General features: G+C 44.9%; 2 protein-coding genes across 4 annotated transcripts; both read right to left on the bottom strand.

Annotated features, from left to right (window-relative positions):
- Positions 1–4,156: 4,156 nt before the first annotated feature.
- On the bottom strand, positions 4,157–61,299 carry LOC142083006 (deubiquitinase DESI2-like). 2 transcript variants are annotated; one of them, XM_075151963.1, is made up of 5 exons: positions 60,504–61,299; positions 25,760–25,832; positions 24,319–24,412; positions 23,138–23,279; positions 4,157–6,021 (listed from the first exon to the last, which is right to left on the bottom strand). In XM_075151963.1, exons 1-5 carry the CDS (start codon positions 60,540–60,542, stop codon positions 5,779–5,781), a joined length of 591 nt encoding a protein of 196 aa, XP_075008064.1. In that variant the 5' UTR covers positions 60,543–61,299; the 3' UTR covers positions 4,157–5,778. The 2 variants fall into 2 exon arrangements, with proteins under 2 accessions (XP_075008064.1, XP_075008065.1); XM_075151964.1 differs by lacking the exon at positions 60,504–61,299 and adding an exon at positions 26,269–26,300.
- Positions 61,300–91,512: 30,213 nt separating this feature from the next.
- SYNJ2BP (synaptojanin 2 binding protein) lies at positions 91,513–100,585 on the bottom strand. Of its 2 annotated transcripts, XM_075151965.1 has the most exons (5): positions 100,396–100,585; positions 96,164–96,300; positions 94,572–94,667; positions 93,440–93,561; positions 91,513–93,264 (listed from the first exon to the last, which is right to left on the bottom strand). In XM_075151965.1, the coding sequence occupies exons 1-5, from the start codon at positions 100,460–100,462 to the stop codon at positions 93,210–93,212; spliced, it is 477 nt and encodes a 158-aa protein (XP_075008066.1). In that variant the 5' UTR covers positions 100,463–100,585; the 3' UTR covers positions 91,513–93,209. The 2 variants fall into 2 exon arrangements, with proteins under 2 accessions (XP_075008066.1, XP_075008067.1); XM_075151966.1 differs by having other exon boundaries at positions 91,516–93,561.
- Positions 100,586–103,760: the final 3,175 nt, after the last annotated feature.

Below are 103,760 nucleotides of genomic sequence, written 5' to 3' on the forward strand. Positions count from 1 at the left end.
TGGTGAGATGAAAGCACCGTCCACAAAACTGCAGTAACCCAGGCCTGATGCTGAATTATCCTACTGAGATAAAATTCCCTTTGTATGTGCATGGGGAAGGGGAAAAGGAATTCACCTTCAGTAAAGCCACCTTTGAAGTCACAGAAATGAGAAAATAACAACAAAAGACTACAAAGAAGATGACTCTCAAGATAACCCTGAGGCTGATGAGGAGCTCAGTGCTACCATGTAGCTGGGTGGTTTGCCACAGGAAGTCCCTCAGGAGAAGTTCCCTTCAGGAACCTCGAAGGTGAAAGAAGAACATGTTTCCCCAGACAAATCCATTCCAGCAGACAGAAGAAAAGCCTGCAGTGAATAGTTTGGTAAGAAATGAAGACTCATGCTGTGTGTAATGAAGAAAAATCCATGTAAGCATCAATAGCTGCCACAGCATTCCCAGCAGTGAAGTGTGCTATTCTATCTGTCAGCAAGGCAAGGATTGCCTTTTCTTGCCTGAGGAGCTCTAGGTACTGCAGTCTGGAGCCTAGAGAAGATTTAGCACTGCATATACCTACTTTGTAAGGACTTCCAGCAATAGAGATGTATTTCACATATGTAGGGTTACTAGCCTCACTGAGCATACCTATCTGTTTTGTATTGAACATTTACAAAGACTTTCAAGTGAGAGGACTTGACTCAGATTCCTGACATTTTTCTGTGTTCTGAACTTCCTTTTGTGCTTCTATGGGGTATTTGGTAAAAGGACTTGGCTTGACTAAAGTGGACCTCACAGGCAAAAATCTGCCACTTTGCAAAATCACGATCCAATGATGACTAGTTCAAAAGACTGACTAGTTCACTGAATCTCAACAGAGCTAGGGATTTCACCTGCCGCCACTCATTGGAAAAGCCAGCTTGCAGAACTGAGGTCAGGGACATTTCAGGAAAGCAAGTGGCACGGAGAGACTAAGAGCTTCCGCAGCTTGCACCTGGGATACCTTGGCAGGGTGGGAGGGAGAGCAGGGCGCAAATAGCAGGAAACATTGCCATTCAGGATTGGTAAGCATGGAGGGCACCACTGGAGAGAAACATGCAGCCTCTGCTGCCTCCAGTGAGAGCTGAAGGCTGTGTTAGTATTCACCCAGTGGATGACCAGAACTTAGCCAGCTGAATCTTTACTTGTAACAAGAGACAAGCCAGCTCAACGATGTTAAGGTGCACGTGCAGTCCCCGCTAGCTTTTGTAGGTGAACACACATCTTTACTGAGGACTGCCTTCTGTAATTTTGAACTTTCCATCAAAGCTCATTGATTAAAGCAGTTGTGAAGGCCTGGCCACTAGCCATGTCTTTCTTTCTGTAGTTTGGTTTCCCGAGGAAAGAAGATTGCCATGATCATACTGTCTGTTTTCCTGCATTGTTATCCTTTATCCCAATCACATTGGACCCCAAAAAACTTTTATAGCCTTTTCAAGACAAAGCTGGCTACAACAGTGTAATGAACAGTCTTACTCTGAGATTTAGAGCCATTAGTCATTTATTCCTGCTAGTAATTAAATGTACCATGCCATCCACTCAGACACCTCTCAGCTACAGCCACATGCACAATGGTGGAGTGCTGACGTGTTAGAGATAAGAGCACATATTCTCCAGGCAAATGCTGCGATGTTTTCACACATTACTATAGCCAAAGGTTCTGCCATGTTCTGGGAGCCTGTGGCAATGGCAGAGTGGAGCTGGGAGGGAGAAAGCTCCTCTTTTAAATACTTCCTGAGTCACTACACGGCCTTTCCACCACCCAAATCATTGCCTGGTGGCAAGCACAGCAGGGCACCTGCTGCCTCAACTCAAAGAGTAATTTAAAACCATTTGAATTACTTCCTTTGGTCTTCTCCATTAATCACATCAAGGAATTAGTGGAGGTACTTTACTTAAGTTTTCTGAACATGTCAATAAGCCACCACATATATACAAATTAAAATGAGAAGAAAATCAAACACGTATAATAAGCAGATAAGCTAACATTATTGCAATTCAGTGGCCACTAACTTGTTCTGAGAGCCTCTCCAGCCTAGAAACAAATAAACAGAACCGAAGAATAAAAAAAAAAACGTAGCAGGAAATGACTGCTTCTTGAGTACCTCAATAACATGAAGGCAACATGTGTCTGAATTCCAGAAATGCAAACTCTCAGCTGGGAGCAATTAGAGCAAGAGAACAGGTCTGTGTCCATCCCCGCTCTGTCTCACAGAGCAGAGGCTCAGTGCTGGAGACCAGCTCATCCAGGGCCTCTGAAAGCACAACTGTCCCTTTTAAAACTTCACAAGAGTTTGAGAGATATAGGCCTCAAATCACAGACTCAGGAAGAGGAAGCCAATTGACAAAAAAAAAAAAATCAGTACAAATAATCTCCTGAAATTAAGAGATTTGCTATTATAGATACAGATGTGCTGAGAAGAGAGGTTATTGCTTACCTCTTCCCTCTCACCCTAACTTTCCCTAGAAAGTTTGTATTGCAACTCTAATATTCCAGCATTAGGCTAACCTCACCTGCAGTCTTACTGTCCCACCTGAGTACTGTTAGCTCTCTGCTGGAGACATAACCCACAGCTGCTGAGGCCCACCTGCAGAGTTGGTGCCCTCTCATTCCGACTTTTAAAAGGGCACCAAAAGTCCCGGCAGTAAGAAGAAGGGTTAAGAGTTTGTGCCAGTGCCATGGGGTGCTCTTGTTAAGGTTCATAAGCTGCTCTTTTGTTTTCATTGGTAACTGTTGGTATCTAAAATTTTCCCGTGGTGTTATGCTCTAAAACAGCAGGAGAAAGCAAATGTGTAACTACATACAAATCCGGTATAATTATATAACAACAACAATAATTTTGTAATAATTGGAAGGATAAGAAAAGTGCCTAAAACAAACATGCTGTGCCAGAGATGAGCAGTAAATTAGACTTTTAAAATGTCTTCATGTTTAATAATCTAAAATGCTGTTAAATTACAGAGGTAAAGCTATCATCAATATATATTTTATTTCCACAGTGTCCCTTTGTTCTTGTCATTGTTGGTTGGTCACCTTGAACAGAGAGGGGTGGGGAGAAACACTTTTGAAGATTGGAATATATTCTGGTTTTGATTTACAGCAGAGGTTTGATGCCTCCTTGATGTGACCCCCTACTGTCATAAACAGGCGGACAAACACAAAAGTAAATAAACAAACATCTGTTTTTTATGACATTGACAGCTCGCCCCAAGTGTTGTTCCCAATACTTCAAGCACATATTCATGTCCCCAAGGAGGCTGAATGTAGCTTTCTTGTCCGGGTCACCATACAGCCAGTTAAGCATTTTTTACTTTGTGGAATACTGTGAGAGGGTTTTCCATGTGAAATGTGCCTCTGGAGCCCTAGTTCTCTCCTAGATGTATACATGGTGCTTTATCTGGAGCTCAGGTGCAGAGCGGAAACGCGAGGGTGATGGGTGGCTGGCTTTTGTCACGTCAGGAACTAAGGTGTTTCTGACTGCAGCTTCCCTGGCCTAGACAAAAGCTCTGGGAAAGCCTCTTCTCACTTTCCTCCAGAGAAGGACCTAAAAAGAGATTTTAAAATTCACCGCACATAATGTGCTGCTGGCTATTGGCAGGCACCCTGGGAACTTCAGACAAATGAAGCTTGCACTGCTGGTTTCATTGCACTGCAATGACCATGACTGCAGGGGAATAGAAAGTGCAACAGTACATTGTGTAACGTGGTTTCTGGGCAGCGGGATGGAGAACAGGATGGAAATCTTATTAATCATCCCTGGACAAGCCAGAGTAATCAAGATTGGTGCTGGACTGGGTACCAGGAGCTGCAGAATTGCTCACAATGCAGTATTGGCTGTGAGTAGCCAAGATTAATAAGGAACATGACTTCAGTTCAGTACAGAACTTGCAGCAATTTGTTCAGAGGATGAAAATGAGAGACGTGTTGTAAAGGTTTTGTTGCCCAAACATGCATCACTTCAGGAGGCGGTGGAGTGAGGCCATCCTGTGAGTTATATTCCCATCCAACAGATCTCTCCAAAGCCTCCTGCTTCACTAAGAGCATGCACATGTAACAAACCATTAAGCGCTGTCTGTGCAGACATGATGTACATCATAGCCAAGACCTTCAGCCCTGAAAGCACACACTGCTGTATACCTGAGCTAAAGAAACAGCTGTTTGGACTTAGCATGCTATTGCAACCAATAAAAGGAAACAACCACCCATCTTAAGGGCTTGTAGTTCTTTCTGGGTGGAGGGTGGAAGTCCTGACTTAGTAGTAGCTGTTGAGAACAGCATTTCTAAAATGGCAACCCCCTCTCAACACTGTGCCTGTTCCTTTTTCATCCTCCTTTGTATAGCCAAGAGAAGTTGCAAGGGAGAGAGGGGACCTGGGTTTCCCCTTTGATTCTCTCCTACATCTTCTGACTAGAACTCCTAGTGAGGTAATTGAGTGGAAGAGTTGGTGTACTTGTCCTTTCCTCCTCCACTGCTTTCTCATCAGCTGTCAGAATGAGCATGAATACCTCCAAGGACCAGATTCTTGTCAAGAACCAGCTGTGCCCTTTTTTCATGCCGCTGAAATAGTGCACACAACGGAAGGCACCATGGTGGCCCATGCATTGGAAGGGTCATCCATGCTTTCCAGATGTGGCCCTACATTTCCCCCTCCACCTCCAAAAAGGGAGGAGAGGGAAACATGTTGACATTCTTTGGGTTCACCACTTATTTTTTACCTTCTTGGGCTGGCTCGAAAATAGGCTGGGGAAGGGTGGCTCTGGAGCCATGTTTTAGGTCTGTGACTGCAGGAGGAAAAGCTGAAGGAAATACTGACCTTCCCAACAGATTATCTCTCCTCCTTGTGCTCAGGAGGGCCATTACCCCAAAGACAGCCAGCAAATGTCAGCTAGGAGAGAGATTCCCCAGGGAATCAGGGGAAAAAAAGGAAACCAGGAACGCTGCCTAGAATTAGGGGAACTAAGAGGGGTCTGTGCCAAAAAGCACCAATATGGTCAACAGTCATCTCCGCACCTACTTAGTAGCTGCCTCTAAGCACTAGCCCCATCCTCTTTTTGACTTCAAAGAAAAGCCGTGGTAACGCATTCATTTTCTAGGTTCTTTGTTATTATTCTCAAGAGCAGGACAGTCATTCGAGCTCTTAAATTTGAGTACTGAAAACTGGTGGTTGTAGAACAGCAGCACCTGTCATTTGTCCTTCACATGAGTTAGAAACCTGATAATTACAAAAGGGATCGGGCTGAGTGGAGCTTGTTGCTGGTCTAAGAGATGAGAAGGTTGAGTTCTGGCTCTGCTTCTCCTTCACTGGATGTGGGCAGGAGATTTGTCATAGGGGAATGGCAAACCCAGCCAAAATAGAGAGGAGGCTGCTGGGCTTACATGGGTGCAAGAAGAGATAAAAAGATAAAACAGTTCCAGAGAAGGAGCATCACAGTATGGTGCCCCCCTGCCCGTACGCATGCTGTCATGCCTGAGAAAGCCAGCAGTTCTCTGTGGATCAAGGAGCATGGGGGCCCTGGGAGGAGAGTCCAGCTTAGTCGCCACACTCCTCAGTTCAGCGTTGGGGTTCACAGTCATTTTGCTGAGCAGCTGTAGTGGCAGCCCTTGGAAAAGGGGCTGAAGCTTCACCTCCTTAGTAGAAAGGGTCTCCCCTCCCCTGTGTTGTCCGTTGAAGAAAGGAGAGAGAAACCAAGGTGTGCGAAAGGGTGCGAGAAAGAAATCGTACAAGAGAGAGGGGGATGTTATTTGAGGGCCTGCTGGGCACAGTTTAGACCCGGGTATGTCTACAGGTTCGCGATGTGCCTGAGGCTGAGGGGGCTGCGGAGGTGGAGGGGGACTCCTCATCCGTTGTGTCCCCCTGCTCCTCCTTGTGAAGGCCGAGGCTGATGTGGCTCTGCAGGGCTGCTGGGGTCAGCCACTCCTTGGGCAGGCAGCTCTGGAGGAAGGGGATGCACGAGCTGAAGTAGGCCAGCCGGTTCACCCAGCGGGGGATCTCTTTCCCACATAGTATCTGTGAAGCAAAGCGAAAAGGAGCATGGTTAATAGTACCAAAACACGTGCGTGGTGGCAATGTCATCCCGCTCCGCACCACCGCCTCAGCAGGGTGAATTCCCTTTTGCTCAGAAGAGAGCTGTTTGAGATGTAGGAGCATCCTCTGCAGTCAGAAGGAGCTGTAAATGCAAATGACTACACCACTGCTCCACAGGCAGAGAGAGCCCTGCCAGCCATAGCCCTTGTCAGCATCATAGAGACCGGGGAGAACCGTTCATGGCCCTCAACGGCTTTGGCCACTGTGTTCTCCAGGCAGTCCATGGGTAAAAGGACAGGCCTGCTGGTGCTTCGCAACCAAGACAATGACACTTCTTTCCCAAGTAGCTCAAAAATTTTGGAAAAATATTTAGGCTGTTGCTGGCCAGACCTGGAGGACTCCAGAAGCTGAGCATGACTAGGTGGATGGAGATGCCTGAGAAGCTGTTCTTGCTGCTCACTTTTCTTCCTCGGGCCGACACACCGGGTCAGTCAGGTTACAGTATCTGGGGGTCCTTTTCCTATCCTAGCATATCACCCTTTAATTTCTTTTCATATGGTATTTCCTTAATGTGGGAAAGCAAGCAACAAACAGAAAAATACTAGTTCTCACTAGCCTGTGTTTCATCATAGATGCTCCTGGCACTGATTTGGGTTACACTCTGCTAGCACAGATATTGTTTTCCAAAGTCATCGCATATTCAGCACAATGAAACAACCTGCTGCATACAGCAGCTCCTTCCTGCTCTAGCATTTGACCACACATACGGACAGCTGCCAGATTTTAGTAGCTGTATCTGGCTTAGGCCACATAAGGAAAGTTTCCCTTTACATTTTACCATTTCCCGTACCAGACACAGAAGAGGCTCGTGGAGCTGCTCAGCCGGGGTGCCTCGAGAGCCTGGCGTTAGTAAATATACTGCCTGTGTGGCCCTACACCAGTATACTAGAGCCTGAAGCCTGTGGCAGGTACAGCAGTCATAATACCCGAATTCTCTTTCCCTCCCAGCGCTATCTCCCATGGAGCAAGACAGGCGGGGAGGAAACTCCACCCTGCAGACCTTGTCCCACAATTTACATGGATTAGTGGTTCCAGGGTTGTCCATACTGCACCTTCTGCCAATACTAAATTCCTTTGCTCTTCCTCCCACCCTCTTCCCATCTAAAACTACACTCAATTTAATACTAATTACCTCAAACACTAAGAGGGTGTTTGTCTGTAATCCACTAAGGAGATTATTTGGCGAGATGTTTGTTTGACAATGGAAATGCAGTGCTTAGAGGTTTCAAGAGATTTTCAGGGAGCACAACTGGAGCAGTTGCTAGAGGATGGGCTGTGCCACATTATAGTTGTTACGGCTGATGACCAGCTGGTCCTTCATGCATATGGCCTGGGCAGAACGACCTAAGCCCCACTCCAACAGTGACCTTGAGGATAAGGGAATTAGCTTGCTCCAACAGCGTGGAGTTTCCAATGAGGTGTGGAGAAGGCGGCAAACCTGTGACCGTGCTAATTTGACTACGGAACTCACTTTATTTTGACATGCCTTGTTTAAAAATCAATGTGTGAAATTAAAGACATTATCATTAGGTATCAGAGAATGAGCAGAGCCATTTAGCTGCTAAAATTACTTGCAAGCATAGACTGTTCTTTACCTAATACACCCCAAGGACTTTTATTTCAGTTCTTACCGGTGCTGCATTCTACTTAACCTCAGATACAGCTATATAATCTGTATTTTTGAAATTTTTAATCTGGGGACAATTACTTTATTAGCAATTCTTTATCTCCATCCAGATCCCTGGTTTCCATTGCTAGAGCTATTGCCTGAGCCTATCAGCAGATGACCTCTCCACCTGCATTTAAGACTCATTCATAGAAAATTTGCTGATCCATTTGATTTTCTCACCAGACATATCTAATCATTTTCACAAGAATACTGCTGAATTTTTTAAATTGTATTCAATATGTTCGACTTGAACATTGAATCTGAGCCAAAGCCAAAAAATGCAGCATAATTGCCTCTAGATTTTGTAGCTTTTCTCTTTCTTCCTCTCCAGGAACATAGGCAACATATTGTCAGTGTAGGAAGTGACTCAGTTTAGGCTCCTTGTGATGTATGCGTGCGTGTGAGTTTAGTTCTTAAGCAGTAGTCAGTCTTAATAAAGACTTCCCCCCAGGTATTAATAGGAAAACAAAACCAGGGTATGATTCTTTGGAAGATTAGTTGAAACAACAGAACAGCACAAGGTAAGACTGCCTGAAATGGAAATACTGTTTTTAAGAGTTGACTTTCTTTCCTAAGCAGATCCCCTAGCAACTGAAATAGCACTTCCCAATGTGGAAGCAAGGCTGAGATGTTTGCCTTTTGTTTATGGGAGCTTCTTCATCCAGAATGAATCAGTGAGGCAAGGAGGAGCCGGAAAAAGAACGGAGATGTGTGGGCATCAGGCCATCAATCAGCAAAGGGCAGTTTGTGGAGCTTAAGGATAATGATGAAGTCAGAGTGGTTTCCCTTTCCTCAGTCACGCTTGTCCTCGCCTCTTGTCAGTGAAGCCTCGTTACTAATCCACAGCAAAACACAAGGCTCAACAGGAGCAAAAGGGCAACGGCAGGGAATGCCACTAACACTACAGCCTGCTCCTGGGTTTTTTACTCCTTGCCATAAAGCATATTGTGTTGGAGCATCCAGCAGTACTTAGCTAATGAGGAAACATCAAATAAACCTGACTGCAATGGGATTAAGCCAACTGAGTTTAAATAAAACAGCACAAGAAAATGAAGTGCAATTGTATATGAAGACACAGAAAAATCTACCTACTGCAGCTCTTCAGGGCAATTCTCAACTGAAAACCTCACACTGGAACAATAAACTCACAGAAGCCTGTTACCATCCATTGTTTCCACCAGCAGAACTCTTTTTTAGAGGTTTTTAGAGTTTAGGATTTTAGGCATTTTTTTCTTGTTTGCCAAGCAAGTGGGGTTTTCTCTTTTGAAGGGGGTAAACTTCTCTCTGATGGGTCATGTACTTGTCCTGTCAGACTTAGCAGATAAACTGTTATGGGTTAGAAATCACTGGTCCTGACCATCATATCAGATTGTCCTGCTACCATCCTTTCAGGAAACTTAACATACCTGTAGTGGAGCCTGAGCTTGACACTTGACAAGAAAGCAGCTGAGCCTCTTAAGCAGACTGGAGAAGGAACTTTAAAGAAATGAACCGACTCACAGAAGAGCTAAGCCTATCTGAGATATAAGTCTGAAAGGTGGCTCAATAGCTTCTCTGAGGCAGAAGAGTGTTTGGGATGGGAAACCCTGCGGAGTACATGAGAGGCTGGACTACTGGCAGCAAAGCCTGGAACACCTCAGCCCGTGTAGGGCTTCCCTAAGCTTTGCAAACCTCCTGTGAGTAGTGTCCAGCTATCATTGCCAAGCATAGCTTTTCCTCATCTTTCTGTCAGTCAGGTCCCTGAAGGTGTGGGTTATTCTCACCCCACAGAGGCAGCCAGTCTCTGCTACAGACTGAAATCCAGCATTTTGGATAGTGAGCGCAGCTTGTGATTGCCCACCAAGAGACCTGTCCCCGTTTCAGGCAGAAACGTCGGCGGAGGCTGCACGTACTTGCAGCTTCCACTGAGCGGCACCTCGTGATAGAGAGCCAAGTCTCCCATAGCTGCAGGTTCTTCTGGGGACCCTGCCTGAGCTGCGAATGACCCAGCTGGCATCTGCAGAGTCAAGTGGAAACAGCAGTTCCGACATCCGTGGCTGAAGCCAAATGTCAGGGAGAAATGGAACATGACAGTTTGGGTGCTATTTCTGGGCAGCTGTCAAATCCACACCAGGATTTCAACTCATCAAGAAACAACTAATTTAGGAGACAAAAAGATCCTCTGAGCATCTTAAGCTGTGTCATTTTGCACTAAACAGTCACTGGTTAAAATGTACAAACTGCCCTGGGAGAAAGGACTGCACCCCATCACTCTTCCCTCCCCTAAGTGCCCTAAGAACTAGGCTTCATTGCTCAGCAAGGACTTAAAGCTCCCTGGAAAGCTTTACTCTGGGCAGGGGAGCAGCCTAGCAGCTGGGAAACATGGATTTAAATGGAAGGCCACAATGGAAGAAGCTGAGTCTTCTGCCTTCTAGAGGACAACACTATCGATGTGCTGCATTTTTTGAGGGCTTTGGGTCTATGGGCGTATGCTACACATTATCTGAGATAGTCTAACAGGCTGAGCCCCTTTCAAAATAAAGTGAAGGGCTGAATAGTTGTAGATCCTAAGAGAAAGCTCTTGAATAAAATAGGTACTGCGCTGTGCTGGATGATGCAATTGGGGCAATTCAGGCCATGCACAGAAGTATAACTCAAGGCACTTAGGAATTTTTTTTAAGCAAACCTTCCTAAAGGCACCATGTAGTGCTCTGATCCATGAAAATCAAGATGAACAGAGGCAACATTACATTCCTCAAACGATTCATGCTAATTGCTTCAATTCTTGTCTTCAAACTGAGGCTCAGAGAGTTCAGCACTGAACATCTGGTGGACCACCCACTGCCACTTCCACTTAGCAGCCGTGCTAAAATGAGGTGGCGTCCACACAGGGCACGTATCCATTTGAGCTACTGTACAGTATTCCCCTTGGTGTGTCTTAGGAATGCAATGGGCTTCTATTGGTGCCTGAGGAGTCTAACACACCCCAGAGCACTTTAAGAGCCCAAGGGGAATCTTTCCCATGTTTGCATGAGTTGGCTCCTACGAGGCCTAGACAATATAGCATAAATGATGCTTATCAGAATTTCAGAATAAGGCCATTAGATAAAAACCGGCACATCTGCCCAGGCAAAGCTTGCAGGCTGTGCTAGGGCAACCAAAAAACATATGTAGAAAGAGAAGCATGGCAACGCCATGGAATTAGTACTTGGACACATCTGGAATAAACCATTAACCCAATGCACAGGGACATCCTTTACTACCTTGCAAAAACTAAACTGGTAGTATAACTGCCCAGTGCTGGCAGGGCTAAGGGAGTCTGAGTGCGTCAGCGAGGAACATACCTCTAGCTCTGCACTCCTGATCTGGCTGCTGCACATGGTGTATATGCTGGAAAGAACATTCCTGAAAGAGAAAGGACATACAACCTTCGCAACACATCTGAAAGCACAGTCTCACCTTGGCGGAGTTGGCATGCTAGGATCAATTGCTTCCAGTAAATACCATAGATTTATGGTATTTACTGTGTAAAAATGACAGTGTCTACTCTAGGGAATATAACTAGCCTGCGGGGATCAACAGAATAAATGAGGGGGCAGCTTCACTGGGCCGTGAAGCTGCATGCAGCACGCATTCAGCAGAGCCAGGAATGGCCTGCATCTTGCAGAGGAAAGGTAGAGCTGAGAAACTGTAGATGAGGCTGAATGAGCTCCATAATGAGGCTGCGTTCTGGGAGGTAGCATCTGGAGTCTAAGGCAGGAAGGGAAAAACCTTTTAAAGGAATTTAAGCAACTGTCTAAAATGCCCCCATTCTCCTGCGCAATCCCTTCCACAGCAGGCAGGGCACTATTACTTCTACGGGTCCTCCCCAGGACTGCAGGCGTTTCTCCCAGCTGAAGCATCTGCACCGTCTCCCTGATACCAGCCAGGAGTGAGGAAAAGGGAAAGCCTTGAAAGCAGGGTCTAATACCCACTGCCTTGCTCCCCTTGTGATGCTGGTGGGAACGTGTCGGTCACCTCTGTGGTCCTGCGGCGGAAGGACAGAGCTGCCTCTATGCAGGAGTCTGCATGCAGAGAGATGCCAAAACCAGAGACGATGGAGTAGATAGCTCTGGGTCAAACGAGACAGCTGGCTTGTAGCACCTCAGCACTCACAGCACTGTTGCAGCTTCACTGGCCAGGCCACCAGTGGAGAGGCACGGTGGCTGCAAATGTGACATCCTGATGAACCACATTCAGAGCTGGATTCTGAGTGGCATCACTGATTAGTTAGGTACCAGCACAGGAGTATGGCAATACTCTCTTTGAGCATGAAGATCCTTGTAACCAGCACTTATATGTACAGCCAGCAGCTGCAGGATGACAAGGTAGGCAGCAAGTGGCCTCATAACAGATGACCCTTTTGGGAATACTAAGTATAATTAAGTCTGGGCTTGTTAGTGACGTTGAAAATCATGACTCTCCCACCAAATGAATGAGCAACTGCAATTCATTCATGTTATCATGACGGCGTGAAGAGGAACTGCCTTCTCCTAGCAGGTGCTGTTTTGAGACCAGGGGCTGAGAACAGCTGTTGCCTGATAGGGTCATCCTTTCCAGGGCTATGGACGTGTTGAACGTGACCAGGCCAACTCATAAGGGATGGACATCAAGAGCATCTATTTTTTCCTGAATAGCTAAGCAAGAAAATCCTGTCAAGTCTCAAGCCTTGTTTCCTAACATTAGTGAGAAGCAGGTTACTGCGGATGGAGATACAATGCAAAGAGAGAATACAGGAACTCATAAGAACAGGGAAGGACCTTCTGTCTGGCACTGTTGGCAGGACTCCTAAGCAAAAGGTTCCTAGCTCAGTCTCAAAAGCCTATCAACACTCTTAGACAGTTCATTTACACTCCTGACACTTTTAATTTATCAACGGGCAGTGGTGAAAAGGACAGGGATTTTCCTTGCCATCTTCATTTGTGGAAAGGAGGCATCTGTTCTCAGGCATTTGCACACACAAAGAATCAAAGGCTCCGTGATGGTGTGACTAGAGATGAATTCCCCAGATAGCGTGAACTAACTTAGCTCCAGGGTATTATGCTTATTTATAACAGGTAAGGGTTTTTGGTTTGGTAAGACAGATGCAAAAAGCAGATAAAATAAAATAGATGCTACAAAACACCCACATTTACACCAGCCCCAGAGAGCTTAAGATTTTTTGGGGGTTTTGTTTTGTTTTGGTTTGTTTGTTTTAAATTTACTCTTAAAATATCTTCACATTTAATCTTTTTGGCTAGATAGATCACATTAAAGGGAAAACCTGAAATAACTGCAAAGGCACATGTGGCAAAATCAGCCCTTTTTCAAAAAATTGAAATCATGTGCTAAAAACTTGCCATTTGGGGGGGGGTTGATTTCAAATTACTTGCCACCTCATACTATTCCCCTGCACAAGTAGATAGAAAGGCAAAGAGGATGGACTGAGAGCTGAAAAGTGCATATAAGAGTTATCCCAGGAATAATTTTTGTTGGGCTAGAGGACTCATTCAGGATAGCAAGGCTAGAAAAGTTAATGATGGAGAAAGAAGTTTATACTTTTATAGCAGCCTTCATTCTAAAGACTTCCCAAATACTTTATAAATTTCAACTAATACACAAAATACACCTAGAAATCTCTGAATGCAGAGAAGCCACATCTGGAAGGCAATATAGCAATTTATTAACCGCATGCAGTCAAAATTGTGCATACTTACAGGCAGAAGCAAAATTAAAAATGACATCCATCTGAAACCATGAGGATAATTTATGGGTGCAGGACATCTTTATTAATAAGCTTCTTCTAAACGTACGTGGCAGTTAAAAACCAGAAAACAAACACAGCCTGTTCCCCATGGAGCTAACAACATTCAAAGGCTGCTGCAGTGAAGCAAGTCTTGCCATCAGCTTCAGTGAGGACTGGCTCAGGCACCAGGAAATAAAGCTTTCCTAATGTTCTTTCATGCCCTGTGGTTGTTTTTTTGTTTGTTTGTTCATTTCCTTCTCTTCTTTCTGTCTGTTGGGAGCCTTGTGTCCTCTGCCATTAACAGAATCACGCGTAGGCTTTTACGCAACAAAACACCTATCTCCTCCTCTACAACAGAGGCAACAGAAAAGCAATTTTGGCTAAAGAAAACATGGGTATTACTTGTCTACTTAGGAGCTGCTGAAGACTGGTTTGTAAAAGCTTCTGCTGCTTTTGACTGTGACTCGAATGCCACCCAAAGCTCCCTTCTCTGATGTTTAATCCTTTCTGTCTGATAGTTTTCAGGCTAAGGAGAGCTCACTAGTTTTTAATAACATTATGACGAGAACTCATGTGTGCCTGGGGATGGACCTGAAAAGCTTTAAGCTTGAATTATTCACTGATGATTAAAAAACTGCCCTCATTTGGTCCTTGATTCAGCAAACCTTCCTTTTTCAGAGAATTTACTGAAAGTCAGGCTCCTCTAAGGAAAGCAGGATTCTGACGTAAGTTTGTTTTATGCTGTCAGCTTTGCCCTGGCTGAAAAAGGACAGGTGAATAGCCAGAGAGAAAAGAATATGCACTGGCTACCATCTCCTGTCACATCAGCACAGCTCCACACCCTCTACTAGTAAAGTAAGATCCCTCTGTTCAACCAAAGCTCCAACCACATTGGAGGACAAAGGACAACCAAGACAGCCACACCATCAGGGAAGTATACATCAGACATAGGTCTAAAGCCAATCACAGATATATCTTACGCTGCGCTTCGGTTAGGAGAGATGCGTATTTCCTGCTATCACACTGATACACCATGACAAAGCCTCTCTCTGCTACTATCAATAGGACAGATCTTTACCAATAACACAAAGAAAAGGGGAAAGAAGCCCTAGCATCCAACCTAGATGTGACCCACAGGCAGGCAAGCCTGATTGCACCAAGATCATCCCCTACCTCCCAAGGAGATTCAGATTGTGTGGCTTCACCAAGCATTTCCATCCAATCTGGCGTGCAGGTTTAATAATATCACTGTGGAGTCAGCAACAATAGTGGGTATGCCAGATGCCTATTTCAGTCCTCTGTAACATCAGGTTGCAGGATTCACTGTGCAGACTCCATCCGTTAATCTTCAAGGTATTTCCTATTGGAGACCATCCTTTTAGGCTGATTTGAGAGAGTCCTGCTGACTTCAGGGGAGGGGGAGCTATTTACCTCCCAGGTTCAGCATTGCAGTGCTGCAGCTCTAAGATTCTGGCTGCAAAGCATTTGACCGTGACAGGGTCCATGATCCCTGCCCTGTAGGAGCCAGCCTTGTCTAGGATGCTAAAGAATTTTCCAAGGCTGACCTAAGTCCCCTCAGATGCTTAGGAGAGTCTCTTCCCCTCCTGTGTCAACAAAGAATGGGCCAAGCTCACTTCATCAACCCCCAGGCCTATTTTCCAAGGCCCCTTCAGCCCAAGAACAAAATATTTTTCTCTCTCTGGAAATTTCTGCAAATCCTACAATTTCAAAACGAGCTTCTAAAATCACAAGCGCACGAATTCTGATTTAGGCCTCTCTCTTCTCCTGCTGAAATGTGTTATCTCTCTGTTTATGTAAATAATTAAAGTAGGACGGTTCCCACAGGAGAGGCTGAGGGAACCCCTGCTCCAGAACATCTTGTAGCTGATATTCAGGAGAATTTTTGCTGAAATATAGGAGAAAAGGTGAATAAATCTTTAGTCCAACTTGCTCTCCTGCACCTCAGCAAGCTTCTCTCTGTCCAGAAAGCTCTCAGTTACTTCGGATGAGTATGTCTCACCAGCTGAAAGTTCTGTTTGAACCCACAAAATGTCCTAGCAAAAGTTTTAATAAAACTCTCAGATCCCTCTAAGAGGCTCTGCTTTTGGTGACTTGGTTTACTCTGAAAATCCTAGTTCAGCTCTAATAATCATTCAAATTTTAGCCATTCACCTAGATGGCATCTCCGAGCACTGTTCCCTGGATCCAGTCCTTTCGATCAAGAAGTGCTGAGCAATAAGGAAAAAGATCCTGTAATATTTAAAGGAATAAAGGGGTGAAAAGGATCAGTGGGTACAAAAAGAAGCTGGATAATGAGATACCAATCTGTTTTCCTCAAGGGTTTTTAATCTCTCAAATCCAAATGACCTTAAACAGCCTTCTGAAGAATGATCACGTGTGGATATGAACCACGTGCACCAGCTTCAGAGTTGGTTCTAGTCTTTTTTAATAGCTTTCTCTGAGTATAAGAGAAAGTCGTGATAATTTAGGAAGCAAATAGGGATGTTTAACTGTCCTTCACCATACCTCAGTTATGCAGCCAAATTCTGCTTTCAGTGACTCTAGAGGAATTGGTACCAGATCACTCAGGTGTTTCTGAGCCAGGTTTGTCTCAGGGGCTGTTGCAGATTCTCTGACCATGCTCTTAGAGATCCAGACAGGTCCCACTAAGACAGACTCAGCCTTCTCCTGCCTCCCCTCTCCTTTAAAAAAAAAATAGTAGGGTAGTTTTAGAGCAGCTGCAAGACAGATAAATAACTCCAGGCTGGGAAACTGCTGCAAAATACAGAAGGTTTTGACCTTTTCTGGTACTTAAGATAAATTAAGCATACAAATCAAAAAGAAATTATTCCCCTTTCAAGAAGAGGAAGGAAAGACATGATAAAAGAATGAAACCACCTGTCACTGCTGTCCTCAGGTAAAGTTCCACCATCAACAATTTTTAAGATTAATCAAATCAGTGCCTCTCAATTAATTTCCTAATTATGATGAGCATCAACTTCATATCTTGTCAAAAGGGCCCTTAAGACTCACTGACTTTATTGCTATTCCACCACTGGTAAGGCTATTGGGGAATAAAAGGGGCTACCTTCCCTAGTGCTCAGAAGCCACACTTCTTTGATAATTGTCTATCATGTGTCCTATAGCAAGGTTCTGAAGATTTTCCTTAAATAGGGATCATTCCAGTTGCTTGGCAGTAATCACACTGATGAAGGGAGAAGAAGTGGTTTCCTTGAGTCATTCCACTTATCTTCCAGTTCTGGTGCTGATTCAAAGGTGTTTTTCTCCCTTCCCATGGTGGTTTGCCCTTTTCTGAGACATGCTGTAGCAACTGTCATCGCTCTGGTGAGAACACAGCTCCGTAGCTTAGCTTAGACAGGAAACTTCAGAAGCATGGAAAATTGCTGGTGAGCATGAGTCATCTTCTGTTTGTGAATGGGCTAAACAGCAAAGCTTTTTCAGGGTCTTTAAGCTGCACTGACCTGGTGTGACCCTCACAGTCAATACTGAGGAATATTTCCAGACTGGAGAAGAACCTGGAAGCAGAAAACCTTCACCCTCCCTCTGATCCTCTAGTTACTGCTATCTTCTCTAAAGAAGCTGGCCTCAGGCACTGTACACTCACCATACGCCTACCCATCAGCAGGGCTGATATTCTTACATGCCCATATTTGAACCCCTGGCACTCAACCTTTCTCCTTTCCACGTTTTTGGGGGTACAAGCTGTGCCAAGTTTGCGTTTGCCTTGCCTAGGATCTGCCTTCCACAAGCCGAAATTGTATTGTAGAGTTGCAGGGCAATCACGAGCCGTGCTCTCACGTTGAAAAGAGCCCTCTGACAGCAATTTCACAGTTCCCTGCATCTGCGTGCACCTACCCTTATCTATGCCCAAAGAACAGTCTCGGTGACAAAAAGTGTGTAATTGCATGTCTTTCTTGGCACCTCATGGCATACTTCCTTGTGGCCCACTGCTGCAGTGACAAGTGCTCCTGCAAAGCAATGGCATGGCTGGGACCTCAAATCTGCGGGTCCTTGCAGGGGAACTTACAGCCCAGGAATTACTTTGAGTTTGGCTTTTTCCTTAAAGCACAAATTTATTCCTCTCCCTTTATTGTAAATTGCTTTGCAGCAATTTTAACTTCTGTCCTTTTGCTATCTCACATCTCCTTGTTCTGAAAAATCAGGAAATTCAACAAATCACATCATGGAAAGAACTAATTATTTTAGCCTTTCTTTTTGTTTTAAAAGGTTTTTCTAATGTTCAAAAGCCAATATTTTTTTCCATCTGGCAGAGCTGAAATAGCCTCTCTCATCAGCCAGGGCAGCTCATAAAGAACATAAATATTTTGCAATTCCTTGAAGGGCCATTTGAACATATTGATGTAAGTATACATGGGGGATTGTTAGGAACATAGTGACTTAACAACAGATGATCAAACAGAAGGACTTCACCCAATATTGATGTGGTCCTAACTGAATTCCCCACACCTGCATAACTTTATCAGAATGCCAAAATCCCTGCTGTGTGCCAGCAGCATTACCTGCCTGGAGTACTGACACGCAGAAAGGCACGGAAGCTCAGAACAGGATGGGACGTTTGGGCTGTGCCACTGATGGCCTGACTGACTTTTTTCTGTGCAGAAATTGGAGGCCTAAGTCCCCCAAAAAGATTGCCCATCCTTCTAGACAGTTTCTTCAGAGAGCGTGGTACTGATACTGCTTGGTTTTGGGGACTGGCCACATACATAAGCGACATGAAATGAACAAGCTTCTTGTGGGCAAATTGTGAATCCCGGTTTGATGAACCTCTTCATTTTAACCCGCAAACAATTTGCTTAAGTGGTTTATAAATATAGGTACTACGGGACCATGTTGCAGGAGTCAGGGTGGCTGAGGCAACCCTAACTAGATTTTCACTGCTTAGATCAAGCTTCCCTCACCTCCCGGCACTGACATAGATAGCGAGGGTAAAGGGAGACCGCAAAGGGGTATTAAGTGGTGTGTGTACCAGCGACCTTAAATTGAAGCTGGGCAAATGCACAGGGGGTGCATCCAATTTCTCTCTCATGACTACCCACTGGGAAATTCTGCCCTGTTTTACATCAGATGGTAAACTAATTAAGATGGTGTGCAGCACTTGCTAGGCAGAGGCTTATGCTCTCTGGTAGTTCCTCACTTCTTAAATAACCCAAAGTTCCCCGATGAAGAATAATTTCTCAGGAAATCCGCAGGAAGAGACTCCTGATCATGCAGCATGTTCACCGAATCGCTCACTGAGAAAGCTGCCATGAAATGGGATTGGAGAAGATGAAGTCTGAACTGCTGCTGCTGAAACGGGGGCATTCCCTGTTTTCTTTCCACTGCTTTGTGAGTAGACCCAGCCATGCCTCTTTGATCCAGTAGCTGCTCATTAGAAGTCCATAGGGCACTGGCAAAACGGGGAGAGATCTAAGTCTTGAGCAAGTATGAATATGCTTGGCAGCCTGCAGTAGGGCGTAGGGAAAATTCAGAGCTAAGTGCCAGTGAGGGAGTAACAAAGCCTCTTGCAGCTTACAAGTGAATGTGGGCAGGAAGATCAGAAGACTCAGAAGAGATGCATGGCGTTGTAGGGAGAGGCTCAATGCCACAGCAGCACGCAATTAGGCTGCAACAGCGCTGCAAAGTGAGTTTTTTCAGAGGTAGATAGCAGGTCAAAGGCATGCCCAGTGGTTAAGTAGAGCTTATCTGCCTGTGCTGGACTTGCTGCAGTCCAGGGATTTTTCAAGATGCATGGCCAAATGGCGTAGTCATGAACAAAGGTCTGGACATGCCCCTAACCATTAGCAGTCAGTCTGCATTGCCTACTTAGACCACAAATTTTATAACTGTTAAAGATAACAGTTACCAGTTATCATGGTGAGACCTGAGGGATCATTGTATTAAACGTGAATTTCGCAGAAAAATCATTCATAAACAGATATAGATGAAAGATTTCTGGATGGATGTTATATTTGCTGAAAAAACACTGACAAAGGTCAAGAAAACAAAAACTTTGAAAGTCAAGTCTGACTCCTGTGGCTTCAGCAGTCCTTCTGAGGACAGGGAACCTGGCTTACAGGTCCTGGCAATTGGACACGCGGGCGTTGTCTCACGGTGTGATCCTGAGAAAGCTGATCTGGGAGGGAGAGCCAACCTTATCCTCCTTCCCATTCCCTCTGCAGGACACGTGGCTGCATCTGCCCTCAGTCCCTGTGACCAGATGTTGTCTTCCCAACCCATGGCCCAGCCACCCGGACAACATCTGTATGGGTAGTAATTAGCAAGCCCGTAGCCAGATGAGGAAATTAAGGCGGCCAAACACAGCTACCTAGCACATGGCCGTACAGCCAAATCTCAAGGCCTGCCAGCCAGATTTGTGTAAACACACGTTAACTCATACATCACCACATGGCTATAAAGCTCTAGCTCTGGTTTTGTGTGCTGATACAGAACAATACAAGCCATAAACCAGCTATTTAACCTTGGCAGGTAAGAGAGCTGTCATCAAAAGATTTCAGAGCCCTTTTTAAAGGCAGGAAATAACCCAGGACACAAGGGGAGATACTTAGGCACAGAGCAGGGATAGGACTTGCCTGGCATTAGTCAGGAGGCTCAGAACAACCATCTCCTGAACTCACCACACTGCTTATGCCCCTGGGCAGAAAGGCCTAAAGGGCTGTAGGGAGCAGAGCTGGCCATTCCCTCTTTCACGCTAAAAATTAGCCTCCACCCCCACCCCCTTCTGCGGTGGAAGGGCATTGCGGTACTGATAGCATCACCTTTCAGCTGGGCAACAGCAACAGAGCGACCAAGAATTTATACTCACTTAAAATCCTTGGCTGCCTTTTGTGTGGCTGGAGTTAAATCCCAGTTCCAGTGAGCAATTTTATTCTGTTGAACAAAATTTCTACATCTTTTCTTTTAATTCTTTGAATGTTTTTTCCACTTTCCTGTCTTTAACTGCCACATAACATGGCTATGCATAAATAGATGCTAATTATTATTATTGCTGCTTCACAGATGAAGAGTGTGAAGGAAAGAGCAATACAAACACTAAACAGACTCATTTCAGAATTGGTTTTTGGTCACAAATATCAGTTCTGTTTTCTGCCCTCTGTGGTGACACGTATTTACACAGTCTTGAGAGCCACTTGTCATGTAGTCAGCACGTTCTGCACACTATAAGGCTGTACCTTATAGCTCTATATGGTAGGGTCTGGAGCTTTCTAATGTGATGGGTTTGGTTTTGTTTTAATGGGAACTACAGCAAGGAAAAAAAAGCACTAAGACTCTAAAGTTAAGCAAGCATTCAGATGTTGGGAAATGAGAATAGAAACTTTCATTGCTTTCAGTTCAAGCAGGTTCTGTCTCAACAGATTTCAAGCAGTCTTTCCTCCAGGAGGTCAGAAGTACCCCAAGATAAGCTATGCTACTTCTCACCCAGCTCCACAATACAGTGATTGCCAAATTACTGTTTACTAGAAAGGATGGAGACATCTGTCATAAGGTGGCCACATGTATTTCTCATGTTACTGACGGCATTCAACTGAGGCACATTGAATGGCTAGGACTTTTACTTAGCGTCTTAACACCAGCTATTTCTTTAAGAATTTCAGCTCCCATTTTCTGTATCCTGATGCTAGAGACCAGCCAGGGCCTTCTGCTCCTGGGCCTGAAATGCCTCTCTCCTGGGTTTGCATTTGTAATACTTTAGAGAGGGGCGATAAACACAGGCATATGTGAAGAGTAATAGCCACAAAAAATCCTGCTTGCCTATGAAGGGTTTATTTAAACTGACCTAAATCCTGAGTAAATCTGCTTCTGTGGGAGCAGAAGTGTCAGAACTAGCCATTTAGGCTTTTGTTTTATGATCTGGACAGGTTATGGGGCACGGAATGAGCTCACAGAATCCACCAAGAAAGCTTTTGCAGGAAAATTTATCCCTAAATCCCACTCCTGTAAAGATGTTCACTGAAGGTATATTGAAAGCAAAATTTAAAATATCCTAGTAGGTTTTTATTAAGATCTTTTATTTGACTTGTGTTTGGAAGGTTGGACAAGGAAGGGGCGGTGAGGGGTTCATTGATATGTAGAGCAGAATCAAGGAAGAATAGCTTTAAGCTTATGGCTTGGACGCGAGACAGAAATTTTACATATCACAGTATGTAATAAGCAATGATCTTATTTTACTGCTGCAGGTAAAGGGGTTTTTTTTAGCTTTTGCTAATAACCACACAGCTTTCTCCTGGGTTTCCTTCATAATTTTTAAAGTTCCCATTTTCTGTTGTAGTAATTTGATTCTTTGACTCCAAAACAGTAGTGTGACTAACATTGATTTGATCACTGTACTGCTTGAAACTTCATTCTCTGTTTGTACCAGTACAATTCCTTCCTGTTGATTTTCATTTGCTAACATTTACAGAAAGGACTCAGTCTTTCTATAATTAGGAAGGATGAAACCAGTAGAGAACTGGTTTTCCTAAGAGCCTAAGCAGGTCCCTTGTAAATGAATTGCTGGTTCTTGGATTCACTAGGGATTTCCTTACAAAATCGTGTTTTTTCTACAGAATCTCATCTCACTCGGGATCCGTGATGGGCCTGTTTGGGGATGAATGGACACTTGGGGCAAAAGAGGTTATTGGCATAGGACTCTTGCCCCATACGATGAAGAAAGGTGAGAGTTGCGGAATGGATGAGGGTGGGGACTCCAGAAAGAGAAACAAAAGTTTCACTGTTCAAACAGTTGAGCTATTGTGGAGAACAATATTCTCTCCTCACATTTGCCCTAAAAAACTTATGGAAAGCACAGAAACAGTTTTTATGGAAAGTCATTTCCCTTTTGTGCTTTTCATGTCTTTTTCTGGCACGGGGTCAAGATCCTGAATTCAGATTTACACAAGTGCTGAATACTCACACTTTAATTGAAACACACTGTAAACATCTCATCTGGAGGGTGAGGAGGAAGGCAGCTTCCCCCCAGAATAATAAGATCTTTGGGAATCGAAAATCAAATATCCCAAATTAGCAGATAGTTGGGATAAATTTGTGCTTCTCTGTGCTTCAGTTCTCTCTGAAGAGAAACAACAGCTCTCTAATTCACAGTGTTTTTGTGAACATGAACAAGCACCAAAGATGTCTATGAGAAAACCAATACTACTTTTTAATGGGTTTTGGATGGTGCACATTAAATAAGGAAAAGGGACACCCACTTTCCGAATACTGCAAATTTTTGTTTGCAGAACACTGATTAGCCATTTTTATTCTTTAGCAGATCATGTAGGGTTATTTGTGCTTGTTATTAAAATGATGCACATTTGCATGCTAGCCAGGTATGCCCTTCCAATTCCTGCTCAGCGCCTATTCAGTGAACCAAAATGCAGGCACCCCTAATTTCCCACACAGTTTAGACCAACCATGTGATAAACCTGCTGCATCTCCACCTCCTGATCCCATCCCTTTCAACAGCAAAGGGCTTCCAAAAATATTTGGCTATGGGCTCTGGCCTGGCAGGCTGTGCTGACACCAGTTCGCTTTCTGTAGGCACTAGTACAGATCTGAAGCAGTAAAAAATACAAAAAAAAAAAAAAAAAAAAGACAGCTGTGCCCACCTCGGCCAGAGCAGCAGAGAAGTGATTACAGTTCTTGTGCATCAGGTGGTATGCGTTTCCTTTGTACTCCTTGCCCAGCTCTTCCATAATCTTATCCACATCCTCTTCTGTGAAGTCTGTAGTGCCCAAGGCAATGGATTCTCTAGTTAAAAACAAAACACACCACAGGAAACATGGAAAGATACAGTGAAGAGAGTGATACATACTGGGGGAAAAGGAAATGATCAGACATTGGCAAGAAGGACAGGCTTAAAACATGGACAGGCACGTCTGGGGCTATCAAGAGACTCGGCAAAATGGCACAATAATATCCCCAGCTTATCCACAGAGCAGGTTACAGCACAGGCAACAGCCCCAAGAGCTTCCTGCTCACCACCAGGGAAGTCTCAGCTCCGGGGGTCTGCTCCCACTCTGCCCATCACCCCTCAACGGAAACTTCCAGTAGAACAGGGGAGATGATTTTTCTCATGATGGAGAGGGTTTCCATGGGGTGGACCAGGAAGGAGCACACCAGGAACTTTATGCAGAAACCTATTGCTTCTCCCAAGATTCATTCAATAGCACTCGTGCTTCTAAAAATCTCCAACAACCCTCAACATAAACTGGCAGTCTGGGAAGGTGAAGCCCCACCTGCCATGGGCAGTGCCTCGACCCACAGCCCCACAGCCTGAGCACCCCGAACAACACGTTAGTGCAGCATCCTCTCAGACCCCGCTAGCAGCTGGCCTGTCCCTTGTGACAGACTAGCAATAAACACACGAGGTGACTTCTGGTACTCCGTGCAGTATCCATAAATAGGTGATACTCATAAAAAGACTAGGTTTTGGTTTTTCCCCTGTGCACTGGCTCTGTGTAACGCACAGTTACTCCTGTTCTTGCCAACAGGTGAAACTGGGAGCACGGAAAACAAAGAAAATGGGAAAAGAGAACTGCATTCATTTGTAAGTATATTTTTAAACCCTGCCAAACACAGTTCAGCACTGTTCCCGGCTTGGTGTACATGCTCTTTTATCCACATCCAAAATCCCTGCAGGGCTGCCTTTGAAGCAGGATCATGTAAAGGATGCAGTGAAGGCGCTTGTGAGGAGAGGGAAAGAGGGACCCGGAGGAGAGGACTTCCCTGCTCCCCCTATACCGACGGCTCCCAGGGGAGAGGGAGAGAGGTAGAAAAGGGCCCTTACTTGAATTTAAAGGTCTCGCCAAGTTCTACGGCACTGCCAGGTGTGATCTCGAAAATCCCACTGAAAGGGTAGGGATGGCCTCCATAGGCAAACTCTGACAAGGAAAGAAACAGACTGTGAGTAATTGAACGAACGCGATGTCAGGAAAAAGTCTATGGCAGCTGCCTGTACGGCTCAGCATCAGCACCAGGGGCTGGGCTGTGGCCAACATCGGTTTCAGCCAGACGCTGAAAGCCATTTTCCCTGTCCGGTTACCTATCAGCCTGAGGACACCCTCACAGCCTCCCTCCATGCTAGCACTACTGCTTTCCCACAGCGCCAGGAAAACTCTCCGAGCCTGTCTCTGTGCCCGTCCCGGTGGCTTCCTCTCAGTGGAAAGTTCTGCAGTGGAGGCATCCAGAAACACCACAAGAGACTGTCGGTGGTGGTACTGAGCTGGAAGAAGTCTCTTCTAGAGTAGGGAGAAATCAAGTCGTCTTCTTCCAGAGGGATTTATAGGCAGCGACTAGGAATTCTTTGCAGAAAGCCAAGCTGATTGTGCTCTGCTGCCTCAGCACACGAGTCGAGCCAGGAGGTCCCTCCATGTCATACAGGCCATCTTGCATGCCCTGTGAGGCACAGCCTGTAGACCTCACGGTGTCATGCACGCCATCTCGCACGGCCTGTGAAAACTTCTGTGCTTGAGATGGAACATGGCACCCCAGGGGATTTATCTACTGCGTGGCACTGGCTAAAAATACCATAAGTGAGGTATCCCAAATCATTCCCATTTAACGCTGAAGGAGGAAACGGAAGGTCTGTGGTGCTTGTCTGTCCTTCACTGCACTACAGCTGTTTTCCCAGATCCCTTAACTGCTCCTTTTACAATGGGTGCTCTAATCAGCTTCAACCCCATCCAGACCATTTCAGAAGTCTTACAAGACATTTTCTTTTCCTTGTAACTCTGCTGTTTCAAAAGAACAGTTTCCAAGATCTGGAAATCCAGATTCCAAGATTTCTAGACCATAGACATTCATAGATAATTACTGCAAAATGGATTTACTCCAACACAGAATTAGCACAAAAGCATATGCAGCTCACAAGACAACCACTGCTCTGCTTCTCTCTTCCCCCTCCCCCATTTCTCCCCTTCTCTCTCCCCCTCCTTCACTGCAGAACGACTTTCCAGCATTGCCTGGTCCCTCCTACCTGCCATCCTGCTACAAACCGGCACAAATTATAGAGGCTGCAGTTACATGCTGAAAATAAGAAGGGCTACATGGTTCATGATAGAACTGCACGAGTTCCTCCACAACAGACTCTAAAAAGAGAACTGGCTGAGTTTTTCACTCCTCAAAACATTCCTTGCCAAAAGCTGTAAGTTTGGGGTGCTTTTCCGTATCAGACTAGCCATACAGTTGTTCTCATGTTCTGCAGGTAGTGAAAAGGAAATACTTCATACCTCTGCCGTAGATCTCGATGCCAGAATGGAAGACACCAATCCCCAAGGTGGAGGTGTATTCATTTATCCAGTACTACAGTAAAAGAAAAGCCACATTTGGAAGCATTAGTGGAAAAGAAACACACTATCTTGGTCTAGGATATATCCCCCATCTCCCATCCTCAGGGCAACTTCTCTTAAGGACAGGAGTGATTTTGAAATTATCTTGAGACAAACAAATTGAGACTCCTTACAGACCAACAGAAGTGGGCACTGTGTTTAGACAGCTGACTGGGAGTAGGTCTCCAGAAAATGCTCATCTAGTCCTTTCCACGCACGGCATTTCCCTGCATTCCCTGATATAACTGGATCAGAACCTGCATAAATCCAGCTGCTACAGGACGCGCGATTATTTATCTATCATCTTCTCACTTAAATAGCTGACACTGAGCCAGTTTTTACCAATTTGCTTGTCTTATCTGATCTGGAAAATCTTGAGTTAAAGAATCCCCAAATATTTTTCTGTATACCATTTTACATCACCTCCCAAGTTTTTTTTAGGCAATGAGGTCTTGGAGACAAAGATCCATTCCTCCCGTAGGTCAGAGGAGCACCATTTAGTAGTTATCTATGTGACAGTGGTAACTGCTTTCCGAGCATACTAGTGAATATTTTGCTTAGAGGCACCATATACTATCAAGCATCATTTCCAGAAGGGACAAGGGCTTGCTGCTCCAAAATTAGGTCCAAGGTGACCAGAACTTCACCCAAGTCAAAGACAAATTTTCAAGAGGAGCTGTTAAGTGACTTCATTGCTCTGGAGGCTAGCACTTCCCCGGTACATTTGGAGCAGAGGAATACCGCAGTCCGGCGCATGCAAGCGACGCTCCTCCACCAAGCACTGCTCACTGTTTCCACCATACCATGAAGGACAGTGCAGACACCCAAACAAGTCCCAGCTAAGCTAATTCTGGAGCAGGAAGCCGCACAGCCATGCCAGGGCAGTGCTGCATTGGAGATAATTAGCTCTGCTCAGCACCAGTATTTATTAGGTTAGCTGCAGAGCTGTGCTACTACAGAAATGATGTTTTCAAGCAATGAGTGGAATCTGCCCGTGCCTGGTATATTTACAGTTCACCTACTGTGCAGTGAAGATGCACCTGTAGTATAACTTAGAGCCACCGAATTCTTATTTTAATCAAGCACTGCAAGAAAAGTGAGTGGTGTTCACTTGTCCCCGTACAATGACATGACAGGTTCATTCAGCTAAAATTCTCTTTTGGGTCTGGTAGCTGCTTCTGATGGAGCCAGAATAAGCTGCACCTTCCCTGGTGTCTGGTGTCACTGAGCTGCCACGGTATGAGTAAGAACCCCTCTGCTGTCAGGTAACCAGAGGTCTGGCATACTCCATCTACTTTCCTCACACTGCTTGCTTATGTATCTTTGATGACTGCAGTAGCTCTGTAAATCACCTAGAAATGCTTTCTGTGAGACCACTGCTACTGTGGAAAAACACAGTAGCTTTGATATGAAAAGTGCAGTCCCAAGCCTGACTTAATGTACGGCCAGTCTGGATACCTTAAACCATGTCCCCCAAAATGCTTGCCTCTGGCAGTACAGCAGCTCCCTTTCCCTCCAGAAAATGCTGTAATGCTTCTTGTTCTTCGTGAGTTTTGGTATCACAAATGATGTATTCCTGCAGGAAGGCAGCGAACCACCTGACCCTAGCTGGTCCCCTGCCCACTGCTCTCTTCAGACCTTGCATAACCTCCACTTACCTCTTCACTTGAATTATGCAAACTCTTGTTTTTAGGATATATCAGAGCATTGGACTGGAGCTAGGTCAGGTAGCTCTCAACCTCTGGCAGCGCATTAGCAGTGAACCCTCTGTTGAACATCATGCCTGGTATTTAGGGACATGATGTGCCCTTGCCTTCTGCTGCCTTCTCCACAGGTCTCTGTTGCCCTGCCCTCAGCAGCAGGAATATCCCTGCTCTGGCTGGGGAAGAAGATACCAAGGTGGAGGCTGCATACGGGAGCCCACATGACACCAGCCACATCCAATGAGGAGACCAAAGTCTGTCTCCCATGGATGCATAACCTCAGTTCAGTTCTTTGATCTCCCTAAGCTCACGGGTTAACTCCTTCGGCTCTCAGATAGTCTCAGTAAGCTTCAGAGAGACACTGGTTTCTACAGAGGATAACAACTCCCAGAGGATATGGTAAGTAGGTTGTCTTCTTCCCTCAGGCTGAGCTATTGTCTCACAGCAACAATACAAGCACAACATGCCCAGGTCACGCCAGCTGCTTTGCTCAGAGGAGTAACTAATACAAAGAGAAGGGAGACGTTTTAAATTAAGAAATGCTCTTGCCAGTCAGGGCTGTCTGCAGAGGCTGGTCTGCATCAGGCTTTGTATTTCAAACAAGAAAGTTAAACTGAAAGCCACTTGCAGCTATAGCTTTTTCTTCTTCCATGTTAAAGTTTATGTTGGATCCAAACAACAAATAAGCAAACAAGCAGGGAAAACCAAACCTCTCCTTGATTACCATGTTAGAATAATGCACAGAGTCCTGTTCACCTCATATGTGCACAGCACTGTCAGAACACAAGTCCTCCCTGTCTCCCCTCTGCCCGCACCGCTCTTGTGCCCAGCACAGAGCCACAGCCCCCGAAACCCACCCTGCCCAACGAGGAGCCAAGAGCCAGGCTGCAGGACAGCTCTGGAAACACAAATGATGAAGGAGGCCCCACCGGAGATAAAGGAGAGATGAGCAAAAGTATTTCTCTGGCTGATACCAGGTGTTACAACCATCACATGGACATTTCTGTATTTAAATGGTGTATTTTTCACTATGATTCCCTTTAGTGAACTATTATGGACTGACCTGCAACAATCTCAGCCATACCTGAATTTGAACCGAACAGAAGCTGCACTGGTTTAGTACTTTCTTTTAAATAACTTCAATAACACAAGGGCATTATCGAAGTGGGATCTGATTTGCATCTTGGTTCACTGCAAATAAAAATTTTCAGTATTATCTATTAGCAAGATCAAAATGCAAAGCAGCTCTGAATCATGGTCGCTATTGTCCTCATCTCACCCCTGTCTCCAGAACTGCAGAATCTGCCTCCGGTGTGCAACTGAACACACAGCGAACGCCTCACGGCACTTTGGCACAGCCCACGGCTTGTCTCGGGAGGAAGCTACGCTAAAGTGAACATGTCAGTCACTTGCTGAGCTGGAAGAGAGAATCCAAGCCAGATATGAAGCCAGGTTTGTACACACATGTACGAGCTGGCCTCGTTTTCCAAGGGGTTTGCAATTCTGAACATAAGAACAGCAGCAACAGTCAGCAAATACTCATCTCTGGAGTAAATTGGCTATTGCTTAGATATTAAAAACAAAAATCTGCAGCCTGTTCTGAGTCAGGTGGAAGAGCCAGGGAATCAAATACAGCAGTATCTTAAAGGGAGCTGTGATTCATGCCTGCATCACATACTGCCTGCAAAATCATGCCATAAACCCTACACAAAGGGATTTGGAGCATTCTGTCTCATTTCCATCTTCAACAGAGACAGAGAACAGCTCAGAAGCGAAGAGAGGCAGGGAGGAAAGTTAACCAGACTGCAACTGCTTCACAAAAGCAGCAGATAGCCCAGGACTCAAAATTCAAACCCAGAGAGGAACCTCTTTGCATTTACAGTTTGTAGTGTATCGGTTAAGAGCTTTTAATGCAGGTCCCTGACGAAGTGGAATTTGAAATTTTCCAGTTTTTATTCAAGCCTTCCCTGATTTCCTGGTTCGTTTAGCTCAGAGATCAAAGTGTCTGGTGAGATAGTTTAGATTCTGGGAGATACTCTGGGTCAGTTGTTGTGTTACTCACTTCATTTATCCATCTTTCACACAGAGGTAGAAGTGAAAGTCTCACTGGGACAGTGAGCCATGCCCTAACTTTCCAGAAAGGCAAGAAACTAAAAAGCTTCATTATATTGATATGCTTCTGGTAGGTCTAGGACGGAGGAGCAGATGGTATGATAGTAGCAGATTATGTCATCCTGGGAGTTTTCAGAGCAGGAGTTCCTGGGAACTCCTACCAGAAACATGGGTTTCCAGACAGGAGTGGCCTATCCATGTAACCACTAACTTCTACCATCAATTAATATCATACTATAACATTGAAGTTTTTATCACTAACTTTCGCTTTACCTCCCTACTTCAGACCATTATTTTCCATGGTGTATCACCACAATCTTTGCTGCGTAACTGTGCTGAGCTGCTTAACTAACCAGCTCCCTAGAGGCTAGAGGCAAGACCACCACCATCTCAGATATTACTTTCTCTGAGCAGCCAACACACTAAGCAATATTCCATTTATCACCCTAGTACAGACTGGATATTCCACTCCACCACATCCATCCGCTGCTGAACAGACGCTGACCCATCCTGTCTTACGATCTGTACGAACACATAGAAAAGAAATCCACTGGGAGTTGCTAAACAAATCTGGTTTCAGCAAATAGTTGCAAACTGAGTATTCAAAGGAAGTGTTGTAGATCCTTGCTGTACTCTTCTACTCTTCACTAGGTACCACACACAGTCATCGTCTGAGCCAGAATTACCAGGCTAGATCGGGGTTTTGTTCTGACCTAGCCTGATTGCTCTGATGTCTGTGCATGACCACACACACTACTTTGAAAAAGACAGCTTTACCAAGGATGGGTGCAGATGATGAACCATTAACTAACTTAACCGTATCTCCTCTCAAAATACCATCTGCATGTAATTCAGTAGGATTACTTCCTTTTCCCTGGCAAAGCTTTGTTTCTAGGAGCAAGAGAATAACAGTAAAGAGGGACCAGAGCTACAGACGATATTCTGACATTGCTAGAGAGGAAGGACCATGTTAAGGGACCAAAGGAAATGGCCAAATCACCTCACCCTCTGCAAGTCTTCAGATCATGGAGCACTCCTGGCAACACAGGTCCAATAACAGACTGTCTGTCCTACCACCTAGGCTTGATTTTAACCCTTTCCTCTTTGAGACCCAAGTCACACACCGTAACACCAAGCTCTCCTTTGTAGAGATGATGTCTCCTCTCTGTAGGATGGGGGAGCTTGCTCACCACATAAGCGACCCTTGGCTCAACAAATCCAAGTGGAAGACACCCAGGACTCCAGCTGCTAACTAGTGTGCTCCATGAAAGGAGTCAGACTGGCAAGAACCATCTCTTCACGCCTCTGCCTTTATTAGATACACTGTGTAAAATCTTTTCCCAGAGGCTTAGTCCTGGGCTTGGCAGTGCTTGGCCCCTGCGGTCAACTTACCTAGGCAGCCTCATGAAAACACGCAGAGGAGCGTGTGTACTAATAAATGCACGGATCTGTCATATCTCAAACACCAGGAAAATCCTCTGCTATGTTAAAGCTCAACACAAAAACCAGAATTAAAGACAACATCAGATTGATGCAGGAGACCAGCCAGGGAGCATAAAAAAAAAATCTCAGCATTATTTTCTGAGATGTGTTGATCCAGATGTGAAATGTGAGAGCACAAAAGATGAAGCTAGAGAACATCGCTTCAGAAAACCAGTGAGTGAAATCCCAGCCCTACATGGTCAAGTACAAAACACTCAGCAACTTCAGAAGAGTTTCAATTTCCCCCGATACGTTTTTCTAAACCAGGTTGCAGAATCTTGGGCCCACAGAGGTGGAAGGAGAGAGCCCAGAAGAGATCACAGACTTTATTCCCTGAGTAATGCTTGCAGTGGTGAGGGAAGCATTACCTCAACTACAGACATGCAGGACAGGGGGCTTCCCGCAGATCTTTGCCAAGGCGTATTGCAGCAGCGCTCACTTGTGTCCCACAGCCCCAGGCACGCACACACTTCTGCCCATGTGCCTCAGTCCTTCTGCTGTTCACCCTTCTGGCCTGGAGCTCTGGTAATAAAAACTCACTATCATGTGGAATGACATCAAATTATGCAGTATGGCTGCTATTAGTAAGTTTTCTTTAGCAATTGGACGAGACCCAAGCTCATTTCAGTGTGACCTGTGTCTCTTACACTCAGTTCTCCAGAGGTCCAAGGCTTGTATATTAACCAAGCCTGAAATGCTATTTTCCTAAAATACTGTGGATACAGATGAAGCAGGAAAGGATTTAAATGCATGTGGGCAGAACAGCAACAAAAAAAAGAAGCTTAACAGAGTATTGAGAAGTGATGACACAGACCTATCCTTGGTACTTCATACCTGCGAAAAGCTGTCTGGGTGGGTCCTTACTCCAGCACACGCAGAACTCTACTCTTCCTGGCTGGAGGATCATCTCCTACGCCAGGTCCTCTTCGCTGTTGGCAGAAGCTATCAATCTGCAAGTCACGGACCAGGGTGTGACAGACCATCAGGTCACTCCAAATCCAATTAGCCAAAAGCGCCTGCTTTAGTCAGGTGTGCTAACTTTCACTTAAAATGCCAGATAGTGTAAAAGAAACAAAATACTGCAGTAAGCAGGTTTCTGGTTGCAAACAGGCTCAGCCTCCAGTTGCAATAGGCAATAACTTGCAAGTCTCAAGAAAAACAGTTCCCACAGTGTGGGCATTGGCATGTTTGTTTGCAAATAACCCAACTGGCAGAGCTGATCAAAGCTTGAGGAACTCCAGGTTCCTTCCAGGAGAGCATAGAAGTACTGAGAAATCTGCAGCTTCAATGCAGCCAGAGAGCTTGATGTAGCTCTGATGAAGCAGGGTTATACAAGGACCCCACTCAAGCGCCCCACTTCAGGCTTGGACCGGGACAGGAGAACTGGCTGGAGAACAGACATCTGAGGAGCACAGTCTACAGAAAGAAGAAAAAGACAAGGCATCTCTTGGCATGCAACTGACTCCGTGCCGCTGCATTTTGAATGAAAGGAATGAAAGGAACTTCTGCTCCCCACCCTTCATGTTAATACACTCTTATAGACAGGGAATTTCCTGGGCAATGACAGCCCAAAATTTACAGCTTATACTGCTAAACATATTCCCTCATGCAAAGCCACAAATGCTAAGGAAGAGACACAAGGCAAGATGCTCAACTGAACCCTTGAGTGGAAGGACAGGCCAAACCTCTGTAGGACTGTGACAGCCAACTCCATCTCAGCAGCTCTTCTGTTTCAGCCAGGTTCTGCTCTGCAAAGGATCTTTTCCTCTCAAGTTGGGCTACATTCCTCATTCTTCAGCTGTCTCTTCAGGAGGAATTTCTTTGGAGGTTGCTGTGGCTTTTCAGACATTATAATATGCTTCTGCATTGCCTGATGAGCCAACACTAAAATCTTTGCAATCACGAAGCATAAAAAGCTTATTTCAGTGGCTTCTAAAATGCTGGATTAAAAACTGATGCTGCTGCTGAGGGAGAGAGGGAGAGTTGAAAATCTACTTATGCTTCAGTGTTGTGACGCAATGTGATTTTACTGGAAGAATAATAGGGCAGAAGAAAATATTAATCATGCTGCAGAACGGAGACAGGAAGCATTTCAGGAGTTGACTTTTTCTGAATATTTTATTTAAAAATCATAAACAAGATTTAGCTGTGAGGAAATGGCCTCAAGTTGCGCCAAGGGAGGTTTAGACTGGACATTAGGAGAAATTTCTTTACTGAAAGAGTGGTCAGGCCTTGGAACAGGCTGCCCAGGGAAGTGGTGGAGTCACCATCCCTGGAAGTATTTAAAAGATGTGCAGATGTGGCACTTGGGGACATGGTTTAGTGGGCATGGTGGTGTTGGGTTGACGGTTGGACTCGGTGATCTTAGAGGTCTTTTCCAACCTTAAGGATTCTATGATTCCATGATTCTATGAATGGGATACCTTCAGTGTTTCCACTTACAGCCTCATCCTACAAACCTATGTTTCAGAGCTTAAGTGGGAACCTGCCTTACCAATGGAGAGATAGGGCAACTAGCTGGCTAAATTAAGCACCTATTTTCTGTCCCTGCAGAATGAACATCCCTGTCTCTTCTCTCGGCAAGTTCACACAGAAGCCAGCGCAAGTTAATCCACCAGCCCAAGGGTTTGTCACACCAGTCATGACACCAATGGCCCAGCTTGGGTTTCTGTGTACACAACGTGGTATTTGTAGTAGATTAATTGTACCCTGTGAGAAGCAACGTGCCATTTTTCCAACCTCCATCTGCTTCCCTTAACCTCAGCCCTGACTGTGCCTGAAGGAGTCAGCTGGAGGGGCTGGAGTGGGATCAAACTGGGGCTGGGGGCATCAAACAGAAATCACTGCGGGGGGGTTGCCGGAGATGGGAGCAGCATGTGCCAGTGCTGACAGCCTGTCCCAGACAGTGGTCTCGTGAGCAGCCCTGCAGAAGGGCTATCCATGCTATTCACACCACTTCACACGCTGTATCTCCTTAGTTTTGAGAACTTTCATGTACAATCTTAATCTCAAGTATATGGAGCCAGAAGAAAAACCTGTCCATTTGTAGGACTACACTGCAGTGTATTTACTTAGGGAATGTGCCTGAGAAACTTTGATGTGTTATAAACTTAGCAAAGTGCCAATGCCTTTGCTTTAGATGCATTCACAATGACAAACTGAGATGTATTCAAAAAGAACAGCAGCAAAATGATCGGGGAAATGGCGAGACTGACTTACAAGAGAATTAATTCAGAAGAGTTAATAGCTTGGCAAAGCAATGACTACAGATGACAAATTTGCAAACATTTGAAGGGCTGACACGGATTATGGGAGAAGACTTCTTAAGAACGATAAGAAAGGATTCAAGTAGGAGTAACATAGCTTAAAAAGAACAGAGATTTTGGCTAAGTGTTTAGAAGTTTCCTGGCAGTAGGAAAGCACAAGAAAACATTTGTGTGACTGAAAGCCAGATATCAAGAAAGCCTTAGTGTGCCTGTGCAGGACAGGGCATTGAAGGGTCTGAAATGTTTTCCTCTGCTAATGTCTAGGAGGCAGTTAACATCCTCAGCTCAGCACATTTCAGACCCTGCGCGCCTGTGCGCATTGCGAGCCCCCAGCCCCGTCTTCAGAGCGTGTCAGGAAGGAGGGCTCCTGCCAAAGGGGATTCAGGGGACTTGAGGAAAAAAACCATAGGGAGATAAATCCCTACAGCCCCGTTCACCAGGAAGCATCTGAAGCACAGTGCAGATGCTTTGACTCTGGAACTACCTTGGTCCTGACATGCCTGGTAAAGTCAGCAGTGTGGCCTCAGGGCTCTGTGTGCTTCTCCTTGCAGGGAAGATGTAACTTATTACTGTGATAATTAATAAATAGGGCTGTTAAATGATTTCTCAGGTGTGGAGCAATGCCGTGGCTAGGCCATGCTCAGGCCAAGAAACGTTAACACCTCCTTCTCTGTGTTGGTAAGGAACCTTGCTGGCTTCTGTGGATCGCTACCAGTCTTTTTCTCCAAAGAGACTAGCCCTGTCCCAATGTCCAGCATTACAGAGGGAAAACAGACATTTAGTGCATGAGTCTGAAGATTGTTCCTACGCAGAGAAGGCAAGTACTGAGGTATACACTTCCTATAAATTTAAATATATACTCAAAGGTTTGTTTTGGGTTGTTTGGGGTTTTTTTTTATGGTCTCAGATCAGGTGATTCAACAAGACTCTGCTTCTCTACTTTGCAATTCTTCCTAGGATTTCAAAATACTTTACAAGCATTAAATTGTTAAGCCTCATAGCATTTGTGTGAAGCAGGAAGACATTCTTCATTTTAGAGGTAGGGGAAGAAGGTACCAGCATACAGCTTGTGCTATGACTATGAAGACACAGCAAATCAGGAGCAGAGATGAGCTCAATATCCTGGCTCGAAGGTTAACAATCCAACAACACTTCCACACTGCCCACCAATACAGGACTGTCATGAGGTTTGCTGAAGTGGAAAGGATTGAGGCTGATCCACCACAGCTCCTCTTCTGAAAAGGGATATCACAGTGGCTTCCTTTGCCAAAGACACTACAACCTACTGAAAAACTAGCATCCTACTTGACAAACAGAATTAGAGAAGAAAAATATGGAGGAGGTGTCGTGGTTTAACCTGGCAGGCAGCCAAATACCACGCAGCCCCTCACTCACTCCCCCTGCCCCCCCAGTGGGACGGGGAGAGAATCGGAAGGGTAAGAGTGAGAAAAACTTGTGGGTTGAGATAAAGACAGTTTAATAGAACAGAAAAGGGAGAATAATGATAATAAATAATGATAGAATATACAAAATGAGTGATGCACAATGCAATTGCTCACCACCCGCGCTGACCTATAACCAAGTAGCGATCGGTACTTCCTGGATCACGCCTACCCTTCATATACTGAGCATGACGTCACATGGTATGGAATACCCCATTGGCCAGCTGGGCTGGCTGTCCTGATTATGTTCCCTCCCATCTTGTGTACCTAGCTCAGTCAGTAGCCAGGGGAGCTGTCCTTGGACTAGGAGGGCACTTAGCAACAACTGAAAACATCAGTGTGTTATCAACATTCTCCTCATACTAAATCCAAAACACAGCACTAGGAAGAAATTTAACCCTATCCCAGCCGAAACCAGGACAGGAGGCTTTTTAAAAGTTTCTGTGATTTTTCAGCTTGAACTGTCTCCTGAGGAGTCCTAGCCTTAAAAGTCAAACCTCTTATTGACAACACTGTATTCATATTTGCATTACAACCCGATTCTTTAATGCTTTCACCAAGGCCAAGAGCCTCCTAGCTACACAAGGCAGGGACATCTACTCTCTTTATGCCAAGAAAGTATAAGAAACTAGTTAAAACAACTTTTGACTTCTGCCAAGTTCCTACATGGATAACTACTTGGAGAAGACTGAGGTAACAACAAAGTCATTGTAATTACAGCCATCACAAAGGGATAAGAAGTCCCTTTATGATGTCACAGAAGGACCAAGGACACCACAGGCAATGGAATAAATAGTCCTTTTGTTCCATCCCATTAATGCAGAGCACAATAACATATTGTTTTCAACCTGTTGTGCAGAGACCCAAGGGAGGCAGCAGACTACTTCAAAGGAATCTGCAAGCTGGCAGGCTTACATTTCTTAGACAAAAGCCGACATCTTCAGTAGAAAAAAAAAATTAAAACTGAGAGACACACAGGCTTTAAAGGAAAGAAAATTATTGCCCAAAAGAATGCAGGGAAAAAATCTTGGGTTCAAACAGGAGATGGAAGCATGTTCAAACAGCCATAGACAAACTGCTGATGGAGGACAATCCCATAGCTAGGATGTCAAACAAGGACTTGTGAGGTTCATATTCCCTGCTCTGCTAAGGACATACTACAGATTTACATCAGACCAGGTCAAAACTGAAATTTCATCAGGATGTTACTACATTCAAATTCAAAACTGCGATCCTCCAAATTCTTCTTCAAATTCCCATTTACCCTGAAGTGTTTAACACCATCAGTATTAGTGATCTGAATGCAAGACCTTCCCACTCTACTACAGCTAGAACAGGTGGGCTCCATACTCAGGCAATGAGAATTCCCAATAGAGATGGGGATCCCAGCTCTCCTTTCCAGCACTGATCGTTTGCTGCTGGAAGTCCATGGACATAGGCCTCGCCCTGGTGTTCTTAACGGCAGCAACAGCACCTCATAGCCAGGAGTTAAACCTACCCACAATGAATCTGGATCCCTACAGAAAATAAAAAAGAAAGTAACAGTCCCCAGATCTCCTCTCCATGCAAGTGCTATGTAAGGCCAAAACCCAGTCCAGCGCTTACATGCCATATAGGCATGTAAATTCTCACTCCCTGTCTCATTCCCACTCACTTGCCAAAAACAGTTGTGCCCGTCCTCTGAGCCAACAGCAGCAGCATCAGAAAAGAGCGAGGTGGGGTCTGTTTGCACCTAAGGAATCTGTACTCCGTGCTGGCTTTGGTGGCATGTGTTCAAAATATCTCACAGTGCCCATGATAGAAATTGGCCACGTGCCATTAACATTAGTTTGCTATTGGGAAAGGAAAAAAAAAAAAAAAAGAAATCAATATTTATCTCTAAGCTTCTGAGAAGGGAATCTATTCTCCGGCATGGATGGGGGAAACCCTTTCACAACGTGAGCTACTGAGATTTTTTTCCTGGAGAGTTTCCAGGGGCCATGCCTGGCTGGCAGTGTGCCTAACCAGCTTAGCTTAGAAAAATACTGGGAAATACAGATTCCCTCAGCTAGTAACTTGTTCTTTTTTCCCTACAGTGCTTTGTCCTGTCTTGGATAAAACTCTTCAAATACAGTGCCAATTCCACACAGTGTCTCATCTCTCTGCATTATCTTTTCCTACAAGAAAAGGGATATGAGTGTATTTTTGCCATAATCATAGACTCTCTCTACTGTTCCAGCACAATTACCAAAGAATCGCATTGCAGTGATGTCTCCAGATTAGAATTTAAGGGATAAAACAGAAAGTGAGAGACTTGAACACAGCAATGATAAAATACTGTTGTGCCATGAAGATTCAAATACACCTTCCCCCAAAAACGCAGTTTCTGCTGGTCTGAAGAAGACAATAAAAGAGTAGAGCAAGGATCATTTCCTTGAGAAGAGAACTGTCGGAAGAAGGGGTAGCTGTATAACCTATCTCCATGCCAAATTGGGTTGTTGGAATAATAATATTCTACAAAGCACAAAACTGATATAAAAATAGCAATCAGGGAAGTTCAGATAGGAATTCGTTTATAACCCATGACCCAAGAGCTTCTATGCTGAGTGATTTTAGCACTGTTTAAAATGACCAAAGATACTAACCATTAATAGTTTTGGAAATGAGTAATCATTTCTGATTGTCAGCATTTAGCTAGGGGATGCTGACAAACTCCTTTAAGGATACTTTGGGCCCCCCCCAGCCCCCCTCCATATGAAGATGCAACAGAATGATTAATATGTGCAGCATGCCATGACGGCTGGGAAAAAATTAAAAAGCTGTGGGAATATCTTAATGACTCTGATGTAATGTGCTCTACTCTGCTTTGTCTGGGGGCTACAGGGGATTTTATGATTTTTTTATTTTATTTTTTTTTCCCCCGAAGGATTCCCACTGTCTTTATTTAACGAGCAGCATTGGACATGCAGCTCTGAAATACCATTTAATAGCCATCCCTTGCTGAAAGGCAGAGATGACGGTTAGCAGCAGTGCCTGGCAACAAATCATCAGCATTTAGTACTATGAAGATACTGTTTTGGGTGAAAACCATTTCAGATGAAAATGTGGGTGTTTGCCCCTTCAAAGGGACAGTCTCTGTGCTTGCTTCTCCCAAGGGTCACGCACACCCTTGCACAGGGAGAGGCACAAACATGCCAGTGCAGCTTCTTTGGAAAACACAAAAATCTATCCTTTCTTACTTCTCCTTACCCCCGCCCCCCAAACCGCACAGCATGTACGAGGCCAGCGTCGCAATATCATTCGGGCTGCCCTAAATATTTCCCTCCTTCTGGGCACAGTAATAATTTTACACTTGTGCTAAAGCAAAACTTCTGTGCTAATCCACTGTGTGTTGCACACATCTAAAAACAGTCCTGAAATGACCTTAGTGATTCAGCCAACTGGTTTCTTCACGGGCATGCATCTTACAGTATCTCCACATCTGAAATGTACCCAGTGAGATCAGGGATTGAAGGGGAAGAGAGAAGATAAGGAAATACTTCAGTAAGATCAAGGAGGAGAATTTGCCTTATGCAGCAGGTTCCACTGGGAATATTTCTTCCCCTTCCTCCCCCCCAATTGTATTTATTTCTATAAAAATCCATTAGATGCTGCAACTGCATCTTGGCTCCTATTTATTTTAGTGAAAAGAGAAATGGTTGTATATTTGTACCACTGCATGCAAATGGTATTGTCTGCCAGATCCCTCAGAGACCCGCCAAAAAATTCTCCTGCATGCAGAGTAGACATCTAATCCAAACTGTGGCCAGGTTAATGTAGGAGAAAGAGGTAAGCACTGTAAATGCCTCATCTAGCTCACAACATCCTCTAATACCAAAGACATCTGCTCTCAGATTAAACTATCCCACTGGTTTAGCCCTTTTAAGAACATTCTAGATGCCCAGATATCTATTGTAGGAAAACAAGGCCTTATTCAGCCCTAGCTGACAATGGCCCACCACCTTTCTCAAAAGCAGATTGTAACTCATTTCTAGGAGTGAAGAAGCACACTCCAAGCACACTCCCATTTTGATTAGTACCAAAAATAAGAGCCTGTGCTCTTAATAATAGGACACTAAACACATAAGTCATATTCCATACTCACCCAAAAATGCTTCCCAGAGAACCAGAGACCTAGAAAAATTACCACACACTTTCCAAAATGATCCATAGGGCAGGAGAACAAGAGCAGAACTCCATACAATCAGGCCCAGCTTAGATATGGACACGACTCCCACAAGAGATGAAGGGTATTGTACAACAGATGTGGATCTCAGTTCTCCCGAGCTGCTTTTCTTTAAGTTCACTCATGCAAGCTAGGGAATACAAATGGTCATAAATCTATAAATTCAGCTAATTATCCTGCAGACCAAGAGAAAACAAAGATTTCTATTCCTATATAACAGGGAAGTATCTAGGCACTCCAGCAATGAAAGTCATGCATTTGATGCATCATGCAAGTGATGAATGGATAGGTCTGAGACCATTCAGTTCCCACTCCATATATCTGCCTTCTCATGAGTTAGATGGATGCATGCAAGAGGTAAACAGATTCATCAAACAAATAAGATCAGCGTCCCAGCCTACAGTATATTTCATCTTCTGTGAAACTTTCGTTTGCTCTATGAAGTATGAGTTTGGTAGCATTTATATAATTCATTTTGCTGTGCTTCCCTTTAACACCCCAAAAATCTTGCTTAGCCTTTCTTACTGGAAGAGACCAAAAAGAGATTAAAAAAATGAGTCAGTATAAAACTTCACAGAGGAAACAAAGTTGTATTTGACTAGACATTATGACCAAAGGAATGTTTGCATCAGTGGGAGATCTCATCTTGGAAAGGGTTAGGGTCACCAGATGGAGTTAAAAAAACAATTGCTGTTTGCATGCATCCTATCAGATCTAGATAAAAAGTAGCTCATAACCTGTCTGGAGCCAGAACTCTCTCTCTTGTTCCCATTTACACAGTGTCTTCATGAAATACGGTAGAATCCCAAGTCATGGCTGGGGCTCATAACTGGTATCACAAATAATGCATTAACAGCAAGACAAGGCAGACACCAGCATGCTGTAAGCAGGAGAGTGTTACCTCTTTCCACAGGAGAACATAGGTAAAACCTGCACAAGCTATGTATTTGCTCGTGCATCACATGTACAAACATAAATACAGTCTGTACGTATACAATGAAGTCTTAGAGAACAGCAGCGTTTTAACTCTCTGGTTTACCTGAGGTGTCCTGCTAGCGATAAGCAAACATGCCCGAGTGTGTACAAGGCCAAGCATGGATAGATTGACAATCAGCCTCCTTTCACATACACTATTTTAGTAATCAAGCCTAGAAACAGGCCCAGTGTTGCAACAAAGGTGCAGCACTATAGATTTGTCCTTGGCAAGTCTCCTTACGGGAACAATTTTCTCCTAACCATCCTCCTCCAGAACATGGTCGCTTCTGGAGTGCTGCTGAATCCCTAGAAATGCCTATGCTTTCTGTGGCAATAGTTAGCCTGCTCAGAGGACAGCCTCCTTCAGCAAGTAAATTACAAAAAGAGGCAAATTTCTTAACTCTTTCCCAGCTTACTTTATCCTCAAGGTGTATTTGTACGTTGTGAACCATGAGAGTAAGTACACAGCTTGGTTTGCTACCCTGCAGCAGCAGCAACTTCCAAGTGACCAAGCATGAAAACAGTGCTGGATATATAAATACTAGCCACCAATGCATCTTCTTCCCCTCTCTTTGTGAAAAACCACCACACACTGTGACATGAGCTTCATTTCTATTTTGTGTAATCTTGTAGGCGTGGTTGCTACCTCACTTGAATGCTAATACCATTGGGGTTTGGGCACCCGGGTTGCAAATACCTTCTTTGCTTTCCCTTCCAACTCCTCCCCAGCAAGGCACAGGCTCTTTTTCGTCTGTGTGATCAGATGGCGATACACAACGGATGTGAGCAAAACCAGCCTGATGCTGAATCGCTGTGTTGGTGCCAGTTCTAAAGAAAAACACTCCCTCCGAAAGAAAGAATACCGACTGGGTTCAGCAGAGAGATGGAACAGAGAATAACATGCTTCACGTCACAAGTGATCCTTTGGAAGATGGTTGAAGTAAACAGGAATTAGTCTTGAGTTTTAAAGCCTTAAAAGCACCCAAGCTTTTGGAAGCACCCAGACGCCTCTTTTCTTTGGAGTGTGGAAGTGCTTGGCATTGTAGCACTCAAAGCTTAGTTCAAGGGCATTCGCATAAAAGATTTAGACAACACGAACCCAGAAATTAGGGGTGGGAAAACCCCAAGGTATCCAGCAGAGAGCACTGCAGACAGAGAGCTCTCCTACTGATCATTCCTCATCCAAATTGTCTCAGGACCCTGTGCTTTCAAAAGCAGATGAAAACATTGTCACTTTTAGCTTCTAGATAGACCTAAAAAAAAAGATAAGGATAGCCTCTCCAGTAACATTTAGCTATTTCTTCAATCCTTCCTCCAACATGTCAGAGAAGAAAAGTTTGTAGGGCCAAATGATAGCAAAGCTGTAAAAGGAGAACTCAGACCTGACACGGCTGTTGCAGAGAAAATAAATTAAATTTTTGCATCAGAGCTTTCTTGTTTCTACCAAAAGAAAACTGGTGAGATTCCCATGCCTGAACCTCCCACTTTTATTTTTGTAGAAGAAGTAGGAAGAGTGAGGAAATCGGAAGAGGCTGTGTTTAAAGTTGGCATGGATGAGTGTATGATACAGACAGACAGAATTGGCCCTGGAGGATCCCAGGGGCAGAACAATGCTTACCCACGAGTACCAGAGGAACCGCAGGGACAGAATAGCTGAATTACTAATGATCAGGGGCAGCCTCTCACGTAAAATGTCTCTGGGACCCGAGCACCAGAAGGTAGCAACTGTAATGCTATTCTTAAAACAGAGGTCCCCATAAGAGCCAGGGAAATTACGAGTCTGCAAGCCTGGCATCTAGACTGGATTAATTAGTAGAAGTCATAACAAAAGACAGCATTAACAGATGATAAATATGATCTTTTGGATAAGGGTCAACATGACTTCTGCGAGGGGAGGTTCTGTGACACCCACCTCTTGGTATTCTTTGGAGAAATCACTGATCTCATTGACATAGTTAACTCATTTCAAAAATGTTTTTGATTACATTCTTCGGAAAATGTCTTTAAGGATGTAACTAGTAATGAGACAAAGAGATATGGTGGGGTTCTGCAGGTGGCATGAAAAAGTAGACAGGAATTGACTATTCTGTCAGATATAAAACCTATCAAGAGGAAGCCATTTTAAAAAAAAAAAAAAAAAACAAAAAAGAAAAAAAAGGGACTTTTCTTTTCACCACTACGTAGTAGACCTGCAAACTCCCTGGCAAGGGATGTTGATACAAAGGGTTACATTTGTTCAAGAGAACTGAATGGAAGAAAGAGCCATCGAGGATTAGTAAAGAAACAGAGGTTAAGCTCAGAGAAGCCCCAGAGCTGAAAATGTTTGGAAGCTGTGAAAGTGTTAGAAGGAGATGTCATACATGCTCCTGCTGCTGTCTCCAACTGCGGCCGTAAGCAGGCTCTGAGGGAAGAATAATAATATTGGACTAGATGGACCCTTGGTCTGAGCCAGTTTGGCCATTCTTACGTTCGTGTGTTCTTCTGTGTGAAGAAGAATGAAAACATTGAAAGGAAGCCTTGGAAATGAGTTCTCCTATCATAACACAGTGATTTAAAAAAAAAAAAAAAAAGAAAAAAAAGAAAAGAAAGTAACAGAGAGGTTTTATTTCCCAGAAGAGAGGGAAAGATAAAAAGAGGACCTTTTTCAAACACCCGTCTGAAAGACTCTGGGCAAGCCTTATGAACCACTGGAAGAGAATCTGCCTCACGCTTTCATAGTCAGGATACAGGATACAGTTTAAGCAAAGGTTTTGAGATTACATTGTAATTGCCCAATTAGCTCTTGCATGCAGAAGGGATTCTCTTGCATTTATCCATATCCAGCAGGGCAGAAATCTGAAGCTTTCTGCCCACTGTGGATTTGCTCTTCCAATTCATTAGGATTAATTTCTTCACCACCCACACAATTCTCTGAATCTCTTCCTCCCCTCCCTGCCCTGTTGCCACCTGTCGAAGTTATAAAGATGATTGGTGCTTCTTAAAAGCAGCACAGAGCATCTTTATCCATCTATTTACTGACAGATGCTTTTCCCCCCCTCCTTTGCGAGGCTAGTTCTTTCCAAAAGCCTGCAGTCTGTCAAGCTGTCCCCAGAGCACATACGTGCATGCAGTGTTTAACCACATCACCTCCCGTAACCCTAGCATGTAATGTAACTCTGGTCCTATCCCCCCAAAATCCTAGGTAGCCTTTTATTTTGACAAGTCCCAAGTGAAACACAAGAAGATATTCAAATCTATTGGCCATCAAATTAAATGATAACCTGTGTAAACTGGCCAGCATAAAGACTTCAGGCTGGCCCAGAGCAATCGTTTTTATTTCTAAAGCAGAGAATAAATTTTGGTAGATTAACATGCATGCAATCATGTTGTTGAGTCATTGGGCAGAACTAGGACTGACTCTTTCTCCTTACCTCTTCCTATCTCAGTCCAAGGTTTGTACAGAGTCATGGGAAACAAGGCGGACATTAATCTTTCATGTTCTGGCTCATCTACCCCTGTTTACTAAGTGACACCTTTTCAGAAAGCCTCTTGAATTATATTAGCAGAGCTGCTCTGTAAATTAATTGGTTTGGAAAGAACCATCTCTGATCCTGTTGGCATCACAGTACGACATGAAATCCTAGGAGTTTTCTTTCAAATTAGAAATCGTGGTAGCAACAGAAAGCCTGCACTTTCATTTTAAAAAGACTGAGTGCTGGAAGAGTGCTTCTGACCCACAGTTCCCTCCAGTGCTGGAAGCTATCTGAACTCCATCAAAGGAGAGCAGAGGTAAACTGGGCAGCCTTAATAAAATGCTTTCCTTTGAAACATCTATCACAGTCCTTAAAAAGAAATCAGAGCATTTTCAGCAGCCACAGCTGGTGGAAGAAGAGGAAGAACAGTCTCACAAACATAACTCCACATCAAAACCCAAGAGACGGCACAGCAACAAGGCACCTAATCATAGAATATCTCAGGTTGGAAGGGACCTGTAAGGATCATCAAATCCAACTCCCTGCTCCTCGCAGGACTACCTAAAACTGAACTATAATGACCAAGCGCTTCATCCAGACACTCCTTGAACTCTGACAGGCTTGGTGCCACGACCGCTTCCCTGGGGAGCCTGTTCCAGTGACCGAGCACCCTCTCAGTGAAGAACCTTTTCCTAATGTCCAATCTGAACTTCTCCTGACACAGCTTCATTCCATTTTCTCCTGTCCTAGAATCAGACGAGTCAGCCTCTCTGCATGCCAGCGCCTCAGCTGCAGAGTGGGAATAACAGCCTTTTCCTTCTCCAGAGAAATACTGGGAAGTCCACTAGAGAAGACTGAGAAAGGAGCACGCGCTGGAGTGGAGAAGGCTAGGCAGATCGCTTGGGTACCCTCCTGTTCCAGCACCTGCAACGGCAGCACAACATGGAGATACTCACATTCGCTTTAAACTGGCAAGAACCACCAGCAGGCTCCGGAGCACAGGACTGCTCCGTGGGAGCTAACGTATCCTGGCAAGGAGCACGGCACACAGCCCCCTCGTGCTGCGTTGTTTTCTTACCCACTGTTTCTGCATCCTCAGTCCCTTGAACAATACCCACCATCCGCCGTCACCTCGAGTTGCTTGGGCTTTCCTGACAGAATTGAATGAATAGCAAATTGAGTGCTGTCTTTCCCTCCCACTTACTTCACTCTCCCCTTGCTTTTGTGCGTGCTGAAGTAAAAAGCTTCCTCTGAATCAGATTTCAGCTGTCACAAAGCCAGCAGTTTTCTCCTAGGAAGTCTGGGTGCTAATGACAGGAATAGCAGCTGCCTCTAAATACTTCATCTGCTTCACGGTCAAAGGGCAGTAAAAGCCAGGGCCAGGAGCAGATGTGGGGGCTGGCTGATTGCAGAACCTCCCCCCCCTCCCCAGGCAGGCTCTGGTGGGGAAGGGAGGGGGACCACCACCTCCTGATTGACAGCCGCCGAGGCAGCAGGAGTGAGGCTGCAACAGGGCATGCGCTCAGCTGGGCGCAGGTCAGGCAGGTGCTGCCAGCAGGATGCAGGGCTGCTGCCCCTCAGCCCACCGCCCAGAACCCCTGCTGCTGCCTCCCATTCCGATGGGAGTCATCAACCCAGGCAGTTACATCTCAGATGTCAAAAAGTGGTTAGGGCTTTAACCTCCCAAGCATCTCCTCCCACCCCAAGAAGAATGCTCCTTCTCTTCTTACAGATGAGACAACCCAAGGCAAAGAGATCGCAGTGACTTGCTAGAAGTGCGACTGAGGTGGGAACGAGGACTAAAGCTTTGGTATTTCTCTTTCTCAACATCCAGTGCTTTACTCGAAATGAAGGTTTGGTTGTTCTTGGCTAGGGTCCAAGGACATGCTTTATTGGCAGCATTACACAATCTATTTGGAGCTTTTTGATTCCCACATGTTCAAAGCACTTGTACTTTTCACAAAACACTGTGGTGTCATTGAACACAATGTTACGTTTGAACTGAAAGGAGGAAAAAAACATCTCCATCTATTGTTACACGTAAATAAGAGTTGGCCTCCTACAATCATGCTATCTTAGTAGAGAATGAAATACGAGTGAGCTTGGCCCTAGCTGTGCTAATTAGTGATGATCGATCATCAATTTACTGAGACAAAAAAGCATCCTGTCAGATCCACCATCATTTCTTTCATTCTGCATGAGGGCATCCTGGGATAGAAGGAAGGATGGAGGAGAACACAGAAGTACCTGAAGACCTAATCATGTCATAGGAACACTAAAGAGCACAGTTTAAGTCAGGTGTATGATCCTGTTTTAATGGGTTCACTTACCTGCGTCACCCAAGACTTCCCACAGTAAGATTTTAAATGGTGGCAGGAAAGTGTAATATTGCCTCCAGTTGTCAGCTTCAGCAACTTATTAGAAACATGCTCTTACTGGAGACAGCCTTCAGAGTACTCCAGAAAAATTTTGCAAAGGGCACAGACGCTGGCAGCGTTTAGTGAGAGCTGCCACTGCGACAAGTGCCAGCTGCAGGCTTCATGAGATAGTTGAGTGAAGGTGGCTTGTGCCACACTGCTAAGAGAGACTTCAGGACCTTTCTTTTTATTTGAGTGATCCTGAGAGTATGACATTATTTAAAATGCTGCTTCTGCAGACAGGCAGAAGGAAACAAATTTATTCCTTGTAAAAACTGCCCTACAGATGAGTGGAAAGTAGCCAGGATTTTAGTTTGTTTTCAGATCTGCTTCAATGTATGTTATCAAAACTAAACCAGAAATAAAGTGCCGGTGCCATTCCATTGCCCCTAGAGTGGTCCCAGCTACAAGGTGCTGGGGGTCAGGTTCTCGTGTCTGAATACTCCCAACAGTAAGAAGTGCCTTGATACCAGCTGAGTGATTTTCTTCTTCTTTCATGCCTACTCTCTCATGCCTGAGAGTAGGCTCAATCTCTCTCTTTTAGACTAGCCTACAACCTGAATCCAGAGAGCAGGCAAGCCCCAGAGCCCCACACAAACTCATGTGTCTCACCGTTTCTAGAGCAATGGTAAGCAGCAACATCCCAAAGAGAGGCGCAACAGCCAGCCAGCCAACAGTCACTGGAGATTAGTTGTGCCCCCCAAAATTTAAGAGCCCCCCAGATATCTTTCAAGGGAGCTAAATATTGAGGTGTTTTTCCTAGTAGGTGCTCATAATGGGCAATATACCCCTACTGCAGTAGCATCACAGTTCTAAACATACCCCATGGTACAGCACCAGTACTGTTGCAGGATCCATGATACAAGCTTAACTTTCTCTTCTGGTTTCCCAGTTTGCACATTTATTGCCCCTGCTAGCACCAGGTCATCTGGTGTGGGGCTCAGATGAGCTAACTATCACTTCTGGGTGCTTAAGTTCTTTGATGGAACAACAGCTTTACAACTAATGAGTGGCAGGGCACTAAAACCTTTATGACTCAACTGATAAAACAGTTCTCCATGCTTCATGGGCAGTTCAGATGCTTGACATAAGGGATATTGTGATGATTAATAATTAATTGGTTGGAGACACTGAGAGCCCAAGGACAGATGTCTCCCATCTGCAAGCTCTGGGAGCTGAGGCTGCACTTTGCAGGAGGGAGGGAGGGGAGGTGGTAGGGCGAGAAGGTGACAAGGTTGGTGTGCCCCTGGAAGTCAGCAGCCTTTTCGAGACACTTTGCCTTTTGTCTCCCAACACAGAAGAAGGTATTACCCTGCACTTCTCCAGGCGGCTTTCACTACCCTAGTCACGGGGGGACCAGAGCAGCAATGATCCCTGCCAATTCCTGGTGATAACTCACCTAAATGAGATGCATCATTAGAAGCTACATTCATGTATTTAATAGGCTTTAACATCAGCTTTAATGAGACACCTCTGAGACCTCAAGAGAGGTAACAGACAGCTGGAAACATGCTTCAAAGTCCTGTGGGTATGAGAAGTTGAATTCAAGTTCAGAGGCACCAAGTACAGGATTTTTAAGCACCTGATGTGTTAGAGACTATAAGATTGTTCTTTACGCTAACTTTAAAATCTCCCATCTGCATAAATTTGTTTCATCCAGCAACAGCTTTAACTGTATCAAGATTATCCAAAACAGCAGCTGCATTAGGCGCTGAACTGCATATCTCAAAGTAATTACACATTACAAAGGGAACCCTTGAAGCATTTCAATAACATGCCATATTACAAACAGCTCTTAAAAAGCCACAGACGGACGTGTGAGCCTCCTAGCATAACTTTACTGCAGAGACGGATTCGGAATATAGGATGTCACTTTTACTGCAGCTTGCTTCCCGCTTCCTTGCCTTTCGCTCAGAAGTAGAGAGTGGTTTAAAAGAGTGTTGAAGAAGTTCAAGTTCTGGTTGGTCCTGCGGGGTTGAAGACTGTGAAAGGGAGAAGTATAAGGAGTCTCACCTTCCCCATCCCCCTCTTCTCCTGCCTCCCGATGCAGCTCTCAGATGAAGTGTTCCCTCCCATTAGCTCTGCCTGAATACAAGGGACAGAAGGGTACGCTTAGCAGTCAGGGGGACGTGTGACCAATCCAATTAACAGGGTGCTGGGACGACTGCCTTTCTGTCCTCCCTTGCTCCCCAAGGGGTGTCCTGCCTGCTTGCCTGGCTTTGCCAAGGCTTCTGGCTGCCGTGATGCAGAGCATCTCCTGCCAGCAGCACTCTGCCCGAGGGAGGAGAGAGAATCTGGCCCAGACAATAAAACCAATTTTTGCATGGATCTACATGGTTTGCATTTGTTTATCCTTCCAGAGGCTTTTGCTCAGCAGAAGTCACAGCTCTCTTTTGCTTATATTATGAGACCCATCAGGAAAAAAAAGGATTCATAGTACTCCCTTTCTTCTGGTCCCAAGAACACCTGAGCTTGAAATGGACCCATTTACTTTGCCCCTCTCTCTCTGATTTGTTCCTCTTGGCTTACACTGGAATTAATCTCTTCTGTTTCAGTTCAGTACAACCCGTTCCTCAATGCATTGGTCCCCAACATTCTCGCAGTAGCAAGCACAAGAGGCACAGTGCTCCAGCAGCAGAAAATAGAAGAGGTCTATTCCGCATCCCAAAGAACTGCCAAAGAGAAGATAGCCAGCTGCCTTGGATAATGAGCAGCCATAAAAATTAGAGTGAACAAGGGCACAGCAAATGGCACTGCAATCAAAAACAATGAATGTTAGAACTGGAGACAGATGGTGGGTGGGATTTCAGCTCGGGACATGCATTTTTAGCTCTGGCCTCCGCAGATTTGGAAACCTCCAGCACTGCCTTCCCACCTTTCCACAATGCCTCCGTCACAGGGGTACTCTAAAGATGCACTAGCATGTCTATTCTTAGTCCTGGGACAGACTCAGAAAAAAGGCTGCACAAGTAACTGACTCTCCAGGTTAGGTAGGCAGTTAAGGAGGAAAGGGCAGAGGAGATCCTCTCAGGGCAGCAAAGCTTGACATCCGTCTAAAAACGTCCTGAATGGAAACAAAGCAACAGGAGGAGGGAAGAGCAAGGTTGGGCTCTACTTACCAGGAGGAGCAAGTGCTTTCTGCTTGTACCTGATAACCAGGAGTCCAGGAAGGTACAGACCAACTTTCTAACCACCTCAGCCTGCCAGAGGGGATTTGGCTCTCCACCTGCCTCAGGGGGAAGCAGCTTGGTCACCCTCTCATAGTGTATCTGGAGTCAGGCCTTCTCAGTCCTTCGTGGTGAAGCAGTTTTCTTTCATGTAAAGTAAAGAAAAGATTCCTTTCATATAAAATACATGTTCAGCGGGCCAGAGAATAAGTGTGAGTAACACTATAGCCTGGCTCCAGCCTGGACACCCTCCTGGAACAGTTAGGATCCACTGGGAACCTCCACTCTTCTGCTAAAGGAATCTTTCAAACACAAACTAAATGTTTTGACACAGGAGACACAGAAAAACCAAATCCAGAGTTTCCTGCTGTCTGCTTCTATGGCAGACCTGCGTGAAGGGGCAGTTGTGTTCGAGTCCCTCAGGGATTTTAACCAGGTCTCTGTCACTCCAGATGCAGCAGCACACTAGATGGTAGAAGTCAAATGCAGAACTACTACTGATCCTCCCCAGCACGTAAGTACCGCTCATGTCAGAACCTCTGGGCATGTCATGCCATGTCAAATGCCCTAAAATATTCAAGACACCTCTACAAAGTTGATACCTATGAAGCAGGATCCATGAGGGAAGACACCTGGACCTTTCCTGAGAGGAAGCCAGAGGTCAGATGGATATCCTGAAATGGCCCTTGATGCCTGTGCTTAGGCAGCTGAACGGAGCCTTTCATTTTCTAGATAAGTGATTTGCTAAGAAAGCACCTCAGCCCTGCCTGGAAATACCTACAACCTAGGCCTCTTCTTATGCAACTAGAAGCCGCCTGCTGAGGCTCTTGCCCAGGTTCTGCCCAAGAGTGCAGGTTAATGACAGAGGTAATGACTTATCAGTTAGTCCCATGCTTTACCTCTTGGTCCTCTCTTTCTGTCACTTGTCACATTCACCAGGCTAATCCAGAGCTGGGGGAAATGATAAATAGAGGGCAATTATAAAATCATCTGCTCCAGGTAGTCCCAAACAGAGCAAGACACACAGAGGAGCCAGAAACAGATGTCTAGAAGAACCCCATGTACCTAGGGAAAGCTAACCTATGGCAAAGCCTATAATTCACTCTAGAAGGCAACATGGGGCTCCTCATGCACTTTAAACCCTGAGGCAGCAATCAGCATCTAGGAAGCTTTTTTTCCTTGCATCAGTATCCAGTATAAATCCATCGCTAGAAGAAGATATTGAAGAGAACAGCAAAGGGATGGATAGTTCCTTGTGGGTTTAAGACTGCATGGAAAGCGTAGTAACAGATCCATGGTTGAAGGTTCAGCACAACAGAGCTTATGCTCTACTAGGTCCTCCATCTCCCAGAAATGTGGATCTATCAGTAGTCACATGGCATTTGACCCATGTGGTGACCCACATGATGAAGGCACTTACTAAACAAGTTGAAATGCTTTCAGCATTTCTAGCATCTGACACTTGCTTCTGTAGACAAAGCATTCCTACCTCTCAGAGATCATTTGTAACTCACAGCATTTCTTCTTCCCTTATCATTGCTTTTCCAGACAGCTTAAGATTCATTGCTGAAAAACTAAGTTACCGATTAAAACAATTTTCCACTCTTAGGACATAGCCTTATATTTTGCTCTGAGATGAAAAGTCTCACAGATTCACATGCTGATTAGATAAAGCTCTGAAGTAAGGAGATATCTCCTTTCACTCTTCTAGAGCTTTCATACTCAAGAATATCCAGTGTTCACCTAGAACTTTATCAAACATTTTTTTCTTTCCTAACAGTTTGAGTCCATTTGCTAGAGAAAGAATCATCAGACTAGTGAATTTTGCTTCTTTTCTTCCCCAGCAGAAATACAGATTTTACGTATTGATTGATCTCTGCCTCTCTCCCCAGCTTCAGCTACGTCATCTTGGCATAATGACAGGAACAAGAGAGACTGAAACAAATAGACAATTAGAGTAAGGGCAACCCAGGTCACTAACGTAGCTTTTGGCCCTAGGACACCCATTTAAATTCAGTCCATTGCACTAATGCACACCTATATACCTGCCTATCACCACACTTAGAAATGGAACTGACGGCTGTTCCAACTTAGTAGCTCTGTTTCCATCACTAGTCCTCAGCTCTCCACAGCAGAAGCTCCCACTGGTCCCTGTGGGCTGCCTCAGTAGGAAGCTGGATGACCAGCTGAGCCGTGATACCAGAGCAGCTCAACCCATAAACCCCGGATGAGGTACAAAAGGCAGAAGGGTCTGCTTTGCTACCGCCAGCGTAAATTTATTTGGTAGGAGAGTGACAGTCTCCAGTACTGTCAATACATCAGCTTTCATCAATACTGAGGGTTTTGTTTGGTTTTGGGTTTTGTTTGGTTGTTTTAAAGAATAGCCAAGTGACATTAGGAACCTTGACAGCCTAATGAGCCAGAGGCTAAATCTTGCTGACAGAAGTGTCATGTTCTAAAAGGAGTCTGCCCTGCTGTTTGGGGAAACCCCAAAAAGCACCAGAGAAAATTCGCTGGAAACCAGCTTCCATATGGTTTCAAGAGGAAACAATAATTTCTCTCAGAGTTGCTCAGAGACAGGCCAGGGGATTGTGACTTTGCCTGGAGATGGAGTTAAGGGACAACTTCCAGTAGCAGCAAAAGTTTTCTGTATCTCTAGGTTAGAGCTGACCTTACCTTGAGCCCCTGGGCTCACACCTGAAACCCTGCCCATAAGAGTCCCGACTCTGCAAGAGTTCAGGCTGCCTTGAAACGAGTACTTTAGAGACACTAAGTCAGATTGTCATCTGCAGGAACTGACTCAAGAGCACTGATGTGGGTACTGGGCTAATGACAGGACCTGTGAAGCTTTGCTCCAGAAGCAGAGTTCACACACTTTTTATGCTGTGTTAGCTTTCCTAGGTTCTCCTCACTCACAAGGGTTTCTTATATTTGCTGATGTAAAGGAGAGCACGTTGTGGAGCAGTTTTCCTAGCACATGCAGGACTAGCAGAAGTGAGAACTGGATGAGTCAGTTCAAGACAGTCCACTGGGCAACAGAGCTTGCTCATGGGATGAATGCCGTAGCTAGAGATAGCAATGCTCTGGGTACAGCCAAGAGACAGCTCTTAAGTGCATAAGCATAGAGCAGTCAGCTAAAGAACTGCAGTGCTGGAGAACATCAGCAGTAACACGGACAGGTAGCCAGCTTGTCACCCTGACAACATCAAAACAGACTGTTCCCCTGATGGATTACACATCTCCAGGCTGTTGCTAAGACAACAAAAATCCATTTGTTATGCATAAATGGGCACACTTCACCGCTGGACTTATTAACCCAGGCCATGCCACTTACTCTTTAGCTTCTTAATTGGTTTAGATCAGATGCCATGTTTGGATTCCTTCTTCTTGAAGGAATGGACTCAGCTGCAGCTCAGTGTAATAGTTTTTTTATCTTTTCTTCCTCCAATTGATTTCCTCTCTCCAAAGATACAAGAGAGAAGGGATGTCTAGTTGCATTTCATCATTTTCTTACAGGCTTGAACCAGGCACTGACTACAACAGAGTGCTCTACATCACCAAACTGCTTTCCTTTTCCCTCTGCTCCTGAGTTCTAGCAGGGCAAGGCAGCAATCCCACTCCATCACTGGCCTAGCTGAGGTCAGCCTGTTGTCACTCAAATTAAATTGATGCAGTCTAGGAGGAAAAGAGAAGCAGAAAAAAAGCCTGGTCTTCCTTACCTGCACATACTGCCAGGCTGCTCAGCCTGATTTATTTGAAAAACTCTAATGTCCTGCCATCATATTTGCCATAACACCTTTTATTTTAATTTTAATTTTTATTTTTTTAAAGTCAAGAGCATTTGCGCTGGGAAATGTTGCATCCAAGAAAAGTGAAGCAGTCTGGATGGGCTCTCATATCTTGGGCTCAGGACTCTGCTGGCATCCAGTGAGAGCGGCTTTCTCTGCCTCCTCTCTTGTTCACAGCAGTGGTCTATCTGGTCCCTCTGGCCTCTAACCAAGAGTCTTCCCAGAGAGTTTTTGGGCCCATAATAACACATATCACAGTATGACATTACCAGTACAGATTTTGCAGCGGGACCATTACTGTACCTGACTGGTTGTAAACCTCAAACCTATTATGCAGCATAAGCATAATTTAACAGCCAAAACTCAGTCCTATGAAGAAACCAGCATAGGCGGCCAGTTAAAACCTCCAGGAAGGCACAGAGAACAAGCATCTGAGATCTACCTGATCCCTCACACTACCGCCTGTGACTAGCACTATGTTCAACCACTCTTAAAGACAGTTTAGCACTTATGTGGGACACGTTATAGCACTCTGGGGAAACCCACTACTAGACATCAGGCACCTGCTACCGCACCAGTCCGTTTTGTTACCCGGTACGCTATACTTGATACGGTTTGAAGACAGCAGAACAAGGTTCTGGATAAATGAAGAGTCAGTGATAAAGTAAAACCCCAAGACCAAAATCTTCCCCTTTTCCTTCAGCAATTTAAGGATTTACCTTTGACCTCACCCCCACAACAAGCCTGTGAAGAAGATAAGAGACCCCAGATCTTCCTTAGCTACGGCTTATTCACAGGAGAGGGAATTCTTATGAGCTCTGAGAGTGGCCACAGAATAAATAAGAATATGATACACCTACCAAGCCTTTCCAAGAACATGGTAAACTTTTGAGTGAACAGCATGTTTTAGAGAACTGAAATGATTCAGATTTGGCAAATAGTTTTGGCCAGAGATGATTGGCAAACATTTTAAGGAAGAGTCAAAACATTTCATTTAATGTGTTTTAAAAAGTGGTGATTTTGTTTCAGAACAACTTTTTTAATATACATATTAGAAGTTGCCAGAATTTAATTAAAATCTCCCAAAGGCAATATTTTGCATTTTGCTCTCCATTTGTTAAATACGTTCAGTTTGGCCAACATATGAAGGAGAAAAAGAAAGAAGAGATCCTAGTGACTCTCTATCACTTAATCTTTCAGGACCACAAATTCCTCTATTGACTTAGAGCACCCCTACTGCTCATCGCAGCAAGAAACTCCACAACTATCAACCTACTTAACAAAAAAGTCCACTTGCTTTCCACGTGGCTTCTTGGAATACCAGAGTCAGGTGATGCTGCACTTCTCCACACATAGCAGCTCACAAACAACTAAGGAGTAGTGCAGAGATGGGACCACCATCTGTAATAGGACTTCTCACTCTAAGTGAGCTGAGAGCATGAGACCTCCACTAACAGTAATCACAAACATGTTGAAATTTTTCTGAGTAACTAGACTTATTCTTTCCTCCAGATGAAATGTTCCACGATCTAGACAGTGCTTAAAACAATCACTTCACAGAAAGAAGTGCTCTGCTTGCAGTCCTGTTGCTGCTTCTACAATAGGCTCAAAGGCTCCTTATGTACTGAAGTTAGAGGTACAAAGCACCTCTATTCCTTCAGGCCCAAAGCATTTAATTATAGTGGCCAAGGGTCTCACTCTCTCTTTTCCACTTGCATAGGAAGCCAAAAGGGATGCTAGGATGGTAAATCTGTGCTGGTTTTCAATGGTACACACAGGTCATCACCTCCAAATCACACGCGAGCAATGGATGTTAAAGTGGAATGCTGAAAATGATAGAGCTAAAAGAGCAAAAGGAAAAGTAACTCCCACCTACATAATACTATCTTGTATCAGAGAAGTTGGCTTAAAGCACTAAAGTTTTATGCATATATTCTGTGGCCATACAGACCCTCTAGCTTTATGTCTTTCCTCAGAGACAGCTGGTGTGTCCTCTTCACACAGGGACTCTCTCACAACCCTTTTCTCAGTGCACATAAAATAAACAAAACTCAACTTTCACCCTGTCCCAGGGTCTGCTGCAGAGTCCCACATACAGGTCCCCGCACCACAACTGCTTGTCCGAAAATCCTACCTAACTCCCTCCTGGGATTGACAGAAAAGCCAGACTGCTTCTTGCAACTTCTTCTTGACCCAGCACCCTCCTGCCAGCTCTCAGTCCCTGCGCCCAGCTCTATGTAGAAGCAACTGTAAGATGACAGACATTTGTAGAGCCAGCTGGAAACAACCTCATCAGAGCTCTTCTCCCCACTCACAGGCTGTGATCATCTTTTGATCAGCCTCTGCTGGGAGACCACCAGCTGGTTGGCTACACAGAGCATGGTCAATGTTTCTTGGTGGTTCAACTGAAACTACTTCTTCTCTCTCATGGAGGAAGATAAACTCATTACAAACCCTTATGGTTGGTAACACCACCTTCCTCCTTCTCCCCCTCCCCAGAAATGCCGCCCTCTGTGCAGATGTAGCCTCCCAGGATGCTCTGTTCCACTGCACCAATAAAAATCAGGAGTGAGATTCATGTTCCTGGAAATCTTAGAAACTACACGCATGACTATAAGCTTTTACATCCTCAGCCCAAAATGCCACCCCTACGTCAACCCAGGCTGCTTGCTGAAATATCACAAACAGAAAACAGGGGCCTTTTTTCACTGCCGTGGTGACAAGAATGCTATTGTGTTTGTTTTTCTGTCAGGGCCACTTGGATGATCCACTCAGTGGTCTGATGGAGAAATCAAATCAATGACACCATCAGCCACTGATCAGTGAAGCAAGGGAGACCCCAGTCAGTCACCTGCAGGGCCACCCTTTGCCATCAGCCATTGGCCTTCAACCATTTAGTGGTAAAAGATATAAATTATATAAAGAACAGAAAGAATATGGGATGACCATTATAAATAATTACACTTTGGCTACCTCTCTAAGTTGGAAGTCACAGGGAAAAAACCCAGAGCTAGTGCTTCTACAGTGACCTGAATCTTATTTCCCTCTCATTTACTCCAGACAGGATGACAAGTAATGTCAGTGGAATAACAGTGGAACAAGGCAGAGAAAGAGACTCACCCCTCTCGTCCAAACAGACCCTACATTGTTGCTCCCTGCTGACCAGGGCTCTCATTCTCCTCTGCAGCACATCTCAGGGACTCATTTTCCCCAGCATAAAGAGTAAGCAAAAATACGGATAGATCAAAATGACAGTTTGGTATGTTATCATCAGCTGCAAAGAGAGTGGAAGTTCAGGACAACCATATCTGTAATAAAAGAGGGACAGCAGTGATATGAATATCTTTGCTTTTGATTTGATAGCATGAATGTGCTATGCAATAAGCTGAAAATATTATGAGAGCCCCCAACCTGAATCTCTGCCAAGCGAACTATTTTTAGTGGAATGTGTTTAGCTTGCTTGTTAAAGATTTAAACCTAGGCAATAATTGCAGTTACTCTTCTTTCTGATTTAAGTAGGCAACATTTATTAATGTACAGTGATTAAGTCAACTATTCCAAAGTAAGCCACAAAGACTTAAAGCGATGAGGAAACAGGATGATATCCTGGCTGAAGAAAGTCAACCCTGTGATCTAAGTAAGATCTGATCCACGATAAACAGCTTATTAGGGTGGAGTGGAGGGAAGAGAGCTGCAAGTGATGAAGGGGAATTTGGTTTATCCCTCTGAAGGCAAAGTGATAACTGACTGATCAGAGCAAACACTGTCATAGGTTTTATAGACCCCGTTATTTCATGCAGGTCTCTGAACAGCTGTGGGCTTAGAGTAAGTCCATGCGAGAGCTGGATTCAGATTGGGAAAAGAGATTCATCCATGATCAAACCCGTGATCCATGTTGTTATTCTGTGTTCACACTTACACCTTAAATCAGAGTTCAGTATCCTGCATATTCACTCTTTAAAATGTCCTGGTTGAGCAGCAAAGTTCTCCTGCCCTGTCTGTTTTGCAAGTGTACAGGTGTGTACAAGCTCTTTAGCAACAGACAAAACAGGATATAATCATCCTGCATGCTGGGGGTGAGGGAATTTGCTTTTGATAATGACCTTCTGAACACTTGGAATACCCAGTGATTTTTGCTCAATTCTTTTACGCTGAAGAAAATAAGTCTACAAATAGATCTACCTGCTACAGCTATTTGTGCAAAACAGCTCATTAAATAGAAGCACTTTTTTCCTAAAGAAGCCTGGTACATATCCAATGGGTAAAAGGATAAATGGCTATATTCTTTGAATACACAAGACTACACAGAGTGGGTATTTCATAGCTGCACAAAGCCCATAAGTGAACTTCTGCCCTAGGGGTAAGTTTTCCTGCAGTGTAAGATGCCATACAGGGGTCACGTTCCTTGTCAGGAAAGCAGAGCTCTACATCCAGTTAATTGTTATCCCCAGCTGTGTTTTTTTTTTTTTTCATTGAGACTCGTTTTCCAACAGCCATTCAAGCAAATGTGCTCATTTCCCAGTTCCCCCGCAATTCCCCACCACAGTGTAACAAAGTGCAGATTTTGCATGGCTGCATTCCAAACTCCGTGGTGTTAAAATCATAGCAGCAATGGAAAAGCATGTCGCTTCAATAATCATAATGTAGGACTTGAACTAGAGGTGACTCAGTGGTAGTCAAACAGATGCTGTATGAAAATAGAACGGTTTCTATGTACAAAGCATTAACTTGTGGTTAGACCATGGAGTTAGTACTCACACATGAAGGTTTTCATGGCTTGCTAAGCAGCAAAAATTATTCAGTCTGAATTAAACTGATGACCTCAGTTCAGTTCACTGTGTCTGGGTGTCCATCTCAGAATACAGTGATCATGAACAGCAAGTCCCTTCTCCCATAATTCCTTTGGGCTTCATCTTTGGTGTCAATCACACGAAAAAAGGCAAAGACCGTGTCCATCCAGTATTCAGATCTCTTCAGCTCAGTAGCAAAATATTCACTGACTTGGGACAGCTTAACTGCCTGAGAGAGGAAAGTTGAGACCACAGCCTGCTGCAGAACAAACTAAAAAATTGCAAGGAAGACAGTGGATATAGTAAAAGGGCAACACAACCCCTTTATCTTCCTCAAAGTATTAATGAGAAACTCTTGTGGGTGCATTTGCAATGCCAGTCCCTTGTTACCAACCACTAGCTACCACCTGGTTGGGTTACCTGTTGAAGACCTGTTGTTGGTTGAAGAACTTGGGGGAGTTCACAGTTCAGGCTACCAAGCAACTGACCATTAAACACTCAAGACCACAGTCTAGGGAAGGATTTTACACCAACTTGCTCAATTTTACCAATAACAGCTCTGGAAGAGGCAGCTTCAAGCCACTGTAGTTGTGCTTTTCAGACTGCCGTTCAAAACAGATACAGTCCTACCTAAATAGCCCTTACCACTCCCTCTTCCCTCAGAAAACTCAGCTTTTTTAGTCAACAAAAGATCACTTAATCTTTGTAATAAGAAGAGGTTTGACATTTACAGCAACCCACTCCTAATCTCTTTGGTGTCTATTCTCTGGATTCCCCCAACAGGGAAACCCACACTATACTGTGGGCTTCCTCTTAGAAGTTGTCACTGCCTGATGACAAAAAGCAATGTATGCCATAATCTTAAAGGTCTGGAGCTAGATATTTAGCTCACTCAGCACCTGGGCCTCATAAGGTTATATTTTCCCCAGCAAAGTTCACTAAATTTTTGGAAGATTTGAAAACTACTTTTTTTTTTTATCATTAGTTCATAAACAAAAACCAGAGGGGAAGTACATCATCATCATCAAAATGTTCCTCATCTGAACACGCCTCTCTTAAGCTTCTGTGGGACCAGAAAGCGAACAGGTTATGCCAAACCTTCTTTTTGGAGGCTTGTGCCAAGGCTAGGATTTAGATCTTCTGATTTGTTAGCACAGATAATTCCCACTCACATTTCCCCTTGCAAGAGGAGGGCAAGGAAAGCCACTTGCTACACTGTGAACTTTCAGGAAACATTGCCGAGCAGCATGTCCCTGTGCTCCTCCCTGTGCTGAAACTTCACCAGTTCAGACAATTTCTTACTCCTGTTGTTGCAATTAACCTTCAGAGAAAATGATTAACTACAGTCTTATGCATATGAGGAACTGATCCAGATTATTAGCCTAGAAACTATGTCCTTACTGCAAGTCTGCAGTTGTTTCTCCTCCCTGGATGAAATCCTGACCCCTTCCCCACAGCCTGGCAGTGCTTGCTCACTCAAAATTAAAGGACAATTAGCTCCCACAAAGAGAGAGGTGATCACATCTCCTTCCTTAACTGGGACACTGGAAATTGAAAAGTCCTCCCCTCACCCAGTGCTGCTCCTGAAAGATTCTGCAGAAAATCGGGAACAGCTTTACCTGTAATCTGGCCTAATAAGATAAACATTTCAAAGAAAAAATCCAGGATCAGCATCATCTCTGGCAGCCAGAACATGACATGCTTGGATGAGGAGTTTGGAGGGGGTGGGGATCAGCCTCTCTGGGGATCTGTTCTTGGCTCCTGTTCATACAATGCCTGTCTCCAAGCACAAACTCCCACCTGGCCCCACTGCCCACCCCCCCCAGTCAGTACTGTTTCATACTCACCATGTCATAAACATTCAGAATCACCGGTTCATTTGCCATTGTTGATTGCAGTAGAGGCTGGATTAAAACCTTTCAGTCCCTGCCAGATGTATGTTGCTGCCCCCAGGGTATGCTTTTACCCTGAGCCAGATAGAAGGAAATGCCTCATCCTACAGCCTCCGAAGGAAGGAGCATGGAGGGAGGAGGAAAGGAGGGAATTCTCGCAGTTGGGGGGGGGGTAAAGTTGGTTGCAGGGAGGCAGGAAGGCTTGGGCTGGGTTTGCTGGTTGTATAGGGTTTATTTAATCCCTCCACAGCGCGACAGATCCGAGCTTTCTTTCTAACTCTGTAGCGCACCTCGGGGTCCGTAGACCCATACACCACTGTAACCAGGCACCATCCAAGCTTGTAAATCCCGATCCACAGAAGACAAACAGACTCCGAGCCGGGAGATAAGCCCTCTTCTGGCTCCGTGAGAGGGGCGGGTGGTAGTGTGTGCGGGGGGCTCTCTCGGCGTCCTTCTCGGCAGAGCGGCGTGCTGCTACAGCAGAGGGCTGCCAGCAGTAGGCAATAAACCGGGGCACCAAGGCACGGGGCAGGTCCGGAGCCGGGCACCGTTGTCCCTTCCGCGGGCAGAGCTCGGCGGCAGCCCGCGCCCTGGCCCGCCGGGAGCCGGCAGCTGTCCGCGGTGCTGCGGCTCGGCCCGCCGGCAGCCGGGAGCCGTCCGCGGTGCTCGGCCCGCCGCGGGCCGGGCGCTGTCCGCGGTGCTGGGGCTCGGCCCGCGCTCAGGCGCTCCGGGGAGGGCTCTCCGCCCCCGGCAGGACATCGCGAAGAGGGGCTCCAGCGCGGGGCTCGGCGGTGGGAGGAGGAAGAGGAAGGGGTTTGCTGCCCCCGGGGCGGGGGGGGGATGCTGCAACCCCCATCCTGCCCACAGCCGTGCAGGCAGACCTGGCGTCGGCGCCGAAGTTAGCGGGCAGTTCTCCGCGGGAGAGAGCGGGGGGTTACCCGGCGCCGGGGCTGGAGGGAGGAGGATGCCGAGCGGGCGATGCTTCCAGGCACGGTGCGGGGCCGGGGCTGGACACCCCCAGCGGTGCGTGCTCCGCTCTCCGCCAGGGTCAGTCCTTATTTCGGGATCAGCTCGTCCCGAGCCGGGCAGCCCTACTGACTGACAGCCGGGGGGACCTACCCCGTCCTCTACCGGCTGGATGCATCTCTGCACGGCACACGGTGGGAGGGCGGGGAAGGGACGAAGCGACTGGGCAGGGCGAGTAGTTTCACTTCTGGCAGCGGCAGGGTCTGGAGTTTCTTCCGTCCTGGAGCTACTTTACACTCGTGTTAGGCCCGGGCAGCTCTGCAATGTCTTGCCAGCAAACGCTCCCCTCTGACCTGGATCTGAGAGTCAATTATAAAATCCACTGCGGTAAATTCATCTTCCTTTTGCTCCTCCTCTCTCTTTAAAGGGAGAGCAGGGTCTGTGATGGTGCTGGAAAGGGTGCAGCGGGGGGGGACTGGGGGAGGAAGAGGGTTCCTGCACCCAGAGATTTGCAGTGGTGTGGGAATTAGCACACTGACCTTAAACGTTCAGACACCGCAGACTCTTTCTGAAGCAGCCCAAAAGAAGGGGGAAAAAAAAAAAAAAAAAGCAGGGATGACCTCATCTGAGTTGGAGGCGTATCTGAGGCTCTCTGCCAGCTCACAGCCAACCAGATCTGAATGAAAATTGCAGGGAACCCGTTACATCAGCAGAGCCCAGCATGCCCCAGCCCTTCCCGATACCGTCTTCGGCCGCATGGGAACCATCCCGCCTGGGAGAAAGGCTCACCTCCCTTAGTCAAAAGTGGAAGACAAGACCATAGAGCTGCAGCCTTGCAAATGACTTGTTACACAGCGTGCAGGAGGATTTGTGGTGGAGGCAGGCAGCACAAAAGGAAAGTGAGTCCACATCCTGCATAGCTAAGTGCCAGCCTAACAGAGTCAGACATAAAACTTTTCCCCTAGCCATGCCAAAGGAGACCCAGAACTGCTTTGCCCTAATGCGTGCACTTTTATTTTGAAAGGTCAAAGCCACAGCTTGGGCCTGGGCATGCAGCATGGCAGGGACTCCAGCACAGTAATTTCATCTGGGCTAGTCGTTCCGTGAGCGGGCTAGGCAATTCCATGCACATGGCACAGGGGTGAGGCCAGCATCCCAACCATCCATTCCCGGGCCCTCCAACCTACCAACTCCAACTTCCCTGTTAGATGCCTTTAACTATCTGACTCAGCAGCCTGGGCTTGCAGGAGCAGTTTGTTCAGGTGGGAGAAGATGCCTCCTCCTCTGCCCTACCATCTCAGGGTCCAGATACTGCTCAGAGAACAGATTGAGCCCCCCCCATCATCTTAAAGACGGTGGAGCAATGAAAAGCTCCCTCTGTAAGGGGCTAAGCACCATCATTCATGCCCTAACTTGTAAACCCAACCTCCTACTGAATCCCACAGGGCGCCTGCTAAACTGTCAAAGATACCCTGAAATTGTCACTTTTGGGTATGTGTCCTGCTCTGGTCATAGAATCATAGAATAGTTTGGGTTGGAAAGGACCTTTAAAGGTCACCTAGTCCAACCCCCCTGCCATGGGCAGGGACATCTTCAACTAGATCAGGTTGCTCAGAGCCCCGTCCAATCTGACCTTGAATGTTTCCAGGGATGGGGCATCTACCCCCTCTCTGGGCAGCCTGTGCCAGTGTTTCACCACCCTCATTGTGGTGATGGTGATGTTTTAAGGAGACTTGAAAGGAGAGGGAATAGCTGATATTAGACCAACTGATGTAATTGGAAAAGAAAAGCAGCACACAAGCTCTTCCCACACTTGTCCACATGCTTACTTGCTAAATTAACTCCAATGTCTGCTGTGCCCAGAGTTCAGATAAATTAAGAGACTGAAACCAGATCCATGTTCCAGGACAGGGACAGACATCTATAAATACCTAGGATTTGGGAAAAGTGACGGGCAGCCACAAGCTTAGATGTTTTGTCCTGTAAACATTTCTAAAATAATCACCTGGGGGCCAGGGGGAAGCTATAAATTAAGACCAGAATTCCACTTCTAAATTTTAGAGATAGAAGAGGAAAAAAAAATTTAAACCTAAAGGCTTGTCTTTAAACTCATCTTCTTGCTTTAAGAGATCAAAGTCAGTCTAAATGTGCATTTGTTATTTAAAGGACTTTTGCTGTAGGAGACAGTAAACGTCACTTGCACATTAAGACCCGGATTCACTCCCCCTAACTTGAAATGTAACTGCGAGAGCTACATTATGAATGTTGTTGCTCTAGGCTCCCTTTTCTTCCCCTTCACGGAAAGAAGTTTTTCCACATGGTGACTTAGCCTCATCAGTGTTTCAGTGATCCTTTTTCTACCCCATTCTATTCTAGACAACGTATTGTAACTCCAGATAGAAGGGAGCAGTCTGAATACAAATTTCCTAACATTAATATAAGCTGTTTAACAGTCACATAAACTCTTTACAAGGCTTGGTTTGCTTTGGGCTGTGTTAAAGTGTTTCATCCACAGCTCAGGCTGATACCAGTCAAGAAACTGAACTCTTCTATTTCAGGTGCATAAGTACAGTCCTGCAGAGAGCCCTGCTGCCAACAGGCACCATAGTCCGAGTCTTGCCCTGTAAAAGCATTAAAATTTAAATGAATTGCAAATACAGAGGAAAAGGGAGATTCTTCTTCCTACTGATTAGAGCAGCTGGAACTAGAGCTTTGGGACCTGTTTTGAATTGTTCTTTTAACCACTTATGTTACTTTTAGGACATAGCAGAAACACACATTTTTCCCATACCTATGCCTAAAGCTAGACAACACCTTCAGTCACATTTAAACAGCCTGTTGCAAAGCCTGATTTTCTGAGATTCTTCACATCCCTAGCACTCCCTTCAAAGGGACTCATGTATTTGAGTTTAATTGTGGTCATCCACACTTACTATTCATGACAGAAATAAGTGTGCACCTTCCAGGATCACTGTCTAAAGCAGACAATGTGGTCTTACATGTGTTCTTAGATTAAGAAAGAGGTGAAGCGAAAAGGATTAAAAGGAAAACAATGCCACCATTCAACAGGGATTAGAAAACCAACATTCAGGTACAACCTTCAGCAATTACCTGGTACATTAACCAAGGCAGTAGCTGAAAGCTTCAGCCACCTCCTCCAGGTCCCAGTCACAAAAGTGGCAGCGCTGGGCACTGTAAACAGTGCTGTGACATTCCACTGGGGACAAGAACAAAAGAACAGCAGGGCAAGAGAGAACTAATGGATGTATTAGAGATGAGGGTCATATCTGAGGGTGTGTCTACTTGTGTTGTTATTCAGGAATTCTAGTTTAAATTAACACCTTTCCTTAGTTTACCCTCATGCACTTTCAAAGGCTCCTTAGCAACCCAGCAGACGATGGGGTTTTCAAGCATGTTTCACAGCATGGCTGCCCAGTTTAACCTTCAAGACACAAGACAATGGTCTTGTCTCCACATCAGTACCACATCAGGACCACCCCTGGCTCTCCATTATACTTTTTGACAACTTGTCATTTTGGATTGTATATAGTGCTTTTGCCCATGTCAAGTTGTCATTATTATCCCATTCTGAGTACATTAGCCAAAACTATCCTTTTTAAAGGAAGTATAAAATGGCCTTTTAAAAACTAGAGACAGTATTTTTTCAGGTCCCTGAGAATGGTGGAGGATATGCAAGAATGTAAAGAGATTTGCGTTGCCCTTCCTCAATCCACAACAACAAATCATCGCCTGGGTAGGTGCTGGAGCTTTGTAGCCTTATTCCAGGAGTGTCACAGGACGCATTTTGATTGAAAAAGTTGTATCTCACTTCTACCTGAGACACTTGCATATACCAAGAAGCTGACTGATTCTGGTCTGACTTGAGTGTGGGATATGGGAAAAAATGGGGGGAGAAAATCAGCACAGGATGCCAGCAATGGCAGAGGGCTAGTGCTTTGCCCTGTGTAAGGCAATATGTGAAATATTTAACTTCAGATTGCGCCACAAAGGAAAGAACAACAGTCAAATTGGATTATTTCAACCATTTGAAAGATTTTGTCCAAGACTGTGGGGATCTGTAGCTGAAAGCTAGGTGCATGTTAGTAGCTGGGGGAAACAAAGTTAACATTTGCATTGAATTCCTCATTGAGTCACTCTTGATTTTGCATTTTGTCTCCCTGCTCATTGCAGCTACACTTCCCAACTTTTGAATATTGTTTGTCAAGGAGAAATGAAGTCTGGCAGCTCCTGAAGGGATGGGGACCTGAGTGCAATAACATGGCTGGCAGGAAAGGGACTTCACTATCGTAGAATCATAGAATGGTTTGGGTTGGAAGGAACCTTAAAGATCATCTAGTTCCAACCCCCCTGCCATGGGCAGGGACACCTTCCACTAGACCAGGTTGCTCAAAGCCCCATCCAACATGACCTTGAACACTTCCAGGGATGGGGCATCCACAACTTCTCTGGGCAACCTGTTCCAGTGCCTCACCACCCTCAGAATGAAGATTTTCTTCCCTATATCTAATCTAAATCTACCCTCTTTCAGTTTAAAGCCATTATCCCGGTCCTATCACTACATGCCCTTGTAAAAAGTCCCTCTCCAGCTTTGTTGTAGGCCCCCTTCAGGTACTGGCAGGCTGCTGTAAGGTCTCCCTGGAGCCTTCTCTTCTCCAGGCTGAACAACCCCAACTCTCTCAGCCAGCCTGCCTTCATAGGAGAGGTGCTCCAGCCCTCTGATCATCTTTGTGGCCCTCCTCTGGACTCGGTCCAACGGGGCCCTGTCCCACAGCCCATGAGCAAGGTGCACAGGGCGGGCCTGGAGATGGCCACCACAATCAGCCAAGAGTCTAGATCATCAGGCAAGTCACTGGGGCAGGCATCGCTGGGGCAGGGACTTAGGGCCCTGGGCTGGGCTGAGATGGTGCTCCTGGGCCATGGGCAGGCCCCAGGGGAGTAGAGGACTCTATCACCTCTGTTTACATAAAGCAACGCTGTCAACGAATAGCCAAGCAATGTACATAGAGGCTTTCAACCTGGAAACTGGGATAAAAATGCTGAACATTCATATCCACTCTGACGCTAAGGATTAGGCAAGTAGCTGTTGTTGTTGTTATTATTATGACAAATTCACAGCACAAACAATAATGGTTCAAGAGCAGCCAACGCATGCAGTTAAAAGGGATAGTACACAGTAACAGTAATTTGTGTTGTATATCTGAGGAGCTAAGCAGGTTTAGTTTCAGAGGGTTTTTCCATCAGCAGCATCTTCAGATTATTTATTTGCACTATGTTATAATACTGTTTAGAAGCTGCAGGGGGGAGCGGGGACCCATGTTATTGGAGACTATATGAACACACAGGAAGCGACCCCACCTTCTCAATGGAAGGTGGTAATTTAAAGAGATGGTACAGGTGAACGGCAAGAGAAAAGATACATCATCAACCCTGTGTCGTAGAGGTATGGGGAAGCAAAGTGACCAGACTTCAGCCAAACAGCAAATCTGCTGTACAGTCAGGACCAAAAAGAACTGAAGCGAGGTGCAATGCCATACTTGTAAAGAAGGAGATAGGAACTGACATCATAAGCTGTGACCCAAAAAGCCAGATGCTGCTTAACCCTGAAGGTGTCTAAGCTGCCTCCCTCTTGGACCAGGACAATCTTTGTCCCCCTGCTGAGCCTTCCCAAAACTACCCCAACCAAGGCACCGTGGTTCTTCATTCCTGTTGCAGTCTGACAGAGACCCAGAAAATCAGCATGGTGGCACGTAATACCCCCAGATAATCTGGTCTGCCTGATGTGCTCTGATCCCTCCTACCACATGTTGGCAGCTGAACACAGAATCCAAAAGAAAAGGCCAAGCTCCTTCAAAAACACACTGCTGGGGCCACTGACTGCTTTTTGTATAATCACCTGTTAGATTACAGGGAACCGGAAACCTGGGCTCTCTTAGTCCTGCAGATTTAAAGCTCACCCCATCAAGGGGAGCACCCAAACCTTCAGATTACAGAGCTGGTGTAGGCACCTTACATCCTTCTTGCTCCCCACACAGCAAAGGATGCAAGACCCCTGGGCTCCATTCCCAAATGCATTTAACATTGGGTGAAGACAATCCACAGAAAAGGAGATGGGAGCTCCGGCACTTGCTCCTAGACGTGTTCCCTAGCTACTAAGTTATACTGTTCCAGCACCCTCAAGCTGCTGCCTAGTGATAGTGTCCAGGCATTACATGCCCAGATATTATGTCTTTTTTTCAGTCAGGCTGAGGATCATGTTGTGCAGCTGCATCATAGCAGTAGTCCAGTCATTCTAGAAAAGTTATCAGAGCTAGTGGTACAGGATATTCAATAAAGAGATGCATATAAGCACCATAAGCTATTCACAGAATTTAGGTATTCCTTATTCTACACCTAAGCCTCTCTGTGCAGTCCTTTCATAGAACCTGAACATAAAGGAAATGAAAAAAAAAAAAAATCACAAAAATATCAAAAGGTGTCTCAAAACTAGTCTTAATTTTTAACTTTTCCATAGAGGTTTTTTTTTATTGTATGTGCAAAGTACAGTAAAATACAACTTGCAAGGCAGTCTTACAGCTTGGTAACAGTGGTTAGTAACTACAAGTGTCCACTGTCTTTACCATGATTGTATTAATTTGTTTAGAAATCACTGTGGTTAGTTGTTTGGGGATTTTTTCAGAATACAAAAACTTAATTCCCTTTTCTTATTTTACTTGCCATAGCCTCATGTTGGATGATTAGCCAGCTGATACAATAGGATGCTGCAATTCTCGGGGGCTATTATAGCATCCAGACAACACAAGCAACCTTTTAGCTTCTAGAAAAACCCACCAAAACCCAAATCTGATGGCAGGTGCATCCACAAGTGCCTTCTGATAGGTTCAAGACTACTATGCTCTACTGACCAGCACCACCTATAGGTACCTCCATGCCAGCTTTAGTTGGTTCATTTTTTGACTAATTTTAAGCCCTGCCACTCAAAAACCTCTGTTAATTTTAGAGTGAGATATGAAGCTGTGCCTAAGCAAAGATGGTAGCTCTCCAATCTCATCCCTTGTTTGGTTAGATACAGAGAATGGGCAGCTCATTCCCTCAAAACAACAGGAGGGTATGGCTTCCGTGTTACACCCTTAAGTTGATTCATTGGATCTCTGAATGCGGATAGCATTTCACAGCTTTACAAGGCTTAGTGATGGGGTTTGTTTAACCCGGTAGACTCTGTAAGGCATACCCAGGGGGCTCGAACAGGCCCTCGCACATAATCTGTATGAGCAAACAGGCTGTGGCTAACCATTAGGCACGTGTACGCTACTCAGCCGATTCTTTATTTAGTCAAGCCAAAACCCACTGCAGTACCTTCTCAAACAAAATTGTTCATATATAAAAAGATCATCAAACAGTGAAGAAATGTCTGTTGATAAAGAGGAAAATCTAGCAGGATTTGGAGATGGAACTCATTAGATTTGTTTTCCCCTCACTCCTACCACCCCCAAATTTGCATAAGCCTGCTGTGGTACACATAACATAATCTGGCTACCAATGTTTTTGAATACTGCTATAACGTAAGCTGAAATCCATATCAAACAAAACCAGTAATGGTGTCCCATCCCACCCATGTTTGTTGAGCTTAGTTTGAGGTCTTACTTGGCAATGGCAAGCTAACTGAAAGAGCCCACTGCACAAAGGCAGCCTGTGGCAGCACGCGTTTTCCATTTTCTGCCTATTTTTGTTCACACCATGAGAGTGGCCCCAGGTTTAGTCACCATTTGCAGTCTTTCACAAAGGATTTACGTGCTAAACTCTTTCAAGTCTAAATGCAGGAAGATTCTGGCTAATGGTGCCAAAACAAAAAGCTGTGTGTTTGTTTCTACAGAACTACAGAAAACCAAAGCTTCAGATTAAATACATTTGTTATTTAGGAAGGCAGAAGCTATCACAGATGTCTTGGAAGTGTATTGGTCAGAAATGGATTATTTGAATTTATTTTCCCCATCATTTATTAACAATCGTGTTACACAGAAGCCAGATCAACATCTGAACAGCAAGCACAAAATGTGAACCAGCCAGCCAAAGGGTGAGGAAAAAACAATTCTATCTTGCAACAGTGATGGAGAAGGTTCAACCAACAGGTAGGGCACAGAGGCTGGGAAAGGCACAGAGGCCTCTTGCAAAGTTGGTGGAGTTGATGGGTGTAAGGACATGTTTCTTACCCTTCACTAACCTCCTGCATCCAACCTGATTTTGGGATGCTGTTCCCACCCTGCATCCTTGCTCATGTCTCAATCTCTTCCTCCAATTCCGGGAGCATGGCTCCCCATGAAACACGGCCGAACGGCTATCCTGCGGTAGATAGTCTCCAAACCCAAGTACACTGACTTCCTCTCACCCAGTGAAGAATCAGGGAGGAAGGAGGAACGGGGCAGCAGCAGCCCTGGCTCCCCAAGGCATGCGTGGGCAGGGAGGCAGCAGAGCCTTGGTTCTCCTTTCCCAGGACCGTTTTTCCCCTCAGCAGCCTGCCCTGGGACCTGCCCGCGGACAGAAGCCAATTCTACGTGACTTCTTCAGGTAGCAGAGATGTTAATAGCAGCGTCGCAGCAGAAGCTGCCATTTGCTGCCTTAATTTCCCCGCATACTTTTAACTCGTGAATGCTATGAAATGCCACAAAGCACTACTGGTGTGTCACTAACCGCTCCAACTTCACCACAGAGATGGCAACTCCTGACAGGACTACTATCAATAGTCTCTGAATCACTTTATGATGAATCAGACTGTTAAAATATTTAATAGTCATGCACCAGCTTGGCTGCTTCCTTACCAAGCTCAGCCCTTACAAATTATGAGTAATACTTGCATTGAACAAGGAACTAACATTTTAAAGAAAAATAATCTCTATTTCTTCCCTGTTTTTCTCCCCGGTGGCTAATACCAGGGCAACGATTTTCAGAGTGCTGATGAAAACCTTCTGATGAGATTGAATTATTGTATCTTTAAACAAAGGGGAAAAAGATCATTACATGAATGTTTTCCAAGTTGTTTTTATCTTTCCAAATATTCACACCACACTTCCGGCTCTCCAAAGGATGAGGAGGCTAGGTGGCACTGCAGGCTAATGGACTAGCTTATTATTATAGGAATTAATTAAGTGAATTTGGTGATCTTATCAACAAGCTCCATGGCTAATATAGATTTCTTCAACCCTCAATAACTGAAAAATTGAAGGCCTAAGTATATAATTTTGCAAGGTCAGTGCTGGAATGAATAGCCAATAGGAGCCCACTTTTCCTGAAGTACTGCTCATCCTTATAACTCCGCTTGAAGTAATGGAGTAAGTATATAAAAATGTCAATATTGCTTCAGACATATAATCAGAGTTTGCCTGTGCTGCCAGTTCGTCATGTAGGTGTCATGAACACTAAAGCACACACATTCCCACCTACAGCCATAACCTAGCCTAACAGAGACAGTGATATCTGCTTCGTTCTGGTTAAAGCCCTGAAATAAAAATAAAATAATAAAATAAAATAGCATCATTCTTCCTGTGTTGCCTACTCTGCCTAAGCAGTATGCCACTATTGGAGGCCTATCTATGTTCCCATTAGGAAAAAATGATATCAGTAAAGGTGTTATGCAGGTGCAGTCCTGCTGGCTCACAAAAATATACACAAGATCCTACTTCCGCCAACAAAGCAAAAACCCACAGCAGGTTTGCTCCTCCCAGTGAACTCCGTGCCTGGCTCCATCAGCACCATTCCCGACACCTTCTCTCTCAGTCTCATACACACACCCCCCCCATGCATGTGCCTTTTTGGTTCTCTGCATTTTCAATGCTCCCAGACCACATGCTTTAGCCTTGCTCAGGCCCCATCTTAGAGGGTACTGCCTGTTGATCACTCCCACTGTCTCCGGTTATTTTATTCCACAAAGAGATTTCACCTACATGTCTTGGAAAAATACATAGTGCCTGCCTTGCCCTAACTTGCATCTTTGCACAGCAGTAATCACAATCACCTTCTATAACAACAATAATTCTCATGTATAATAACAACTGCAAGGAAGGATCTCCAGCTCTGAATTAGGGTGAAGATGTTAGTTTGAAGGACAGGCGTTTCTAGAATAAAAGCTCCTGCATGATTATTGCTTAGAAAATGACTCCTTACTGAAAAGCAAAATACACCCTTAGCAGTATTCTAACAGAGGCAGGGTAAGTACAAGACACAGCACTTGGGAGGACAACAATAGATTGAGACAGCAAAATCTTCCAGCTTCTCAAATCTGGCACTCTTACTTAAATAGTGTAATTTTTCTTCCAGCTTTATGACTTACTTTTTGATTGTCATGTGTTAAATCTAAGATTATGACATACCTTGCAATGATATGAGGATTGTACCTTTCAGTCTCCCATAGATCTTGTCTAAAGAACCTGGGGACTTAAATTATGCCATCTGCTCTTTCATCTGCTCCAATAGGATAACCCTGTGATCCTTAAAGCACGTCACACCTGCTACCTTGATTTCACATGCACTTTTGTTGCAATGACACCAGAATATATAGCAAAACCTTAGCATCATTACACTTAACTCAAGAGACAAAATGGTTGTCCTTACACTAAGGCTCCAAAGAGACCAGTTATACCCAGACTGCACTCGTGTACTTCATATGGCTGTGGACTTACTGGAGCAGAAGGGTCCTAAGCCCCCCCTCAGCCCTCTCTCTCCCTTTCTCCTACCAGGGGGCTGTGAATTCCCAGACCAGCACCCCTCTTCCTTTCCAACTCCTCATCTCACCCACCAGATGTGGGGAATGGCAGTAAAAAGGGACAGTGCTGTGGCAGGAGAAAAGGAGATGAGCAAAACCCTCTTCTTGGGCAGAATTTGCTGAGTAGGAGACAGGCTGATGTGGCTCCCACAGGGTCTGTAACAGAGTCCTGGCGTAAGAAGCGTGCAGGAAGAAATAGTCTCTACGTCAACCAGCGCCACTGTCCTTTCTCACCAACAGGACAAGACAATACCCTTCAGCAGACACACCAAGTCTGATGAAACTGAAAATACTGGCATGGACATTTTTCCTCAAAGGTGTTCAGGGTTTCATTAAATATACATGCATGTGGGTGTATATTCATATGTACATATAGATTCACATACATCTAAAAAATTCAACTTTTGGCAAGAGTTCAGTGCATTGTTCTCACTTTGCTAAAATCCTCTTACCTGCTCCCCAGAGTCTCTCCATGGACAATGAAGAAAGGAATTTGCTTCTTTTGGTAAATCCTACAGAGACTGAGTGGGAAATCAATGTTTCCTGAAAAAAAAAAAATCTAGCCTTTTGGATGAAAAAGCCAGTTTTTGCTAAAAACACTTTGCAGCAGAACAACTCCTGTCATTATAAAGAAAGGAACCGCTTGCAAAATGGAATCCCAGCAGGCGCTCAACCTTTCTCCTTCCCCAGCTTAAAAGCATCCCAGCCTCATCAAGCATCAAGGCCTCAACGAATTCATCCTTACAAATTTAAGCAGCACAACTCCACCTCTAGCCACCAAGTCACACGCATACATATCCTCTCTCTCCTATTCAGAGAGCTGTCATGCTAATAAATGCAAAGGGGTTAGCTGTATTTTGTATTCTGGGCATACTCCAAAGGGACTCTTGAGATCTCTCTATGCTGATGGAATTCACCTTGGCCTCATTTGCAGCTGTTACTGAGATCCCAAATGGAATCAGATACAGGTCAGGTGTTTTCCATTATATTGAACTGCATTGCTTTTGAAATCTCCCTGCTAATCACATCTCTTGTACATGGTACGAGAAGAGAGATTCAGATGCCAGATTCTGAAAAATGTTGGTTTAACGGAAATGTCTTAAAATGCGCTTAGTGGCATCCCCTGTCCCTGCCACTCAGTTAAACTCATCCAACCCGGAATTGTATCCTGACCCCAGCAGCTGAGGGACAGTCAACAATATCCTTTGCACCAGTTCAGCTACGTTTCTGCCAAGATACACCTGTAACAACTCAGAACAATTCAGAACACCTGAATTTTGCATCTATGAAACTCATTGCTAGCCGTAAGGTGACTTTCACATGTAAGGTCTTTTTAGATATGTATAGGGTGTGTAACAGCACCGGAATAATCCTACCTTCCATTCCAACAAGGTTTTCATCAGGGCGACATCCCCATCTCCCTTGTATCCACCCCATTACTCATCACTGACCAAAGATGAGCTTACCTTCCCTGGGAGTTCCCTGTAAACTGCCTGTGTTGCCTCATCACAGCTGTAGGAATCCGTGAGGGAGGCAGCATCCAGAAAGAAGAAAGTAGGATAGTTCAAAACCACCATCCGGCAGAGCGCGTGAGGTTACAGAGGTTGGCTCAGGACCACAACTTCTTTGTGAAACACAGCAGCAGAGCAGTGGCAGTCAATGGCTGTAGGTGGAGCAGATAGGCAAGAGGCGAGGATCTTGGAGGGAAGAGACAGAATATGGAGGATCAAGGTGCAGCCACCAGAGGCATGTTTCACGTGTGCGTGAAGACCGGCGCTATGCACTCTGCTGTGGACAATGGCACCTCTGTCCACTCAGGACTAGAGGGATGCATCTTTGTACAGATGCTTGCCACATCTTGAAGTTCCAATTTTCCTTGATGTGTGTTCTACTGGAACAGTTACAGAGTCAAAATACTTTGGTAATCTAATCTTTAGATGTACTCAACAAGGGTCATACCCTGTCCAATGTCTGACTTGCAGAGGCCAAGCTACAAGGAAACCAGTACCTTCACTCCCATTCATACCAATCCCGTCCTTCCATCGTACCTGGCCCAAAGCCTACTTTGTTCTTTCATAGACAGTCAGTAAGACACCAGCGATACGCACATCTTAGAGTAATGATGGTCCATGTACCTGGAGTCTCCCAATCTCATTGAGCTACACTCAGGTGAAGGGAGAAAACGCATAGGCTCAGCAGGAAAAATTCTGTGCCGTGTTTCTGGTGGACACAGCATATTCTCTGGAGGGTGCTCCACTAGCAGTGCTGCAAGCATGATGCCATTTTCCACCTTCTTCCGACCTCCCCTTTGATCGGCCCGCAGTCACACAGACCCTGCCTGACAAGAACAGCGCTCACTTTTGAGCAAAGTTTGCTGCTTGCAACTATCCCTGCCCAAAAGGAGGGGGGTTTGCACTTTTCTCTGCTCCTCTCTCAAAAGTCAGCACCAGGGCTGTTGGATTTATCCCCGGAATAAGCTCTGTGTTGATAGCAGTGAAAGACTAAAAGAGACCAGGAGATGTGAAAACTCTCCAGGGAACTATTTCAGAGCGAGGTCCTCTAGGAAAGCTTTCGCCTCTCTGGGAAAAGCCTTGGAAGGTCAGGAGATGAAAGCTTTGCATCAGATATCCTCTGTTCAGCCCGGATGTCTGAAACTTCTTCTGTTCGCTGGAAAAAGGCCAGGCCAGAGCTCTGAGCACTGACAGGAGAAACCCGCTCCCGCTCAGGTAGGAAGTCAAAGTCAGCAAGAGCAGAGGACACGGCCACAGATGTTTTGCCTTCTGGCAACTCAGTTCTAACCCAGCTCACGTTGTGCCTCCGAACCGCCCAGGTGACAGATATGTTCTGCTTATTGCTTACTAAAAGAGCGCCAAAGAGAAAGGATTCGCTGATCATACCCTCTCCCTTCTCCACTACCAAAGAAAATGCTATTTACCTAAATGAGGAGGAGGTATTCAACCACACAAGACAGCTACAGGATGGGTGCTCAAGGAACCGATACACTCAATTGAGCAATGTAGAGTGTGTATGTATAAAACAGAAGCCTATTTCCTGAATAAGCCATACCTGCCAAGCAAAATATCTTGTTCTAACACATGGTGTCTTTGACATTTACCTTCAATCGTGAGGAGACTTACAATTCACAAGTGCCATAACCATGTATGATTCATCAGCTGTCTCCAGGACTGCAAAATAAATCAGATTGAAACCATCATCTATTTTATAGATGCTTATTAACGCATTATTTAATATGCCAAGTTTGTTTTTCTTTGTGTAGTTGAAGGATTTTTTAAGGGTTTTTGTTTATTTTATATACAGCTCAAAAGCACTTTGCCATAGAATGAATTACACCTTAAAAGTGCTTTCCTGCTAAAGATTCATGTTGTTTGCTTTGCTTTTTAAAAACAATGTCCCTCTCCTGATATATTGAAACTATGGACAGAAGCCCCACTGAATTCAGCAGCAAAACCAGACCCAAAAGACACAGGGAGTGGATCAGATGTTAGTACTAAGAAACAGCAGCAATTTCATGGGTCTGGGAATCATGGCATGGGGGAAAGAGGAGGTGTCCTTCCACACTCGGAGAGCCACGCAAGGTGTAGGGAAAGAAGGAAGAGCTCCTGTGCCGGTCTGATGTGGGCGATGAGGTGCAGTCCAATTCTGCAAGGTACTGAGGGCCTTTTGGACAGCGATGAAAACATCTTGTGGTGCCAAGTCTCTGGTCACTGAAGCCTAAATGCCCCTGTAATATAATGCTCTTAAAAAGGAATTGCAAATGATGCCCCCCAGAAAAGAAGAAAGAATGCCCCTATTCTCCCTGCTACTGGCCTTTCTTGCAGTTTTCAGCATGTGCCCACCGGCTGACGCCCACTTCGCCTAGCTGAACTCACCACGCTGTTTATAGACAGTAGCAAAGGCTGGATGTGGCCGTGATTCTGGGGGGCAGGACAGAACAGGCCCTGGGCAGCAGCCCCTCCGTCGTGCAACGCGGACTGCATCACCCTGCACACGCTGCTACGTCGAGGTGACCCCCGTGGGTGCCTCTGCTGATCCCCAGCCTGCAACGTGCTTCCCATGAGGCTTTGGCTCACAGGCTGTAAGTGAGCAGCGCTACTACGCTTTTTAGATGAGCTCGTAAAGACTGTAATTCCTTTTCACGTCCTGAAATCCTGGGGCACAGTGACAGCTTGCTCTGCGCACTGCAGGAAGTCCATTCAGTAAAATTTCGCTGGCACGCAGGGCCAGACAGCCCCAGTCTCCGCTTCCTCTGCCCTTCCCACCCCAGAGTGCTGTAACGGCTCCGATTCCTTCTGCTCTGCTTCTAGATGGCTGGGTACCAAAACCCAGGGGCACTAGGCGTCATCCGCAGGATTGGCATTGCACGGCCACTCCATCACAGGGGAGGAATAAGAGATCCCAGGAGCAGAAGCTAACAGGGGCCAAAGTAAAGCCCTTAGCATCTCAGCGCAGGCAGCAGCAGCCGCAGTATTCTGGGATGCCCCAGCACTAAAAATAGTTGTGACTGTAGAAGAACTATTTTGTTGACACATGCCACCATATAACTTGACACATGCTGAGCTGGCCTTACCCACTACTGCTTACAACAGTCGTGTTTATAGCTGCAACCTGGGAGGTATTTTGGGATTAAATCCAAAGTCTGTCACCAAACACAGACAAGGACACACACTCTCATACCTTGCACACCTAAACGTTGACTTTTGAATAGTTCTCAGACAAATGGATTTTGTAGATCATAGAATCATAGAATCATAGAATCATACAGGTTGGAAAAGACCTCTAAGATCATCGTGTCCAACCATCAACCCAACACCACCATGCCCACTACACCATGTCCCTAAGGGCCTCATCTACACATCTTTTAAATACCTCCAGGGATGGTGACTCCACCACTTCCCTGGGCAGTCTGTTCCAAGGCCTGACCACTCTTTCAGTAAAGAAATTTTTCCTAATGTTCAATCTAAACCTCCCTTGGCGCAATTTGAGGCCATTTCCTCTTGTCCTATCGCTAGTTACTTGGGAGAAGAGACCAACACCCACCTCGCTACAACCTCCTTTCAGGTAGTTGTAGAGTGCGATGAGGTCTCCCCTCAGCCTCCTCTTCTCCAGGCTAAACAACCCCAGTTCCCTCAGCCGCTCCTCATCAGACTTGTGCTCCAGGCCCTTCACCAGCTTCGTTGCCCTCCTCTGGACACGCTCCAGCACCTCCATGTCCTTCTTGTAGTGAGGGGCCCAAAACTGAACACAGTATTCGAGGTGCGGCCTCACCATAGTCCATAGATAGTCCATATATAGTACAGGCACACAGAAGTCCTTATATTTAAGCTGTACCTTTGCAGGGGATGCTTATAAACATAAAGCTGAGTGCATGAAAATGGAGATGAAGTACTTGTCAGCTAGAAGTGACAGCCTTCAAATACTATCACTCCTGGTTTAACTTTCATTAAAAATGACAGGATACAATGGCTCTCACACAGCTGTGGTGCTATGAGAAGAAACCACTTCCCGTGCAGGCATCTCCTAATAGACAGCAATATTCTAAAGAGGAACTCAGATTATCAAAATCACGTAGCTCTATTCCACTTAATTAAAACATTACTACTAATTAGGAAACCCCACTGACTTACCTCCTCCCTCGCTTCTGATCCTCCCCATCCTTGAAACTCAAATTTGAATCGCCCTGAAGTGTGGAGAGTGTTTCAACTCTGGATTCATTTCAAACCAGTAGGCAGATAAAGCCAAGCAATGGAGTTTGGACTGAAACGCCAACCAAAACTTCTTTAAAGTTCAAGAGAGTAGGACTGAGATCTGAAATTTGGAGTATTCACCTCCGTTCACAGATAACTAAGGACATATTCAGCCTTTCAATGCCTTTCAATCATATCAAGAGTGAATCTGTCCCATCAGACCTGATAAATCTGCACAGTTTAAATCTGGGGCCAAATAAAGGTAACAGCTACCAAACATTTTCACCTTATTGGCATATTGATTGTAAAATATCTTTTTTTATCCTATAACTGGGAAGAGTCTGAGCTAAGGAAACTCTCAGCAGACAAAAAAAGAATGGATTGAAGCATAACATAGATACGTCAGAAAAACAGTCTGCAGAGTGAGGGTCCAACAAAAGACAGGAGGGATTTGATACAAGTATATTGGAAATTAAACCCTGGAACACCAATATATAACTCCATAGTTGTCAAAACTACTTTTTTCCCCCTCTCATTCTCTCTCATTATGGAAAACTTCTTAGGCCAAAAGAAGGGCATTGCATTAAAGCCAGATAAGAGAGGCAACCACAATGTCCCTCTTTTTTTCTTCTAGTTTTGCAACCCAGACCATCTTTTACCATTTTGTTCTGGAAGATAAATAAATAAATAAATAAATAAGGAAAACCATTTTAAAACCTTAGACCACGTCTTCTGCATTTGTATGCATCATGTTGTTCAGCTCTGGTAGAAGGTTTAGCATGAGCAATATCTCACCTCATTAAATCCAGCTACCCTGCGAGCTCACAACGCACTCTGTGCCACCGTTAGCAATGCTACTGGGATTCTACCACTGTGCTGCTGAATTCAGGAGAGATGCCAGCCTGTGTTTCTGCCCATTAGGAAGACTGCCAGCTGCTTATTTGCCTCCAACCTTCCTGTTGCCATAACTGTTGATGTTTGAAAGAGGGAAAGATAAAGACAAGGAAAGGAGAGGGCATTCTGTGGATAAAAGAACCTTATCTGCCAACATTCTTAAGTGATCTCCAATTCTGAACAAGATACAAGAGTGGAACAACCTGGAAATGGAAAGGAGCTCTTAGAACACCACTAATTACTTGGTTCTCCACAGAAATAAGATACCGACCTCTAAGGGATGCACGTATTACTCCCCCAACACTACAGGGTCGCTATAGCTTTATTAAATTGTCCCAGAAGACAAAGCACTACCGGTTGGGAGCTCTTCCGCTTGCTTCACTGCAATATTGTTCAATTAATCCTTCCTGAATCTTTCTGGGTGCTGCCATCTGTAAAGGGCTGGCTTTGACTGCTATACAATTTCAGAGCTTGTGGGAGTCACAAAAACCCAGTCAGTGACTTTTCGATGAGCTGAGCACTGACAGCTGCCCAGAAAAGTCCCTTGAACCGAAACACAGTGCCTTCCAGAGGGTGTCTTTTGGGTTGGCACTCTTCTGACCTGCAAAACATCAGCAAAACCACTAGAGAGTTAGTGCAGCTTTCCTTTGGCATCTCAACCAAAAATCATACTATCTCTTAAGGTGAGCTTCTGTTCCGGAGGACAGGAGCGTAGAAAACATTTTGTAATGTTCCAGAAAGGCACAGGGAGGAGTCTGGAGAACTGTAAGTAGAAAGTGTCTTGCTTTTCCTCCTGGTAAATTTGAGTGGTGAGAGGAGAGGAAAACTGAAGTTCATGGAGGAGTGAAGCAACTAAGAGTCTCCACCCAGAGCTCAGCTGCAGGAGGAGGGACCGAAGCTCTCTCTTTGGAACAACCTTTGCATTCCATGACACAGTGCCAGCCACATCAGCACCCTGAAGCATATCCCCATGTGTGGAAGTTTAGCTGACTTGAAGTTTGATAATAAAGGTAAGAACCTATCATAATCAACATAATACGTACTGAAACTAGTAGAAAAACTAGGACTTATTATTTAAGATGCTATCTGAAAGAGTTTAGCAGTCTCCACTCCAAACATGAGCGTATGTCACTGCCCAAAGCAAAGGCATTTCTGGGGTTGCCCAGGGACTCCTGACAAGGGGCTAAGGTGTGCGTTGCTTTTGGTAGAGGGCTGCACGTACACAGTTGCAGGAGAGTGAGAGAGGAGTCAGGGGAAACACCACAGGAACCAGCACAGAGTAGGAGAAGAAAGCAAAAAACCTGACCGAACACGGCTGGGAGAACAATTCAGCAAGGGAGTTTTGGGGTGAGATCTGGGTACCTCCTTGAAAGAGAAAAGAGAGAGCACAGACACTACCTGCTGTAGTAGATGAGAAAAGGACCCTGAATATTTTTGTAAATCGGAAGGTAACATCAAAGATTCCTAATTCTACCATCAATTTCTTTAGTATAAGCAACCCAAAGGGATTTGGACTGTGAGCAGCAAAGGACGAGGCCTACATGTTGAACTTTCAAGTGACTAGATACACAGTAAAACCATGCAGCCTTATTAAGACCAGCATCTCTTCCAGAGAACTGGAAAACAAGTTTTACCTAATTTTAAAAGGCTCAGATAGTAATCTGGGCAAGTTAGACCTTGCTCGCCTTCTTAATAAATCAGCTGAATAGCTCCTAGAAAGCACAATCCTAAAGACACCCCTGCAGGATTACGGTGCAAAGAAAAAGCATCCTCTGTTGTAATTCTTTGATTGCATCAATAAAACAGTTAGCAGGAGAGAACTAGTGACCAACTTCTATTTTTGGAAGGCATCTAGCAAAGCTCCTCATGGTGCAGTAATGAATAATTATTGTTTGAGATGCAAGAAGTACAATTTGACCATTCTGATCTATGATTGAGGGCAGAAAAATGGGAATAAACAAACAATTTTCCTCAACGACAGAAGGTCAACAGCAGGATCCATCAACTTGCAACACTTGGATGTCTTTTGTTTAAAATACACGCTAATGAACTGGAAGAGAAGACAAGCAATATGATAGCAGTATTTCAAGTGATACCATTACATAAAAAAGCAAATTTTATACAGGGAGGTGATACCTTTTATTTGACTAATGGATACAGCTGGTAGAAAACAGCCAGCATCTAGGCATGCTAACTCTCCTCCGACCTGCCTGTCTGTTTTCCATTCTATTAGCTGATCAAATAAAAGGATAACAACGTCTCCCCATGAAACTTGCCATACTTGTATCTGTACAGAAAGATGTTTATAACAGTACTACCAGCAACAGTATTTAGGAGGAGGATTTTCAGAGGGACCTTGATGCTTCAGAACATAAGGTAATGACTAATTACCGGGGTTTATAAAAAAGACCATCTCCTCAACGCCTCCTGTGGGGTCCATTGCATCTTCATCTGAAACAGCCAATACTGGTCCCAGACACAGACTGGAACTAGAATCAGGGCCAAACTGGAAAGATCTCTGACCTGTTCCAGAGCAGCGCTGCTTCTATCCCTACTACTTTCATGATACACACTCTACTTAGATCATCACTGACTCTTCTTGTAACATAGGCTTTTTTAATATCACCGTATAAAAAGATGATTTTACCCAGGTGCCTCCACTACTACATTTCTTTTGCCAGTAACAGAAGTAGTACTCAGGGTTCAAAACAGGCATCCACCCCTTAGTAGAAAAACACATTATGTGCTGACATACCTCACCTGCAAGATGAACTCCCACAGCTCAGAAATTCAGTTCATTTATTTATTAAGCAACCAGTTAACTTTAAATTCAGCACAGGTAAAAGCACAGCAAGAAGTGGTAATCAGGACTTACAAATCTATTCAGCTCATATAAAAATCATTTAGCAGGTTTCCTAGTTAATGACTTAATTTTCCCTTCTGCTAAGCCTCTAATCTAGTAGAAAGTATCACTTAGCTAGTTCAACCACTAGCTCTCCCTGTTGAGAAATTGTTGTTCAAATATCCAAGAGGTTTGATCAAGCTTTCTCATTAACTTCCAGAAAGCAGCTTTGTATTGTTAATAGCAAGGGTTGTAACCAAGAACCAGTTGGGAAGCCAAATATACTTCTTCCTGCAGCATTTCCCTGGTAAGAAAGCTAGTAGCCAAATTTTGTTTCCATTCCAGACAAAAATGTACTCCTCTATGGCCAAAACTGCAGAGTTTCATGAAAGGGGTACTGAGATAGAGATTGCTTGTCTTCTAGGCAAGAATTTGGCTTCAGAAAACATCAAAAGCTCTAGATCTTCATGGTGTGTTTTTATAGTTTGTACTACTTATGGGCAAAAGAGCACCTAAATATACTTCATATATATGACTCTTCCATGAATTCACTATTCTAGGGGTACTATTGTAGCAGGATTTGTGGCCAGACGCATATGTTATGGGACATAGCCAAATCTCTTTGCACTTGAGAGCAGATCTTCATTGCTGCAGGGCAGTCGTGCCTTTCCCTGAGCTCCTATAAGCATCTGAGGCACCTTTTGCAACAGCTGAGCGGAGGCAAAGTTATCTGTGTGAAGGCCCTTTCCATTCAGAGACAGGGCAGGACTTCAACAGAAGCTCTGCAAATCAAAAAACAGCAGGGATTTGGATAAAGACCAGAGTCCGAGAATATAGTCGGTGTCTATGAACTATTGCTTAGAGAGCTGTGGCACTGTCCACTTAGATAAGCTTTTCAAAGTCTCCACTCTGAACAAACACTTGGTCCAGCTACGTCTGTTTGAATTTGTATGACGTTTGGACCCAGTTCCCTAGGTTGGAGTTGTCCCTCCTATGGAAAAGTTCATTATTATCATCCTGAAAGAAGCATAATCAATGCAGCCTCTTCTAAAAGGGAGGAACTGCAGTTTAGACAGTGAAAGAAGTGAAAGGCAAGAACACCCCCTCTCTTGGACACAGATAACTCCACTGACAGGCAGATTTTCCTCCTGGTGTGTATAACTAGACACTTCTAATGTGCCACTTATTCTGGTTTGCAAAGCTGAAGATGTGCTGGGTGAAATAGTAAAGCTCTCCATTCTTCTGCCCTCTTCTTGCTCTTTTAAGGTTAGTTCAATAATCAACACGTATCCTCTTAGCCAAGGGAAAACAATACAGCCAGTCACTGATTCTGGCAGAGATCATCTTGCTGGAGACCCTCTCCATGCAGCCATGTGTGCAAGCAGCTGGGAACAAGTGGCTATGAGCGTCAGCTCTTGAACAGTCTGTGTTGTTAAAGCCTGGGGATAAATATACAAATGATAAGCTTAAACCATGCTAACAACTGTTTGAGAAAGAGTTCCTTCATCAATAACAGCTATTAGACATCTGAGTCTGACTCATCTCTTTCACCGTCTGCGACAACATGTCATTTGCATTAATTCCTCATTTTCCTTGCTCCACATTCTTCTTAGCATTCATGCTTCCCAACTTGTAGGAACATTTGCCTGACCCTTCCCCATAAAACAACAACCATCAACACGTGTATTTAGAGGAGCCACTGATTGTAATTGCACTGATTTGATATTGCCATCTTGGGAACCAATGAATTGAGACTTGCTAATGAATGACTAATGCTCAGTGATTATATCTTCACCAGGCAGTGATTGTATAGATGGGTCATTTCTGTGTGTACACAGTATTACTTCATTTTTTTTCATCCCTACTCTACTACACACTTAAAAATATGTTCAGATAGACAAAGTATATCAAGTGCCCTCCTGAAAAGTATGGGCGCTAAACCACACAAATACTATGCATCAGAAAGAATTTACCCAGGCAATTGTTAAATGACAGAAATATGCCATTACCAGTAGTTTCACAAAACAAGCATCTACTTCCAACACCTTAGATTTAATCCATATGGGAGATGTACAGAATATCTTTAAAAGGCAAGTCATAGAATTATAGAATCATAGAATCATAGAATAGTTTGGGTTGGAAGGGACCTTTAAAGGTCATCTAGTCCAACCCCCCTGCCATGGGCAGGGACATCTTCAACTAGATCAGGTTGCTCAGAGCCCCGTCCAACCTGGCCTTGAATGTTCCCAGGGATGGGGCATCTACCACCTCTCTGGGCAACCTGTGCCAGTGTTTCACCACCCTCATTGTAAAAAACTTCTTCTTTATACCTAGTCTAAATCTACCCTCTTTTAGTTTAAAACCATTCCCCCTTGTCCTGTCACAACAGGCCCTGCTAAAAAGTTTGTCATCTTTCTTATAAGCCCCCTTTAAGCACTGAAAGGCTGCAAGAAGGTCTCCCCGAAGCCTCCTCTCCTCCAGGCTGAACAACCCCAACTCTCTCAGCCTTTCCTCACAGGAGAGGCGTTCCAGCCCCCTGATCGTTTTTGTGGCCTCCTCTGGACCCGCTCCAACAGGTCCATGTCTTTCCTGTGCTGAGGGCTCCGGAGCTGTCAAGCAGTTTAAATTCATCTCTGAATCAGAATCTGAAGAGGACAGCTTTGGGACACTAGGATTTCCCTGGTAACCCATCCCTGTCCCACAGGTGAAAATTACCTCTCTGCCTTTCAGTAAGGACAAATAGAGGTCTCCTCTCCACAGGGAAAAAACACTTTTCTCTCTCAAGTTGTCTATCTGATTAACATAATAAAGTTAAATTCAGAGAAAATGCTTCGGCCTGTATTTAGCCTCAAGTTTGTGGTTTCCATTTCAGGCTTGAAAAAGTTCTTGTGTCCCTCCAGTGCATGGAGGAGCTGGGGACAGGCAGAAAACTTAGGTGGAAAAATTAGGTGGAGAAAGGTGACAGCCCAGCAAAAAAGCAATACATTTCAGGCATTGAAAAAATCACTAGAAGGCCATAGCAAAGGAAAGTTTTAGAGAACAGACTCCAGTTTGGTGCTTTTAAAATAGATTAGCATTTGACAAGCAAGAGAGACAACGCTCTGCCATCCTCCTTCTCCTCCCACCTGCCCCCACTGCCAGGAGAAGCATGGCAGGAACTCCGGCCGAACATTGCTTTTCTTTTCTCAACGCAAAACGTTCATCCTCTGTATGCCCTGTTGTTAAGCTCTGAATCAGAAATGGATGCCCTTATTAAAGGGCAGGCTACAATCTCACCTCTAAAATGTTAAATATCACGACTGTCAGAACCTATTTCAGTCAGTTGAAGCCGTTGAGAGCAAATCCCTTTAACTTTAACCACTTTAAAATCAAGGGCATGTTGGCTTTATGCAAAAAATAAGCCTGCATTTTGGGAAAGTAGGGCCTGCTTCTCAAAGGATCAGCACAGATACTCCTAAGACATTGACCGAGGCACACGCAAACCGTGCCACAAGGTGGCCCAAACCTCGTCCTTCAGCAACAACTGTTGAGTCCTCGAGGTTATCCAAACCCTTCTCCCTCTCCAGCCCATCTTTTATAATCAGTGCCTTTCACATCTCCATACTGTGGTGTTCACCTTGACCACCACCATACAGGTTCTGATGCCAGCATTTAAAATAGCACTTGGAGACAGCAGTAGCAGAGTACAGTGGTTTCCCTGAAGCAGCATTTTGGCTACGCTTTTTTTTTTTAACCACAGCCACAGAAGTCCGTGTGCTGGATCCTGTTTGGTTTTGTTTTCCAGCTTCATACCACAGCTTCAGAACCACGTGTTCTCATTCAGCTGATCAGTGCTCTTACATCCTCCGTTTAGGATTTTTCTAAGTATTTATACACTACAAACAAATTCAGTAGCCAAAATGGGACATACCAGCAGTTCAAGGAGAGATTAATTAAAGCTTGCCAAGCAGGGAGAACTTGAATATGGAATGGGAAGGCTTTTTCCTCTTCATCCCAGCATGTCTAAATGTTCACACAGGAACATCTTAAGTCCTGTTTCAACCTCTCAGCGAAATGCAGTGGAGCCCATAAACCACTGTGCTGTATAATTTCGGTACAGATTCAAACACTCCCTTTTAATTACCATTAAAAGAAAGTTAAGCTTGATCAGATTCCTTGACAAAGTCTATGCAACACTTCCTCAGTGGTTTACAGTTAACTGGCAAAGCTGGTGCCACTGCTAGGGAAAAAAATCAAGCAATTTAAGAAAAAGGACTTAAGACTGAAATTTCTTTGCAGAACTGTGATCTTCAAGTGCTGAGCTGGCAGACAAACTGGCTTTTTGCAGCATTCTTGCTGCAATTCAGCCACGTGGCATGTGACAGCTCAGCCGGGACTCAGAAGCCCCACGCTGCTGCAGGGACTTGGCTGAAGGGGCGGAGGAGCTTGGTTTCCGCAGGGAAGCTCCCAGCGTAGAGGAGGACTGCTATGCCAGGCAGACCGCGTCTCTGCCATGCGTCCCACTGATACTCACCCTGCTCCTGCAAGACCTCTGCGCTTTTTCTGGCCTTACTTCCTACCTGATTTCTGCTCCTTTCCCATGAGACCCCAACATGGCAAAGCCAAGAATACGTGAATACTTCTTTTGTATAAAGGCACTTTGCAGCCACAGGTATTATCTTTACCATTAGAGTGCGTGACCAGCATGCCTTTTTGTGCATCAGCTGACAACAGTCTGTGGAGGAGCATAAGCAGAGCTGCATAGAGTCTTCTCTAAATTCACTAGAAACCCTTCTGAAGAGTAGTATTTACACAATGAAAGAAGAAAAAATCCACATAATCATGGATTACTACTCACCTTTTAAATAAAATTTCTAAACTATATTCCCAAACTTTGTACTATACTTGATATATTTAGAAAGAAGTGAAAGAAGCCCTAAATATTACAATTCTTTTATCCCCTTTCCTTCCATGTTTTATTGTTTCAGTGATTCAGAAGTTTACTAAAACATGCTGAGGAGCAATGAATGCAGAAGACCATCTGGGGTAACTGTGAACCCACTATTTCATGTGTTGCATTTGGACTCCCATACAGCCTATGTAAGTAAGACAGCAAATACTTCACCAGTTAAGCAAGTAATTTATTTCATACAGTCTCCAGTTCCACCTGGGAATCCCCATGCTAACAACTTTTAGCACCAGATTGCTAGTATCTCAATCATTCTAGATTTAAAAAACACCTTTAAGAATCCAAGCATTTTCCTGCACTAATGAATGTTAAATAACCACAGAACCATCTAACTTAGACAATTTCCCATTTAACAGCTTGATGTCCTTCAATTAATGTCAGCAATCTACTTTGAAAACTATCTGTGAACTCTAAATTTTAAGTGATTCAGGGAAACAGAGCTTCTAGTCTATTTGCATGAATGTTATTAACATCCAGAGTAGCTCTAATGGTTCATCAAGTGCTTATTACTAGTTAGACTAAAGTAGCTGAAGCAGGATGGCTCTATCAAAGATGAAAAAAACAGCACGGCTTATACCTGACACTGCCACTTCTCCATTCCCAGAAAACACGGTGTTTGAATCAGCCAGCCCCAGCTGTGTTCCCCGACTTCCCCCCGCTCCCCCCAGCCCAGGCAGTCCCACTGAAGCAGGTTCAGCCGTCATTTCTCTTAAATCTCATTTCCCTTTCTTCAGGGGCACACCTCCCTCACACACTCACTATGAATAAGAACAGACGGGTTTTCTTCAGCCCTTCTTTTCTCACCCACTCTAAGTCTTTCCCAAAACCATTTCCCAGAGATGTTGTTAGCCACGGATACATAGACAACCCTGCTCTCAAGCACAAGTACAGCTGTCTTTCCAAAACTCTGCTTGCCTTTGCTAAACTTTGTCTCTTTCTGTCTTCTTTCTGGGACAGATACTCGTCCCAGCAGGAGAATGACATGCTTAGCATAAACCACACTTCTGCTGCACTTTCCCAAGCAGTGGATACATAGTCATCTGGCTGGTCAGCCCTAAGATCTATCCTGCCCATCCAACCCACAGCAGGAGATGGGGTACAGGTCTAATGGGGACTGCCACGCTCTAACAACTGGAAACATTTTTTCTCCCAGCACCACCACAATCAGGAACTTGGAAAGGTGAGACAGACACATCATAAGGGCAAAAAGGGCAGGCCTGGAGCTAGGAGTTGTCATGACATCAACACAGGTCTTCAGAGGCATTCCCAAAACTGGAATGCAGCCCTTACTGCTGTAGAGACTGGACCATCCTGCTTAAAATACTGATACTTAGCAAGAGCTTCTAGTGTCCACATAATCACAGTGTGAAGCTCTTAGGGCTTCTCTGGGCTCAGTTCAGAGCTGATCAGAGCCTCTTACGGCACGAACTGTACAGCCTCCACTACCTCAGAGGAGAACACGCTCGTGCTTGGTGTTCTGTGATCTGTCCTCCAACACCCGACAAACCAGGCAGAATGAGGGCAGTCGCAGAACGAGATGCCAACATTCATTTCCAAAGGGAAGAGAAAAGGAAAGGAATAAGTAACGCCAAGCCCAATAGCTAGTTCAGAGCAACTAAGGGGACACAGTTGAATTAACAAATATCAGTATCTGCTGACACAGAGCAAAAGCGGCAATTTTTCTATGACAATTGCTTTTGTGTCACGGCAAAAAATGCAAGCCAGGCACAAATGCTAGGCTGCCGAGAGGTGGTGAAGGGGGATGAAAGGGAAGGAAAGTAAAAAACTTTACCAAAGGTAAACATGGCTGGAAGACTTGGACACAAACACAAGCCTGAAAGCTTGGTGAATGATCTCCAGTCATTCACATGCCACTTTCAATAATTACCCTGCATACTTAGCACGGTTACTCTTCTTTACTAAGGATGCCAGCCTAGGAAAGTTGGTTTTGGCAGCCAGGTAAGAGGTATACAGCTCGCTCTACAGCAACGTTTGCCTGCAATCAGTTACAGCTGCAGCAGCAAAGACAAAAGCTTTCAAATTTGACAAGGAAAGCCATTTTGAGTCTGCACAACATTGCTCTTCATTTAAACCAGTGTACGTTCTCATCCTACGTGGATCCTTCTTCAAGGAAGCTTTGAAAGGCCTGGAGTCACTCTCAGCTGCACATGGGAGGAGACAGAGCAGAGCTCCAGAGAGGACACGTACCAAGCACGGCAGCACGGACGCAGCACGAGTCTGCCTAAAGCTAGTCATGAGGAAAACCCTGAGGACAAGGGCATAGTTAAGGCCCTCCTTCCGACTTCTCCAGTAACCCTTCCCTTGGGCCCCCAGCCTGTGGGACGCTGTCCCATTAGTAAGCTACCTGCTCTTTCCTTCAACCTGAGTAGAGGAAAATGACTTCCAGAGGTAAGACCCACATCAATAAATTAGGAAAGAGGAGGGGAGGGAGACTGGCTCATAAAGCTCACCTGACCTGATTATTACCCTCGTATCAGCTTCTGCCAGCCAGAGAACAGATGAAGTTTACTGACCATTCAGATGTAATCCACTTAGTACTATGCAACGTGCCGATACATGTATTTTTAAACAAATCAACGCTATACATTATCAAAATGCATCCGTTAAACAGATAAAGAATCCAATAATCAGGAGATACCAACAGTAACTGAAAAATCATAACCGTGGGGGGAAGTTGCCTCTGTACCAAACTCCATTCAGTATTTTCACCAATGATCTGGCAGAAGACAAACCCAGTACTGCTAAAGATCGTGGACTGGTAAATAATACAGCAGACAAGGCAGAGAGAGAGGAATCTGGGCCTGTCAGCGTGTGCAGCCAATTCAAACAGGAGATGCAGTCATTCCGCAAAACGCGAAGTCGGACACCTTCACCCGTACCATGCAGGTCACATCTGGGTATGGACAAGGATTTAGAAGTCAGAATATACCGGCACTTAACACTCATTGCTAGTGTCACACTATGACCAGAAGGGATTCCTCTTTTGATCTACAAACTGGAATTAAGAGAATTTACCTCTCAGGTGGCAATGGTGTTTATTCTGTGGTTTACAGATTCCTTAGGGAACTTGAGAAAGCAAACGAAGAGGGGAAAAGCTGTATACCACTTCTAAGAGATTCGTAAAAGTTATTGAAGAAAAGCCAGCTCTTAGGTGTTGGCTTAAATTTGCTTTGCAAGTGTCTGCACCTTCACCAAAAAAATTTAAGGGTTTGCAGGTAAAAATGATATGGAATACTTCTAGTATATGGCATTGGTGTGCTCAATAGTGAGGCTCTGCACGTGGTGGGGTGTCTGCATTTTACAAAGCAATACAGAAACACTGGAAAGGGTGCAGGACACCACAGAAACTACTGCAAGAGAGAAAGTATCTTACGCTGAGAATCTTAAAGGGCTCAGTTGGCTTCATTTCTTAAAAATAATGTGAGCGGTAAGGCAATTACAACACACAAATGCCCTCGCAGGGAGGGACTATCAGTTATTAGAGGCCTCTTTAATCTAGCACAGAACAACCTAACAAACCAGTTGTTGGAACCTAAAGGCAAACTGAAAGCAAGGCACTTTTCCCTCCCACACCTTCCTTCCTAGCTTGTTTTAATTAGAAAGCGCCAGAAGTAGTGCATCTTCCTATCTTCACATCAAGTCTGGCTGCTCTTTCTCACTGTTATGCCTAAGTCAAATATATATTATTAGCAGATACAATTCAGGAGACTCGGCGAGACACAAATGCCTAGAATATACAGGACGTCAAACTAGATGGATTTGTCTTTAAACTGTGGATGCAAAAATCCAGGCTTCAGCAGGTCAGTAAGTTCACAATAACGTTGAGGGAAGAGACGAGAATGGGAGAGAAACATGGGGATTTAAGAGTTTCAGCTGCCCTCAGTATTAATGGAAAACGAGTTCTTAAAAAAACCAAACTTATAAATTACAGTTCAGATGCTTTTTGTTTGTCTTCAAGATTTCAACTTTTTTTCAAAACCCTGAGATTTAAGTTGTAACAAAAGCTAGAACTCTCTCTGATCACTTGTATTTACAAGCTGTCCTCATTAGATGTTTTTTTAATTCACTTCTTCCTCAATGACAGAAAGTGTACATACAGCGTTCAGTGTAAAGATGAAACTCAAGGCTACAGAAACCACATGGTGGAAAAGACTTTGGGAAACACACAAAGTTTAGGTGAGAGAGTCCAGCTGCTGAGAGAAAGTAGTATGAGCCACAGCTCACAGGAGAGTTTGGGGTTGAGGTGTATTTTCCACAAGGATTTTGTCAATAAATGGGACAAGAGGTGGCTGGGGATGGGAAAAGGGATTGTCTGGTACTCCTCAGACACTGGTTTGAAGGCAGCAGGCACAGAAAGGTGTTCCCGAGGGTTGGACTGGATAGTTTAAATTCTGAGTAAAAACTATTATTCAGACTTCTGGAAAAGCCACTGAGTTAATGCTGTGGTATTAAAGTTTCTGTTACTGCTGAGCAGTGCTTACACAGGGTCAAGGCCTTTTCTGCTCCTCACCCCACCCCACCCCACTCCAGGGGGTGCACAATTTGTTGGGAGGGGACACGGCTGGGACAGCTGACCCAACGGACCAAAGGGATATCCCATACCATATGACGTCATGCTCAGCATATAAAGCTGGAGAAAGAAGGAGGAAGGGGGGGACGTTTGGACTGATGGTGTTTTGTGTTCCCAAGTCACCGTTACGCGTGATGGAGCCCTGCTTTCCCGGAGGTGGCTGAACACCTGCCTGCCGATGGGAAGTGGTGAATGAATTCCTTGCTTTGCTTTGCTTGCGTGCGCAGCTTTTGCTTTACCTGTTAAACTGTCTTTATCTCAGCCCACGAGTTTTCCCACTTTCACCCTTCTGATTCTCTCCCCCATCCCACCGGGGGGGAATGAGCGAGCGGCTGAGTGGTGCTTCATTGCTGGCTGGGGTTAAACCACCACACAGGCATAACTGGTTTGCAGGCCAAGGCAAGTCACTGCATGCATTGGCCCAGGTCATCCAACACCAATATACATTCACCAAACCCTTTGAACTCTCAGGGTTCGAAGTCCCCTAAGAACATTTAGCAAAATTCCTCCTGCTTCCTCTTCTCTTTACACTAGAGCAGTTTACAGGCCAAAGCAAGATTTCACGTGGTCTAAGTGCTCTGAAGCTCTGTGGTGATTTAGGAATGTCATGTATAACAGCCTACCATCTCTATCTCCAGCAGACGGCAGGAACACAGTCCTGAGTAAACACACAACAATTCCAAATACATCAGCGATGTCCTGCTAGAATAATAAAGAATAGAAATAAGTAAAGCACCAAGACACCACTTTTTCTTTGTTTGAATACATATATTGCATATGTGATTTTTTTTTTTTGGCATCATACAGACCAGACCATGCATTTTGCTTTTCTTTTACAAAAACAACAAAACACATTGATTTCTTGGAGACAAGAGAAACAGTTCTTACCCCACAGAGCTCATGTCAGCTGGGGCATTTAAAACCGTTCAATGGCAGATATAAGCCAGGCTAACCAAAGGGAGAGACCCTTGCTCTGGAGAGCGTGTTGATGATTCAAATCACAGTGAGGAGATGAGACCCTGCAGGTAAATTCAGCAACATGCTCTCCAGCGCAAGGGTCTCCCCCTTTGGTTAGCCTGGCTTATATCTGCCAGTCTATCTCCGGAACATCACATCAGTCTTCACAAACAAGCAATAGCCAGGACGATCCCAGCCTGCTCTCGGCCTCCCCCTTTCAATCATCATAAGATTTTCTGACTGCAGAAAGCATGTTAGCTGCTACAGAAAACTTTATCTAAAGTATTCCCCATGCAAAAAACACCCCCCGAAACAGACTTTTAACCTGAGAGATGCAGACTTCAACCCACTTGACGGATGGAGGGACTATTGCTTCATTACTAATTTAAAGACTCCTCTGCAGCTTCAGCATGCCCAAATCTCTTGCCACCGCTTATCCTTGCGATTCAATTGTCTGCCTATCTCTCTCCGGTATGCTAGCATTTTGTGGAAAGCCTTCTCTTACAACTCTGACCCAAGAATGAGCAGTCATTCTGACAATCCAAGTCTTTTTCCAGCAGCAGGCTATCTTCTATCTTTCCAGAACTGGTAGAATACCTCACTGCTACTGCATATTACTGTTAAATCAGCTGCCTACACTGATGATTTTACCTGTGAAACCACAGATTAGGTTTTATACACTTTTCTTAAGGCATTTATTTAGCAACAACCAACAAAAACTCAATGGAAAAAATAACATACCCTCTACATCGCTTCTGTTTATTCATGGTTCAGACAGGGATAATTCGTTTCAAGAAAAAATCAGTGGAAACAAGGCAAAGCCTCTAGTAAATGTTTTTGATTTAAAACCACCCCAACCCCCACCCCCTTTAACCAAAAGTCACATCTTAAAACATGGAATAGATGTGTTGGAAAGTTCATGGTGCAAAATAGAGGGGGATGGCAAAACCTCCTCAGATTAGTCAAAACCAGAGCTATCCCACTCTATACATGAACACAGCCATCTACCTTCCTCTTTTCCTCTCTGCTTCCATCCACCCTGCAACAAAATCAATATATAAAGAACATCAGCAGCAGCTTTATGATAGGCAATGATCCTTTTTGACATCAGTCTGTGATAAGATCGTTGATTCTCTATCTTTAAATTACATCATAGCTGTGTAAAATACGCAGTGATATCCAAAACGTGAACTCTTCACATCCGCTGTCGATACCTCAGCAAGATCCAGACCGCTGCCGCAGCAAGCGCCAGGCCTGGCACAAGAATGGCTGCTAGAGGAAGCCCACCTGATTCTCCATCGCCTCGATGACCCACAGGGCCATTTTGTGGCTGCAACTACAAGGAAAAAAAAGTATTTGTGTCAGAGCCCATCACAGGAGAACCCAGGTGGTTCTGTAAGGATGTGCAAGATGGTTTCACCAGGTACCTGCACACTGCACACATGGGAGGGTTAGAACGGCTTTGGATGGACCGAGCTTTACTGCAGGGCACCCAGTCACCACCAGGTACCCTCATGTTTCTCTGGCACTTTGTAAACTAGGACTGTAACAGCTGGAGCAGGGTACGTCTCATACAGCAGAAGCCATGACACACACATCCCCAGTCACCCCTTGATGCACTTTCCACCGCACCATTTCCTGGTGTCTTTACCAGGAAAAGGGCATCACTAATTCTCGCTGGTTTTCTTACCTGCTCTGTACACTGGTCCAGAAGATTTACTCCTTTTATTAAGGGAGTAGAAAAAGGGCCTTAACCCACCTCTGCCCACCAGCATCCTTCAGGATGATCATTATCATCCTTCGTCAACTTCAATGCTAGCCAGGGATGTTCAAATTACAAGTGCATTAAGGATTCCTCTATATCCAAAATGGTGCCAGTATATTTAAATCACAGCAGCCCACATTTGTTCCTTTGTGGTGGGCTGCACACCCATCTCAACACTAACATGAGTGATGACATCTGAAACAACAGGGGAGTTTTGTCTCCAGTAAGATTTTGGCCTCTGAAACAAAACTGGAGAACTTGAGATTCTGTCTTCACAGACAAACCTTTGCCTCTGAGAAAGGAGATCTGTGAGAAAACACACCATACTCCAGCAAAACAAAGACCTGGGGACTTCTCCAAACTCACCTCTTTACTGATACTGTTACAAACAAGTAATGCACAGGTGATTACAGCTGTGGTCAACTAGAGAAGGCCATAGTTCAAACAAAATCTTTATATGCATAATTCATACTGAGCACCCGGACATCGTATTTTTCTGCCTCATGAAATAGAGAGCTATCAATCATAGAAACCAAGCTAAACTGAGGCAGAAATAACCCTAAGAAACAGGTAAAACATACCCTGCGCTGAATTTTCAGAGACACGTCATAGCCTGCATTCCTGAACAGTTCCACAGCATCCTTGTGCCGCAAATCCTTCAAGTCTTTGCCATTGACCTAGCAAAAAAGGAAAAGGAGAACCAGTTGCTGAGGGCAAAAAGCAAATTTTTAATGATGCAGGCTAACATAGGAAGGATAGGAGATAAAAACCTTCCTCTTTCACAAAATTCTGCATTTGGAGCATGCAAGATCCATATTCATCCATTCATATTATAGATGTATTTTTACATGGTGAGAGATAACATGAGAAACTCCAAGCCAAAACACAGAGGTACTGAAAAAAACTACCTAGAAGCAAAATCAGAATATAAGATGACAGTTGTGTCAACAACAGTTTCTTATGCTGTTGCTTTACTGGAAACAAATCAAAGGTGTAATTCTGACAGCTAATGAAAATAAAAGAGCAGCTACAGCAAAATTATTATGAGTCTCTTTCCCACATTGTTCCCTCTACTTTGAAACCTTTCTGTTTGAAAGTGTGTTGTAAACATACATTCAAAAGCATATTGATGTAACAAAACAAAACAAAAAAAGACATACATACATATTGGCATCCACTTAAAAGTGGTAGGATTTTTCTTAATTTAAAGTAATATCTCATGGCAGAAGTTTTTATAACCTACTTGATTTCATTCACTAACTGATGATATTCATCCTAATTTTTCTTTTTCATCCCTATTACCCCTAATTGTATCCCCTGAGATCACATCCAGTGCCTCTCTTCTCTTGATATTTAGACTCCACACACACAAGTACATAAACTGTTAAGAAAAGATAGGATAATATTCTCCGTAATTTAACTCATTTTCTGGATCAATAATAGGCTCCAACTAGTGCAAGTCACTCTATAGAGGCTAAAAAGATTACATGTGGAACATAATAAGCAAGTATAAAATAAAATTAAGGAGTATTAAAAGATCACGTATTACACTAGGAGAAGCTACTTCTTCACTCATTACTTTGTAAAGCATACTGTCTTGTATGATTGCCAACTGTCTAAAGAATCAGGGGGACTGAACCTCAGTCACTTTAAAACATTTTTCTAAAAGGAGAAGCAGCCTGTATTATTCCTGATGAGCTGCAATGAATAGTTTTATGGCCTAGAAGTTTTATAGCCTAGAGATCCCCTTGAGCACAAGGATCAGTGATCACTGACTACCAGTCAAAAAGCGGAAACTTAGAGGTGGGAGACTGATTCCTTTATTTACATGTGTGTAAATGACAATCCATTGTGGGCAAGAGAAGGTCTAATGGATTCTAAAACCTTAGGGAGCAAGTCACAGAGGAAATACAAACGCAGCACCAAGGAGTGCTCCCGAGTCAAGTCAAGGCAGAAGAGATGGGCCCATGTGTAGAGGCACCCATCTCGCTGGTGCTCAAAGCTGTCCCCAGACCCCCAAGATAGCTCCTTCCATGGAGTTTCCTCAGCATCATCTAACCGCATTCATCACATCCCTCCTCTCTGTGCACTGTGATGGCAAACCTGCATCTCGTATCACATCACTGATCGCAGCACTTCAAGAACACATGGGGCGACAGAAGAAAGGGCTTACCGCTAAAATTTTATCTCCTTCTTGTAATCGGCCATCAAGGTGAGCTGCCCCATCCTTTTTGATCCGGCTGACATAGATGCTGCTGTCATTGGAAACGTACTGCTGATCTGTCCCACCAACAATGTTGAAGCCCAGCCCTAAGGTAAGCCAAAGAGAAAGCTGATGAGGAAAAGCTCAAAGCTTCAGACATTATTGCTGTTGTTGGGGACTGTACCCTCCCACGTTCTCCTGTTTTCTCCACAATACTAAAAGTCACAGCACACATACCTGCATCATCCTTTCCCACCATCACTGTCTAGAAAAGTTATTCTAATGAAACTCGTCTTGAAAGCAGAGGAGAGACCCTGAATGCCTGAGGGCCCAGATGCTTCATTCCATTAAGCATCCACGAGCCGTTTTCAGGTGGGTGCTGGAGAATACTGAGGGACACGCCATCGTTTCTGAGATGCCGATTCAGCCCTCAGCAGGAATGTGCCTCTTCAGCACAGCATGAAAGGAAAGCATTCTGCATTTCACAGGAGGCTATAGTAAATCATTACCTTTGAGCAACAAGAAATCATGCCTGACAAGTGTTTCATGAGCTGGGAAACAGAGTTAGGAAAGGCAAGGAGCATTAGACCCTGTCTACAGATGAGGAAACAGGCAAGAGGAGCTGTGCTACCAGCTCGAGGGCACCTGGAGCTCGGAAGGCTCCCCCTTCCACATCTAAGGAGCTGGAACTGGCGTCCTTCACCTCCAAGAATAAGATTAGCTTAGATGCAGCTACTTCAAATTGTATGTAATCACTTTGTTCTGTTTCAGGAATTCAAAACACGACAGGAAATAAAGACAAAGTTCTCAGATTTAAAGCAAAACAAAAAAGAATACACATACGTTAAACAGAACTGATGTCCACTTCACATTTTTGCTATGTTTTGTATTGTTCTTTAACATAAGCCTCGATTACAGATCTCTAGCTGGAACCAGCTGCTGGATTAAAGTGCAGTTAAAGATTAAGACTGCTTGTTGCATTGAAATCCAGAAGAACAAATTGAATTCAAAATCTGGAAAACCACGTTATGAGAGCGCATTCCCCATTGCACATGCAGCTAAATTTCTCTGTAAATAATAATACGTGACAAGGGATGGGAAAGATTCCCTAAGAAGAGGCTTGCAATGAAAAAAGAAAGAAAAGTCAAGGAAAAAGAAAAAAAGAAAAACAAATATACAATCAAAGTAAGTGGAGAAAAAAAAAAAACCTTTTTTTTTCTGACATAAACCAGTCATCCAAAACCTATTGTCAAGAACAGCTGAAGGCAAATTCTCCCCACATTCAGCCAGGCTGATTTATTTATTTTCTCTTACTTTCTTACTTTCTCTCAAAGTTGGGACTAGAAACTTTGAGAAGGAGAGTTGCAAATGAAAGTAAAACCACCTTGTGCCTGCTGGGAAGCAGCATTTTAAATCAGTCATAGGAGATCAAAGGATGTACAAGATGAGTCATGCTATTTTAAGTGTGCATCTACAGCTGGGAAGTAAAGAAATATTAACAGCAATCTTGCCACACCTTTTTTTTCTTCCCTCCCCTCCCTGGCAGCTTCACACAACCGAGAAGAAAATGGAAGCGGCAGCAGATTGAAGAAACACTGACATTTCAGCTAGACTAATATCTATTCCAAGAAAGGACAGCTGTGCACAGTAACACACCCTTCGATGGAAATTAAAAAAAAATAAAAATCCACAAACCTAAAAATTATTTGCCATGAAGCCAATAACCTGGGAACAGGGGGGATCAATACTACAGAAAGTATAAGGTTTAACCAACATTTATTAAAAAGCCAGAAAGAAGGAATCAGAGTTTCAGAGTACACTGATTCTCTCTCACATATACAAAACCCCCCAAATATATATATATATATATGAAAAAAATATACATTTTGCAAGTTTTTACCCACGATTGGAAAAATAATCAAAAGTGACAGCTTTCATCAGCAGAGGCAACATGATATAGGAGCAGATCCTCATGACAAAAAGAGGCAGCAGTTCATACTAGACCAAGTTAAGTATTCACAGAGCTTTTTCGCTGTGTCTTTCCTTTCCAGCACTTAAACTTCCACTCTGGCTAAAAATATCTTCGCTATCATTCCTTCAGCCCTCTGCTATTCTCCCCCTTCCAGCTCATGCAGCCATAGAAAGAGACACAGCACAACCAGGAGAAAAGGAGCAAGGGGAAGCAGAGAGCACATGGCATTAAATCCCTTGTCTACAAGGGACCAGAAATGGAATGGCAGAGCTTTAAAAGCAGGCTCTGGGCTAAACTTCTGACCCTCCCTGAGGCCACAGACCTCCCTATGTCTCACTTACGCCCCTGAAACATTAAAAGTCCCTCAAAAAGACATTAAAAAAAATTATGATTGGCAGGATTAGGAAAAGAGAGATTGAATAATATTGCAAATTGAACCAATTAAGTTATTTAGTTTTCCATAAAATCAGATTTTGCTGCCTAATTTAAGCCTAGTAGTTTAGAAGGAAATTTGAAAAAGAGACGAGACATACACACGCTGTTTTGCCACGTAAATACGTTCACCTCCTCAGCAAACTTTTGCCAAAGATGTTTAGCACCAGACCTATTTTAAAAAGTTGCAGTCAAAACTCCGATTAGAGAGGTTATGGGATTACACTATGCTTTACAAATAACAGCGTTTTGTTCCTTCCACAGAAATTAGTAATAATTCACATAGTAAATACATCAAGGTCGTAAAGGGCTGCTGGACCTTCAAATCAAGTGACATAGTTAGAAACCCAACTCTAAAAATACACAGCCCATCTTAATGATGGGACAAATGCTGCTCGTGGTAATCAAATTTAAATTGCCATGGCCACATTCAAGACCTCTCAACTCTGCCCTTCAACATCCCCTTCCACCTCCCTCAAAATTTTAGGTTCCCAAATGCAAGGAAACAGTTTTCCCATCAGAACCGTCTTCATTTAGCAAATAATTTTCACTGACAAGCATGGCTTCATTAGCCTGAGCTCGTGGCTGTGCAGGCTGGGCTATGCAGACCGGTGGCCACTCCGGCGGCCGCTCCGGCGAGCAGGGGAGGCAGAAGGCTGCCCACTGGGCTCACCGTTTGGGTTGCGATCGCTGGCACGGGACCGACCCCAGCCCTGCACGGGAATAACCTTCACCCCAGAGAAAGGAAAATGGCGCATAAGCCAATGATCCGGGTGCTGCGGGTCCCTGGGGGGCCCGTGTAGCCAAGGCCGGCCAGCAGCCGCACCCAGCAGTTGCGCGGACAGAAAGGCTGCCACGTTTTCATTCATGCTCATTTTAATTAAAGAGAACGGCTCGCGCACCAAAGTACAGCTCTAGCTCCAAAACCTCCTGGGAGCCTGCAGTTCTTTGGAGCCAGGGTTTTGCTCCGGAGCCCTATGTTTGGTGCCAACTTGCTGCACTTCTGAAAGTGTGATTTGAATAGCATCATAAATCCTGTAAAAATACGAGGGCGAACAGGCATGTGCAGGCTTCCATGAGAGCACACGCTGCTGTGACAGGAAAAGCAAAGCCAAAAAAAATGCCCCCCAGACTGCCCTGATCCCTCCCCCTTCCAGTCAGCGCTCCTCGAGCTGATGACCCCAAAGCCCGCTCTAAAGCTACCCCGAACAACTAACACGAAGCTGACAGTACAGGGTACGGACGCTTTGACTAATGTTTTTCGAAAGGCCCCCTAATTTTGGGTATCCCACAGGGCTGAGTGCTGAGCACCTGCCATCGCACTTGAAAGCGACAGGAGCTGCACTGGAGATGGCAACTCCTGGGAAAACCAGGTCCGAGTTGTTTCACCCCAGACGCCAGCCGCAGCGGTGCTCCTGGCCGCTCTTCTCGCAGAAGTCAAGGCCTGACCCAGCTAGCTCTCCCTCACGCAGGTCACGGGCTTTCCCCGCAGCCGTGTGTCCGCCACGGGCGACTTCCACGGGCACGTCGTTGCAGGAGAGGCCGTGGGGGCCGGGAGCCTCAGGGCTGCCGCCCCAGTGCCCGGGAGCGGGCACTGTGCTAAACGTCCTCACCGCCGGGGCCCTCCCGCCGCCGCCCCGGTGCCCGCTAAGGCCCCCCTGGCCAGCCCCCGTCACCACCCCGCGCTCCCGCTCCGGCCTCCCCGCCCCGCCGGGGGCTGCGCAGGCCTCGGCGCGGCTGCCCCGGCTCGGGAGGCGCCGAGGGCCCGGCGAGGGTAGGGCGTCCGTCCCCGCCTTACCTGAGGGTCTGCGGGTGAGGCTGATGACCTCCTCGGAAAAGCCGCCGCCCGCCACGCTGCCGTTCATGCTGCGGCCTGAAGGTGAAGTCGGCTGCCGGGGCAGCCGCTTTCGGTTCCTCGGCAGCCGCCGCCGGAGGGCCGCGCCGCGGAGCGCTGGGAGTTGTAGTCCGCGCCCGGCCGCGCCGCCCGGGGACGGGGCCCCGCTGCCAGCCAGCGCCCCCGGCTCGCCGCAGGCACCCGGGCCTGGGGGCGGCGGGTGAGGCCGCGCCCGGGGAGGAGCCCAGCACCGGCCTCTGCCCGCGGGGCCCGGCCCTCACAGCCGGCCGGGGGGCCGCAGCGGCCGCGCCATCAGAAGCGGAGTCAGTACGCGCCTGGAGAGCGGTACATCCTTCGGACGGAGGGCCCGGGAGCTGCGGCGGCCTGCGGAACGGGGCTTCTCCTCCCGGCCCGCTAATGCCCGCTGCGATGGGCTCTCAGCGTAGAGGCGGAAGAGGACTGGGCCCTGGGGACCCCTCCTGCCTGCCAGGGCTGCACAACAGCCGTGTCGTCCGGCCCACAGCCGCCTTCCCCGGCCCCTACGCAGCCCAGCCTCGGTTTGCTCCCCGCAGCGGGGGTGGGCTTCTCGTTAAGGTTAAGGAGAGGGTGATGTTTTTCTAGGGTGGGTGTAGCGGGTGAATGGAGAGATGCGTGACCTGCTCCCAGCCCTTTTAACTGGAGCCGATGGGCCACACAACAAACTATGACAAGCCGATCAGACAGTGACGGGCAGAAGCAAGAGCCCAGTGCAGGTAGGTAGCACTCAGGGCATCCATGCCAAGTCCTAGTCATCCTGCAATGCGATACAGAGGTAGCATTGGTGTGTAGTAACTCTCTTATTGCACAATTCGGAACCACAGATAGCACATGGAACCGCTGTGCTGACCAACACCGCTGGTAACAACAAATACTTAACTGTGTCCTGCTGAAGGTGTTCGATTTCCTCAAAACTACAGAACAGATTACCTAGCAACAAAAGGCAAAGTAGTCCAACTTTCTGTCTAACAGAGGAGCCACTTGAACGTGGGACTCCTGTACTTCAGGGAGTTCTTGAACTAACAGATTATTGGGAAAAAGATAGCAAGCCAAAATGTATCCCTATTTATTTCCTTATTAAACTTTATCCTTATCTATTTCAGCACATGCTACAAGTGTGGCAATACAGATAATGACAACGAAACAATGAACAGGGCCCAGTGCAATTTCATCACCTAATTGCTCAGCACTATTGGGACACCCACGTCTACATGTTGCAGGAACTTCTCTGAAGAAAACGAGGGCCAGGTGCTCTGGTCTTCAGTGTTACACTACTGATTAGTTTGTTCTGTATTGCAGCATGGATGACAAATAGTTTTGACTGTATTCATTCCAAGATTATCCACACTTTTGGATTCCTGAATTTAATAGGGAGAGCCAGCCTGGGTGCTGGATCTCTGGGTTAGAGGAAAAGTGTGCCACGTGCCTTAATGCTGTAACATTAATGTTTAGCGCTGAACTGAGTGGTAGAACACCTGCCTCAGAGGTGGGAGACAAGCATTCAAGCCCCCATTACACCTGCAATGATGAGCAAAACCATGGCTTGTCTATCACAGGAGGACTTCTTAAATCATTTAAGCCCAGCATGCAGTTTCACGCCTGTGTCAGTCCAGTTTCCACAGTTACGCACTCCTGGATATCTATTCTTATTTTTTGCCAATGGTTAAGAACACTGGAAAGCAAAACTTGTACAACGGCCATCAACTATTTTTCCTCCAAACTCAGGTTCTACTAATACCATGCTTGGCACACTCCTTGAAGATACACACTGTTCCTTAGAAGCAGTTTTAATGTATTTTAGAGATGACAGTCTTGGCTTAGAACAAAACCAATTTTATCTTGATCTGAGATAACTGCAATATTAAAGAGGTTTTTTTTAAAGTCTTGTTTAGCCAGGAAGAGATTTCAAACAAGAAACACGGGTAAATCGTTTTACTTACTCCTAGGCAGCTCCAGGCTTCACCCACCACTACTGACCCACCACATGTTAACAGCTACCTAAGACTTAATACCTTGGTGCTCTGGCACAAACCATTTCATGGGTCTTCACAGTCAAACACCTCCTGTCAGCACCGTTTCACATACTAGACTGACCAACATGTCTTGGGGGATGGTGCAGCAGCATTTGCAGGCTGCCTCTTCCATGTTCAAGTGACTTCTACATTAGCCAAGTCCTCACATCCATTTAAAACATTAAAAAAGGCAATTAAAACTAGGAGGAAAAAAAAAAGGGGGGGAAGCCAGAAAGATTAGGACTGAATTTAGACTTGCACCTTCATACCACAACAGAGTAGTGGGACGTTTCTAACAAACCATCAGAAGTATCAAGTTATTCGTTGCTATGGTGAAATTAAAAACAACAATATTTTCAAGGAGAAAAACTTAGCAAGGGAGCTGACACATTTTATAAAACATAGCCTAGGTTTGTTGGGATGCATGGTTGTCTTGCTCATACGGCCTAAGCAGAAATAGAAGAAAAGCCTACAGAAATACTCCTGTCCAAAGCTTGCTGAAAGCCTCCTCCCAATTAACAGTCATGGTTTTTTAGATCAATCTTTAAGCATAGAGAAAAACAGAAACTACAGCATTTTATTTCTTTGTCTCTTCCAAAACTGCATTTGCAAGTAAGCTTTCTAGCCTAAATTGTGCTTTCATTTACACCTCTGTCTCTTCAGTATACAGGTTTGTAAATAAGAACTCTCTGACTCTGTAAATGTTTCTCCGGTCTCAGCATAGATCTATACTCGACAATTTATGGTATACTATCAATCAACAACAGCAGGCCATCAAGGTGGCAGCCTGAGACTTCTGCCACTGACGTTTATGTATTCAAAAAGCAAAATAAAAAAAAGTCTGCCAGTACTTACGAGTTGTGCATAGCTAGTTGGAAGGTGCTGGGTGTAATGCTTGTGTTAGTTTTTATCTCCATCTTTCACCTAATCCACATCCTCCTTGTTTGTCACATATCCCTTGCCCCTCACACCTGAATTAAGATTGTTATTTCTTCGAGGAAAAAAAAACAATTCTTTCCTACCACTGCCCCCCACCCTCAAAAAAACCCAAAGGTCTCTGGTTATAAGGAATAAATTTGGGGTGTTAGTCAAGGGGCAGTTATCTTGCCTTTTGACAGAAACGCAGGATTAAGTTTTCTTCATCTAATCAAAACCGTCCATGTTCTATCAAGATAACAAGCCTAGACCGCTGAACAAACAGTGTGTTACCTCATTTCCCCAGACAAATATAGGTAACAATTTAAGGACCCATTTGCTTTAGACAAAAAGCCATGAAGAACT

This window comes from Calonectris borealis, chromosome 5 (genome assembly GCF_964195595.1).
Source record: "Calonectris borealis chromosome 5, bCalBor7.hap1.2, whole genome shotgun sequence".
NCBI classification, from domain to species: Eukaryota; Metazoa; Chordata; class Aves; order Procellariiformes; family Procellariidae; genus Calonectris; species Calonectris borealis.

What these genes read in the sequence shown, in the direction of transcription:
- LOC142083006 (XM_075151963.1), bottom strand. Translation starts at nt 60,542, where the DNA reads ATGGCAAATGAACCGGTGATTCTGAATGTTTATGACATG. An exon ending in GGCGAGACCTTTAAATTCAA is followed by an intron (nt 23,280 to 24,318) that starts GTAAGGGCCCTT and finishes GTTTTTAACTAG; the next exon opens with AGAATCCATTGCCTTGGGCA. An exon ending in TCTCTGCTGCTCTGGCCGAG is followed by an intron (nt 6,022 to 23,137) that starts GTGGGCACAGCT and finishes TTTGCTTCACAG; the next exon opens with ATACTATGTGGGAAAGAGAT.
- SYNJ2BP (XM_075151965.1), bottom strand. Translation starts at nt 100,462, where the DNA reads ATGAACGGCAGCGTGGCGGGCGGCGGCTTTTCCGAGGAGGTCATCAGC. An exon ending in CCTCACCCGCAGACCCTCAG is followed by an intron (nt 96,301 to 100,395) that starts GTAAGGCGGGGA and finishes GGCTTACCTTAG; the next exon opens with GGCTGGGCTTCAACATTGTT. An exon ending in CTCTGAAAATTCAGCGCAGG is followed by an intron (nt 93,562 to 94,571) that starts GTATGTTTTACC and finishes TTTTCCTTGTAG; the next exon opens with TTGCAGCCACAAAATGGCCC.